The following is a 107,706-nucleotide window of genomic DNA, read 5'->3' as shown; positions in this document are numbered from 1 at the left end:
GAGTCTAAACCTTGACAGATGCCCAATTCTTTTACTTTATAGACTTGAATGGCAGCTCTCTTATTGTGTATTCCAAAAACATGCAACCTCTGCACAATCCAGATGACGGATGACTTATTCCCCCCCCCAGTAACTTTAATAAATATGAAATATGTGAGTTGCCCATTTTTATTTTTAGTGCTGAGCCATGGAAACTCAGTGTTTTGCTTTGGCAACCATATGTAGGTTAAATGTGGTTTTCCAACTAATATTTCTATTGTCAAATTACAGGTCACGCAGCAATTAAAAGATGAATTGTTTTTAATCATTGCCATCCTTAATGCACATGGACACATACGTATTATCATACTGTAGCACTCTGAGATCTGTTCATAATTAGGCCGATCTAACGCTGCTAATTAGGCGTTAACAAGCTGATGTAATGCTGAATACAAACACTCCTTCCACTGTGGGGGCGTTTCTGTTGTGTGGGTGTTTATAAGGGACCCCACTGGAAATCCAGTGTATATATGAAAGTAATTAGTGTGTGTGTGTGTGTGTGTGTGTGCGTGTGTGTGTGTGTGTGTGTGTGTGTGTGCATCTGCAACGTGGATGTGCCTGGATGCAAGTGTCATTGAGTGTGTTCCCTGTAATGTGTGTGTGGTTCGTAACCCCTGTAGAGCGTTGAGGCTGCTGTGTCCTGGTTGGTAAAACGCTGCCGCATGTGTGTGTGTGAGGATGAGGTCATCCACGTGCTGCCTTAAAGAGTTACACTGATGCTGGACCGCCTCACATGGACAAGGGGGGGTGGGGGGGTGGGGGTAGTGGAATAGTGAGAGAGACAGACAGCGCAAAAGAAAGAGGAGAGAAATGAATTACTTGTTAGCTAAATCTTTCCTCTCTGAATGTTGGCTGCAGGTTTGTCATTGATATGGAAGATTTTGGCATGTATGAAGTGAATGATGTACAAAAAAACCTGCCCCCAAAGATATGCAATTTGTTTTTCAACCAAGCCACAGCAGGGGGAAAGAAGCTTACTCCTATAGAATCCTATGAAAGTAAGTCAAGTTCAAAAAAGAAGAGAGAGGGATTGAGGGATTGAGGGAACGAGAGAGCGAGAGAGAGAGGCAGCCAGAGATGAGGGAGCGAAATAGTGAAGTGGGAGCGAAACAAACAAGTGGGATTAATGTAGTCAAGAGGGCTGTGTCAAAAGGAGGAACAGCAGTGAGAAAGTGGGTGAGTGTGAAATTAGCTGGGACAGAGGGAGGAATGCTTTGAGGGCTTATTTTTCTAGGGCCGTCTACCCCGGTCCCGTGATTCCACTGCCAATATTGCATCTGTTTCTGAATACGGCAGTGACTATGGAAAATCCCCTGGCAAGCAGAATCTCCCTCACACACATACACATAGACGCACACACACACACACAGATCTTAAACCTGCTGTTCCCGCTGCATATCTACATTTTGATCTCTGACGTAACTGACCCTGACTTTTGACCTTTGACCCCTATGGGCTTGCCCCTTCTCGTCACTTGCGATTTCATCTAGACCTCCTCCACCGCAACATCCTGTCTCGCCTCGCATGCCTTTGCAGCAGCAACCGACGCTTCAAGCAGTGTCCGATGGCTTTATCTTAAACGGTTATCAAAGGCTGGTTCTCATTACGGAGCTGCAGTCTAGACTCTGTTCCTGATCCTCAGTTTGTTCAGTTCTCTCTGTGGTCTAGCCATCATTTCCAACAGGACTCATGAGGGGCCTACAGCAGGTGAGTCAAGAGGAAATGAGCCAGGAGCCCTTCACCTCCTGAAAAGCTCCCCCGGCACTCCGAAAAACTCCTGTTAAGGCCTTTGTGGGAAACTGATCTTTTTTTAATTCTCTCTGTCTTTGTTTTTTCACTCTCTGGACAGGAGGTGAAAAATTTACCATTGCGGCATTTGGAGCAACTATTGACCTTAAAGTCTTTTTTTTTTTTTTTCGCTCTCTCTTTTCAAAATACCTTCTGTTGTGATCGAGTCATTTTTTCCATGCTGGTTGCTGCTCCTAGTTTTCCATGTGCAGACCAGTGCGCCGTGTTTAGACTGACAATGAAATATAACAGACCAGAAAGATGGATTCTGATTGATCCTGCACAAATATAGACTGCTGTCTCTTCTGTCCAGCACGTACGTCCAATGACTTCATCGTGGATCTCATTATGGATGAAATATGAAGTCAGCTGAGAGCAATTTTTCAGATTGAACCTTTGACATCAGATATCAGATAAAGAGTTGCTAGGTAACTGTTGATACACAACACGGTTTTAACACCTGAGTATATGATAGGGTATGACTGTGATTAGTGTTGTTTAATCACCACCAATCATTGATTTCAGTGGGGAAAATACACTCAGCGCTTGAAAAGTGAGATGTAAACTGATATAACGGACAATTATAAGTGCATCAAAAGGACAAGCGCCTGTGTGACTCCATGTTTGGTCAAGACACATCTGCTTACACCTCCACTCTCTTCCCATATCTCTTGCATGCACATCTGTCAAAGAGCCTGTTTTCCAGCCAATGTGTTAGAAGGAGATTCTCCCTCACTCCACTACCCCAGGAAAAAAAACAATGTCTGCTGCTGCTAACACGGCCAGCTTTCCATACTGTATTGGTCAAGGTTAAGAGGGAAAAAGTGCAGACGCAGCTCGATGCGTTGGCAGATATGGAATTGGTAATAGATTTTATGTCTTGTTCCACCTCAGACGCACTCACGAGCATGAAACTTTGATCAGGACAGCACTAGGTTCAAAGCTGAAACATCACCATGTTTGATCTTAATGCTTACCATCAGCAATGTTAAAATGTGTGTTTTTAACTTTTCTCTCCTCGTTTTTTTTTATTTGGTAAGGTCATTAACCTGCTGGAATGGAAATGGAACGGGTTGCTTTGTTATGCTGCTTCATGTTAATAGCCAGAGACTTCATTTCCAAGTTTTAGTTGGCATCAACCATTGGTTTCCCATGCAGATTGGTATTATTTTTGTGTGTGATAAGAGCAGTGCTGTGAATGCTTTTGTTTTGATTTTATTTGAGATTAAAGTTTTCACTGGTTGCTTTGTGTAGCAGGCGGTACGGTTTCCAATAGTATAGTATCCAATCAGCCCCAGTTTAAGGCGGTTCCTCCTGTTGCCAATTTCACTTCCCTCATGAAAGGCCCAAGGTTCACACACACACACACACACACACACCTGCTTGGCAGCTCTATAATATAATACTTCCATCAGCTCTACAAGGCTGGAGGATGGCTTCAGCAACAGGTCTCTCTGGACCTCCCAGGTGTTTGTGCTGCAGTCAGGTGGCTGCAGTGACAGGTCCCTCTGTGTCCGGTGAGCCGCTGCAGGCGCAGGCAGCAGGCTGAAGTACTTCCAGCCATCCGCACGAGCTGCTGTTTTGACCCCACCATTATCCTCCACACTGGCTGATGTTAACATTTGGCTTTCATCTGTTTAAGATTGTTGGAGTATTTGTTTTTAGTCTTTGAGTTTGCCCCCATAAGCACATAGGTCTTGTGTTTTGATTTCTTTCACAGGTCACAGGTATAGTATGGGCCCTCTCACTGCATGCTGTGGTGGGGTAGTGGTGACTTTACGATCACAGTATGATAGTATATTGATTTGGCCACCCTGGTGTGTGTTGTATGTTTTCTGCATCGCATGCTTTTGTGGCAGTGTTTCAAAGTTGGTGTTCCTAAAGAGTCACACTGTCGCCAGGTGACCCTTTTTCTGGGGGAAGTAATTTGAACTTCAAGTCTTTTGTATCCACCTTATTCCATTTCAGCTCAGTGTCTTTATCCCCACATCCCCAGTTTACTTTCAATACTGTACTCTTTCACCGTCTTGTCCATAATTGTCGAACCTGTTGCTCAAGGACCTCATGTATGAAAAGGCAACGCTGTCTGTTAGATAAGGCCAGTTTATCCTCTGATTTCGACGAGCTCACAGCTTTCCTTCCCTCATGCCACACGCTTCCTCTTACAGTTGATTTGGTTCCAAAGATTCCATAAACATCGGCTAATTCCTATTAGGTCAGCATGTGTGTTGCAGTGTTGTGTATCGATCAGAGTCAAAACTACGTCAAAATGATTCTATACATAGTCCCAGAAACAGATGTACTGTAAAGCCACACTGCTCAGAACCAAAGAGGAGGTACATGAAAAAAACAGCTGACCATGACTTTGATACACTCTACTCTATAGCTGACCAGCCATGTGAAAATGGATAGAGGCTAGATTTTTATGTTTTCATCCCAAACACTCAGCACTGACTCTTTTCCAGACGAACCCCTTGCATCAATAGACTTTCACTTCATCTTTTCAACAAGTGGTTTGTTTGGATATTAGTGTTCACCCCTCTTTCTCCTTCCCCTGCTACTCAATTTACAGTGATCTCCGGTTTAATTTGTTTCTGTTATGCAGTTCAATAAATCCTCAGAGCATACGGTTGTTTTACGGCCACTCGGGCTCTTCCCTGGCTTTCCAAAAGGGAAACCAAAAGGCTCGTGCTCCATCTCGCTCGCTACTGTCTGCCACCTGCAGCCAGACAGGCACCTTAGTGGATACCTGGAAATTGAGGAGGAAGGATTTTTCATTTTTAAGTTCTTAAAGCTGTTGAAATCTCAGTGTTTTGGAGGCATAAATTTGCTATCATCGTCTCAGTCCAACCCAGGAGGAAGGACAGCTCCCTGCCAGACAGACAGTAGAGTCTGCTGCTGCACACGAAGGCACCTTATGGCATTATAATATCCTCCTCTCTGGGCATCCTCCAGATTCTCTCCATCTTTTTTTTCTTCCTTTCCCTATAAAAGCGTTCTCTTCCCCTCTGACATCCTGAGTGCCCGGCCAAGGAGGATCTGCTGAGTGCTGACTCTCACCAAAGGATGAGAGACGACGGCCAAATCTCGACAGAAAAAAAACACAAAAAACTTCTCTTCTCCCTTCTCTTGATTAAATCCAATGGGATTATTGCCTCGAGATCCAGCGGGCTTAATTGCCAAGATGAATAATACAGAAACAGAGAAGGCAGCTCCAGAAACGATGGCCAAGACAAGACAGAGATGGAGAGAGAGGAAAGGAAAGAGATAGAGAGAGTCCATAGACACACATATGCACAATGTAGGCACTTATGCATGTGCACACACACACACATAATCCCCAGACAACTTTGAAACAAGGTATCTGGCTCAAGTACTGGCCTTTCACTTCCAAGCTTCAAAGCCCCAGTACCAGTGATTCGCAAGCCTGTAAACCGATCCATAAACTGATCCAGAGGTGATGTTTTACAAGTAGAAATCTCTGCATGGCCTATGATTTTGCAATCCTGGTCCATTTTATGGATACATGGATCTGCGGTCTCCACTCTTTGTCCTCATTAGAGCTGCACTTGGCAGCGAGGAGAGCATTTCATTTTTTCTCCGTCTTTTTTTTCTGGGCGCCGTCGAGGGAGGGAGGGAGGGAGGGAGGGAGGGAGGAGGGACGCTTGGACACATCACTCTGACTATTTTAGAAGAAGAGTCAGTGATCTCCGTGCGGATTTGTCAAGCTTGGACCGATCCCACACAAACCCGACTGACCCCGGGCCTGCGGTGAATTATCACGCCGCGCTGCCTAAATGATGTCCGCGAGCCTTCAGACTCTATTTCACTGGTGCGTTCGCCTCTTACATAACTGCTGAGAGGAAACCACACACAGTCACACCCTCTCTCCCTGACCGTCTTTCCCTCTCTATCTCCGTCCTGAAATCACACATACACACACATACACACACACACATACATCAGGTGTAAATATGTTAACGCTCACAGATGAAATACTAACAGAGGCCCAAGAGAGAGACGCAAAACCCATAGAGAGCTGATGAAGTATATAGGCCTATCCTCCGCATCCAGCTCTCTCAGGTGCTTCTCTGCCTGCCTCCAGGAACCGTGATAAATGAAACACCTTGCCTGGCTGAGTCACAGGACAAGGGTATCTGCCCCGGCCCCACCCAAAATGCCTGGTTCCCTGCTCTGAATGCCCGATGGAGAGCCTCCTTCTCCTCTCCGAGCGCTCAGACTTCAGGCCCGGACCCAAAAGGGTGCCCTGAATTCAGCTCCGGCGCCCCTGTCTGCCAGGAACAACGCAGGACCAGAGCTGGAAAGTCTTACCTCCTGCTTGTTGACACTCCATTTTTTTAAGAGCTTTCCAAGTCCAAATGGGACGGTGGCAGCTCGTACTGGGGCCAGGCGCTTCGCACTGGGGGGAAGGAGAAGGGGACCGCTTCGCAGGGCTGAGAGTATAGAGCCTGCGGTCTGTTAGTGGAGAAATGTGCTGACGAGGCTGCAGGGCTTGGGGGAAAGCAGGGAGGAGATTCTAGTTGTTGGGAATCTGTATTCAGGGAAGAGTCATGTGAAAAGTATGCATAGCTTTGATATCAGATTTGCTGCGAGGTAAACGACAACTATCAATCTTTCAGCACAGGTGCTTCCTGTGGAATGACACAAACCCCAATTATCTATCTATCTATCTATCTATCTATCTATCTATCTATCTATCTACACTACCAGTCAAAGGTTTGGACACACCTGATTGAATGTACTATGCTTTTCATTCTCTTAAAGCCATTTTGATCTAAAGGCTTCTGCTTAAATGCTTGAAATTTGTTCCTTAGACAAATATAAATAGTGAAGTTGATGCCTATTTGTGAATTTCTTTCCAAAGCCTTTGCCTCTCCATCAAGGCAAAGGGCGGCTACTTTAAAGAATCTAAAATATAAGATAGTTTTGATTTGTTTAACACTTTTTTGGTAACTGCATAATTCCACTTGTGTTATTTCATAGTTTTGATGTCTTTATTGTTATTCTAAAATGTGGAAAATAGTAAAAATAAAGAAAAATGTGGTGTGTCCAAACTTTGGACAGTGTATCTATGAAGAGAACTGAACTGACAGAAAGTATGCAAATGTTAGAGTCAAAGGAAATTATAGTTTCGGCTCAGTGTCCACAAATCCAATCCAATATCAGCCTGGAGCACAGAACATGGCAGCACATCAGCAAGTCTGAATAAGTAATACAAGAGTTTATTTTTAAGAGTCTGTGTGTTTTTCTCTCTCTCAGCCACCCTACATTTATCTCTGAAATGTGGAGCAACATTAACAGCGTTATACGAGGAAAACCTGACTATGTGGCGCTGCCAAGCCATAATTTGGACACAGTAAAGGACACAGTATGGGACGGGCACGCACTTCCCTGCTTATGCCCCGACAATGAAAATAAGGATGTGAGATGAAGCCACATGTGAGTCTCGTTGCATGCTTGTGTGCGACCACTGAGAAACCGCACCAACAGCGTACCAACGTCGCACTCATTTCCTATCAAGTGTGCGTGTGTCTGTGTGTGTGTGTGTGTGTGTGTGAATGGAGCAAAACAAAACAGATTGTCTATGTCCTCCCTAATAATGATCTGGTATTAAGAACATGTGTTAAAATATCGTCCAGGATGTCTATTTCTCCATGCTAGTTTTGGATGTGGATATGAGAATAGTCGGTTTTATATCAGAGGCTTGATGAAGACTCATGCATTAAACATACATGAATAAAAATGAGATAAAGCAGGGGATTGTATGTGTGTGTGTGTGTGTGTGTGGAGTGTAGTAAGACTTATATTGGTATATGCATGAAAAAGAGGTTTATGTCAGTATATGCATGAAAATATGAACTTTTTTTCCCCCCATTAGTTTCAGGACAGAGCACTTCTGAGAGAGTAACAAAGAGAGAGAGAGAGAGAGAGAGAGAGAGAGAGAGAGAGAGAGAGAGACAGAGAGAGAGATTACTGTCATTTGAATTTGTTGACTTTGCTTTGGCAATAAGTACTTTCATATTTCATGCCAATAAAACACCTTGAATTGAAATTGAATTGAGAGAGAGAGAGAAAGAGAGAGATAGAGAGAGAGAGACAAGGGTTTCGGGGAGGAGTGAAACTCAGTGACTGAGACATTTTCCCCATATTTTCCCCTCTTTCCTTCCAGAGGTTAAAGAAACTCTATCCTGAGTGAGTTCCCTCTCTCTTTCTTTTTTACGAGTTGTGGAAGAGGGAAATAATTTTTGGCACGCCCCAAATTTTACAGAGGAAAAGTAGGCCACACTTAAGACGTGCCATCATCTTATGAAGGAGAAGACTTCTGTTTGCGAAGGCTGGCAGTTTCTCCCAACTGAAAGCGCTCAAGCTTGTGTTTTTTGCTCATAGCGGCGATAAATTTAAAGAAATCCATGCGGCCTCTGTGGTTCATTCTTGAAGCGGTCTGAAGCCAGTGCTGGTTACTATTTCTGTGCTGCCGCAGCCATTCTACTGCCACATCAGTGCCAAAGCCCCAGAGAGCCTGCAGTCAGCTCTACCAGTCGTAATTAATGTAACACTAGAGTCAAGCCTGTATTCAGCTGCACCAATCAAGAGTAATGTAAGAATGCATTTCGAAACATTTGATTATTTATTTAAGATGACGAAATTTAAAACCTCAAAAATTAATATATCAGAGCCAAGTTTTATCATTAACTCATTAATTTGCGCTTTTGTATCATGCACTCGGGTTCATGACCTAAGTGATGCACAGTGAAATAGATCCAAGGTGGGTGCCGGTTCCAGCCTCGAGTCCAAGAAAGTACTGTGTAAATCACAGGCTGGAGTCATGAGCTGTGTGTTTGGCCTCGTGATGTCCAGCGCGAGGCGGCCCGCCTCCCCGTCATGACACCGACCTCCAGGAAAAGGGAGAGACCTCTGGAATCCGACGTTCCGACCGGCCAACTGGTCGCTCCTAATCGTTGACAGAAGAGCCGATTGGCTGACACGAGACGAAACAGCTGGGATCCATTTAGACAGATACAGTAAACTTGGCCTTGATAGAATTTGGTGGAGAATTTCCCCTGCTTGAACATACAACACACACACACAAACTGAAAGTCACACACAACATACTGACGTGGCCCTGTAAAATTTGTGAATGAGTGAATGAAGTTTCACATTGCATATATCACAACATCTATGTGAAAGTGTGTATGGGTGAAGAAAGGATACTAAAAACTCACCAAAGATCAATTTTAAAAGATATGCACCATAAAAATCTATTCAAATTTCGCATGCGTCTTGGAAGCTTTCTTTTACAACAAACTTTATCATGCAGACTCAGAGACACGGCCTCTCAAATTACAAGGCAAGGTAATAAGTGCAATACATGACAACTGGGACCTGTATAAGTCCTTATTGTGTGAGACAATATATGATATATAAATCTCTCTTCATTTTTTAAGACCTTTATCATTGAAAATACACTTGACTCCATAAAGCAGAAAACCTTTGAAAACACTGCCACCTTTTGGTTGTACAAGAACCAAACTTCCCTCCACTGGTCTTACTTTCCACGACTTTCATGAGTAGAGCAGAACTTTTCTCTGACTTAAAAAATGTATTGCTTTCTGGCCTTTTTATGCTGCTTTTCAGCTCAGAAAGGTTCTAGAGGTATAAGAAATCTGGTTTACACTACTGGACAAACAGAGCTTACACACACATGAATTGATCCACTAAATTTTCTCCCTGACAACTGTTTGTACATCTTGTTAACTGGAGTTGATTTATCAGCAGGGTTATGGTTTCTGAACAAGCACTGCTTTTTCAACTATGATCTAAATTATCTGATTGGACCCAAGCCCTGGTAAACTCCGTTTGGCCTTGCTGTAGAAAAGTGGCCAAAACAAAAACCCAAACTAAAAAAATTTAATTAAAAAATAGCTGATAAGCACCATGTAATGCAGTAAGCATGCCTGAGGCAAGCAGACAATTGCACCCAGGAAGAGCTTTATCAAGTGACCTCTGTTAAATTTTAAATATCTTACATGCTTCACCAAATTTGGTCAAAACGTTTCACTTCGCCTGACTGGAGCACGCCTCCCAAAAGTGAACAAAGAATAACAGAAAACGCTGAATGGTGACTGTTGACTTCATCTACAGTCCAGTATTCTATATTTTCCCCTTTGCTTTTCTCTCACAGCTCTCATTCATAGTAAAATAAGTTCTTGAATCGTCTCCATGTAGGAATTCCTCCATGTAGGAATTGAAAATCAAACACCAACCATTAAGCTGGTACAATTCAAATCTTATAATTTTATTATATTACATCAAAAACACTGCAATCACATTGTCTGATCTTGGTGTGGCATATTCTGACAAACACACAGCTCACCACACTGACTATGCATTCTGGTTATCTGACACCTAGTATATGTATAGCAGCCATCATATGGGTGTGAGTAATAAAAGCCAGCCTTTGCTGTGAAAGACGGCCATTTTTGTGCGCTCTGAAGAAGGTCTGGGGATTGGGAACAGACCCGGGGCAAACAGATGCTTTGTATGGTTTGTTTCACTGTGGTTAGTAGTGCAGGATGTGATGTTTGTCGTGGAAGTCAATATAACATGCGTCACAAAGTTTAGACAATCACAGGAAAGCATTTCAAAGTCAATTTACTCAATCTGCAATTTTGAATCGTCCCGATGCAGTAAACCTCACCCTTCTGGTACTTCAAGCAGGTTAAAACTAACACTAAGAATTATTTGCAACTGCTATTTGGCCCGGGTCTGACTGTCGAGGGAGTAGGGGGATCAGCTGGGGATGTTTTCCAGATTAGAGTCTACTTTTTGGCGGTCTGGAGACGCTCGCTCACATTCTCCCAGTTGATGACATTCCAGATCGCCTTAACATAGTCTGGCCGGACATTCTTGTACTGAAGGTAGTAGGCGTGTTCCCATACGTCGATACCGAGGAGGGGGACGAGACCTGCAGATCAGACAGAGGAAACAGATAAATAAGCTGCCAGCTCTGTCTTAACTGTGGCATTTGCCTGCGGACAGCATGAAATGTGACATAGAAAGAGGGTCATTTCTCATTACTAGGACACAACCACTAGCCGCTGACCTGTGGTTCCCTGCAGAGGGTCCTGGTTAGCGCAGGCAACGATGCTAAGCCTTCTGCTCTCCTTGTCCAAGCCCAGCCAGCCCCAGCCCGAGCCCTGCACTGCCACCACGACAGCAGACATCTTCTCCTTCATCTTCTGGAAGGAGCCAAAGTCCTGCTTGATGGCCTCCAACAGCTCCCCTACAGGAATGGAGACACAGGCAGCTACATGAGCACAATGTGTAACATCAACGGTATAAGAAGATAGAGAGGATGCAGAGAGTCAGCCAGATACCAACTGAAAAGTCATTATTCCTAATTATTTTAACATATTTAAAAATGCAATTTGAAAACTGAAAAACTGATGTCCATGTGTGATCTGTCTAGCTTCAAGTTCAAATTTGTTCATTTCTATAGCCCTTTATCACATGCATGTCTCAAAGGACTTTACAGAGAATGAGCCTAACTAGATCTAACTGATCAACAATAAACCATAGAACAGAACGATATAGAACAAGCATCAGGAAAAGCACAAGTAACAAGCACAAGACACACAAAAGCAGAATTTAGCAAGAGATATCAGCCTACCTATCCTACACAGCCTAACCTAGCCGGCACCACCAGCCTTAGACCCTCAAAGCATACAAGCTTCTGTGTCCCCCTTACAATCCCTTTCGTTAACAGCAAACAGAAGGATGAAGGAGGAAGAGAGAGAAAAGACGAGCTGTAACAGGTGTGTCTCTGCCTCACCCTGTGGCTCTCCTCCACCATTTGGTGAGAGGTTTGTCCAGAAGATGGTGTGGTTGATGTGGCCTCCTCCGTTGAACCTCAGAGCAGGCTGGAGGGCAACCTGCGCTGTCACATCTCCTGCAATACAAACCAAATACACCCAGGTCAATAAGCAGAACACCTCAACTGGCGTGTATAGTGGCATCAGATCTGCATCAATTATGACTGAAAATTTCAGACACATGATAATATTACCAATAGAAGTCTAGGGTTTATTGCTGTAAATGTGACACAGATGTTAAGTATGTTATACGTGTAAAATGTCATGTTAAGTCCATCTTGACACCCCCAATTATGGTAACATCTGATTGATTACTTCATGCGAGTTCTTTGTTTGTACCCTTTGCCAGTGCCTCCTGATACTTCTCCTCTGTAATGTTGAGGTTGTTGACGTAGGTGGCATGGTGCTTGCTGTGGTGCAGCTGCATGATCTCTGCGTTGATGTGGGGCTCCAGGGCGCCATAGTCGTAGGTCAGGTCAGGGAGCGTGTGCTTCTGCCTTGATGCGGCTACCTGGTTTATGGTTTGGCTCAGGCTGGCTGCACACCTAAAAACAAAGAAAAAAATCATTCAAACATGTCATTACACATAAAAGAGAGGCTTTAGTCAGGTTTAGAGTAGGCAACAAGCAATTGAAGAGAGGTTGACATATGCCTATTGGCTAATGCATATCGATTCAGAACATTTGGTCAAGAATTTGTGGGGAGACAAAAATATTTTTTAAGTTTCAAGTGATCCCTGTGAGATTAAATGAACTGCCTAATATTAGCCCATGCTGCCAGAGGTGGCTGTAGCAGGCTATGTTTGTCTCTCAGTTACACCAGCTAGTCTTGGAACAACTGTCCTGGACTGAGCCAAATTTCAAAGGTTGGATTCAACAAGGTGAGAATGGCACAAAAAGAGTTAAGTGGTTGTGCAAGTCGAGGTGGGTGTCTGGGTATAGCTGACAGTGAACATAGAAGGAACACCATGAATGCAGGGACATGCCATACTTCCAACAAAATCATTTATTTGATAACTAATTAGCTGGACAAAGTCTTGGAAACCAATTCTAGCAAACGCCACACGCGAACCTAGCTATGCTGCTAGGCTACGATAGCATCCTAGCTAGCTAGCTTTGAAAAAGCAACTGTCTCTCTATCTGGCTCAGGTTCATGAACGACTGCAGCTAACAAGATGCAGTTGTCCTCGTCTCCTGTGCACTTGAAACAGGATAATCGTACTTGTTGCTAAGTTGATATCAGTTTTACCTGCGTATTTGACCAACTCTGCTTAGCATGTTCATGATATTGCTGACAGGGCAGGCAACGTAGAGCAGACAGAGACCAAAACACCCCACTGCTGCTGCCCTTGAAAACTGTAGTTCAACTTGACAGAGCAGGCGACCGTACCATTATCATTACATGGGGATCATGTGCCTCTGTGTGCGGATATTAGATAAACCTCAAACACTGAAAGTTACATACTCCCCATAATATTGTGTACAAATCGTATTTTAAATCATTTATGATCCAAATATTGAGACATATTGGACCATCTTCAAACGCATTATATTATGCATTTAAGTCACCCCCCTCTTACATTACATTTTTCACTCACCCCTTCAGGTTGATTCAGCATGGCCTTAATGAAAGTTCATCATTACATGATCATGGGTGCAGCAGCCAGCAGAACTGTTGTTTCATATTTTTTTCATATTTCATATAGAAATGAATGACGGTATACCTATTTTATTTCACATGTAGGCCAAACTTTTATTTATTATAACTCTGTACAATAACTTAATGATAAAATAAAAAATAGATAATATAGACAGAAAAACGCAATTAAAAATACGAATGGCCTGATTTTCAGCACAATTTTAGAAAGTATCAGCAAAGTAAATAATCATGTGAGCGAGTCTGTCCCGCCCCTTCAGAGGAGGCAGTGCCAAAGATCGTTTATGTTTGAGAAGATTAATCACGTAATGGTAAAATACTGGCCATTTTCCGGTCTGCAAAAGTGGGCGTTTTGCCAAACAGAAACAAACACATATTTTCCTTTGAGACCAATCTGGTACAGACCATAGACTGTTGAAAATAATGGACAAAGTGACAATGATGTCACTTGTTGACTATGTACTGGCCTGTTTGAAGCCCAGGAAGTGGGAAATCTGGGCGCTGATATGGATTTTTGGATTCATTTTTTGCACAGTAAATGGGTGGAGCAGGTGGAGCCAGAGTGAAGCCTACAACTGCAGGAAAACTTAACTTAATGTTGAAAAAAATGTATTGACTGTATTTCTACATAGAAGACAGACCTAGGTCCACTTGGCTTAAAAGCTTAAATTTTAGTTCTGAATGTTAATACATTCAGCTTGGGTGTAATCTGGTCAAAATTAACCTTATATGTTTTTAAAGCAAGATATTTGCATCAGAAGGCATATCTCTCATTTTTCCCATTAACGCAAATTCACTGAGTGTAGATTCCTGTGTGCATTTTTTCCCGCCGTACCTCGCAGTGACGTTTGCGGTATCCAGAAGTAGCAGCAGAGTGAGAGCTCTCTACTTCTTACCCCTCTCTGGCTGTGTTCTGCAGCAAGGCGAGTGCAGGCGCAGGACGGCCAAAGCTTTGGGGGTTGTTGCTGCCATCTCTTCTTCCTTCGCTGATGAAGATGATGGCGACTGTACCGAAGCGAGACAGCAGAATTTAGTTACACAGCAAACTATAGACTAGTTACAATTTTGCGTGTGAATAAGGATTATTGAAGCTGAGAGGTTCCAAAATTTGAAAGAAACGGGTCGGGTAAGTGTTGTGATGGCAATATTATCTGCAACCAGGAGCCCGCTAGATTCAGGAAAAGGAGCGCAAGGGAGGGAGTCTTTTCCTTCACCGCCATTTTGTGATAACAAGAAGCCGAAAACAGAGCCAAGAATCGCATGCTGCTTGGCTGAACTCGTAAATCAACAATATACTTCCACAGCCTCAATTAATTTGGCTAACTGGTGCTAAATGTTATTAGAGGCCGAGGATTGACGTTAGCTAACGTTAGCTAGCAAGGACAGATTTTTTTTTATTTATTTTTTTTATCTCTAGTCATCAACCACTGCTGCAAGCCACACTAGCTATAGGCACGGTAGCTTTTATTAACTGCTAACGGTAACTTATATTTGGTCGGCTTTGTAACTTGGTCAGTGCACAGCTTTAACTGTTATTTCTAAACCCGCAGCCACAACACTTAAACCATTTACGTTAGCTGTGTAGCAGGTAATTGTTTTTTACTGTTTACTGCGTCTGGACATCCAACGCTTCCACCCAGTAAACCACAAGATGCTGCAGTCGTTTTAGCACATATGACAACCAGCTGGTGCTAATAAGAGATTTTTCTTTCATGTTCCTCTTCAGATTTCAGAATGACCAACGAGGAGCCTCTTCCCAAGAAGGTGAGTGTGTGTTTCCTTGTTTAGGCCTGTATACTTTTTTAGCCCAGTGTCCTTAACCGTCTAAATGTGGGCGCAGTGGAATGATGGGCTTGTTTACCTGACCATTTATTGACTGCCTTTTTCATGCAGGTTCGCCTCAGTGAATCTGACATGAAGACCCTGACCAGAGAGGAGCTGTGTGTCAGGTAGGTAACACTTCCACAGTTGGAGACCGGGAGTGTGTTGGGGAAACTTGCTCTTTTTGGGTTGGGCAATTTAATGTTTACAAATGTTCCTCTCCTCTTAGGTGGAAACAACATGAAGCTTATGTCCAGGTCCTGGAGGCGAAATATGCAGACCTAAATTGTAAGTGCAACTACCATTGTATAATCGCTTACATATACCCAATACAGTATTAAAACAATTTTTCTCTGACAGCAATAATCTTTATATTGTGGGCATAGAGGTTAGCTACTCTGCAAAGGAATTTTTCTGGTGATGCATGTGCGTTTCTTCCTCTCTTCATCATTTTAGCGAATGACGTGACAGGGCTGAAGGAGTCAGAGGAGAAGCTGAAGCAGCAGCAGCAGGAGTCTGCGCGCAGGGAGAACATCTTGGTCATGCGACTCGCCACCAAGGAGCAGGAAATGCAAGAGTGCACGGTATGTATCTATTCCGCCACGAAGTTCCTGTTTTTGGATACATTTTGGGGGAACTTGGTTGTTATTTACCTCAAAAGGGTATTTTCTGATGCCCTCTTTGAAGGTAATATGCACATGTGACAGCTGAAACATCAGTGTTGAGTGTTTTTAACCAACCAAATAGTGAGGAGCGCTACTTAGTGTAAGCAGTGTTAACGGTTACATGTTCTCAGTCCTACTGACGCTCTGGTATAGTTAATTCCTAATGCGTATTATGAATAATGCATTATACTGCACTATTACTGTTATCACTTAATACCATCACATTGTATAAATTGCGACCTTGCTCTATACTTAGACATTCAGTGCCATGAAAAGAAGGCTAAAGGTAAAGCTTGTGGAGCATGGCTTCCTCTGCTCTTATCAGATTGACAGCTCAGTGGATCAGCCAGTGGCTTTATGCCAGAAAATGCCAGTCTTTCTATGGTGCAGCTAAGGTCAGCCCAACACACTCTGCCAGGTGGAAGTTGTAAAAGGTTTAACTTTTAAGCCCTGGGGACACTTTAATTTTAACTTCCAAACTCTTCTGTGCTAGTTTTGTTATACAGCTGTAGATGAGTAACATGAAACGCAGAGGGTAGGAGGCCATCTTGGACTGAATTAATTGTGAGCTATGGCCTTTGTGTTTTGAGGCATGTGAGCTGGACCCATGGCCTTTTATGTAAATGTAGTCAAATCAGTTCTGTAGAAATTTGAGAGGTCATCATGACTGTGACTTTGAAAGGTGAGTTTTTGTTTGTTTTGAACTCGCCCGGTCTTCCTCGAATGCAAATGTTTTGCTTGGCGTCACCAGGAAAGGGACTCGTATCTCACAATGGCATTAGATTTCAATGTATTTGTTTTAATATGGGCACATATTAAAACGTAAGGCTAGTTCAAAGGCTAGGACACAAGCTGCCCCAGCCTTTTGAACTAGCCTTACCGCCTTACTCTTAACGGCTATGAGTAATTATGCAGCCAAATATTTTGATTCTAAAATTAGCAAAATTAAAATCTAGGTACCATACAAATCTGAATGAGCATACATCTTAGAGCGAAGAGAGTCAAAAATAGTTTAATTCCAAGTCTCTACCAATCACCAGGTTGTGGCCGAAATTGCTGCGCTGTGACTCTGGATTGGAAATCTTATCCAAGGAACATCATAATACAGCTAGTAATTGGAAGCTGAATATTTTACTGGGATAGATTGTGGGAAAATTGCTGATTTTAACGATGATGATGAGATGGATCAAATTCATAGACATGCTCTGGTACCAATTACAATCAGCACTTTCCCCGGGTAACATTTCGGTACCACACAGTACCGTTCACTGACACCTGTCTGTTTTATCCTGCAGACCCAGATCCAGTACCTCAAGCAAGTCCAGCAGCCCAGTGCGGCCCAGTTGCGATCATCCATGGTGGACCCGGCCATCAACTTGTTTTTCCTCAAAATGAAGGCTGAACTGGAACAGACTAAAGACAAACTGGAGCAGGCCCAAAATGAACTGAGTGCCTGGAAATTTACACCTGATAGGTAAAGACAATCAAAATAACTCCCCCCAAAAAGTCAAGACTTCCTCACGCCCCCCACCCCCACTCTCACTGCAGGCATGCAGGAACAATGGTGGGGGGGAAGGCTGACAAATGCTGTACTCACCACGAGACTCAGACTTTACAGAGAGCCAAACACTGCAAAACAAAACTGCCATGTTTTTGTACTCTTGCACTGTGCCAGCTACATATCATATAATCTAAACTGAAAAGACAGTATGGTCAGGTGACACTTGTGTTTCAGCTCTGTCCCCTCGTATCCCCTCACCGTCCAAGGGCCTGAAGGAGTCGGGACTGTTCCTGAAGAGGTGGTCACTCACTTCCGGCACGGATATGCCCTGTCCGCCCCCTCAGCCCAAAACAGACAGTTGACATATTAAATAGGGGGGTTATGGTGGAGATTGAGTCAGTCTTGGGCAAGCTGCCCAAGCAGGGAGCATCCCTAGCCTAAGTCAGCAATTGAACATTTTAAAGACTATCCCCATACTTATAAAAGACATTTAACTGTGGATTACACCACACGCATACCTGCTAGTCTGCCTGAGAAACTTAAAGACTTTCTGGACAGAGCCTAGAGTACATTGCAATAACACGGGGAAGTTCTAGGATTAAAAAGTAAGACTTTGGGGGGAGGAGCCGCTAGAAATGACATAAGACTGTGTGGGCGGAGCCAGACCCTCAGTCCACAAAGGACTATGGTTCAGGCACGAGGGTCCAGTCGCCTGTGTCTTTGAACATGGGCCCATGCACGGTAGAGTGTATTTACATGTTTTATTTTGTGACTTGTTTCTTTTTATTGGCATTTCATTTTATTTTTTCTCTTGTTTCTCTGAAGTCCCTACTGCAGTGTGTGAGCCGAGAAGTATGACTGGCCTGAAGGCCGTTTTACACCCTTTTTAAAAAATATTTGCAAAGGCTTTAATGATGAATTAAGCTTGGGGCTTAATTCTCCAGATACGTATTGGAACACACTGCTGTAGGTGCATTGAGTGCTGTTTTAAAGTTGTGAATGCAAATGTCTTAAACAAGTAATGTTACAAGTTTATGAGAATGTATTAATTGTATTTCTGTGTATTTTTGTGATTGACCTCACAATCCCTCCCCCAGCTATTTACACTAGTAGCTTGTTTGATTTTTCTTTCTCACCTGTGTGACAAAGATTTTGTCTTCGGCTACTGTGTTTACAATGAAAACCCACATGGAATCAGACTTCACCCTGTTTAACAACAAACACGTACTCAAATCTCTGTCACATAGGTGAGAGAATCAGATTTGAGCTGGCAGTGTACATACAGCCTTGAGAGTCGGATGCTCTTTTTTCCCCAGCACCTTAGAGTAATTGAGTAATGAGTTAAGATAACCACAAATGGAAAAGAGATCAAGTAACTGTAATCTGCAATGCATAATTGCAAAATTGTTTGCGTGAACAAGTGAGAGTGACAGACATGGTTTTTGATCAGTTTTCTGAACTAGTTTGAAAGAACCGTATAAAGTTAATGAATGCTTCTGCTTTTATAGGGTATACCTGCTGATTCATTTGCCATTGTTGCTAATATTTCCAATGTCATCTGGCCAGAAGTGCCATAGGCTTTAAATAGAGTGCAGTGTGATATTGTTTAAAATCATTTATAACATAAGCCTCTTATTTCATAGTCTGGTCTGCAAATTTGGCAAGCTTCTTGATTGAGGATTTTGTAAAGCCTAAACACATTCTACTGTAAAATTAATAGATGTGCTGGTCTATGGTTATATTCATGGACCTGTAAAGGTGAGATAGCAGCCCCTTAACCTTAACCTATCTGTTTTAACTGTTGAAACACTTGTTCTGATATGTTGAAGGTGAATACTATACAAAACCAGAGCGCTAGGTTTTGCAGAGCACATTTCCTTTTTGGATGTTCATGCTTCAGGGTTGATATTTAAATTGCAGGTTTCTTGTAGCTAGTAATTCCAATATTACGCTGCTGCTTCTATTTGGTGTTTGTTATTCTGCTTTAATCTCTTGCCATGCAGTGTTCTAGCTAGCGCATTTGAATTTGAGAATTTTGTGGTGGCAGAATTACTACAAAATGCTATTTTTAGAATGCTCACTTTCATTTAAAATGTAACATGGTGAATTGAGTTACATTGTAATACTGGGTGCTTGAATTCCATAGAAATGTGGGTGCTGGTAACTTGTTTAGGATACCAGTCATAGTAAAGAGCATAGATTTGTTGGTACATTGGTTAAATTTAATACTTAAATCCTTTTGATTTGACTCTTATTTTAGTTTAAGAAAGAAAACATAGGTCAGTTTGTAATTTGGACCTCTAATTGTAAGGACACTTAAATTTGTTAATTGTACAAAGAATAGAGATTTTTTGTTGGTGGATTCCTTTTTAAATTTCTGTTGCATTGGAGTCTGAGATCAAATGGAAATCCTGATGCGACTGACTTAACTGATAACTAGAGTCATTAATAGATGGCCAGTTTGAAGAGTTCTGTTGACACTTGGGAAATGGCTCAGGCAATTGGAGCAGATGAATGGCATCCCTTTATTTGCCTATGGATGCGTTTGTCTCCTGGTTCACTATGTGATGTGAGACTTGTCTCCCTTACAGCCAAACGGGGAAGAAACTGATGGCCAAGTGTCGAATGCTGATTCAGGAAAACCAGGAGTTGGGTAGGCAGCTATCCCAGGGACGCATCGCCCAGCTGGAGGCAGAGCTGGCCCTGCAAAAGAAGTACAGCGAGGAGCTCAAGAGTAGCCAAGACGGTGAGAACACCACCTTCATCCACATCTCACAGCCTGACCATCTTTACTTGCCTTCCTCTTTCCACAGTAACGGCTCATAATGACACGTCCACCTGTCGTTTCGCCTCTGTCTCGTCTCCCTGAGTTCTGACTTTGTTCCTTGTCTCTAATCTCCTTCATCCCCAGAGTTGAATGACTTTATCATCCAGCTAGATGAGGAGGTAGAGGGGATGCAGAGTACCATTCTTGTCCTGCAGCAGCAGCTGAAAGACTCTCGGCAGCAGCTCACCCAAACCCAAGGGGCTTTGGCCGGGGCGGGACCCAGCAGGACTTCCCCCGCTGCTTCCAGCTCGTCCGCCGAGCCCTCCGCCCAGCCCGAACAGGCCACCACACCCTCCGAACCACTGGGCAAAGACTACGGGAGGGTCTCCAACGGACCAAGCAACGGCAACTCGTCCCAGAGGAGCGAGACCACCACCCCCAGCCTGTACCGAGAGGTCAGCAGCACCGAGGAAGACTTTCCCATGTCCCCCATGGTCTCCAGCCCGGGCGAGGCTGAGACCAAACTCTCCAACCACTCGGAGGAGGCGTCGGGGAGTCAGACCGGCGCCGCGAGCGTCGGAGGAGCGGGGGGGTTCGGGAGCCAACTGAGTGCAGGGTACGAGAGCGTGGACTCTCCGACGGGCAGCGAGACGTCCTTGACTCAGCACTCGAACGACACGGACTCCAACACCGACCCCCACGAGGACAAGGCCGCCCCGGTGACCAAGGGCACCAGGACTGCAGGGTCGCGGCATTCTCAAAACGGCCTGGACTCCAGCACGAGCGACAGCGCGGTTTTGTAATGTACTTTATAAGACATGTACTGTCTTTTTTTTTTCTTTTTATACAACACGCAAACAAGGCAACAAAATGCATAGTCTGTAACACAGCACTGCTGTCCAGGAAATTTTGTTTTCACCCCTCTCTCCCTTGCCTGTTGTGATGCCTCTGCCACGTTTGTGTTGCTAAACAGGGATATTATGTGAATGGGTTAATGTTGGTAGATTTGAATTGAGTGGATGTATGATTAAAACTAGTAATTTTCTTTCTGCTGTTGTTTATTTGAACACGTCTATGCTGTTTTTGTTTGAGCTCTTGACACTGAAATCATCAGGCATCTGGTGTTGTAACTCATTGTCAATAAAAGTCAGTAAATCACAGTTCACTGAATCACAGTAGCTTTGCAATATTCAAGGAGGTCTTTTTTTTTTTTTTAGATGTTGGCCTGTGTTTTGTTTTTTTAAAATGCAACTTTTAATTTTTCATCGACAAAAAAAAATTCTGTTCAAAAGATTCTGTTTGAATTGTGTGTAGTTTATATGCGATGTACCTTGTTCGTATTATTCTGACTTCAATCCTTTTCATGTACTGACCAAATACCAATAAAGACTTTTAATATTATAGTGTGAAACCCTGTTGCTTGAATGCCCTATGCAGCAAATGGCACAGAAAACTAGATGACTTGGAGTGTGAAAGCACATTGGCTCAGCTGAGGTGTAAGCATCTGAAAACCTCATGAAGTAACTGAAGTTTATTCCACTGGTTCCCAAAGTCGGGTCTGGGGACGACCTGAGGTCCTTGAGGGTGTTCCAGGGGATCCTCGACAAAATGAGCAGTAGTTTAATTTCGCACTGACTTCATAGCATGATGAGAGAATGTATAAGAATGAGTTTTTGTCAGAGTTTTTACTGCTCTGTCACAACCAACAATATAGATAATTCATAATCATAATTACCTACATACAGATGGGGTTCCTTGGGACAAAATCTTATTAAATGATCTAATATGTACTATGCATTTCAGGGCCCTTGGTTTATGCAGTCCAGTGTTAATTTCATGAATGGACATTTATCCTCCAGCACACGCGGTGGCGCTCTGGTGCCTTTCCCCACCAACATAGTTGTATATTGTATATCCCTCTCGGTGCGGAGCTGACAGCAGGCAGTACCAACAGAGCACACCACAGTGCACACAGCCTCAGGACAGGAGCTGCAGTCCCAGACAAGGAATCCAGCCAAGCCGTCTATCAGAATGAACACTGATCCGGTCGTCATCGTCTCTGCTGCAAGGACCCCAATTGGTGCAGTATAATATTCCCCACTACCATGCACGTTCATCGTAAAACAGTTTGCAGCAGATCTAACATAGCTACTTTACCATTGCTCTGCTATGGCTTGTCATTGGCTCGTTATTGTGGTCAAATTACCAATCTAGGATTGCAGGATTAAGTGAAAGAATTGATTTTATGTACTTAATTCTAGCGCATTTAGTAACACGAGCTCTGTTGGCAAATTTCACCAGTAGTCTTATAGTTTAATTTGGCAAAGTGGTTGATGTCATTCAATCAGATACACTTGAGTCTTGCGGGGCCGTGATTGGCTCCCTCACCTGTCCAGATTATTTTCGAGGCAGTGATTGGCTGACTGGTCATAGTGCCACGGAACAGGACCTTTCCACCATTGGCTTCCTATTAACATGTCAGGAGGAAGTTGGGCGTGTTTTTATATCTGTGTCTTCCCAGTATATAGTCAGTTTAACAAAACAGCCATCTCTAAATGTTGGAGCCAAATGGCACACTTTATTATCACAGATATTTATAATAGCTTTTGACTTTTTCCATTATTATTACCTATTTATAATGCATATATGTGATGATATTACATTATTTTTTTGGCAGTTATCACAACAAAGTGCCATTTAGGCTTCTGTCATTGCAGGATTATTTGCAGTGATGTAGAGGTAAAGAAAAGGCGGATCTTTATGATGTAAATTCATTGTACACTTACTGTACATACTGAGTGTGTATGTGTATCAAACTGATGTAAGTTATGAGAGAACAGGGCCTTTCAGGGAAAAAGCATAAGTGAATGCTTATCTGAAAATATAAAAAAAAATATATTTGTTTTTTGTTTTTATTGGTGGTTGTTTGCCTCATGAGGACATAGTGGAGGTCATAGTTTACCCACCATTTTCTTTTCTGAAGGTATTATAGTAGGAAAACACCTGAGAACTTGCATGTTGGAATTTACATTCTCTGAAAATATTCACACCCATGTCTTCTCTGTGAATTCAAATTTCATACCGTCCAAGTCTCTTCCACCAGTATAATAGTGTTTGGTTGACATTCCATTACATCCCTGATTATATGATATATTTATACTATAATAATTTCCCCCCAAAGGGTCCTTCAACGGCGCTCTGTCCACGGTGCCTCTGCATGACCTGTGCTCAGTGGTGATCAAGGACGTTCTGAAGCGGGCCGGGCTCAGGCCAGAAGAGGTGTCCGAGGTTATCATGGGACACGTCCTAACAGCAGGTAAAGCTTAGGAAACCACCGAGATAAAAGTGTGCTCATGCGTGGCAGTGCTCCCATATCCATGTATTGAGCAAATATCAGCCTGATCCGACTTCTCTGTTGCAATATTTCTGCCGCTCACTCAGCCTTCACACATCCTCCTTTTTATTTTTCAGGTCATGGGCAGAACCCGGCGCGCCAGGCCAGCGTCGGGGCGGGTATCCCCTACCCCGTCCCGGCCTGGGCCTGCCAGATGGTGTGCGGCTCCGGGCTGAAGGCCGTGTGTCTGGGAGCGCAGTCCATCCAGACCGGAGAGTCCGCTGTGGTGGTGGCAGGGGGCATGGAGAGCATGAGCAGGGTAAGAAGCCATGGGCAGACGCATTTGCTGTCAGGAAGGGATATGTGGGTTTAGGGGAATACGCTGCTTTCAGGTGCTGTCGGAAATATAGTAATTCACACATTAGTGCACATGAACACTCCAGCAAAGTGGTAAATACTACAGACTGATGTGCAAAAACTACTTTTGTTACAGGGTTTTTTGTTTTGTTACATTTTGTTATGTCCAACTAAAATCACTTGCACAATAATTTGTATTTACAACTTCATAACTTGGAAGTAGGAGCTTATGAGGAGCATTTGAAGGCAGCAACAGACATGGGTGAATTAGTATGCTAACCAGTCTCTGTAGGGTACAAAGAATGAGGAGAAAAGAGAGGAATATCCTTACCAATACTGCCTAAACTAAAGAGGTGTAAACTGTATGTTTTCCCTTTGACCCCCTCAGACTCCTCACATGCTGCAGATGAGGACAGGAGTGAGGATGGGTGACGCCTCCCTGGAGGACGCTCTAGTGGCTGATGGCCTGACAGACGCCTTCCATGGCTACCACATGGGCATCACAGGTCTGGACGGCAGAGTTAATTGACATTTCTGCATAGTGATCAGTGCTTTTATATTGCGTAGTGACACCTCAGTCGTTTTTTCTTGTTGTGACAACTCTTCATATCTTTAATCAGCGGAGAATGTGGCGAAGCAGTGGGGCGTCAGTCGGGAGGAGCAGGACCAGTTCGCCGTCCAGTCCCAGAACAAAGCAGAGGCTGCCCAGAAAGCAGGACATTTTGATCAGGAGATTGTCCCAGTCGTGGTGCCGTCCAGAAAAGGCAAGGAATTATTAATGAATACTAAATTAATCCTTGTATTTCAGCGGAGAAATTGCCACATCTGTGCCGCAATGTGAAGTTTTTCCTCTCTCCCTCAGGTCCAGTGGAGGTGAAGGTGGACGAGTTTCCTCGCCACGGCAGCAACATGGACGCCATGTCCAAGCTCAGACCCTGCTTCGTAAAGGACAGCAGCGGCACAGTCACCGCCGGCAACGCATCAGGTATTGGAGCGGACGCTCAGCATCCTTGATGCACATAGTGACGATGTCACCGAGGTTTCTCTCTAATCAAATGGCCGTCTGCCAGTGAACCACTCTGCTTTCTATTTTTAGTGCCCGCCTGCTATCTAAATGCATTGTTAACATTACACAGCATTTTTTAAAGATGATTTTATCTCTTTATGTTAGGTATAAATGATGGAGCAGCGGCGACCGTCCTCATGAGCCAATCAGAGGCTGAGAGGCGAGGCATAAAACCCATGGCCAGAATCACATCTTGGGCTCAAGCTGGCCTTGACCCGTCAATCATGGGGACCGGACCGATACCAGCCATCAGGAAAGCGGTGAGAACCAAGTCAGCAATGCCTAAATATGCAGCAACAGTTCAGTAAAGGTTACTCTGTTTTTAATATTCTTTCATTTCTATCTTTTCCCCCCCTCTATTAGGTTGAGAAAGCAGGCTGGCAGCTGGAGCAGGTTGACTTATTTGAAATCAATGAAGCTTTTGCTGCCCAGTCCATCGCTGTAGTCAAAGAGCTTGGCCTGAACAAAGACAAGGTAAGTCCTGCTGCCCCTCATGGATAATATATTGCGTTATTGTATTGAGTTTTTAAGGAAAGTCTTTATTATGTTAGCCCACAAGTTAGCGATACATAAAGTAGCAGCAAGAGAAACAGCTTAGTGGTTGGAGAGACTGTCATGTAAACAAGAGGTGAGGAGTCCAATCCCTGCAGTGTCCATCAACAACACTTAACCCATACCTGTAATTCATTTGAAGTTGGCTGTGAGTGTCAAAAGTGGGCTACCAATGTCACTCCATGAACATTATACATCGAAGACATGAAGAGTTTTGTTCCCAAACACTATGTATCCATTTTGAAAAATTTAGTGCTCTATATTTCAAAAACACAACTAATAATATCATCAAAAATGTTGATATGCTCAATTGTCAGCAGAGGTCTTCAGTAAAAATCAATAAAAATCGAGCTTTACTTTCATGCCAGCAGTCGTTTTGTGGGGTTTGGTGTCCCATCTGGTGGATATCTTGTTCTGGAATGTAACTCTTCAGGTTTGGTAACACTCACACCTCTTCTTATCCTCCTCTCCTCAGGTGAATGTGAGCGGCGGTGCCATCTCTCTGGGCCATCCCCTCGGTATGTCTGGCTGCAGAGTGCTGGTGACCCTGCTGCACGCGCTCCAGAGGACCGGAGGCCGCAAGGGCGTGGCGTCCCTCTGCATCGGAGGAGGGATGGGCATCGCCATGTGTGTGGAGAGGGTGTAAGATGATCGGCTGATGTGGCTTTTCGGATGGCATCACTGCCATTTTTTTCAAGGGAACCGGAACTTATTGTTTACAGAACTGCGGGATATGGTTTAAAATGGTAACAGTTGTTTACCATGACTCTTCCAGTCGCTGTACTTGAGGTATAAGTGAAGTACATGTTGTGCTTGCTGGATGTTATCCAACAGTAAGACTGGCTCTTCAGTCAAGTCTGCATTACTCACTGTGAACTGAAACTTAAATTCGATTTTACAATCTCAGGTCCCTGCCATGTAGCAAGTGACTTAAAATCTGTGGTTGGGAGATTTTAGGTCAGTCTGTCGTTAAGTCAGTACAAATGGTACCTAATCAGATGAGAAACTAGTCTTTACTGACAGCTTCACTGGTCTTAACTTGTTAGAAAAAGATAAATACAGCTTTTAATTCAATCATATTGATCACTATTCAATCTTCTTTCAAGGACAGGTTTTCATCCTGTTTGAGAAACTGACACCACACCCAAATTAGCATTTGTTTGCAATGCTAGTGTAAGTCAATGAAGAATGAGCATTTCTCTCTTTCTTCTGCTTTCAAATATTAACTAGTAAAGCTGATAGAAGAAACAAAGACTGAAATCTTTTTAAATATCTAAGACGAGGCTTTAATAATGGCCAATAGGACAGCTTCTGAAAATCCTCGACCTTTCCTTTAGTGAATGAACTCACACTAGCAGACTAATCATTTCTGGTAAATTGTGCCCAGTCCTCAATAGATTTTACTTGCTGTAAAGACTTTTAACATCTGATACTTTAACATTCCATGAACTTCCCTTACGGAGTCCTACCCATGGACCTTCCTTCTCAGCTCAATAGTGTAGACTACAACCTTGAAATACGTGCCTAAGGCTAAGTATGCTAGCCTGCTGTTCCCCAGTGCTTCCTGTAGATAACCAGATGTTTGTGAAAATGATGTTGCGATGTGAAAATATTTACTGAAATCTTATGGTGTAACATATCAATAAAGAATTCTAACCAATAGAGTCTGGTACTTCTTTGAAACTCATTCACCAAAGCCTGCATAATGAAACACAGCCAGCCAAAATGAATTAACAAATCAACGGTCATTTACAACCATTGGAGGTTTATTAAGTGTCCAAAAAAAGATCAGTTACAGTTCTTGTGGTAGCGGGATGTTCCATGGGAGGGGGGTGGGTAAACAGTAAACAGGCAAAGTGCACGGCCTACACTAGAACGACAGCCATGAAGAGCTCTTTATGTATAAATACACAGACGTTAAGCCTAGCGGACTAGGACAACGATGAGACATCAGAACCAATCGGGGCCTTTTAACCCTGCAGAGATCCTGACTGCACAGCGTCTCTGTATGAGGATCCGCCCTCCTTCTGTTCCGGGAACAGCTTGATGAGGTCGTCAATGCGGAGGATGGTGATGGCGGCCTCGGTGGCGAACTTGAGGCTCTTGGTCTTGACCATGGTGGGCTCGTACACGCCAGCCTGACGGTTGTCTCTAGGCTTGCCGTTCACCAGGTCCAGACCAATCCTACAGGAGACAAAGGTTTATTAATGTTCTACGTTATTTATGTTCTACAGCTACAGACATAAAAAACAAGTATATGCACATTGAAAATAAAACTTTACACTGCACCTGAGATTAAGTAAAAAAAATGACAAAGGAAAATTCACGTTTTGTGCAGTGTTTCTGAAAAAGACTCATATTACACTACTCAAAAGTAGCTGGGAGCGAGATTCAGTGAGTGGGCATTCTACTAGGCTTAGAGGCAATCAGTACACAGGACTAAACACTGAACAGTTCCATGTCACTAGCAACATCTCATGGGCAACTTGCACACGGATAATTCAATATCACGAGCAGCGCTGTGAGACAACAGACTCACCATTTGAGGTTCTTGCGTTCAGGGTTAACCTGGGCCTCGTTGTGGAAGGCGCGGAGCTTGGCCACCAGATCAGTGGAGTCCTGCGCTGCGTTCACAGCCAGCGTCTTGGGGATGACCAGGAGAGAGCGAGCAAACTCAGCAATGGCCAGCTGCTCCCGGGAACCCTGAGGACACAACACCGATGAGCAACATATTTCAGCTATGCATTACCAATGCAGTTATGACACTGGATGAAGTTTTAACCGTTTCATTAAGAGGAAACTGAGCATTTGGTTACAATGCGACAGAATGCCAATGGTAAAACATCTCTTCTCTTTAAAAGCAAGCACCCAACAATTCCTCACCATGCTGGTGGCATAGTTCTCCAGGTAGATGGACAGAGCGGCCTCCACAGCGCCTCCTCCTGGCACTACAGACTTCGACTCCAGCACCCTCTTTACAACACACAGGGCGTCGTGCAGCGAGCGCTCCATCTCGTCACACATGAAGTCGTTGGCCCCGCGCAAAATGATGGAGGCGGATGTACGTGCTTTAGTGCTGAGGGAGTAGAGTGATGGGAGAAGACAGAACCAGCGAAGAGTTAACAATGTGCTGAATGCAGAGCTTGAACAAAACACAAGACTCTGCAGCTGCAAACAGGCCCAAATGGATATCTAGGCTCCATGGTGATATTTATTCCCATAAAAAAAATTCAGGATAATGATCTATAATAGCTGCTAATGATGGGCATTCTTAGTTAAATGCCAAAACTCAAACTGCGTTCCTTTTGAAATTATCTAGTTAGCATTAATTGAATGTATGAGCATATGCTACCAAACGGCAGCACCGTAGAAACTTCAATGTGGGCATGGATATTTAAATATTTACTTTTTTTTTGCCTTCTATAATACTGGAATGTATTCTCAAGATAATGGCTGATATAATTTGCATGGCTTGTAAAATATTGTAATTAATATTTTGTATGTAGAATATTTCATTATATAGCTGTCTGAGCTCAGCTGTCGCAGTTCAAGATTGTTTTACATGTGGGATCTGTCTTTGGATCTAGAGGGTATAAGAATTAAGACTACAAATCTTGCTGTAAATCCTGTTCATCGTACTCCTTTGTCACAACTGCTATCAGACCTAAAGGTAGGTGTACTTGCTTGTACTGGAAATGTTTTGTCTTACCATGAAGGCATTTTGACATTACTATCCAATTCTTGCATTTTATTATTACAAAAGTATAAAAGTCTTTGATTTGAGATACTGTATAACATTGCTTCATATAGTCGCAGTTCTTACTTCTTGACAAGGATGAGCTCATCGTCACAGACGCGTTCCTGCACGACCTCCTCAGCCTGGCCCAGCATGGTGGCCTCAAATGTCTCCTCTCCCTCCAGATTGGTCAGGGAAGGGCAGAGGACGGCTGAGGACGAACAAACACAACTGACCGTCAAAATACTGACACAGCTCTTAGTCCAAGCACTGGCAGTAAGGAAGCCGATCAGCACAAGCTACAGAATGCTTCCGTGTTACCTCCTGTTGCCTTGGCGATGCGTTTGAGGTCCCTCTTGAGAACCCTTCTGACAGCCATGGCTCCCACATCCACAAAGTACTTCAGACACATGTCGTCGATGCCACCGGTGGTCAGGATGACATTGGCGCCTGATGCCAGGATCTTCTGGATCCTCTCCTTGGTGATATCAGACTCCCTAGAACAGCAAACACAGGTGTTGTTTCAGTTTAGCCGGTGATAACCAGAATCACCAATCAGCCAATACAATGAATGTGCGGTCATTTGCCATGGTAGCATCAGTGCAGAGACAGTAAAAACATAGTTTTACAGTACATACTGATTCACAGGGTAAAAGGAAAACAGGAGATCACATACAGTCCAAAGTGACAGTGCAAGACAAACTATGGGCGCTAACCTATAATTACACATCAACCTATATACACATTTACATAGTTATATATATTTTTTAAATTGTTCTTTATCACTTTAGTGATATGTGCCAAGTGCTGTGACTGAACTGCAATCTTGCATGCACAGGCGTCTTGTACTCAAAAGTTGTCCAGCCCACAAAAGTGGTACAACAGCTCAGAAGAAGCAGCTGCCTTGACTCGGGGCTGATTATGTTTTCTCCCACGCGTATCACTGTGTACACTATTGAGTTAGCGTCACAGCAAATTTAAATGGGATTATCCTTAGGCATGTGTGTGTATATACGAGAGAGAAAGAGAAATATGCTGGTACCCACCTCTGTCTGATCTGGTCCAGCTTTTCTGGGTCGTTGATAATGACATGGACTCCCATCTTCATCTTGGTCTTCTGCAGGCTGAAGTCCAGGCAGGCGATCTTGGCGTTGACCACGCGCTTTACCATGCCTTTGGAACAACAGAATATAAAATAAAAAAGTCAAACATGAGAAAAATCTGATGAGTCATTTAAATTAAGCATACAATACAAGTAAACAACTATACACTGCAGGAACCAAAACACTAACATACTCAAACAAGTGTTATTCTTTTATTTCCGGCTGGTATTCTTTTGTCTGGCCAGAAAGGAGGCGCCACAGTTTATAGACAAACCACTCCAACTACATTCCTTTCAAAGTCAGTGTACTGTCTCCCACGCGTATCACTGCATACGCCATCAGGAGACATAGCAGCAAATTTAAATGGGAGTTAAATCAATTGTGATGCATTTTTCAAGTTCTACAATTCATATCACTAATATGCATTATAACCAACGCACCTTGTGAGCCAACTGTGCAGTTCACTGCGTACCCATTGACCAGGAAACTCTCTTTCTGGCTGCGGCCGTGGGCTTTCAGCACGTTGACCGAGTTGATGGGATATCTGGCCACGCCCTTGCTGTCCACAAACTTCACGGCCAAGGCAGCATCCACCACCATGTTAGCAAAGAAGTCTGCATCACTGAGGGCTCCGGGGTCAAGGCAGGTAAACATTTGGGTGAGTGGTGCACACAAAAAGATATAATTTAAGTTTGCAGAAATATATTCTGCTTGTGAGGTATCATTTTTATGTCTGGAGCCAGCCCCACAAATACATCTTTTTCTGCTCATATTCATTGTTAATCACATTTTGAATCTAGCAGTTGATGGGTGTGGCCTGCTTTTCTTCATCAGTGATTGAATTGTACCCCCCAAAATCCTCAGCAGAGATCATTCCTGACAAATTAAAATACAGTAGTCAAGAACTGCTAAATGGCATCCATCCCAAACTGTGCTCAGTGCCAACACACTCAACATGTCTGCAAAAAGACAGCCAGAACCAAACCAATTAACCGTGCATATTTTAAAATGCAACATGTGGTTAATAACTAAATATGTACAAAAATGAGTGACTGGGTGGGCTGGATCAAAACATTTTCTACACTGCCTATTATAGCAGGAAGGATACACTCCGATGATTTTGGAGGACATGGAGGTCTTGGCTGCATTGATCAGGCACTCCCTGCCCAGGTCGTCTGTCCCGATGGTGAGATTCTCATTGATGTAGCGCACCGCCTCCCTGGAGGATGTAAATGACAAATTAAGTTAACTGTTAAACATTCTTGTACCATCTTGACATTCTACTCGAAATGCACAACGACAAAGTAGTGCGTCTCAGTTTCTTACTTGCAAGCCAGACGGTATCCACTGATGACTGATGTGGGGTGGATCTTCTGCTTCACCAACTCATCTGCACTCTTTAGCAACTCTGCAGCAATAATCACCTAGAGGAATGCAACAAGACAAGAGATTATAAACAAGAAATGAAAATTGGCCTCATATTCTTACTTTGAGTACTTTGCTACAACTAGAATATGACAGAATTATGGACATTACACTGTGCCATCATTTTATTAGGGGCAGCAGAAGTGAGGCTGCTCAACCCCTTCAGACAATGAAGGACAGTCACTCTATCCCGTTAGCATAGCCACGCATCCGGAGCAAAGGCAGATGTGCGGTACTAAAACAGGACACCACAGAACAATTAATACATGCCAGCACACTTTCTCCAGCAAATCAGTATTATACTGAGGCGAAGTCAAACAAGCACACTTCCTTCTCCCTCGCACTGCAGGAGAATGGATAACCAGTAGCACACTGATCCCAAGTCCTTTGCCACATTCTCAGAGCAGCTGTTGACCCTACTCACCACAGAGGTGGTCCCATCCCCGACCTCCTTGTCCTGCAGGTCAGCCAGCTCACACAGCACCTTAGCGGCTGGGTGCTCCACTTCCAGCAGCTTCAGGATGGTTGCTCCATCATTGGTGATGGTCACGTCCTGTCAATACAACCACGAGACACGACTGATGAACACTTCAGCCCTCAGAGTCTGTTGTAAGGTGAACAGACTAGTGTGGAGGAGTGATACTGTAAGCACAGTGAATATAATTGAAAGTGCCACTAACCCCAATGTCGTCCACCAACATCTTGTCAAGCCCAACGGGTCCAAGAGAACTCTTGACAATGTTGGCGATGGATGCTGCGGCCATAACTGCGAACACGTAACCAAATAAGTATGACTAAACATTTGGGGACAACTTTTTAAATGTAATAGTGCAACCATACACATCTCCAACTCGTGTTTGCATTATTGCCATGGCACTGTTCTGTCGCTTCATTTAGCGGGGCGCACAATAAAGCAGCCACACCTTCAGACCGTGACAGGGTTCTTTCTATCCCGTTAGCATAGCCGTCCATTCATGGGAAAGCGAGTGGACGGTACTTAAATGGGATCAAGGGGAGTTTTGGCTGAGGCATCAATCCAGAAATAGTATCTCTGGAGTAAAGTGGCTACCACATTCTACCTTGCAAATTACCGGCTTCACTGTGCAGAATTTGGTAGAGAGGAGGCAGAAGCCTAGCTAGCATAATCCGCACGTGCTACATACAGCTTCTGAATCAGTTTATTCTGTCCGTTATCAGTCACACTCAGACACAAAGTGAAATGTAACTGAAACACGAAGTACAACAGCATATTAACTCACCATTTTGAGTACGAACAGATTCGCCAGTTGTTCTCTGGCCGAGCACGTTTAACGGACCATCTAACAGCGACATTTTGGACCACCACACAACGGAGAAGAAAGGAAGTGATGCAAGGGATTCTGGGTAAACCGGCACAACGCAGCCCGCATTAACCAGAAAGTTCGAGAAGAAAATCTATAAAAACATGACCTGCCAGTATGACTGCTTTCAGTCATATGGAGGACATAGACTGTACATTTGGATTAAACGATCTTGTCAATCAGTTCACTTATCAAACCTGAAACTGACATTTTGTAACGGTATTTATATTATGAACTACATTTCCCGACATGTCTCCAAACAGCCCTTTACGTTCTCGTTTCCTCCTTTTGGAGCCTGTCGTGTGTGAAGCTCGCCCTCTGCTGTTGATTTTGCAAAATTGGATAATATTGAAGTGTACCAGGGTTTCATTCCAAATGGCTCTGGCGATACGTATATCCATTTTGCAAAATGGAAATTCATCAGGCAATTATGTGAAAAACATAAATGATTCTGTCCTCAAAAAATTAACTATTTTATAAGCAAATGTCTTAAGATGACTCCGAACTTCAGTACAACGCATAACTTTCATGTGTCTTTTTTTTCTATCTATCTATCTATCTATCTATCTATCTATCTATCTATCTATCTATGAAGAGAACTGAATTGACAGAAAGTATGCAAATGTTAGAGTCAAAGGAAGTTATAGTTTCGGCTCAGTATCGACAAATCCAATCCAATATCAGCCTAGAGCAGTGATTCTCAGCCTTTTTCATATCAAGGACCCCTAATTTAGTACATATTAGAGCCATGGACCCACATTTGATGAGATTTTTTCTCTCTGACCCAAATCTGAGAATATTTTTTATTGTTAGATATGATTTTGTCCAGAATTCCATGACTATCTGTACTGTAGGTAGAGAGATAACAGTGAAACTATGATCAAAATAGTGATTCTTCTACATTCTCTAATTGTGTTAATTTAATTTTTATTTTTTTTATTTTTATTTTTTTTAACCTTTATTTATTCAGGGGAGTTTCACTGAGAGCAATGCTCTCTTTTTCAGGAACGCCCTGATCACATTCACACACATTCACACCTGGAAGCTGATCAGTACAACCACAGTCTAATCTGCTGGCCACTGAGCAGCTCCACTGGAGCGGTTGGGGTTAAGGGCCTTGCTCAAGGGCACCTCAATTTACTTACATACATTTGCTGGGGACCCCCTGGAATCCCCTCAAGGACTACTGGTGGTCCCTGGACCCCATGTTGAGAACCACTGGCCTAGAGCACAGAACATGGCAGCACATCAGCAAGTCTGAATAAGTAATAAGTGATAAGTAATATAAGAGTTTATTTTTAAGAGTCTGTGTGTTTTTCTCTCTCTCAGACACCCTACATTTATCTCTTAATGTGGAGCAACATTAACAGCGTTATACGAGGAAAACCTGACTATGTGGCGCTGCCAAGCCATAATTTGGACACAGTAAAGGACACAGTATGGGACGGGCACGCACTTCCCTGCTTATGCCCCGACAATGAAAATAAGGATCTATCTATGTATGTACACTCTTCATAGCGTAAACATTTCATAGCAATAGAATTTGAATAATTTTGTACCCGTTAGGCTACACTATGTCTGCTATTGGTGAGTGGGAGCTGCCTGTTGTTAATTGTGGTCACTGAATGAACCAGGATCTACTAGTTGACTATATTCATATCTAAACCCATTCCTATACATAATGCTGGATATGATCTTTAAATTTGTCCTATTTTCTGGCTGTTGTTCTTATATACAAGATGATTAATTTTGCATATTTAATGATGTTTGAGCCTTTACAGTAGTATGTAGCCCCAGCAATAACTGCTCATATTGCATCCAGTTTTCATTTAATTTTATTCTGTGGTAAATCCAAGTTGCTAGATAGAAAAAAACAGCTATTATGTAATATCCCTATGCAGTGTGTGTCCTTCATGCTGGCATTTCTGACAATAATAAACCTCTGAATGGTCATCGGATGCTGTGAATCATACGCAATGAAGTGAAGAACTTTTTTATTCAGTCATAACCAAAACACATGAAGATGAGTTTAATTTGAATTTATTTATTACCTCCAATACATTGTTTTCTTGAGCAATGACAACTAGGCAGTTAAAAAAATACAGTACACTTAACTTAAACATTAAAGCATTATAAAGCATACCTATGGCATACAAGAATAACTTTCCTAAAATGTACATCTTTACAAAGTGTTTACAAGTAAAATGTAAAAAAAGAAAGAAAAGTGCAAAAAAAGAGTCAATGAAGACTGACAATCCCCACCAGTGAAAGAGGACAAAAATGTACAATGAGAACATAAAAAAAAGCAACATACTTCATATTCTTAATTTGTTTTTGATGCATATTTCTTGATATGAACAGTAGGCTATGATGTTGTGCATTCCAACTTTTCATGTATTATTGTGATAAGGAACTAGTGTTTAACAGTGCGTGATAGAAAACTAACATTTTTGATAACATTCACAGTATTGGATTCAAATTTTGTGAGCGCCCCTAAATTAGACTAAAACCGTCCTTTAATAAATACGCTTTACTTTCATGTACAAACTGTCTGTGGCTTGTAGTAACAGTGATAAGGGGCTAAATAACAGGGATGCTTTCAAATAAATAAGACATTTTAAGTGACTTGTTCAAAATTAAACGGTTTCGACAAGTGTGTGTTGCAAATACCGGGGTTACTTCAAGGGGAAAAGAAAACAATTGTGTTGTGTGAACATTATTTATTTGACCATCTATCATTCGGTGAATGTGTGCTGAGGTGGGTGGGATGGGTCTATGCAATATCAGTAGTGTGACAGTAGGGAGTGTCCCATAAAGTAAACAAAGTAAACAAATGGCTGACTCTATCCATTTGAGTTAAAAAAAAAAAGAAAAAAAAAAAGAACATCAAATGTACACCAAATACAGTACTGTAGTCTTTTAACTAACTCGCCTTAATGCTCTCCTCCATGGTCCCTCTTAAAAACAAAGTTTAAAATTAGTAAGATTAAAAAAAAAAAAAAAATCATCCCTTTGTTGAGATGCACATTTCACTCTACATGACGGATGCCCCGGACCGATAAACTTAAAAACATTTCAGATTTGCTCACAGATTCAAAATAAATACGAAGTCCTACGGCTGCTTATAGAATATCTGAAATATCAGCATCTTGTCTTGATTTTAAAGCATGACACTCTATCGATGACAAAGGTGGTAGAGAGAAATACAATAACTTCAAATAGACTTGTAGGTCTACGGTTTGTACATGCCCATCGTTAGTTATATTCAGCCTAGTGGATCTCATAATAACCAACATGTTTTCTTTAGAGTTGCATCCTTTTTGTTACTATTATTGCTAACAAGCTGTAAATAGTGCTACATTTCTATCCTGAGTAGCGTATTGCAAATTTGTAAAGCTGCTTGTTCAGAGTCGTTTGATAGTGTAAGCAAAAAAACACTAGCCACCACTGAAAACGAGTCATGTGGATCATCTCTCCTATACAGGTTAAGATTAACTAGTGCTGTAACTGCAGTTAAAATAACCTTAACGGTAATTTAAAAGAAATAGCTTTAAAAAAAATCATGATTGAAGAGGAACTCTAAAACATGGGGAGTCAAAATCCGCCAAAGAGTCATCGAACCTTTGATACCTATACTTCAGTTTTATGTTGATGTTGGACACAGAAAGGATTCTATATCATCAGTAAGATTCGCAGGGCTATTTGTACAGTACAGTTCATTGGTACAAATCCTCTGTAACTCCAGCAGAATCAATCCATATGACTCCAATTATCTCTACAAGGCTGGGCGTGTAAAGTGATAAAAGTGTTATGTCCTATGCATCCCTTTAAATCTTAAAACCCACTCAGGTAAGACTGCATGGCTTTGCATACAGCTTAGAGAATGATTGATTTGACCACTCCTTGGTAACTGTTTTTCTTCAGATCACGACTCTTTGAAACATGCATGGAAGACTGTTTGAACCTGGAAGTGCTAGGGCAGCTCACATGCAGGATTTGACATGTGGCATTTTGACCATTTGAATTAGTCAGGCATTAATAGTATTACAGGTTTTACTTTGACAGAAGCCATGTAACAGCAAAGATAGGTAAATCACCAAGGATTCTACAAATATCGTGGCTGCAAAGGAAGAAACAGCTACTGATCTGTGTTAAGAGAGATGTATTGCATTTGTGGAGTATTAGTTTGTTCTTTGTGGTCTGCAGTGTTGGTGTTGACACAGGGCATTCAGGCAAAGCTGGAGCGTCCCTCTTGTTGCTATATGCTGTAAGTTGATATATATTTGGCTTTCAGTCGTCATATAGACTCAGGCGAAGCTACTGGAGCTCAGACACTGGAACTTCTCCCTCAGAGATTGGACGATCTTGGGCTGGTTCTGCTGCGGCTCGCTCCACAGGTACTTCTCGAGACGTTCGCGCTCCAGAGCGCTCAGGGGGTGGCAGGAGCGCACCGGGGTGCACGGCAGACTCTGGGACTGGACAAGACCCCGGTTCTGTTCCGTCAGAACCGCCGAGCCGCCGTTCCGCTGCGCCAACCTGTCCTGCTCCTGTTCGCTCTCGTCCTCGGAGCGGATCTCCACGTAGTCGTCGTCGTCGTCCCCGTTGTCCTTGAAGTTGGCCAGGTAGTTCTGTGTGGCGGTGAGTATGCTCAGTGCGGACGCCCGGTTGAGGACCACCACCTGTTGACCGTCCTGTAAGGTGAGGTCCGACTGTCCCTGGCTGGACCGCTCCGGGAGGCTGCTCTGCCGGCCAGCCCGGCCCAGACTGGGACCGTGGAGTCTCTCTGAGGACCGGTCCGCAGTGGGTCCGTTCCGTTTGGATCCGGACTGGTTGTTCTTCTCCTGCTGCTGGTCGCCCAGAGAGCTGGTGGACTGACAGCGATTGTGCGGGGAAGTCGTTGCGCAGGACGAGGAGGGGGCGTTAAAGGAAGGATGTCTCTTAATGGAGCTGTACACGTGCTCCTCTTTCTCGCTGGGCGCCGACATGCACGCGCTCCATCTCTGGGACGGTGGGGTGGTGGGAGCGGGAGGGAGGGTCTTGAGAGCGGGGACGGAGCAGGCGGGGGTAAGTCTGCGCTGCGGGGTGGAAGAGGCCCGAGCCTCCCCCACCTCGTTGGGCCAGGAGACGAAGCTGGCCAGCTCTCCATTGCTGTAGGTGGAGTGGAGCCAGTCCTCCTCCAGGGAGGTCTCAGGCATGGACGGAGAGGACGGCAGCCCTGGATGGGCGTGGTGTGGGCCAACAGAGGTCTGACCGCCTGGCCCAGCAGAGTCCTTAAACACTACCTGGTCATAGAGATGGGAGTACTCTGCTATCCTTGCACCTGGAAGAGGGGATACAGATAATGTAAAGAAGGTGTAATGGTATGAATATGGTATGTTTGCATTTTTCATTCTTATTCTTAAACATAAAAATGTTTTGGTTTAGTCTTCATTGTTTATTCAGATCTTTCCTGGAGTTCTCAGAAACATGGAGAGAAGAACATACACAGCACAATACTATCACCCATCCCTCAGCAAAGAAATGTGATATTATGACAATAGGATATTGAGTTAGAAATTAACTTATTGTGAGCTAAATATATCATTTTCTGTTACCTATGGCTGCGCCCCCTTGTTTCTTTTCCTCTAAGATGGCTGCCAGGTCTTTCTGCTTCTTTTCAGTTCTGGCCCGACTACAAGAATCTCCGGGGTCCATGCTCCTCATGCGCAGCAGCTGGTTGGCTTTCTTGATCTTCTGGCTGTACTGCCGCGCCATCAGGAACACCCGGTTCTTGGACTTGTCCATCAGCTCCAGGGGGAAGTCCACAGACTCACCCAGCAGGAGAGAGGAGGAGGCCAGGGGCGAGTCCAGGCCTGCCAGCTCCCCAGGAAACAGGCTATGGAGGTCCTTGAGAGGATTGTCCCTCGGTGGGGCGTTGCGCGGGGGAAGCTCCACCAGATCATCGTCCTCTAGGCGGAAACTGCCGCTGCTGAGGCGAGCCAGTCTGTTGCGGATGCTCTTCACGGTGCCTGGGAGGGGCTCTGGGGTGACGGGCTCGGGGAGCGAAGGGGGAGGGGGGCAGTGGTTTTCTTCTTCAGAGGGGCCTTCACTTAGAAGCTCAGGGAGGTTAATGATTGGGATGGTGAAAGACGGTGCAGTGGAGATGGACGGGGGCTTAGGCTGATGTGCTGGGGGACTCCTGGTAGGAAGGCTGGCTGCCTGGGGGCTAATTACAGGGGGGCTCTTTGTAGGGCTGTTCTTGACCGAGGAGGCCTTCTTAGGTGACTCACTGCTACTGACGGGGAAGGCGGCAGGCAGTCGGTCAGCTTTCTTCTCATTGTTCTTGATGTAGTTTTCCAGGTCGTTCCAGATCTCGTCGACCTGCTCTGACATCTTATCCCCTGTGTGTGAACGCTGGGAGAATGTCTCAGAAGCAGAGGAGGAGGAATAATCTGGTTCTGAGGGACATGGGACAGGATGGGGGGCATCTGGCCCTTCATCCTCTCCAAAATGGAGGCTCTCCTCAGACACAAACCCTCTAAGGCTTTCAGTCAGGTCTGGTTCAGAGGCCAGCAGACTGTCCCGCTCTTGCTCCAGTTTGTTCCCTTGACTCATTCCCTTAAGTTCTGTTGGTGGGGGCTCCCTGAAACAGATGGTGTCATAAATGTTCTCCTCCACTATCTTGAGCTCGCATGTCCCGAACTGCCCCCCCTCCTGTGTGGAGGACCGGTTGCTCTCCGAGGAAGTGTCTGGTTCGATCATAGGCTCTGTGGCCCCTGCAACCTCTGGAGCAGCTAGCACCCCTGCTGCCTGGCCCTGGGAACCCCGTGTGTCTTTAGACTTCTCCTTCCGAGACTGCCGTCCCTCCTGGTCCCTCCTGATCAGGCCCATGCTCTTTAGGTCCTCATAGCTGATGTTGTCATATACATTTTCAATATCATCTATTGTCAGCTGCTCTGCTGAGGATGATTCAGATATGTCATTGCTGGATGATTCGGTGTGGATCACTTCCAGGTTGCTGTGACCGGGCTGGGTGTCATCGGGGCTCTGTCGAGCCTCTGTTGCCTTCTCCCCCACGCTGCTCGCCCTTCGCAGAACTCTGCTCCCATCGGGTGGAGGGTCTATCTGCACAATGGGCACCTGTTCTACGTGCCAGCTGCAGGGCCGAGCTGACCTGGGCGACGAGGTGACCTCTGTCCTCTCCCTGGGCGTCTCCGGTTCTGGCCCGCTGGGCTCAGTGGGCACAAACATCTGGTAGATGTCCTCTTCCTCATCATCAGGCTGCATGGTGCGCTGGCGGGTGGGGAACATGGCCCTGCGAGCCCGGTGGTCTGCCCAGATGTTCCTCACTTGGTTGTCGCCTCCTGGGACCAGGAGGGAGGGAATAGGGGAGTCTGGAGGTTCCTCCATCACATGAGGCGTCCTGAGGAGCGGAGGGTGGTGGCTTACCTCCTTCACTAGTGACTCTCTGGCTCTCTGAGGAGAGGGGAAGGAAAGCGAATGAAGTTATTTGTTTTATGTGCAGTTGTGTATAAAAAGGCTTGTAGTACAAGTGGATTCAGTTTCTCATGTACCACTATGCGTCTGTGAATTGTTACCTGAAGGTCTGAGGAACTCATGTTGAAGGTTTTCCACTGATCTATGCTATCCACAGATGCCTGAGGGTTCAGCCTCTTCCTGCTGCTTTTGCCAGGGACTCGCAGCCTCTTTCCACCTCCCTGAAAGCAGAGTTACAATATTTTCAATATAAACACCATGGTTAAAGGATTAGTGACTATCTTTTTTATATGGAATCAAATGAACATAAAGATTCAAATTTAAACTCTGTTGGTGGGGGCTCCCTTAAAATTAATGTCAATGTGATGTATTTCTATGTAATTCAAATGTCATGTATGGTCAAAGCCAAAATTAGGACACTCATTTCGGGCAGGATTAACTCACCAGGCCACTATCATCCTCATCATCAGCATCTTGCTGATGTGGCTCCTCCCCTTCCTCTCTGTCACTGTGGTCGTAGTGATCGCCAGGGTCCAGGGACTCCTGTGATTGGTTGATGAGGCTGCGGCTGCGACCAATCGTGCCCAGAGCCAGCTGGGACATTGGAGAGAGCAGGGTGGCACCTAGACTTGTCCGCTGGAGAGGAGTGGGTTTGCAAGAGTTTGGTTAAACAATGTCCATGGATGTGTGTGTGTGTGTGTGTGTGTGCTCATGTTCCTCCACCTTAATCTGTTCATCATCTCTGTTCACAACTCACCTTCTGACCATCTGCGTTGGCAGCACTCTGCTTAGCGTTCTTCAGTAATTTGGATAAAGGTTCTGGGGGGAGATAGGAAATTAATTAATGATTCATTGCAGCTTAATCAAAGTTCAGTCATACAAAGTGCTTTGATTTTTCAAATTCAGTAAATTCAACATCTCTCACCCTTCCTGCGTGCTCTACGAGGGGTAGGACCCTCCTTGGTTTGAGGGGAGTCCTTCTTGTCCCCATCAGGGCTGTAGTGAAACCCTGGGTGATCTGGAGAAATAACAGAAGAGATAATGTTACACAACGCCTACAGAATAAAAATGTAATAAAAGTATAAGTGTGGCAGTTTAATTTCAATACATAAAAGAACATGAAGGCAATAATTCTTTTCCATCTTAAGTCACAAGTAATTTAGCACTTACGCATAGCATCCATCTCCAAAATGGCTTGCTTGGCCTAGAATTGAAGTTATAGAAGGTAAAATGAGTGTGGAATAAACAGGACTTCCCAGGGGGTAAACATAGGCTTTGCCACTAGGTGGCACCACAGCACAGTCTTCACCAAACAGAGTTGAACAAGCATGAAGTTTTACAAGCAGCCCCCCCTTTGTGTAATTACAATGAACCTTCTCAACAACCCACCAACAACATCATTTTCCACTTGCACTTGGCCAAAGAGCAAAGGCATCTGCCTTTGACAGAGGAGCGATTGTAAATAAAAGGAGGAAGTAACTATAGTACAGGAAAAGAATGAGGGAAAAAGAAGGGGTAAGAAGAGAAAGATGGAAAAGGACAAGAGCGTGGGCGAAAAGGAGTGACAGTTCCAACACATCCCACTCAAAGTCTTTGTTTACGACATCAGCGAGTGCTCAGACAGAGACTGGCTGCTCTTACCTTGGCAGGGATTTTGGCCGGATGGTTTTCAAGTATGAGTCTCTTGAGGTGTAAGATCCACATGCGCTTGTCCTGCTGCGATTTTGCCTGGGGGGGGCAGAGCACAACGCATTGCAGAGGACAAGATAAGAGACAACCATTAGACATGCAAACTTAAAAAGAAGGTTCAGAAGATTAGGATAAACCCCCCAAAATTTGGAACATTCCTTGTTTTCTTCTGAGGCTTTCTTACGTAACACAGATTACCTTTTCATTTTCAGTGCTTGTCCAAAACACTATGGTTAAGGAACAACAATGGCTGACAGTAGCCTTTAAACACTCAACATGCCTGAGCAGCTCAGTGCGGTGAGCTTGGCCGCTCTACAAAACAGTGAGACACCTGCAGATGGTGGTCACCGTTTCTGATTGCACTCTTGTTCCATGTTTCTGGTAGCTAAACAGTTTCAACAGAACGTGTAATCACAGTCACAATATGTTGACTGGCTTTGGTTATGCGGTGTGCTTCCTTGCGCAATGTTGGTTTACCTGTACTGTGTGCTGCAGCTTGGGGTTCTTGTAGTGGAACACGCTGAAACTCAGCGGTTCTTTAGGAATAACTTCCACCAGCATCAGGTTACAGCACTGCAAAGAACAGGTGGAGAGTCCTATATTAAAAATACTGTTACTGAGCAGAAAAGGGTGTGTGTGTGTATGTGTGTGTAGCTTCTCGTGTGGGCTTCGAGCTGCATGACTGACCAGGATGTGGGCCTTGTATGTGTAGGTTTCCTCCCGTTTCTTGGTGACCAGCAGAAGCTTGTCAAACAGGAAGAGGGTTCTCTCGTTCTTGGCCCGCTGCAGACGGAACGTTCCCTCTAGAACCAGCTCTCCGTAGCCAATCAGATCAGGGCCCTTCCAGTTGGTCAGCAGGCTCTGGATCTCCTGCAGAGAGCAGAGGAATACAGAGAGGGTGCGCAGTTTATTCATATGCACATGCACAAAAAATTATAAAACAGAAAAAAATGGATTGTGCATGGGAGGTAAAAAAAACAAGGGGCTTCTAAAAACACCTCAGGAAAAATAAACAGGATGATGAGCAAAAATTCAGCTGAACTGGGTAATAGAAAATAGATGACGACAAAACTCAGCGAAAGTGTAAATGGGGTAGGAAAAACTAAAATAAATAAAAAGATGCCTGAGGCAGAAAATGAATGGTAGTGAGCGAGGAGTATATGTGTGTGTGTGTGTGTGTGTGTGTGTGTGTGTGTGTGTGTGTGTGTGTGTGTGTGTGTGTTCAAAGACAGGAGGGAGAGAGAGAATGGGTGTGTTTTGTTATTGGATGGAGGGAGGGATAGAAGGCAAGTAAAAACAAAAAGATTAACAAAAAGTAAAAAAGAACACGGTGAAAGGGCAAGTAGTGAGCGAAATGATAGTGAAGAGGAAAACAATAAAAAAAAAAGAAAAGAAGATTCGGGAACAGCCAACCCTTTCTCCAGAACTCGGAGTTAAACGCTTCCACGCACATTCCTGCATTCATCTGACCCTTCTGGCTCCCAGCTGATAAAAGAAACAACTTTCCCTTTTATGTGTCCTCCTTATGCAAAAGCCATCATTAGCCCAGTGGAAAACCCAGTGCCTTGCGTAAGAGACGTGGGGAGGATCAGAGGGCCGGCTAATTCAAACCTGGAGACGACATAACCGTTCCGCAAAACAATAAAAAAAAAAAGAGAAAAAGAAATTGGCTCCTCGGAAGGCTCGAAACTACAATGTCTGTTTTAATTATAGAAATAATGAGAGACGGGGAAAGCTTGGGGATTTAAAACATCTCCATGAAGGAAATCCTACATCATGAAGGAAATCACACATGCCATTTATGGATTGAACTAAGGTTTCAAACTAGTTGCACTACAGTCGTTTGTCAGAATTCACTCTGACAAAGTCCCAACTGGACTGAAATGGTCCTTGAAATGGAGTAAATGCTTCTTTAATTTCTATAAAACTAGAATAACACTGTGTCTTCATCCTTACTTGAGTGTGTGTGTGTGTGTGTGTGTGTGTGTGTGTGTGCTCTCGTACCTGTAACCTAACGGCGTGCTCGTGCTTCCTCTTCATGTCGTTGATGTGCCAAGCCACTCTCTGCATGGTGTCTATGGCTTCCTGCACAACCTCATAGGTCTCTGTGTCCTTCTCCATGTGGTTGGCTATCTCCTGCACAACACACACACACACACACACACCGCTGGGGGTTAGCACTTATACGAACACACATGCTGCTCACACACTCGCACACACGTCGCGCAAGCATGGCGCACGTTCGTTAAGCCGCGCGCAAACGGTCGCACACACATGCGTGTACCCATACGCACCCATTCTGGACACAAACACACACTCTAATGCAAGCACATACATGAATTTACAGGCGCACATACACAGGAACACACACGCTGAGCGCCATATGCCTAAGCAGTTGGCCTCTCCATTGTAACCGGCTTGTCAATTGGGCAGGCCGAGTCAAAAATAGACTGCTATTTAACTGTACACAAAGCCAATCACACACACATTTGTATTAGTATATATGTAAACATCAGTCAAGCATTGTGTGCCTTTGAGTGTGTGTGTGTATGCGTGTGTACATGTACAAGTGAGTGCCTGTGCTTGCATTTCTGTGGGTAGGGATCAGTTTGTTGTGTGTGTGTGTGTGTCAGTGTGTGTGTGTGTGTGTGTGTTTCAGTGTGTGTGTGTGTGTGAGACAAACAGACGTACATGCAGCAGTAGGTGGTACTTGAGGATCCTCTGCACTGGCTTGAGCAGGTAGGAGCCCAGGGGCAAGGAGTGCCGCAGAGATTCCTGGCGCTCGCGGAAAAACTTGGCCAACGCCTTGTTCCTCATGCACTCTGTCAGCACAGCCACCGACCTGCGGAGAGGAGCACAGCGCATGGTGTTGCAGGGATGTGATGAGAAGAGAGAAAAAAAAATAAAACAACAGGGAAAAAAGTAGTAAACCATAATTTGACAATGGAAATAATTGGGAGTTGTACTCTGTGTCCTGACCTGAAACACTGAAGAAAAAAAAAAGGAGCCCTGAAAAGCCTTGAAGGAAAATCAAACCGATAGAGATGGGATGATAGGATCTCTCCCTCCCTCTCCCTCTCCCTCTCTCTCATTGGAAGGTCAGGGAGCACATGTGTTCCCGACATAATAACATTTAAAAGCACAGGAAAGAAATTTAGCACGGCCATTTTTCTAGGCAGCGTGAATTGGATTTTAGGTGCATATTCTACTGAAATGGCAGCGGTGGTAAAGCCTTGTAAGATCTTTGTATTTACTGGTCAGTGGATCTGCTTTGCTGTGTGACCTACTGAGGAAGAAAGAGCCTTTTTCACTGACGAAAGGAGGCTGAGTATGTGTGTGTGTGTGTGTGTGTGTGTGTACGCGCACAGACAAAAAGATAGAGAAAGAGTTGTGAGCTGTCCAAAACTTGCCTCTCTCCTTCTGTGTGTGTGTGTGTGTGTGTGCGTGTGCGCGTGTGTGTGCATGTCTGCATGTCTAAATTCCAGTGCAGCTCCACACAGGCCTCACATTGTTCTAGAGGAAACCCGACCTTAGTGCTCAGTATGGCCATGATACATCTGCAGCCTCCGCTCCTACTGTGTGTGCGTGTGTGTGTGTGTGTGTGCGCGCGTGTTGTTCATGCATGCCCATGTGGGTGTATGTGCCTTCCGTGTGTGTGTGTGTATGTGTGTCGTGTGTGACCTTGCTTGGGGTCACCAGCTGTGTGAGGGTGTGGGAGAGGGTCTATCTCCAACAGCTGACAATAGGCCCTTCACACACACACACACACACACACACCAACCAACTCTCTCTCACTCATACACACACACATAAACACACACACACACAATCTGTCCTCAATTAGTCATCATTAGCTCGTAAATAATTTCATCACACCGCTGCGGAGGAAGCGCTGTTTAAAGTAGCCAGAGGAGAAGGTGTGTTCTTTGCTGTTGTGAAAGACGGTAAGGTGTGATATGTCTTAGCATGAAGAATAGCCTCACGTTTCAGCCTATTATTAACACCCCCACCCCCCACCCACACACACACACACACTGACACCAAGACACAAAAACACACACACTTTATTCTAGCCAAGGGATCCACGCAGGTGTCCTGCAGCGCCGCGGCGTTCGCACAAAGCAAAATAAAACATTAGCGGCGTTAGGCATGATAAGGTGACAACTATAATACCTGTCTGTCAGTGTGTGAGCTGTAACTCTGTCAATAGGCCCCCGAATAAAAGAATGAAAGAAAGAAAAGAGAGCGAGAGGGAGGGAGGGAGGGAGGCTGGAGGGACCCCGAGGCGTAACTGGCAGTAGACGCTTTGACTCCTGCTGAGGTGGCTTCTATAGGACGTGTCAGCTCGTCCGGGAGGGGGAGAAGGGCAACGCATTGATCGACGTACACAATGGGGCAACGTGAGACGCTGGGAAGGAGGTATGCGGAGGTGAGGTCGGGATTGGGTGACAATGACGACGGGGAGATGGGTTTTATGCGGGAGTCAATCACACAAACGTGCGGGAAACTACTGAGTACGCAGACAGACAGGTACACACACACACACACACACACACACACTGGGGTTGCTGTCTTACCGTGGGTAGTTGGTGCAGTATTGGGTGTAGATGTGGAATTCTTCACTCTGGAAAAACACACACACACAAATTAGTGGATGAATGCTTATAATAGTAAACATGTACAAGTGGAAAGTTGAGAAGGCAAGAGCAAGATGAGCAAGATGATGATGTTTGTGTGTGTGTGTGTGTGTATGTGTGTGTGTGTGTGTTAGCAGGTACATGCAGGGATGTAGTGGAGGGTAAACCCACATATACTCATTTTACCTGTTTTTAAATTGGAGAATAGCACCTTTTTTAGCCTGATATACATCTTTATGATATAGAATAGAGCATAGAATACAGCATAGCAAGTCGCATCAAACTGATGTAAGTTATATGAGGATAGAGTCGGGTGAAAACCTCACATGATTTTCATGTTTGTCTCCTCTGTGGGTTGGGAAAATTCTACGACTCTTGGGTGTACAAATCCTTTTCAACACCAATTACATAAACTCAAAAATGCATGGTCGTTTTACTGTTTTACTTTTTGGAGGTTTTCACCTGACAGCGATATATAGACGCATGTCTGGAAGTATTTCGATTACATTTTCGGTGGTTGTTTGACTACTGATGATCACTGATTTTTATTTACCACTTCACCCCTGGGTACATCTACAGTAGGCCTACAGTGGATCAGTGCAGATGAGGTGAGTGGCCAGCTACTCCGTGTTTACTGCTCCACACGGACAAAGCCCCCTCTCTCCTCCGCTTACCGCTACTAATTGAAAGTCAACCCCGTAGCTTATGATTAGCCCGTGTCCCTGCCTTTAAGTCTCTGTTGATCCCAACAGGCCCGAGCACTCCCATTAAATATCCCCTCATACCTCCTCGCCGCCCCTTTAATTGAGCCTTTTCCACCTCGCATGCCTCTCTGAACATCAAAGACATCAGAGGCAGCATGACTTATCAAAGCCGGAATGAACCTCTCTCTCTTTCCTCCTCTCTACTTTCAGGAACTCTGCTCTCGATCTCCATATCCTTCACTCATTCCTTCTGGATCTTCTACTCCTGCAACACATTTCCCTTCATCTCTCCATTCATCTTTTACCGATATTCTTCTCACATTCCTCTCCTTCTCGTACTTATTTCTTCCTCTTTCTTTAGACACTTTCTTCTTCATTTCTCCGTCTCTCCTCCTCACCCTCCTTCCCTGCAGACCTGGAGGTGAACCCCGCTACTGTTGCGTAACTTGGAGATCTAATTGAAGTCTATTCGTGTCCATAAATACGGCGAGCTGGGTCTGACACAGGATGCGGACAGCTATCAGGAAACGGCATCATAAACACACAGGGCAGAGGACAGGAGGCTGTCCTGGTTCATAATGTACGAACACACACATTCACACACGTTCGCCAACATGTGATGCACAGCCAACTTACAGCACGTATAGATTGGATGTGTGTGAATGTTATGTTTCTTGCTGTTATGTAAATATACATTTCTATTCAAACCTCCGCAAACAATCTGACCTGCCTACAATGGAAGAAAAACAGTGCATCCCACCATAAATATACATAAAGATAGAACACACACACTCACGCACACACACTCATGTTTTGGTAGCCTGAGGTGCTCCGTGGGAACTGTTCTAAATTGAAGAGCAGAGCTCTCCTCGTCTCCAGCAGTCTGCCGCCGCAGACCAAGCCTAAACACAACCAGATGTGCCACCATCGATTTCTGATGACACACACACACACTCGCAGACCATTGACACACTCTCCCGATACACACTCCTAATACCCTCGGCACCATGCGCACAAGGCCGAAACCACAAGACACACATACACCCCTATGGAATAGAGATTTGTACCGAGGACGCATGGAGGCACGTACACACACACACACACACACACACACACACACACACATACACACACAGACCTGCACACTCTCTTTGATCCTAACCAGGAAACCAGCAGGCCCTGAAATAACCTAGATCTATAATATACTTCCCTTTTAAAACCATATAAAAACTGTACTAAATCATATAATCACTGTATCCAAACACTGCATGTAAGGGTTCTGAGCTTTGCGTTCTGGCTCCTAAATACATAACTAATGTTTATCAAGATAAAAAACAACAACTCTAGATCCCCTCTAGAGCATCAAGATACAAATTGACTGGGAAGATTTGTGCCATGCTTTGATTATAGGGGAGATTCGATTAACAGTGGCCACTAATCACTACGCTGTGAAAGGAAAAGAAAAAGAAAATTTCTAGGTCAGGTCGCAGCAGCGCCCGCTCATCATCATCATTACGTGGAAGGTTATGGGATGAGGCAACAGGCCTTGCTGCAGTGCCGATGTGTCGAGACCGGACCGGGCGCGGAGATGGAGTCATCAGGTAAGTGCTGGAGCCGATGGATCTCTACAGCGGCGATAAAACCTTGTGATCTTGTTTTAGTCGTGCTCCTCGCTGCTCCAGTCAGCATGTAGCAACCCATAAAAAGTCTTAAAGGCTTACTCAACACATTTCACAGTTAGGACTTAGTGGCACGGAGAGGAACATCAGGATAGATAGGCAATTAGCTGAGAGAGGGGGAGAGATTTACAACTTTTTTTGTCTCCTCTTCAAACATTTCGCTGGGTTGTGATTCTTATCTGACTGCTAAAGACTATGAAGCGTTAGGCCTGTGTGCGTGTGTGTGTGTGTGTGTGTGTGTGTGTGTGTTTCAGAGCAGATACAGAGCGAATAGTTGTGGTTTTGCGCTTTCTCTGGGTCTTAATGTCCATGACTAACCTTCAGCAACACAGAAGAATTGAGGTTACTATTTTGGTTACAGACCTTTTACCAGAAGTCAGACTGATAAATAATGACGCTAACACAACTACCCACCCACACAAACTCTAATACAAACAACACACAGCTTCTCCCTTGGGTGTCTCAGACTTACAGGGGCGTGTTGGCCAGTGATGACTAAGTATTTCCAGGCAGCGGTCTGACTACTGACCCAACACCGGTTTACGGCCTTATAAAACCCACTCGCTAACACATCCGTACAGGCAGCGGCTATCTACAGCTGTGTTATCTAAAAAGGGCCCAAGCCACTTTAACTGTAATCAGAAGTCGGATTTGAAACCAGTCCAACAGCTAATCAGAAAATCCACATCGGCAAACTCAGGTTAAGCGACTCTATGGGATATTAGGCCAGATAAGAGATTTCCCCACTTAGCCAAACCACAATGTAAACACCATCAGGACGTTTTACTCTTTTCTATGATACGGCAGAACGACAGAAAACCAATCAACCGCAGGTCGTCTGCGCTTCAGATTAGGTCAGGCGAACGGAGGCGCTGATTGGCTGAGACCGAGCCGACATAAAAAAACACCTGCATCCAAATGGGACTTTAATCAGTCGGTTACAAGACGCCTGCGTGTCGTTTTCTTTATGGATTGCAGTTAGTTGCGCAGAGCGGCGGTGCGGGCGGCTATAAAACCGCCGCGTCTCGACAACAGCTACTGTATTTAGGGAGCGTGTGACGCAGTGTATGGTGTTTTTCTACATGGTCAGACAGTTGCGCGGTGTTATTGGGTGTAATTGTGGCAGGGAGGGAATGTAAAGTGCTGCAGAGGAAGTGCCGGAATGCAGCAGATTATCACGGGACATAATGAGACAATCATTTTTTACGGGGCATGGAGGGGCGAGCCGCAGAAATGGAAAGAAAGCCAAGGGTGCTGTACTTATTTGACACACAGGCCAGTGATACTGTGACTAGAGTTGCTGAGTCCAGTCTTCCTTGCTGAAGCACTACCATTAGCCCCCTCCTGCTTCTCCAGTAAAAAGGTGATTATATATTTGGACGGTCCTTAAAATTCCTCCGAAAGTCTCCTTCCTCCCTGCCCTCCTCCTGCGTCTCTTCACCGTAAAAACAAAACAAAAGCGATGACACCCGTCTGGCCTCGGCACATCTGACCGACCTGATGCAGCGCACGAACTCGTCATTATTCATTTTACATCTGATTTTGGGATCTTAAGTCCCGTAATAGCGCAGAGCCTGTTTCTCATTTTCTCTCCTGTGTGTGACTGTGCGTGCGTGTGCGTGTGTGTGTGTGTGTGTGTGTGTGTGTGTCTGAAGCAGCTGTTTGGACAGGTTTCAACAAGCAGGGGAGGACGTGCGCATGTAGGCAAGCTCGGGAGACAGAGAGGCGGATGGGGGGAGGGAGAGGGTGTGTGTGTGTGGTGCGTGCGTGCGTGCGTGTGTGTGTGTGTGAACATCTTTACCTTGGCTACGAAGCACTCGGCGATGGCCACGGGGTCTGCGTTACACTTTTCAAGGTCGTGAAGCAGGTCTCTGAAACACACACACACAAGCATCAGCATTTGATGTGAGAGTATAAACACACACGCACAGCCATTCCCCCTTAGGAACATTTCCTTTACCACACACATGTTCTCTCTCTCTCTCTCTCTCTCTCTCTCCTCTCTCTCTCTCTCTCTCTCTCTCTCTCTCTCTCTCTCTCTCCTACTCTTCTCTCTCTCTCTCTCTCTCTCTCTCTCTCTTCTCTCTCTCTCTCTCTCTCTCTCTCTCTCTCTCTCTCTCTCTCTCTCTCTCTCTCTCTCTCTCTCTCTCTCTCTCTCTCTCTCTCTCTCTCTCTCTCTCTCTCTCTCTCTCTCTCTCTCTCTCTCTCTCTCTCTTCTCTCTCTCTCTCTCTCTCTCTCTCTCTCTCTCTCTCTCTCTCTCTCTCTCTCTCTCTCTCTCTCTCTCTCTCTCTCTCTCTCTCTCTCTCTCTCTCTCTCTCTCTCTCTCTCTCTCTCTCTCTCTCTCTCTCTCTCTCTCTCTCTGACCCGGTTCAGTCAAAGGAATAAAAACTGCTCTCCCACAATTCATTGTTCCAAACAATTGCAGTAAATGTCAGGGGCAAGAGTCACCATGGGTAGAGGAATTAGGTCCTAGGGCACTTTGCTCCGAACAAATGAGAAACTTCCATGAATTGAAACAGGCAGGGAGTGAGACTGTGTGTGTGTGTGTGTGTGTGTGTGTGTGCACCTTCCCTCAATGGAAAAATGACCATCGGTGAACTTATTGTTTCATGGCTAAAGCATGAGGTCACTGTGACGGCTTTAAACTGGTTTGATGCTTCCTTTTATTCCCCAGCTTTTCTATGCGGCGACAGCTGAGAGATGAATAGGTGGGAGAGAAAGTGTGTGTGTGTGTGTGTGTGTGTGTCCCCAGACCACCATGGCTGATGCTTGCCTGAATACATAGTCTGAACACAGACACATGCACACACACGCACAGTTCAGAGCGGTGCCGGGGAAGGCAAATATGCAGACGGGGACTGAACGCACACACAGACACACACACACACACACACACACACACACACACACACACACATCTGACTGCCATAACAATGCCCTTCCCCGAAATCAACAGGTGGCTCAACCCAGTTTCACTAGCGGGGCATTGTTTGTTGGGTCTGGAAGAGCCAGGAGTCTGTCGGCGGGGTTTGTGTGTGTCGTACCTGTTAAAGTGGTAGATGTCTCGGATGTTGCCGAATAGAGAGCCTTTATCCTCGGCGCTCAGGGCCAGGCGAGACTGGTTACTGATACACTCCAAGTAGTCCTGCGGAGGGGGAGAGAGAGAGAGAGAGAGAGAGAGAGAGAGACAGATAGAGAGGCGTCAGGAGTGGTGCACATCAAAGCAAGTAGAGGGAAATCCCATCAGCAGTCATGTGAGACGGACTGTATGGCTGACATGTTGACTGGCACCAGACTTGTGATACACACACACACACACACGAGCATGTACCAAGTCTTACACATACCTCACTACCTTTCGACTAACAGTAAATACACACACACACAAAAGTGGAAGTTTTCTAATCCCACTTCTTCACTTGACTCTACTTTGTGCTACTTTGTCCAGATTCCAGTGACCAGGAATAAAAATAACACCGTGTCCACACCTCATACGCTCTGTGATTGATGTGTATGTCTGAATATATGAATTGTCTGCTTCCAAATTTTACATTTTGTGAACCGCTTTGGTAATACTGCTTTTTGTTTACGAGTCATGGCAGTGAAGTAATGGAAACAGGAAGATTTGGGAGTTTCAGGAAAGTCTTTTTATGGAGATTTGGTGAGTCTATTCAGGCTCTTATCACTGCCTCCATCGGAGCCATTAGTCACGAGTGCTGATACCACTCTAGTTGATTACACACCCGCCACAGCCCTCTGTCTGACCTGCAGAGAGAAAGTGAAAGGTGGAGAGAGAAAGACAGATAGATCCTCTAGGCCGGTGTCCCACTAGCAGAGGCACTGATGGTTATTTACTGTATGTTTTCCTATGTTACCAGTGTATTCTGTTCTGTCTGTGCAGGCCTGATTGTGCTTTGCACTGTGCATTGCAGCACTAGTGGTGGGCTCTGTGAGAACTACTAATACTACTCTTACTTGCATTGCTGCAGGTCGGTAGAAATATAGGGAGAAAGGAAAGTCTCTCTGTTTCTTCCCTTCCTCCATCGCGTCTCTCTCCTCGTCTGTCTCGCTGACAGATGGGCTGAGCACTGATAGCATCTGTTCCTCCGGGCAACTAAAAGTTGCCAACCTGGATCCAACCCCAAACACACGCTGCCTCAACACTCCTGACACCAGTGCACATACACACACACACACACACATACATGCAAATGATCCCAAACCTCCGTGCAGCAGTAAATAAAGTGAACCACAGGCAGGTATGGGATGGGGGTTAAAGAGCGGGAAGCATCCTGGTGGCAGTGAAGCTCGCCAACACAGTAATGGTTTTCAAACCAGACCACTGTCTGCAACTGGGCAGGATAGACATTACAACACAGAGAAAAGTACCAGGCTGCCCTCAACATGTACAAACACATGCCCGCAGACCATTTAAAGACACGCATACACAGATATGTGTGTGTGTGTGTGTGTGTATTGTGTGAGAGGGAGAGACCAAAAGGGAGACGGAGAGAGAGATTGAGACAGATAGACTCTCCCCGTTCCCTCCCATGTCTGCCTGTTAAAGCCTAACTCCAGTCTGCTGCTGTGGTTTCTGTTCCTGGTTTCGTTATGATTAGCCATTATTAGCATTATGAGTGTATAATGTGATGAGCCTCACCCTGGGCAGCAGCAGCGTATTACACATTGTTATTGTTTGGTTAGGTGGAGGGAGAGGGAGAGAGAGAGAGAGAGAGAGGACAAACTAGGAAACAGTAGGGGGAATTCATACTAAGGAGAGGCGACTATCTTGGATATTTAGGTATGTAAGAGCTCTAGGCAAAGATTTGGCTCGAGGATTTAGTTAAAGCTAAAGAATAAGACTAGAAGTTTGGCTCACGGCAGGTTGGTGGTTATGTTGGGGGTCATGTTAGGGGGTCATGTTTAGATTTGGTTGACCGTCGGAGGTAATGTGTAAGGTGATGCTTTATTAGCCACGGGGTCACGGGTCTGACCTGGCCTGACCCATTCACTCAACACACTCACCCAGAGCCTGACTGAGCTCAACAATGAGCAGCGTTCAGCTCCACGCACACACACACACACACACACACACACACACACACACACAAAGACACACACCTCCAAAAAGGTACACTCCCTGCTAAGCTTCAGACATAACATGTACAAACTTGATTCTTTCACATGTTAACCATTAACCTTCTCAAGTACTGCACTTTCTCTGATTCTCCCTCCATTTCCTACACACCAAACATATTCTTCACTCCACACCGCAGCGGGAAGCCATTTCTCCAGGCAATGCCAAGTACAAACATCCAGATCCCATTACTAAAATGCCACACGCTCTCTCCCTGTCTCTCCGACTAAGGCAGTTGTTGAGTTTTCCTGCAGGCCCCAGTGATGTTCCCCGTTTAATCCCAAATTCCTGGTCAACATCAAACGGCCCGGCGATGTGTTCCAGGTCTGAGAGGGGGAAAGAGGGGGAAGAAGAGAGAGAGAGAGGAGAAGAGAGGAAGAGGAGGAGGGAGAGCAAGATCAGAGCTTTGTCTCTGAGCTTGTTTGGAGAAGACTGATTGGCCTCATTACGCACGCTGATCCAGCCAGGGAGGGCTGATCGCACAGAACTAACAAACACCAAACGCAGTCCGCACACACAACATAGAGCATTCACACACACACACACACACACACACACTACAAACAAACACACAAACGCTTTCTTTTTCCTCATTCCCCCCACACATGAATACCTACAAACCACGTGATACATACACTATCCAAAGTATACATCCACACACACACATACAGTTTACACACACACACACACACACACACACACACACAGGACATGCCTGCGTGTGTGTGTGTGTGTGTGGACCATGCCACCGTCGCTGACAGATGGAACACAGGTGAGCCCACAGGAGTCTGGGTAAATATTTGTGTTTGGGCTGTCACACCCTCTTCCCCCTGCGGGAAGCAGCGCAGGGCAAGGCATTATGGGAACGGGAGGGGGGGGTGGGGGGTTGGAGGGCCGGCCAGCTCACATGGGACAGTCCTGGATGAGTGGCGAGTGCTTATTGTGATAATGGAGGGGTTGATGCGGCGCTGCCCACACTAGTGTACAACAGTAGGAGATTGCTAAAGTGCCATGTTAAAAGCTCTATTCATACAGTTAAGTGCAATCCATCCTCAATGCATTGGTTGTGGGTGCTGAGTGAAACCATTCATAGTGATTAAAGGGGTAAAGAAAGGCTAAATAGATGTCCCAAAGTGCTGTCTTGCCATGTAAGTGTGGTCCGGGCCTGGGTGGTCCGCCTCACTAATGGCGATTGGGGGTCTGGGGTCTGCAGAGTGGAGGCGGTCGAGGGTGTTAAGTGCAGCTCCTAAGCTCTGCTCGGTGTTTTCCTAACCTACTTTGGGAACATTGTTATCTCAAAGCTAAATCCCTCTTCCTACCTTCCTCTCCCTCTGCCTTTTCCTCACCTCCTCGTCCTGAAGGAGGGAGGAGGGAAGGGAGGGATAGGAGAAAGGTGGGACATCGATCAGGGGTGACAGGCCATAAAGGCATAAAGGGGGGGTGGAGGAAGGAAACAGTTTCTCTGACAACAACCCCCCCCGACACACACCCACACCAAACACACACACACACACACACCACCCTCCACCCACCAAAAACCAAAAGACCTTAACCTCACTCCCCCTGCTTATCCCATCTCTTGGGAGTCGGAGTTTCCTGCAAGTTGGGACCCCTTTGACGACACCCATTATGGACCTTTTCTAACCCCCACTCACAGATACACACACACACACACACACACACACACACACACACACACACACACACACATAGGCCTGTGAACCGACAGCCCACACTGGGAGAGGAAGCATTACTGAGAAGGAGGATATGGGAAAAGGTGGGCAAAGTTCCAGCTCATACACACACAAAATATAACAATTTCCACCCTCAGTGTCACACACACATTCTGTCTTTTCACCCTGTAGCCTGCAAAAATCCATTTAAATTAAACTGCAGAATGCAAATGCTTGCAGATGGCCTTGGCACATCATATGTGTGCACCGCATTCAAGCACAAAGACAGATTAATCAAATTCTTCAGATGAATTATACACTTTACAGAAAAACAGAATGGGATGAATAGAGAAACAAAGGGGGAGGGATAGAGAGACAGAGAAAAAGAGAGAGAAGGGAGAGCAACCTTTGATACAAACCACTACACCCAATCTTTAACAAAACCATACAAAGGCACTAAAGCGCTGACTTTAGGCAATGTGTATCCCCGCAGTTCAAAGCCAGCCTTAAAAAGGAGTGTGTTTGCCTGTGTGTGTGTGCATACAGTACAGTATGTGTGTGTGCTAGCGTGCGTGCACATGTGTACGTTTTGAATGTGTGCCTATGCTGGCAGCACAAAGGCACTGGTGTCATGTAACTCGGCCAAACCCCGCCCGCAAGCGCAGGTGACCTTATTGTACTCGAGGTCCCCGGCAGGCAACGAGCGGTGTGTGTCACGTGTGTGAGGAAAGCCTCGCCGGGGAAACATAAAGACCCAAAGGATGTCTGTTATCTCCTGATTTAAAGCCCCGCTCCTGGGTCAAACAGTCGCTCCACTAAAACACATTTATGACGTCCCGCTGACACCCGCGCCTCAACTGGGTCACTTGGTACACGTGCAGGTTTTTCAGGGGTTTTCTTTTGGGAAACATTTTAGTTGAGTGGTTTTATGACTTTGCACATTCGCAAGGTTTGAAACCATTCGTTCCTCATGCAAATGTTCACTAGCAATGCAGCTGTAGCAACGCTGTCGTCGAGGCATGAACCAAGATTTGCTAGTGAAATTCTAGTGAAGTGAGTTTCTTGGACATACTTGCAGCTAGAACACTTTCATAGAATTCCAAAACCAGATCCTAGGTCTAGAGTTCACAGTTTTATGGAACTAAAACAGTCTGCGAAATGCTTTAAAGCACAATTGTGTACAAGACCTTACTATACATGCTTTCTTTGATTCCCTGTCCATATGTAGCGTCCTACTACACAATTTCCTACACAGGTTGTGTTCCATCATCAAGTGGGAAATAAGTTTCTAGTACAGATGGATGTGTACCCACTGCATATGTGCAACACTTTGAAAACCCCCCAGTGTAGTGTATGGTGGAGTGTTCCTCACCTGTACGATGCTACGTAGGTCCTGGACGTAGGTCCTCTCTGTGTCCAGTATCTCCTGCACCACCCGGTCCACGTACGTTCTGGGTCCCTGTCTCGGGCCCGTCCTGTCTCCTCCATCCGGGCTCAGCTCTGGTTCTGAATGGTCCGTCGGAGTCTGTCCGCTGCCCTGTCTCCCCGCCCCCCTCCCCGTGTCCACCGTCCCGCCGTCATTCCTCTCCTCCTCCTCCCCGCCCCCCAGCTGCCGGGCCGGGACCAGTTCCAACCGAATTGCCCCGGAGTCCCGGTCCGAGGCGGCCGGGTTACAGTGAGGGGCGGGGACGAGGGTGGAGCGGCTGCCCAGAGAGCAGTGACTGTCCCGGGACGAGGCGGAGGAGGAGGTGGAGCTGTAGCTGATGGGCCTTTCGGCGCTGTCGGGGGAGGAGTCCATGCTGTGGGCGGAGCAGTAGCGCGAGGAGGCGTGGCGGAAGGCCGGGTTGCGCAGGCAGCGGGCCGGTATGTCGACGGAGCTCAGGGCCGAGCCGGAGTCCGGGACTTCAGGAAGAGGAGGCAACGCATCCGGCAGGTAGTTATAATCGTCTAGACAGAAAGAAGAGAGAGAGAAAATTGCATTGATGTTAATTTTGTCCCATGTATGTTTGATTTCTAATTAAAAAGGTGCTGCATTTAGTATTTTTAAACATCCCTGTCATATTAATTGTAATACCTTGGTATAATTACGGTAAACAAATGAGACAATGGTTGAGACAACTATTACCCTCTGTCCTGTTTTGTACCATAAAGCAATATAGCTGATTTCCTGCAAAATCTGACCCGGTGGCCCACACATTGGCAGCCTCTACAGTGTAGAGGCTGCCAATGTTCTCAGTGATGGTTTTGTTTGTTTACTGTAATTATACTAACATCTCAAAATTTATGTGGTAATAATTTGTTGATGTCAACATGCTACACACAGCACCTTTAAAATTGAAATTTATTGAAATATGCTTAAAATCCACACATTCCCAACAGACCCCAGCCTTGTATTTCTCTAATTCAAACTAAGTGCTAAAAAGACTTACTGTGCCTAACTTCCAACAGCTACAATACCACCTTCATGTTCTCACAGGCTCTATCTGTTCAACATCCCGAGTCCTGACATTCCAGCTGACCGCAGTCTGACTGACCACCCGCTCTGAGGACCGGCAGTTCTCAGACGCCGACCGCAGTTCTGTCCTCAATTCCACCCAATCACACTTCACACTGCTTCACACAGCAGCAGGCACCAGGCTAACGCTCTGATCAAGTATTAAACGCCACACTGTGTGAGAAAACACACACACACAAACACAAGAAACAGCGAGACAGAAACTCCTGATTGTGCTTATTCATTTATTGTGAGAGCGAGAGAAGTATGTGCATGTATGTGTGTGTGTGTGTGTGTGTGTGTATCTGCAAGGGAGAAAGAGAGTGGGTTTAATGACCAGATTAACGGTGTAATGCTGAGAATATTCCTCTCTCTGGGGCAATGAATGAAAGCCCTATTTCTGTAGAAGAGAGACGGGTTTGTGTGTGTGTGTGTGTGTGTGTCTATGTGTGCGTGTGAATACAGGAGCCTATTTGGCGACAACCTGGTGCCAAGCTGGCTCACAACCTTGTGTCTGTGAAGAGATCCGTTAAGATATGATTACCGACTCCCAAGGCCCCACACTCAGGTCTGCTGAAGTGAAACCACACAGGCGGCGTATCAGACCCAAGGCGTCCAAGTTTTCCCCCGCTGCTTTTTCCAAGGGTCCCGCTTCAAAAGAAAGCCAGCTTTGATGAGCTGAGCAGGGGAGCATGGGAGACAGCGAGAAGGAGAGGGAGGGGAAAGGACAAGAGAGCCTCATACCAGCCCGGTCAGAGTTTGACACCGGGCTTTATCATCAAAGCCGAACAACGGCGGTGACCCGGCGGCTCCGGTGTTGTGGCAACATCGAGATCGGATGCCCTATAGGAACGGCGGCGCTCTCGCTGCCAGCGGCACCGGCTCAGCCCCAGAACCCGTCTCACATCAAAGCATCGGAGATCACAGACACCATGTTCAAAAACATGAAACGGGACACTGGGAACACGCTCAAAGAATCCCGGGGACATACTCACTCTCTCACCTTTCAGATAGGTACGGGGAACGACCTCTTTTAAGTGCACTTTAGTGACAGTGTGGCCCGCTTGTGAGAGCGTCCCATAATGGGAGGGTCACAGGTTCGATCCTCACAGCAACAACTGCGTCCATCCCTCCTGAAGACACTGAACCTCGCGCCGCTCCTGACCCGACATGTATGTGTGCGTTTCCAAGAAGCAAATTCCTAGTTATATTGTGTTGAACGTGTGCTCGCAAATCTTCCCTCCTCACAAACAAAAGCGATGGGAGAGTCCGATGAGCTGAATCACGGTGTTCTGTGGTAGTAATCAATCTGCTTCGCCCCGCTGTCGTGCCAAGAAAAGCAGGCAGGAATTGGAGCGTCCAAAACTGAAGTGGCGTGAAACGGTGTTTACCTCGCACAAGTTTGGAACAGAGTCACCAGCGTGCGTGTGTGTGTTTGTGTGTGTGTGTGTGTGTGTGTGTGGGCGGGTGTGCGTATCCATCCAAATGTTTGCACTCCCAAGCCTGACCCACTTTTTAACAATTACAGATTAGAGAAAGAGAAAGAATCCAGTGACCAAAACAACTCAGACACACACACACACACAAACCAACAGCCTTGGCTTTTCGATAAGCAACGCATTGCTTTCAAGTTTCCGTACACACACTGTACAAAGGGCTATATGATATTACACACTACCATACTAATAGGTAACTGAGCAACTTTTTGCCTATTGACAAATTTATGATATATGCTTCCTTATCAGAATAGGTAATGTATGTAAAACCATGGTGTGTGTATGTTTCACTCTAAAAATGCATTAGGTTTATCAGTCCAGAGATAAGACTAACTGAGCTAATAGCTTAATGGTCCTCACACTAGCTATTACAGCTAGACATGGGCGATAGAATGTGCACACGTGCAGCACACACACACACACAGACAAGGAGAGCAAACACAGAGAAACCATGTGTTTCCGTTTGCACTGAAACCCAAACATCAGAGAGAGGGAGATTGCTCGAACTTGTGTTTGCCCAACCCCTCCTCACCCACCTTCCAGCTCCGTGTTTGGGGCACACCCTTGGCCGTTTCCTGGGTGAATTGGCTCTTGTGAACACACTCGCGCACACCGACCCCCCCCCAGCGCCCCGCCATCCCCGACCCCCCACCCCCAACACACACACACATGCACACAGGATCACACAAAGAGCGAAGATGTCAGGGCTTCGGTTACCTTCTGTCCAGATTATGTTCAACCTGATCCGTGTAAATGATCTGTAATTATGGTCCTAAAGCATGCAGGTTGGGACTGTTTCTGCCTCTGTGTCTCTGCGTATGTCCGTGCAAGCCAGGATTAGACGGGGTATTAAGTGTGTGTGAGAGCTAGGTTTTCTGCCAGAATAAGACAGCGAGTGAATCAGCGTGTGCCTGCGCAACCTGGCTTCCATCTCTGGCCTTCATTTAACTTCAAGAAGACAAAAGAGGCCGGGTGCGTGCCTCAACACCCAGCCAAGTTTAATCTGTTTAACATATGCCTGCAGGAACATCAGGTCCGTCTGCAAGGCGAGCATCGAGCCCCACGAGGAACCAGACTGAAGACAGACTGGTTAATACACACCGAGTGTACAAAACACTGACATCGTCTGATGGTTGTGTGTGTGGTCTTATTTGCGTGTTTTTTTTATGTACAGGCCAATGTAACAGCTGTCACCAGTGAAGAGGACACAGTTATTCTGCCTGAAAAACACTTTTTGGATATTACTGTTTTGCTACATACAAGCCACATTCCAATGCTGTTTACATGATAATTCATGATTCATACATTGCTTCATTTTTTGAAAACACCACAGACAAAAACTGCAGGCCTTATTTATAAAAACAAGAGACACTTGAGCTGCCAAATGTCCCAGCATAATCACCATGATTAAAAACAACCAGTTATGCTGATGAGGTCATTAATTAAGCTAATTAAAATCACTGATTAGCAAATATTTATATGTCAACATACTTGTCTTCATATAACACATGGGTGGCATTAATATGAACTCTGCATCTTAAAGCATTAAGGATTTAAAGTAGTTTCAATGCAAATGCAAATTTATGCAGCAAGGTGCTTAATCTAATTGGATCATCTGCTCTGTGGTGTCAGTATGAAGTTTCTATCTTGTATTGTTCTTGAGTTATTGTGTCTACACACACACAGACACCATGACGACAGCATGTCTCACATACCGTGTATCATGATGACGGGACATAAATGCTTTTAGTTTATCTTTGATTGCATTGTCCTTTCAAATCATCTTTTGTTATATCACAACAATGAAAAAAACAATGAAACCCAACAATTTTGGTGCCAAGACCAAATTTTTTAACACATCACAATTTCGCAATGAGGCCTAAAAACTTCATTCCATCCACCCCACCTGACCGACCTGTCGGTAACACCGCTCTGCCAGTCCAGCCAGGGTTAATGACTCATGGTACACTTAACCCGTCCACTTCAGTCGCACACTTTACGGCCACCTGAAGTGCTCTTTATGCTGGAGTGGTCAGCAAACAGCCGTGAGAGCCCCGTCTCTTTACGGCCCTGATGAGCCTCACAAGTAGCTCAAACAAGCTGCGTGAGTGCTTCGTAATGGGCAGGTGAACGTCCCATACGAGGATGTTTAAGCAGTTAAGGTTTGTGTTCGTTTTAACTTGCATGATGTCCTAGATTGATGGGTTTACCACATTTTACCACAATTCAGATACTGTCAGCTAAGTTGTTAATCACATAAAAGTAAAATAAATGGACAAATCCTTCGCTGTGTCCTCATTAGTAGGGTAAAACGAATACTATTTGACCCAGTTCTGACAGTAATGGGTATTCATAAGGAGGCACAGATAACATCAGGTCTGGCAGTGGTGTATGGGACAGCTGATGTGTGTCTCTCTCTCTCTCTCCCTCCCTCTTTTCTCTCTCTCCCCTCCTCTCCGTTTTCACAATACGCCCTGAGTCAGCTTTCATCCGTCAGATTTCACACCGCACAAAAGGACCAACTCCCGCCCCCCCTTACACACACACACACAGCTCGTCACTCCCTCACACACACACACACACACAGAGAGTCTGCAATCCCCTCACACACCTAACACGCATCCTCGTCGCTCCTCAGCCCGCTCTGCTCCCATCCCACTCATACCAACCAGCCCAAATAAAGCCCATCTATCAACCCCAACTACTGTCTAGTGTATAGAGGCAGTGATGCAACAGGCAACTTTGAGGCCAACTTTTATTATAAACAGTGCCTGAGGAATTACTTCAGCTTTGTTGCTTTAATCATGTAGGAGTATTCTGTTTTTGGCAGGAAGCATTTGGGTAGATTTTTAGCCCGTGTCTCACTTTGTTTCCACTTGAAATAACTTGTCAAGTGCATTTGGATATAGACAGAGACAGACAGAGAGAGAGAGAGAGACAGAGAGAGAGAGAGAGAGAGAGACAGAGAGACTCTTCAACATGACATCATTGAGCTGAGCCCAGGACAATAGTCCGGCCTGTATAAGCTGCAAGCCTCAACCCTCACCCCCCTCCCTCCCTCCCTCTTTCTTTCTCTCCCTTCTTTCCCTCTCTCATTCTTTCTTTCCCACTTGCTCACACTCTCGCATTTCAACACTGTCCATCACATCAACTTCCCTGGACATTTCTGCCATTCTGTCTTGATTCCTGTCGTTTTCTTTCTCCTTTCCTGCCATTCTTCCCTCCTTCATCACATCGCTGCCGTGCCTAACTATTCTGTGAAATTCAAAGTTAGATTATGTCTAGGAAGTCGTAAAGTAACTCGACTCAAGTCCTCGGCCAAGTCCGCTGTGTGCCTATAAGCTCCACAGGACATTCCTATGGCTAAGTCCAAGCGTATACTTTACTATGTAAAAATACACATAGGCTGGCCTGTATATATGCCTACAGACCACCGGGGCACACACATGCATGGGCAGCACATGTGTGCAGGACACACCGTCTCACACTGAAATGACTGAGCCTCATTCAAATACCATGTTCCATTATCCAGTTACACAAGACAACAATCACAACTGTCGCTCAGTATCATGACTTTATCTTTATAGATAATACATGAAAGTCTTGGGAGAGTTGTAACTTTTAAATTATAACTGTTTAATAGTAATGATATGAGGATATGAAACAGTCTCCATGCTGAATGACTCAATCTTATGGTTTTAATAGATTTTCTGAATATATACAACCCCCATTCATTTCTACTTATAGATTCAGGGTATCTGCAGGTTTCAGAAAGCCAAATTTAAGACTTTTTAATGCGAGAGTTAACCTAATCTGACCACACACCCTTCACAGCTCCTGGATCCTTTAATCAACCTTGTTTATCAGTGTGTGTTCTTGTTTATGTGGCAACGGGCCTACAGTGAAAATGTAATTGAAGAAACATCAATCATCATCCAGAGAATGTCTTGGATGTCGACAAGAATTACTATCGACCACAGAATGTCAGGTTGGTGTGTATATGTCTGTGTGTGTGTGTGTGTGTGCGCACATGTCCCTGTTTGCCCTGTGTTTATGCACGTGTCCTTGTTTGTCTGTATATGGAACAAGTACAAGAAACAAAGTAATTTCCGTGAGTTACAGCCCAGTCATCTCCGTCTTCACCTTGGCAGCGCCTTGGAAACGCTTTCAGCTGATTTAAAAAAGGATAAGGCATCGAGCAAACGTGGTGAAGAAAGGAGATGAGAGACCGGGAGAGAGCGAGAGATGAGGGGGAGAGGACCCGAAAGTATGAAAGTAGGAAGAAAAGACGAGAGGAAAGGTCATCGGTCAAACGCCGCCCACCCCCTCCCTTCTTCTCTCTCTCTCTCTTTTTCCATTTCCCACTCTCTCCGTCTCATGCTGAATCCTCCCTTTGTAGTTCTTTAACCCACGAGAGACCTCTCTATCTCAAGCCGATCTTCCATATTCTTCTCCATCGCGTGCACCTCTCTTCTCAGGCTCCGTCCTTTTAACTGACAAACTTCAGAGGATAGATAGTGTTTGCCGAGTGAATGCCAGACGGCTTTTGTTCCCTACAGGCTGAGCGGATCGGAGACTCGGGACCCCGGGGCCATCCGCTTCGTTCCGGGGTCACGTCTTCGGTCTTCCCCCGGCGTCCGCTTAAGGTCAGCTCTCCGTCTCACGATAGAGACGCAGGCTTGATCTCTACTGACGCTAAGGACCTTAAAGTGTCACTCGGGATTTCACACTCCGGCCAAACGACCGCAAAGGGGCAGGGAGAGAAGAAGAGGAGAGGAGAGGGGGCTAACACAGACCTGCGCTGCACCGGACTGGGCCGTACGTTGCGACGCAGATGTTGAATGAAGAGGAAGAAGAGGGCAGGATGGATGGAGAAAAGAGAGAAGAAGAAGAAGAAAAATAAGCATTCCTTCCTTAATGCGTTGGCTCCGAACGAGCTGCACATGCTGCAACAATCACAGCGACGGTATTTCGACGCACGTCACGAGTAAAGACTGGAGTTTAGATTTGATACGGTGCTTAATAGACCCCTGTGGGTTTCATTGGCTCACAAAACAAGGCTAAGGTACACACACACACACACACACACAGTTGTTAGTCTAATTAGCCACAAATGTCAGATCTGTCTTTTACTCATGATAACGTGAAACCCCTCAAATGATTTAAAGCACGCAACCACACATTTTTATATACACATATTAACACCTCTTATCTCCCTACAGTGTTTATGGGATGTCAGTCTCTGCGTTCCAATGGAGTCTCTCAGTGTGTTGCTGACACTGCGGACATCAGCTGGGAATGTGCAGCATAGTTCAGAGCTGTTAGCTGAGAGGATGGATGTTCAGCCTCTGTGGGAAAACGTCCACCCGCAACCTCACACCCCCTATTTTCGGATACACACACACACACACACACACACACACGCTCACACCCTCACCCTCGGGACACCCACGCGACCCCTGCTGCACACACCCTGGCCCTCCCTCCGAGTGTGACACACTAGCCTCATTCTCTGACCCGATTGGATTTCAGCCTAAAGAAAGGCCTGAAATGCTTCTGCCTCTGCGTCCCGCCGCCGCCGCTCCGTCCCGAGGCCGACCGCTGCTTTCTCTCTCACTCTGTTCTTTCTTTCTTTCTTTCTGTCCTCCTCTCTCTGACATGTTGAGGTATGAAGCCAGAGCGGAGTTATCCCCCTGCCAGCTCCCCCCCCACCACACACACACAAACACACACACACACATACCACAAAAGACACTGAAGTATGAGGGTGAGAGAGGGAAAGTATTGATTTGATTTGTTTTGTGTGTGAGAGAGAGACTACCCCCAAAAGGGACCTGCCCCCACCCATCCTGCCTCAGTGGGACTGCAATTCCTAGTGTGTGTGTGTGCGTGTGTGTGTGTGCTGAGGGGGGGGCAGATGTCCTCCCAGAAGGCTGGGCTAGGAGGGTGGGAGGAGGACGGAGGGGTCCATTGTCTCCAGCACCTCTAAACCAAAGAGTTTGCTCTAAACAGTAATTACAACCCCCCTCCCCACCCACCACCCACTCCTCTCCACTGCTCTATCCCCATTTGCACCCCCCCCCCCTCCCTTCAAGGCTCTAATTTGGGTCACAGGCTGCAGAATGGCATCTCAGCACCCAGTCAAACCTGCACCCGGCGAGAGGAAGCTGACACACGCGCGTCAACTAATGGCTTTCAGAGATATGAGGAGTAGAGTGTGGAAAGTTTGGTGGTGAACTGCAACACCTGCGTTTCTCATTATCCTAAATCATGTCTATATGGTCATCAACAGTGTTTACACCACGACGGGGGGGGGGGGGGGGGTCATCATCACAGCATCGTTAAGGAGCTAAACCCGCAAAACCTCCCCTGTGCGAGAAAGCAAACACGCTCCGTTCAGAAGCAAGGGTGAGAAAACAACAAGCAGAAAACGCTGTTTCGTACAGCGGGAGACACTTCACACTGCGCTGTCGGCAGGGAGAAAAATATCACAGCACCGCACAAAAGAGCCGACCGGAGCTAAGACAAACACAGACTAAGTAGACCCTGCAGTTGTTAGAAGGGTGATTAAGTTACTTTCTGAAGTTTGACCACAGCAGGCACCACTAGAAAAGAACCACTTTTGATACCTCACATCACATAATATCCCTCTAATCCTGCTACATTCAAAGGGATCTTCAGTACAGGGCGGTGTGAATAGCCTCTTCATTTTACCACAGCGACGTGAAAAAGAAAAAAGGATATTATTCTACATGAATAATCTGGTTTTAAATCCCTTTGATGAGGTTTGTAGACACGCAACACCTTAAGCAAACCTTCTGGCAGCAAAACTGTGCAGTCCAATATCACCACATCAAAGAATGGCTTCACCTCTCTGGGAAAAGCCGGAACGAGAGAGTCTGTCATTTTTGCACATGCTGTGAAATTGGACTAAAATGTATTAAAAAAAACAAAAAAAAAACAGGAAGGAGCTCCTGCTTACCAGTTGGCATTGTGGCTTGGCTCTCCTTCAACAGAAACTACCGTGAATGAGGCTGGATGCTGGAAAAGTGAGACGCGTGAGGGTTTTAAAAAAAGAAAAAAAAAAAAACCACACAGGAGTCCCGAGGAGGTCACATATCCAGAGTATTCCAGAGAGAGTATTCCCGAGCTGCGGAGAAAATTCCCTCAACAGACTTCCCGCAGTCTCCCGGTCAGTCTCATTCCGATTCCCCTTCTCCTGGGAGCGAGCGTGCCGTCCGCTACTCCAAAACACACACTCGCACACACATGCATACACTCTCAGTCTGTGGCTGAGAGTGTGTGTTGACCCTTCCTCCTTCTCCCTTTCCTTTTTCTCTGTGGCTCAAACTCTCTCTCTCTTCGCTGAGAATCTGCTCTCCTGCCTGCTGCTCTGTCTTTCAGAATGCCTCTCTCCCTCCCTCTCCTCTCCTGTGGTAACACATCCACTCTGTGTATGTGTGTGTGTGTCTAAGCGTGCATGCATGTGTGTATCTGTGTGTGTGTGTCAGAGTGAATGGCCTCTGCTCTCTGCTGCTCCCTCCCTGCTGGGTATTCCCCTCCCCCTGACTCCTCCTCCCTCTCTCTCCCGCAGCAAATTACAAGGAGCTGGGAGTTCCACATTAAGTGCCTTCTCTCTCTTTTTCTCTCTCTTTTCCTCTCCTTCTTTTATCTTTAGCCCCTATTTCTTCCTCTTCTTCTTCTCTTCCCAAAATGAAACTTTTAGCTTGGGTCCACCACAACACATGCAGGGCGGGACACACCTTTTGTGTGTGTGTGTGTGTGTGTGTGTGTGTGTGTGTGTGTGTGTGTGTGTGTGTGTGTGTGTGTGCACTCAGCAACAGCCCAGCGGGCAGCTGGACTGCTGCTGTTAGTGCACAGCTCCAGAGATCACACACATACACACACTTTACAAGGAGGGGGTTACGGCTGATCAATAGGCTTCGGGAGCCGGCTCAAACAAAAGGGCCTCGTCCACTGCGAGACTCTCCTCTGCCCATTGTGCGTGTGTGCGTGTGTGTGTGTGTGTGTCGCTGTGTCCCAGATCAGAGAGAAGCCGTACAGGACGAGTGGGTGAGAATGTGTATGTAGGACGGATTAGAACCAGATTCAAGATGTGCACAAACATCAGCGAAAACAGATAAACTCCACTATAAGGCTTACTGTGTATCATTTCGATAGGCTGTTACCTTCATAATATGTCCTGGGACGGGTCCTGTGTCTCATCAGGACACACACACACACCAGCTGAGGACCACGCGCTTGAGACAATGGGCCCACAGTCTTGCGCACTAAAAACAAAATGTGTCGACTATTTGTCGTCCGTCTTCAAAGACAGGGACTGGTCCCAGCAGCATGGGGTCCCCCAAAACCCCCCTTTCACCCATTCTGCTGGCCAATACAATGATAGAGACCCCCTGGACTATCCTTTGCACACACACACACACTGACGGAGCAGATCCCAAGAAGCATGACTGAGGGTCCGCTGACCCACGAAGCCCCTCGGCCTCCACTCCAAATCCAAACACTGTCCACCCTCCCCCCTTTTCACACACACACACACACACACACACACACATAACGAGCACCTCTATCTTGGCAAACACACAAGCCGACCGACTGAGGGACCATCTAAACTGCCAGGTCCAGCCAAGCACGACCTGTTGATGACAGAAACCTGCAGCAACAGCCGCGCTTATCTGATGCCCTCTCTGCGCCCCCGTCGCCTAAACTCCACTCTGCATGATAATGACCAAAGAAACAATCACAATACACTTCTTATGCCAGGTATTGCAACTGCAATACATGCACACTACCAGTCACAAGTTTACACACACCTGATTGAATCTACTATGTTTTTCATTCTCTTAAAGCCATTTTGATCTAAAGGCTTCTGCTTAAATGCTTGAAATTTGTTCCTTAGACAAATATAAATAGTGAAGTTGATGCCTATGTGTGAATTTCTTTCCAAAGCCTTTGCCTTTCCATCAAGGCAAAGGGCGGCTACTTTAAAGAATCTAAAATATAAGATAGTTTGGATTTGTTTAACACTTTTTTGGTCACTGCATAATTCCATTTGTGTTATTTCATAGTTATGATGTCTTTACTGTTATTCTAAAATGTGACAAATAGTAAAAATGAAGAAAGATGTGTGCGGCCAAAACTTTTGACTGGTAGTGTAGACACAGTAAGAGATGCTAAGGCTTAGGATTTGAATAAAATGAAAGATTAGTTCCTGAGTTTTAGGCCGGCGATTTTACTCGCCAAAGAAAATGAACGACAGCCTCTTGTTTTTTTAAAAGTATGCGAGCCAATATTGCGATTTCGATACTGTTTCCATTTCCTACGCTCCACACCTAACTCCCTCTCAACACCGTCGCCCGCCCACACCCAGCCCCGTCCCAGTGTCTATTCCCCTTCACATGTCATCCCTCGGTTCTTTACTCCTCCACCCCGAGAGGAGATTTCCCAACAGGCCTCTGTCCAATTCGAGGCTAACTACAGGCTATAACAAGGCAGTAAGAGTTTAAGTACATGCACGCAGACAAATGCACACACACACACACACACACACACACACACACTCGCTTTCTAACTCCCTTCATGCACACACGGTCAGAATAGACGGTCTGAGGGTTTGTGGGGTTGCCAAGATGATCAGGGCCACAGCGCTGTGGTCACTATGACAACAGCTAGGCATTCATCCCCAAGGCGAAGAGGCATGAGGAGAGGGAGAGAGAGGGAGAGAGAGAGAAGAAAATGCTTATTGTCAATAAACCACTCCATTCCTCATAACACCCAGGCAGTGCAAACAGTGAAGCGGGGCACTCGGTTCATACGCGCTCTCTTCAACTTTTACTGGCACACACACACACACACACACACGATCAGTTGTTTTCCAACACCATTGTAAACTTCGACTTAAAAGACCACAGCCTCTTGACAATGTTTTAGTGTGTGTGTGTGTGTGTAATGAGAAAAAAAAAACGGTCCCTTAACACTTAAGCATCTGTCCTACAAGGAGGAGGGCTGCAGGCAGAGAGGTGGAGAACTAATTTGATGGTTGTTATTGCAGTGGGCCGTGTGTGTGTGTGTGTGTGTGATGTGTCCCAATCTCTTCCTCAGACAGCCTGACAGCTTCTTCATTTTCCCAGCTGCCCCGGCTCAAAATGAGGGCTGCGCGTTTCTGTGGCAACCTATATTTAAAGGGGGGGGTTAATGTAAACTGAGAGAATATAGAGAGAAATAGATAGCCAGTGAGAGAGAGAGAGAGAGAGAGAGAGAGAGAGAGAGAGAGAGAGAGAGAGAGAGAGAGAGAGAGAGAGAGAGAGGGAGAGAGGCTGTGACTAATGGTAGAGTTGGGGGGTAGAGGGGTCATTCATATACAGTTTCCCCCTCCCTCTGTGATGCTGTCTGTCTTTGTCATTGCTGAGATGGATCATCTGTAGACACACACACACACACACACACACACTTCCCACACATTCTTTAAGTGACACTTCAACTCTGTGAGCCATTTGTTCTTGTGGCCTGTGCTCTCCATTGATTCCCTCTTTTAAGTGACACATCTACTTCGGAGTCTGTTGTTTTCAACGGACCGCCTGATGGTAGTGATTGTGACTTTTTTTGCCAGTTGGAAATGCAATGCAGTACTCTTCTACTGATTAAACACTGAGCAAAAACCCAGCACATGAAAATGATTAATGGATCTCTGGCCAATAACCAGCCAATAACTGCTGGTTTTGATTTACTGAAGCCAAAATCAACAAATCAGGCTAATTTCATATCCATATCTGTAATATCCTTGATCGATTTCCCTGACATTCATCCCGCTCTTCCCCTGCCGTATGAGATTCCCAGATTCCCGGACGGTATTCCCTCAGGCCGCGGACAGTCTGGTCAGAGTGCCGGGACAAGTCCAGGAATGTCTGACTCTCGCCGGCCAGAAAAACCGACCGAGGCACCGATGATCGCGGCTTGTGTTAAGTGCAGGAATCCCTCGGAATTTTGGCAGCGGCGTCCAGGAAAACGAGGAGCGTCTTCGCCCGCGCGGCAGACTAAACAACAACAGCGATACAGAAATAACTGCAGCCGCTGCGTCAACAACAACAACAAGGTCAACGACGACAGCCGCAGCTAATGATAGAGCATGGGTGGCACCGGGACCATAACAGAGCCCAGAAAAAACACTTTGATATGATAATGGCAGTATTCACATTAACAGACGCAGATAAACAGAACGGGCCAATCGCTCTTCAGGAGGAGGGGATGAGAGAGGGAGGGATGGAGGAAGAGAGATATAGAGAGGGGTGAAGGGGCAGCTGAGAGGGAGGGGCAGAGAAAAAGATTTATGACTGTTGTTGCCTATTTTTGAATACCAATTACTTTGTAGATACATATTTCTAAACACTGGAGCCAAGTGAAGCACTACATTGTTAATCTCTATTGTGCTGTATTTCTGTTGTTATGATCAAACTAATGGAGCATTTAATAAGTCACTGTTTCAAAGCTGCAACTAGAAGATTGCAGATATCTCCAGCAGCGACAAAAATCCCCAATTTCTTTGTTTACATTTCATAAACTGACTCATATCTTTGTTGTGTGTTACGGCTGTGTAGGGAAAGAGCTCCGAGTCGTGTGTGGTTTGCAGGGGGTTATGCGCGTGTGTGCGTGTGTGTGCGAGTGTGTGTATACAGAGTTATTTTTGTGTGTATGTGCGAGTGAGTACGTGAGCATGTGTGGCGGATGGACGGAGGAAGCTGTGTTTGGCCTCAGATTAAAATGCAGGACGAGGGTCCCGGTGCAGGAAAGGAGACCAGGGGAGCGGAGACGGAGGGACTTTTCTCCCTTTACGGAAACATGACAGACTTAAAAATACATACTTTATATTTTAGGGGAGATAAGCCTAGGTGTTTTATTAGTACTGTATTTTACTAGTATTACTATACAAACATATGACATATATACAGCATGTACACATGTCAAAAATTGTTTTTAAAAGGTCAAAATTGCACATTTAAATATAATTGTGTAATATATTTAAACATGCATGCACACATACTGACATGCTAAAAGCTGCTGTACTGTCCTTAGCTGCTTGTTGGTGGTACATGAGTTTCAGTTTATTCTTCTGCTGCACTGATTGGAAGTTGATCTGGACAACATCAGCTAAATGCCTCAAATGTAAACAAAATGTGATGTTCTGTCATTATGCCAAACGTCTAAATAATTGAAGTCACACATGAAGAACAAACAAGTTCATCATCTCTCTCTCGCTCTCTCTCTCTCTCTTTCACTCTCTCTCTCTCTCTCACTCTCTCAAGCTGGGTGCTCCAGTTAGGGCTCCCAGAATGAGGACGCAACACACAAACATGCACACACACACACACACACACACACACACACACACACTCACATCCACGTGAGAATGTGGGGTTATGACGCAGATAACACCACCTTGAAAGGGATTTGACACTAATAAAACGACTTTCTCCAATTAAAACTGATGTATTTGATATATTATATTATTAGCTAATGTGCTTTTTAATTTGCCCATGTAGACAGGGCACACCTGTTAATGTTCTGAGACTTCTGCTTAAGATATTAGCTATTTTTAGACTTTTTCCTACAAAATAGCACACTTAACAATGCACTTAAAATACTACACAATACACATTTTTCCCCCAAAATTGGATTTGTGGGCCTTCATATATACCAAAAGAAACCACAAAGCATACCTACTTACAGATGCCATTATGATCATCTTCTCAGACCTCAAGATACACAAAGGAAGCATTACTGTTCATCACACACACACACCATCAGCTCAAAGGTAGTGGGCAGCGACCCCCATGCTGAAGCAGAACCTGGCGGTCTAATAGCAGCGGTCTGCCGTGCTATCTAATTAGACCGGAGGGCAGAGCTGCCATTAGAGTCGCACTAAATTGAAACTTTGGACAGAGTAATTGGAGGTCAGACTGCGCCCGGCGGCATCGACCACTACAATTATGATTAAATGAAGACCTGGACTTTTAAGAAGAAGAAGAAGAAGAAAAAAAAAAAGCCTGAACAGTAGAGCTCTGTGCTGCGCCGTTAGAGCGCTTTGTGAGACCTGCCAGCTACAGCCCAATTTACAGTAAATGAAGTCTGATTAAACCCATTCACCAGTTCACAAGCCTCGCACATCAACAGACTGAGGCCGTGCTGTTTATAGCTGCGATACAAGAAAGACAATAGCAACTTCCCACTCACCTCAGAGAGACCATTCCCACGACTAGCCTTTCCTCAGCCGCTGGTATCCCAGTATCCTTTCACAGGTTAGTTCCATGTCCAGGCATTTGAAAAGTTTCTCCTCTCTCTCACACACACACACACACACACACACACACACAGTCTTAAAACACTGAGTGGAGAGCTAGACAGGGGCTGGTGTCAAGGCGGTCCCGGTCCGCGGTCCACACCTCTCTGAGGCCAGTTCAGAGAGAGAGAGCGAGAGACATTGAGAGAGAAAGAGAGAGAGAGGAGTGAGGGGGAACAGATGGAAGCAAAACGCAACGGAACAGACTGCCCACTGGGAGGGAGAGAGAGAGAGGGAGAGAGAGCTTGCACGTCCAAGCAGCCCACTTCCTGGCCAATTACTGCTGCAAGACTTGTCTCTCTCTCTTTCTCTCACCCCCCCCCCCCCCCTCTCTCTCTCTCTCCACACCAACTGGGACTCGCTCTCTCACTTTGCGGTGTGGGATCAACTGCAAGAACTGGAGAGCGGCCAACACTGCAGGCGACACAAATTACAAAAATGACAAGCGATGGAGCGCCGAGAGGAGAAACAGTGTGACAAGAGACTGTCAAGAGAGCAGAGGGAGAAAACAACGGCAAGAGTTAACACGAGACAGGGGGGCGGTGATTAGCAGACGAGAGGGTGGGGTGGGGGGGTTCAGATGGAGAGAGAGATGGAGAGATGGAGAGGGATAACCAGAGGCAGAGGAAGAAATGAAAAAAAAAAAAAGAGGGCGGCACAAGGACGAGCCGTCTCGCGTAACCCCTAAAAAACACAGACAACTGGGTCACGTTACACACAGCCCAGGGATACAGCGCCACATTTCTCTCTCCCTCTCTCTCTCTCTCGCTCACACTCTCCAAACCCCCCCTACACACACACACACACTATCACTCCGTCGCTTCCAATATCAGTGCTTCTTGGACACGGGAGGTCAGGGTCAGGGTAAAAAAGGGGGTTAGACTATCCCAAAACAGCCAGGAGCAGAGATCACAGGGGCTCAGAGCTCAAAGTGCAACCTGCTGCTGTGAGCGAGCGTGTATGTGTGTGTGTGTGTGTGTGTGCGCGCGTGTGTGTGAGTCATTTGGGCATTGTTCTGCATCCTTAACAGGAGCGGGACAGAGGAAAGTCCCCTCCGTCGGAGCCAGCGGCTGTTGTTCCTGCCTCCTGGAGCAGCATGGCTTCCTGGGATTGATAAAGCAGCTCCTGGCCCTGTCAGCACACACACACACACACACACACACACACTTTCTCGCTTCCATGTTTTCACCCAGGAGGTTTTCGGCGAATACGAAACCGCACGTGGAGCTGTGCAAACGCAGGCCGCGGATAACGCTGACCTTTGATAAGCAACCCGCTAAGATGCACTTCACTCACAAAAACAGGAGTGAAATCATGTGCAAAACATACATGATCTGTGCACACACAATGGAGAGTGCAGTGGCTTTTAACACGTGTCAGTCAACTGAAGAGGCTTTTTTAGCCCTCGCTGTCTGACCTACTGTAGCAGTGACCGGTGACCAATGCAAGCAGGGCCGAAGTGGGTCAGCGGCTGCTATTATCTTAACCTGGAAAACCCCCACACACACACACACACACACACCGCACCCAGCCTCCGCAGAATAACAGCAACAATACACTACACCTTGCACTTTAAAACACACAGAGACAATGACACATTTCCCAGGACAAACAAGCCGATAACCTATTAGCCAACTGCTCATTCTTATCGTTGCTTTTAACAAGGGTGGAAGACAAGATGGGCGGGGCTTACTGCATTAAAACAAGTCAGTTCATAGTGTCAGGTAGCTTGTCAATCAAAATGTACACTAAGTTGACTTTCAAATGCTTTCCTGTGATTGTCTACGGTTTCTATAAGGTTGGATAGTGTACTGTTATGACAACACAGTATGTTTTATCTTTAAAAAAGCAGCTCGAGGCATCTTAAGTGTATGGTATCGCTATACCTCAGCAGCTCCGTTTACTCTGTGTATAATCAACACATTAGTAAGGCCAGAGCTATACAGTCAACAATAGAGATGTACAGTATAGAGAAAGATACGGCAGAGGGCTGGACACAATGACAACGCTCTCGTGGGACCGTCCTCCAAGGTAATATGAGCGCTACTTAAGGCCGGTGTTTTCCATTTTTCAGTGGATAGGATCTTCTTTGACATTCATAAAGAATAACGATATGAAAAGGTATAGAAAGTAGGTAAAGCCGAGCCTAAAGTGCACCGACGTCATAAGCAACATTCAGGGATGCGATTAGGAACACAAAAAGAGGAAATCAGTAATCTCTCATTCAAAAGGAATGGGGGTTGCGTGTCCACAAAACACTGAAATCCAGAAGAAATGTTTGGCTGTAATGGAAAAAGGGGAGAGGTCAATACTGCATCCTGCGGTGACTGATGGATACCGAGGGGTCACCCAGGCTAAGTGTTGACTGACAGGTGGTTTCTCCAACAGGAAAGCAGAAATGACTGCATGAAAAGAGGAAATTGCAGACTTGGTTGCAACCTGGACCTGGACCCTCCCCAACCAACAACAGGAAGAAAACTCCCGGCCGCCTCCTGTCTGGCTCCAGTGGGTTGTTTACAGATTAAGGAATCAAACAGGATGTGACATCATCTGGGAAGTGAGCCATCCGCATTACGGTTTGGTCTGTCACTCCAGCGTCACCCAAAATTACACCTCCATGTTTATCTCTCCATCTAGGGATTTCCCATTCTAATTGGCAGCAGAGGAAACATTACTAAACACATCGTATTTCTTGTTTCCTTCTCTCAAAGTGATCTCAGCTTCTGGTGAACGTTGATTGCATGATGTGACATCATTAGGGTTCAACTGATATGGGCTTTTGATGGACAATACTAATATTTTCCAACTGAAGCCACCGACAGCTGATGTTTTGTGCTGATATTCAATATCTTTAACATTTGACCGTTCACATGGCAAAAAAAAAGTGAGAAAAATACAGCAATTCAACATTTCACCCATTCATTCCTGGCAGGGTGGAAAAGCTTCAGAAACAGCAGATAGACACAAAAACCAATCAAAATAGGTTAGAATCAGTTCAAGTTAAGGGCCTCCCATAGACAAACAGTGTAGTATTGATCAAGTCCGCAATAAATATGAAATCCATCATATCGGAGGTGGGTAACACTGACTGGCTGATATCTGATCTAACCCTAGACAACATCATCATCATCAAAAAAGTCCTTGAGTGACTAAGCAGAACTCCATGTGAAGTCACACAGCTAAATTTACACCGAAGCAGTCGAACACGCACACGCAATAAACTGGAAGGCATAATTCCTGCTGGGGTTTAAACTGTATAATTCATACTAGCTCCCTCTCAGGGCCCCGCTATAAATATGAATGGGGCATCTGAGTGAGTGCATGTGTTTGGTATTAAGATTAAAAACCCTCAAGTCCACATTATAGTTAGGAGCGGGGAAGAGGCCGCAAGTCCACCGCCGGGCCGCTCTCATGAAAAACAGCGCGCTCGTCAGAAGCGCCGGCCAAAATACATTAGTGCCCGAAAAGCTAAGATGACGGAGGAGGGGCGAGTAAAGCCGTCTGCGTTCGGCTTGATGTGTGTGCAGGCGCCTCGCTCTGTGGATGCCTCTCTCTGTGTGTGTGTGTGTGTGTGTGTGTGCCTATCGTCTGCCTGTGTGCGTTTGAGCAGGATAAAGAGGCGGGAGTGCGTGTTGGCAGGTTCCCTTTGACCTGCGGAGGCTTTCTTCCCCCTCATATTCATATTGGGCTAATGCTCTGCCTTTTCCCATGCCAGTGAAAACCCTGGACGCCCGGGCCCTCTCCGGCCCTCTCCGGCTCTTTGGGGAACCTTAAGATGTCACTGCGCACAAAAGGGCCGCCGTGAAAGCCGTCCAACTCAAGCGGGGGCTATTATTTACAGTACCAAAAGAAAATCGCTTTTCTCTCTAACAGCCCCCCCACCCCCCTCTACCCTTTCTCTCCTCCGCTCTCTCCCTCCTTCCTTCAGCCGTCTCCTCGCAGCGCTTCCCCTATTTTCTCCCGATTTCTTTCCCTCAATTGGTTTCTAACCCTTTTTCTCTGCCTCCCACTTTCATTCCCCTCTCTCTCTCTCTCTGTCTGTCTCTCCCTCTCTCTAATAAGGTAAATAGTGGGTTTTGTAACCAGCAAGCCCAAAATTAGGAGTAAGCCCTTAACCGTGGCTTTGCAGACCCTCATCGAGCCATTCAAAACAGCCAGACAAATCCACGTAGATCATATTATACACACGCAGTAATTCTGTGGAAAAGAGGAGGCCAGTTGAGAGGCAGTGGAGCTGTACTTTGTGAACTTTGCCATAAATACAAAAAACTGCTTTTACACAAAACTGATCAGGCCATAGCCTTGTATTTCTGCTTTCGAGGGAATTTATATTATCACTCAAAAACGTAATACACAAACTATGTACAGCACTGATACATCACAAACCTTAAGCTAAAAGTTCATTCATTTCAAATGACAGAATATGTCACGGCACCATTGCTTTGCAGATGCATTGCGTTACAACGCAGCTGCTTATATTAGATTCACGCTACTTAATCATGCAGAAACATGCAAATGCTGCTTTGCTTCGCTTATTACCAGCGCTCTTTGAAGTTTTTGTGATGAAAACACTGTCAGCGAATCAAAGTTGCAAAGGAAATTTATGTTGAAACATTACAATCGATAACATACGCTTGAGCCATGTGATACTTGCAGTGTGCAGCGACATAAATGCGTTACAGATTAGTGTCATAGCTTAGCAGTGATCAAAGTACAGAGTGTTAAAAGTTAAAAACATTTCAAGTTTTAGTAAAAGTACGCCTCGCTTGCAACAGGTTTGCATTAGTCGCTTAGCAACATCAAGCGACCAGCGTTTCTTTTATGTATCTGTTTGCTGGATTGAGACAGAGGACAAGTCCTGCTGCAGTCTGTCTATTGCAGGCTATATACTGCAGCCTATACAGTAGTCCAAGCTGTGGTTCCGGTTGATGGCCATGTTGGTCTAGCTGACAGAGCAGACTAATGAGTATGAGGTCACACATGGCTTTAATACAAGCTTATCTACATGTATGTACACAAGAACTAGCGACAAAATGTACACAACGCATCTAAATATAGTTGCTCAAGAGGAAATCCACACAGCTCCGGAACTAGAAAGAGACCTCATACCCGCATGCTTACAGTAAATGCAGATACAGTGACAGGTCTTAACTAGAGCCAGATGTGCGTGAGGAAGATGGGCCCCCATAAACACTTCAGCACCCACACACACCCTGACACAGCACTTTCTAAACCCAGTGGGCCAGAGAGGGAAAGAGGAAGATCCTGATGCATCCAAAGTCTCTCAGTCAGAATGTCGTAAACATGGAGGTAAACAACACTGAGGTATCTGAACCTACTCAGCATTTTCACCCTAGGGTTGAAGTGATCGGATCCTACAGATGAAGAACCATGTACTTTTGAATGTTGTTTACATTCATAGTTGAAAACCGTGCAATACCAATGATTCTTAAGAATTGTAGCTTGTGTTCGCAGCATTGATATGAAAACATTCTTCCAATGTCCAAGTTTTAAAGAAAAAAATGCCAAGATAAACTTAAAACAGGCGGTGAGCTTGCCAGATGGAACCATTAGCCTGTCACTGTAACTAAGTGGTTAAGTCCAAGTGGTGAACATCAATCAAGTTCAATCAACTTTTTGGAGTGGTGTTGTAATACTACTTGGGATCGCAATACTTGGTCTAGAATAGCGTAATTATTTTGTTGTTTTTTTATCATGACAAACCATAGTAGCCATGATTACAGCACTCAGCGGTGGGTCCATTTGACAGCTGCAATGGGAGCAGGTCAGAGGTTAGATATGGTAACGTTTAGGGAGTGGATGGAGTGTGTGTACTCTGTGTGTGTGTGTGTCCAATTGGATCTGATCACTGCGTTTTCTCTAATGAATAGAGACATGAGCTCTCACACCACATCACAGCGCACATCTGTCTTCACACAGCACACTCGCACACTATTGGTTCTACAGAGGGCCATGCTACCAACACCGAGTTTCTTTCTCTCTCTCCTCCCTCTCATTATCCCTCTCTCCATCTTTATCTTTCTTTAGGTTCACTACTGCAGTGTTAGCCACCTGTATTAAGTTTCAGCTGAAGTGTGCTGCTAATATAGGGCATCAGTGACTTCAATGACAACACCCAGCCGCTCAGACCCAGCTCAGAACACACACACACACCCTACACCCTTGTCCCCGTGGAGCTGTAACAGAACTCAGGATCTAGGACGAGAGAGAGAGAGAGAGAGAGAGAGAGAGAGAGAGAGAGAGAGGCTTGCAATTGAAACCATTACATTAAATCAAAAGAAGAACACTTTACACCATAACACCCTGGCATGCTCACTCAAACACTACTGATTAAGATTTTCAGTAAATTAACAAACATTATATTGACATCTTTTATTGATTACACTATTGATCAAACATTTATGACTTTAACTCTACATACACTGCACTTTACTTAGAACTGCATTCTGTACATCCGTATAAATTATGATACATATCATGGACACATACATCTAGATCTAGTTTGACTCTGGTTTGTTTCTGCTTGTTTCATCTCATCTCACACCGTAGTCAGTCAGCCATTGAAACCCACAATAGACTATGTGGAACTTAATTTGATACACCAAACGCTGCATGCCCCCTGGTCTCTACAGCATCAACTAGCAGTATGGATGTGAATGAAGGAACACACCGCAAACTGCGATGACACAGCCTTCACAAATAGCAATGAATGGAGTAAAGGCAGCCAGCGAGGGAGTGACTGTATACAAACATGTGTGTGTGTGTATGTGCCAGCTGGCGTGTATTTGTGCGGCGTGCGTAGGTGAGAATGTACAGCGCTCGCCTATATGTGGCCTGGATACAGGAGGGCCAAGGAGAGCGCTGGATGGAGGAGGGAGGAGGAGGGTCCTTTATTTTTAGCATTGTTCCCTTGCGCACTTATCACCAAGATGTGATTTAGAGTCTGGTTTCGAACCGCGCTTCACTGCTCACAAAGACCTGCCTTGGTGCTTATGAAGGATTATAAAGGTCTTATGTTACGTTGTTAGAGACAAAAAGTCTAAGTCAGGCTTTAGACGGCCCGCATTGTGAGAGGTTTCAGTGCAATTTACAGATAGTTAGAAAATCTGAGATATATTCAAATCATTTTCTACCTGAAAAGAGGCACAATACAAGTGAGCTGGAAGAAGAAATGACATATACAGAATTTACAATTTTCTTCATGGTTTAGAATGCGGCACCTGCAGAGCGCTCAACACAGTGCAATTTCCCCAAGTATATGAGTTGACATCAAACAGGATCACACACACACACACACACACACAGCATAAGACCTCCACTCATGCAGACGTAAGAGACTATTTATACACCACTTCCTTTTATTTACCCAGCTCATTGTTCAGAGCACATCTGCTGAGGGCCAAGGGCACAATGGCCAGGCCATATCGCTGACCACACACACACACACACACACACACACCAAGCATGCACGCACTCACACACACACACACCTGATGTGGCCCTGCAGCACAATGAGTGGGGCAGCAGCCAGACACAAGCCAGCATTCAGAAATATCCACAGCTATTGTCCGTGGTCCGAGTGACAAACTCCAAAAGCTGATGCCACCTGTTACACAGCCTGACATTCCTTCACCCCCGCTCCCATTCACTCTTTCATGCAAACCCTTTCTCACACACTCACACAAACAGACAGAAGCTTCACACCCACGCACGCATCCAAACATGGCATTGATTCACACGCGCCTGCACACACACCCACACAGACACAATATGTTAGCTATATTGGCACAGTTGGACACTTGGCTAAGTGCTGGAGATGACAGCTCAGCTTTAATACGACGGGAAGTCAGTCAGAGGCTTTAAAAAAACCATCGGTCAGCTCATAACCCTGAGGGCCAAGAGGCAACAGCAACTGAATAGTCAACCACATACACACACACACAGCACTTCTCTTAGCAGCACACATCTTGTGGCACCAACTTATAGAGAGACACATAAGAACGCACCGCATACACACACGTGCAGTAATCTTTGCTTCCAGTAAACCCAAAAACACTGTTGTCCCTTTGAGCCCTTCTATCCTGAGTTATTTCCTGTAAGGAGGGGAGCTGCCCAAAACGGCCCCTACGGGGTAAACAGCCCGGATCATTATCTTCCCCCTCTCTGCACCAGCACCCTCGGGGGTACAGTGGTGGGACAGGGATGGGGTACGGGGGGGGGGAACAAGTGTGGGTTTATTTCCAAACTATTATTTCCCTACCAGCCACCGCATAGATCTCAGTAAATAGGATAGAGGTATGCCATGTAACAGCAAATAAAGCAGGGTGAAATTTGCAAAAAGAAGCTATACAGTGGAAAATAATCTTGCAAGTCATTCAGTTTCATATTCAGTCTTGAAATGAAAACAAATACAAATTCTGCCGATAGGGAATGATATTCCCACTTGCTTCAAATGCAGTTTCACAGAAATTGTGTCAATATTTTGAAAGGCAGAATCTGGCAGATAACTGATGTCAAGAAGACTATTTTTGATTCACAAGTGAAATTAAATTTTCTCACTGCATTGGCATGTTTTTTCCACTTTTTTTTGTTTAAGAAAAATATGATTTTGAAACTCAATACTAGATACTTTTCTGCAGTGTATGTGAAATGAGTGATAAGCATCTCCTCTGTAGGAACAGACACAACAACATCAAACCAGCCATAGAACAACTGTGGAGAGCATAATCTATACTGCAGTGTACATAACATTACTTCAACACACACACACACACACACACACACATGCAGAGACACCCCTGGGGCTCTTCCTATCTCCCTTAGCACCATATTCCCCACTGATTGGTGGTTAGAGGATAAACACACACCCTTAGTGTTTTCATAGGGGGTTGCTTTCCTTCGACTGGCACCACGGGAACGGAGGCTGCTACTGATTTTTTGCCCCGCTACATATTTTCTGCCTCCTCTGTACAGGAAATGGCCGTTTGTCAACGCCACAAATAAACGGTGTTTGTTTCCTGTCCTTGACTGGGGATTTTTTTTCTGCCCATTTTGAAGCGACATGACAGTTCTTGGACTCGGAGCTGACATATGATACATGTTTTCCTAATCTAAGTGAGCCTTAAAAAACATGGGTCTGAGCCGCTGTTTATGGAAAATGTAACACACGTCTGTAACGGCTGCAATTTAGGCTTATGAGTTCCCTTTCCATAAACACTGGGACAACCTGGCCGGGGCAATAAAGAGGCGTGAAGAACACTAACATTACACTCTAACAACACTGAACATATGTCTAGCCGACAGCAAAGCAAATACACTGGAGCTGCATTTCAATACAAGCGCAGAATTATGGCAATATGCACATAATAATCAGTATCACAAAATCTTCAGTGTGTACAATCATAACACAGGGAGACTTGTTTTCAGTCAGGCTCCGTGGCTGAAACAGGTGTTATGTAGGAGATGGGGGTTAAGTCTAACGGCTCCAAAACATCATAAAGCTTATTTAATATCCAAACGTCCAGCCCCCCCCCCCCCTTCCTAATCCTCTGCTTATCTGGGCATCCACACTGCTGCCGCCCAGCGTTCGGAGGGTCCCGGACCCCCTGCCCCGCTCCAGACGGGGGTTTCCCCCTTGCCAAACGCTCCGCACAACAATAAAACAAAGCCATCACATCGGGGCTGGTGTGGGGGGGTTGGGTGGGTGGGATGGGGTGGGGGGGCAGAAAGTGAGAGGAACAGCTGCTGAGTGGGAGAGTGGGATGAGTGGGGTGGGGGTGGGGGGTGGGGGGGGAGCCGGGGAGAAAAAGAAAGCTAGAGGAAGGAGAGGGGGGGGGGAGGGGGGCAGTTCTCTCTCTTTCTTTTCTCTGTCAGTGAAATAAATTACTTTTATGTTTGCAGTCTGTCGAGGCTATGCTATATCGTTAGGGTGAGTGCTACCCCCCTACCCCACCTACCCATCCATCCTCACCCACCCACTCCCCCCCCGGTCTCTATAGGCATACACAAAGTGACGGGCGCACAAAGACTCCGCCGCAGCTTATATGGCTAAAGGGTTCTCTCCAAAATATCGAGGCCAGGGTGGGAAAGTCCGGCCAAAATGGCTGAAAACCACTTCACCACCACCAACACACACACACACACATACATGCTGGCATCCCGACACGTGCTCACTACACAGTAGTAAACGGTCCCAGACTTGAGTCTCTCCTTTTAGATCACCCCCTCTCTGTGGAATGCTCCTTATTAGAATCGGTGTGTCGCTCCGCAGCCGAACACGCCGAGCGCTGACAGATCAGCTAAACACAGAGATGGAGATGACAACTAGAGGTGGGGGGTGGGGGGTGGGGGGTGGGGGGGGGGGGGGGGGGACTACAGGTGGGACCCTCACCTTACCCCTGTTTTAAATCTGGAAGGTTTCTTTGTTGGGGCTGCATATCGTCGGTATCATGCCGATTATTGATTGTAAAGCATCAAAAGGTATCAAACTGCTTCAAAATGATGGATTCTTAACGCATTGATAGGGTTTTTCCTACTAGTTTATGGGCATTGCCATCAATTGGGTATGGTCTGTGTGATTCTATTCATGAAAGGTAAGTACAAGTACAGAAAATGACTTTACTGCCTATAGTGAATGTACAAAATATTAGGATCATCTTCCTGATATTGAGTGGCAGCTCCTTTTGCAGAATCCACAATCAATTGCCTTTCTTTTCTAACTCATCTGCTTCTCTTTATCTCCTCCTTTGTGAATGGTATAGATTTGATAAGGGAAATCAATAAGGGCTAATGGCTTTCACCTGGATTCACCTTTAAGAGTAAGTGTCCCTAACATTTTTTACATTCAGAGTAGAGGAACGTGCTTTCATTCAACAGTCAAAAGTGTCTTTGCAGAACTGATATCAAAGCATCATGACTGGATCCTGCATGACGACAGACAACACGCCTCTGGAAGCTCCGGGGCAGTTCTCAGGAATACCCGATAAATTTACAGCATTATCATTATTGTTTTATTGCCCTGGATATTAGCAAGTCATAAAACAACACCTCCTATTCCAGAGCCCTAATAAATTTTACAGCGCCTGTGACAGCCTGTTGTTGGTTACCTGTTCCTAAGAAACAATCCGGAGAGGTGCAAGCATGCGAGCTAGGTGGCATACAGCAGGGGCCACGCTCCATACGCCCCTGCTGCCCGGACAGTTGGTGTGACCCGGGGGTCACGCGCCTGATGTTTGTGCTTGGTACGGCCCAGGGCGACATCCAAATACAGCTGCTCGCTCCACTCAGCCTGCTAGGAAAACACCAGTCAGCAAATAAAACGACTGAAAAAAAAAGAAGGAAGGAACACGCTCGCGACTGGAGACCAGAAATAAAATTTATTTGGGGTATTTCGGGTCGCCCGGTGCAAGTCTGTTGCTCTCTAATTTAATAGAAAAAGTTTTAAAAAAAGGTCGCTGGTTGCAAAACGCCCGCTTCCTCGCCGCCGCTTTTTTTTTTTTATTTTTGTCGCAGTTTTTACAGGCTGCACTGTATTTCGCCCTCTTGCCCTCCTTCACTCTGCCTCGCCTTTCACTTGGCAGAGTCTTTCACATGTACATTAAAAGGAATGGGGGCCAAAAATAGAGCAGTGTATGCAGGGGGGGTTGTAGACATAACAAAACCAGAGAGGAAAGAAGCCAGCCACATATACGGGGCCTTGGGGACTGTACTGGTGAGAGAGAGAGGGAGGAGAGGAGGGGGGGCGCTGAGGCCAACAATGGCATACATTCACATTCTGGTTCAACCTAAAGTTTCTGGTGGCCTCGTTATTCGGGAGACTTAAAGAGAACAGCGCTCAGTGGAGGAATTCAAATCCTAGAGTCCAATCAATATTGTGAATATGAACTCTTTCCCAAACAAAAACGAATCAGGGAAGAATGAGATTTTCTGGATAAGTCGTCAGATTTTTAGAGGAGACGTTTTGTCATTGCTGAGTTGCTGAGTCAGAGAAACAGGAAATATACCAAGCTCCCCGGAAAATCCACCGTGCCACTCCCTTTCCTGGATCTTCAGCCACCAGACTTTAATCTTTCCCAATTCATTCATACCTGATGACATCTCAGGTTTGAGGTTTCTGGCGTGGGGAGACAGTTCACCAATACTGACTGAACTGCCATACATCACAGGAATAACAGAGAGGAACTGTTTAGGAATAAAAGAAAAAACTGACAGATTGCGCAAGTGAGATTTGGGAAAATAAATAGCATGGTCAGTCCAAGCTCATACATACATGATAAAGCTGATGTTTTCACAGTAATTTCCGTCTTATTGGATTAGATCACACACATTAATGGGACCGCCCACCAATCTCTGGGATCAAGACTCCTGACCTCCCCGCCTTCGCAATTCACTCAGTCACCAACAGCTTCCCACTGCCGGACGAGGGCCGAGGGGGTATGTTAAAAAACAAGAGGAATTCATTCTCGCCGCAACATTCAACTCCACATAGTTTCCCAGTTCGAGCTCACCGACCTGATAAACTTAGCAGGCGAGGAATCCGCCCTACTGGCATAAAAATGTCACTGGTTGTCATGGGACATTCTCTGGCTTTGGCGAGCTGGTGACCCCCTGGCCCAGCCTGGCTCTCCCCCTCTCTCTCGCTGGGTAACATCCGATGGATCATTAAAAGGGCTGTTTTCACCGATCACCATGATGAGGCGAGCACAACAGGCCCCATGAGGGTCAGGTCTCAATATGGATGGGGATAAATCTTGGGAACTTGGCCGGAAGCTGCTCCGTCTCACGAATAGAACAGCAAGAATTACTTTATAATAGCAGTTTTTACTTAGATAAACAAGCTTGTTACAAAATGTTGGCGTGCTAAAATAGGTCAGGTTGCAATGTGAAGTTGTGGTGGTGCAGTTGTTCACCCATGAGACGTCTCTTTCTCGGTCTATACACGCATATACAAACATATGTGCACACACACACACACACACACACACACACACACACAAAAAAGGGGTCTTTTGGGGCCCGGCAATCTGAACAGCACAGATTTCAATGAGACATTTAATTGGCTTAAGCTGCTGTGTCAAATCCTGTCGTCTGACTAACATGGTAAAGGCGCGCGCACACACACACACACACTCATCCCGCCCAGTTTGCCATGCAATCTGCATTCAACTATTCATTCAGTATTTAGCTTAACACATGCAGACAGAGTTATAAGTATATACAGTTACAGCAAGATAAAATATAACTATATTCACAGCCTATGTGTTAAGTGAGGCAGTGTGAAATGGATAACTGTGATTTAAAATGAACCAGACAATCTTTGCCAATCATCTAGAGAGAAAGCCTCCAGTGGGCCGGCTAAACACAAACACACCAGTAGGGAAAAGCTCACAAGAGCCCGCACACACACACATAAAAAAAACCTCCACAAAGTGCTGCATGTAGCCCCTTGATAAGCAGATATGTTTACATGCCCTTATTACACAGCATTACCTCTGCACTACTGTACAGTGAGTGAGTGCAGCACAGGGTTAAGGCAGAGGTCGGGACACACACACAGCAACAAAAACACAAAGCACCGCATTCAGCCCCTGTGTAATGTTTACAGACCCTCAATGGGCAGCGATAGTGTCCCACTACTGTAAGTGAGTGTGTCAACAGAGCAGCGCTCCCATATATAGCCACTCCTATTAGGATTCCTCCCTCAGTATCTGGAATTAGCCTGCTCCATTCAGGAGTATTTCAGTCTCACCCTGCCCCTGACCTCTGATCTTTCCGCCTTGAGTTTACACGGCCACAACCCGCAAGGAAAAGCGAGCTGGGAGAGGCAAGTGCATGGGCAAACCCTTGTCAAGGTTGTTAGAATGAATGCAACAAGCATATCGTCGCTGTCGGGTGAAAACTATCTCCCGAATGTACATTTTTAAAACAAAACAGCCTCATTTTCAGATTGACCTCCATGAATTTCTGAGTTTATCCAATGGGTTTTGAAAGGGTTTAATAAGTACTCAACCCATAGAAAACCATGTAATCCTTCAATTTACTGTAAGCTAAAACATGAAAATCACTAAAATTGGAGTTTTGTTTTCATACGACAAGACCGATATGCAGGAGCTTAAAACGCACACACACATACAACACAATGCAGACATATAGGCATTATATTGCATATACTGTACATACACAATGTCTCATAACCCTACATAAGTGATTCACATTGTCTCTCATTTTGAGCACTGTATTTTATTCAAACAGATTATGCTTCATTGTGTGTGACACTTAAACTAATCTAATTCTAACGAACTCTACAATCTTGGTAATCTGTCTCTATAGAACGGCTCTTGTTCCACCAGGTAGGTATTTAAGCCTTTTTGAAGGTATGTATTAAAGTATTTTCAAAGGTAACCATTTGGAGCGTTAAGTCAGTGGGCCAAACTTTCCCTCTCCCCGTCGCCAACCGTGTAATTAGGTGAAACATGTTTTTACAGTAGATCTTATCCAAGCACTTTAAGTGGCGGTTAGTATTGTACAAAACACACCAGCACACACTTAAAATCACAGCCTAGGTATGTCTTAACACACGCAGACGCCCGTGTGTTTACGCATGCACAGAATGTGTTGTGACATACATATGCCTGCTCAACACACCCACACACACTTGATTTAACATATGAAGGGTGTATGGGTGTGCTGAGCAGGCATGCGTCATCATCAGCGGGTTTTACAGCTCAGGTCATCTAGTATCCTAAGTATTCCATATGTGTAAGCTCGCACACACACACACACACACACACACACATAAGCACTGCCCTAACTAACTGGGATGGGTAATTAAAAATGGCGGCCTCCTAGATCGACCACCTCTAAATGTGTGAGTACAAAATGTTTGGTCACTTGCACTGCGAGTCAGGAAATGATGTCGAGTCTGAATCTGAGCGCTACAATCTTTAAACACTCCCTCTCTCCGAATGGAAACTCTGTGCACTGGGTAACTGGGTAACTGCACTGCGGAAATGAGCGTAAAAAAAAAAAAGTTCTGTCAACACGCAGCTGCACACTGATCTTCTGAAGCCCTAGTTTAATTTCAGATGAATAAATAATCAAATGGAGATGAAGGCTCCGAGACTCGGTCACTGAACTCCTGTCTGGCTCGCCACCAAAGGACACGCTTGGCCAGCTTCAGCTGTGTGCCTATGTGTATGCGTGTGTGTGTGTGTGTGTGTGTGTGTTCTATACAGATCAGGTCAAGGTTCCGTATGTGGGTTATCTGTATTTAGCCCCAAGGTAAGGAGGTCAGGTCAGTTTTTTATCTAGATCAAGTCTTGACAGAGGACAGTCTCCTTTATAGCAAAATCCACTTCCAGAGAATCTCTGGGAGAGTAAACCCAACTCAAATCCTCTAATCTCACATGCAAGACTTCAGCAAACTATTTTCTTCCAGGTGCTGAACACAACTGTTGGTCACTTTGTCACTGTCAGCGTGCGCTACTATAATAAGTTTGCAACCTAGTGCCAAACAGCAGCAGTAATTCTGGGAACAATGATTTCCATCACTCCTAACGACAACATAAACACTTTAATTATTTACACAAAGCCTTTTCCCCTAAGGACTTTCCAGACACAAGCCCCTAAAAAATGCATTTGGAAGTTGGAGGATTTTTTGATGGGCAGCTGAGGGGGGCGGCTCGTCCCTCTGCAGCCCTCACTGTAACACAACAATCCAAAAATATCACTGTGCTGTATGGAACAGGTCCCTGCATGTCCCGCTGCAGCTCCAGTCTGGGCCACGGAAATATGGGCTGGACCTGAACACACACACACTCACACACACACACACCTGAGTACTTCAGGAAACACATGGCGATATCCATCACCCTTTTTTCCTTTGACAAGCACGCAAACACACACACACACACACACACACACTAGATGACACACCATGCATTTTGGAAACTATAACAGGAAGCAGCAGCCACAGCAGCACAAGTTCAGTCATCAAGGCCACAGCACAACACTAATAAACAAACTCACACACACAAACATGCACATACACACGCTTAATCATAACCGCCTCAAACAAACCACCATGCATGAAGAACACCAATTTTATCTCACTCTCCTTTTTGCTAAAATGCATTCATGCCTTGTGAGCGAGGTTGTTGCCATGGAGAGGACGATACCTGGCTGGCACACAGCTTTGCATGTTGGGAAAAGGGCATGCTTTGCATATAAGCCCGGACCAAAGGCCTTGTTTGCATCTGCACTCACGACAGGGAGGGAGAAAAGGACAGGCGGGATGTTCTTTGTTCTCTGCCTGAGGCGGATAGTACCTGTCTTTACACTGACATATCTATCTAGACAGGCTTTACATGAAAAGCCATTTAATGGGAGGGGTGGCGCTGAGGCTTCTCACAAACTATTCACTAAAGGTTAACAGCACACCCTATAGTGCAGGCTTTCACGCACTGTACAATGCAGAGCTTTTGTGAATGCGTTCTGTGTGCGCTGTATGTATCTGTGTGTGCACAAGCCCGTTTGTGGCTCTGCCAGGTATGAAGATGACAAGCTCGGGTTCGAGCTGAACGCCCTGCTCGTTGGCACAGCTCGCTTCCGTCGCCTGTACGGCAAGCAGGAAAGGTCATTCAGCCGTGCAGCCGAGCACATGGCGGTCTGGAGATCCGGAGGCTCCTCCAGGCTGCGGGGACAAACAGAAGGGCAGTCCCACCCCCTCTTGGCTCACTCACACATAACAGCATCGCCGAGATCCGGTTAGGGGAAGTAACGTCACATCAACTTCGCTTCCTTATCTTGTTGCTGCTTTTTCTAGATTTATGACCTAAAAAAAAAATTCTAATTAAAGTGCTATGGCTGTCGTTTTCGGCCAGAAACTATTCTTACCTTTACACAGAAACAACTCAAGTTCTCAAAGAGTTTCAGAGCAAAATAGCGCAGGGAGAAGTCAAAAACTTTTTGCTCACTACCTTTCTTCCTTCCTTCCTTCCTCTGCTGTCCTCTCCCTCGCTTCCCATCCTCCTTTCCTCTCCCTCTCTTGTCGACTCCTTCACGCCTCAGTTCCTACACGTGACCTCCCAGCAGGGAAGGCGGCCAGCAGCAGGTGAAAGATCGTGACCCCGCACACAAAGACTCGCTGCCTCTCCCTCTGCAGGCGGAGGGCTCAGCTCCAGCCTCCAGCCTCCAGAGGAGATTAGGAAAATGGGGGGCAGGGGATATATCACGTCTCTCAACACCACCAATTTAAGGGGAAGGATTTCAAAACACAAACAATGGCTCCCCTCAGCAGAACATGGACGTTCAGCCAAACCCATCATCGAATAGCATAGATTTTACAACTACAACACAGGCTACCACAAAGTGAAACAAAAGAACTAATGTGGAAACAATGGTTGAAAGGAATTTATGATGCTGGCCTGTTGCTAAAACAAATCTAACCCTTAACTCTTGGCGTATCGACTCTCACTCCCTCCTCGTCCCTCTGTAGTATCAGTCTCCTGTAACTGTTCTTGTGGTAAAAAAGAAAAAAATATGCCAGATATGCGTTTCATGTCTCCTATGGAAGAGAGACACACAGTTGGGTCTCTTCCGCCTGCAGTGCAGTTTGAGCTCCACACATGATCTGGAACTGCTTAAAGGCAGAGCAGAGATAAAAGTGTTGGGTTACACTGGACATCAGGATGTCGGGTATATCATCAAACACAGGCACACACACACACACTTAATTGTTATTCCTATAAACCATCACTTAAAAACACACCAGGGCCCATACATTCACATACACCTGGACTTCTATCTGGATTGCCATATAAATAGGGCAGGTTGAGGAGTGATTTAAGATAATCTTCAAGGGGAGGGAAATGTGATCCAGCGCGGGACCAAAGACATCCTGTGGAGCCATCCGCCTGAAAGTCCTCCAGTAAAAACATCAATCAGGGGACACAGAGAGAAAGCTACTTGACAGCTGCAGCGCGGCTCATCATAAACTTGACCAGGCTTCACTACTACTGGTCTGCTGCCATGTGACCAGTAGAACCGGCAGAGTAGCTGCAGCGTTTTAGGGCAATGATATGATACACAGGGCGATTTTTGGGGTAACTCTGACTGGCAACTGCGCCCAATTACTGGCCGCTGCATTGAGGTTTTAATGACATAGAAACATCTTCTTGCCATTGCACTCCACTTCAATCGGGGAACTTGAAGACATTTTTGACACATAGGGCTGCTAATGATTATTTTCATTATCAATTAATCTATAGACTATTTTTTGGATTCACTTGTTAATCATTTAGTCTATAAAATGTCAAAATAATGACAAATGCCCATCATAAGTTACCAGAACCCAAAGTGATGCCTTAAAATTGCTTACTTAACAGCCAATTTTCATTTTATAATGATATGAAACACTATGAAACAATATGAAAAGCAAGCAAATATTAGCATTTGTAAAGCTGTAACCAACAAATGTTTGGTATTTTTACTTGATAAATGACTAAAACGATTATTTTCTGTCAATTGACTAATCGATTAATCAACTAATTGCTTCAGCACTATGTCACACTTTGTTGTCTATTGCTGGGAGTGTTACCCATCTACATTTGCAGAACAACTGCCTCACCACCCTTATCATACAGTATATGCTCTACATTGCCATCAGTAGGAGCACTTTGGAGCTTAATTGAGAGAATCGCTATGCTGTAGCATTGATATTAAGGATTACAAGATGAACTTCATGACAAGAAATTCCCCTTTACTCGAACTATAGTTTCCTGCACAAATCACAGAAAGAGGCCGGTCCCTATATAAACCCAGGACCACAGTGTCGTCAGAAGACCGGTAGAAGCCAGTAAATCTCCAGGGCCAAACTACTGACAGGACGGGAGAGGATCTGGTCTGTACTGTTAGTGTCACAGGGTGGCACAGCGGGGGGGTGGAGGTGTTAAGGTCGCCCCGTCTCAGATTACATTCTCACGAGATTTGGAAGCCGGGGGGGAACACCTGCCATCCTGCTGTGACTGAGGAAGGAAATCTCATCTAACTCTGTCCTTCTTTTTCCTGATCAGGGATGAAGTGGAGAATAAACTCAATGACCCGCCTTAATAATAATGGACGACTTTAACCACCTTTTTAAGTTGATACCAATTACTGATAAGAATACATAGTATACATTATTGATCTATGAAAGTTATATGTGCTATGAACGGGAGATGCAACAGGTATAGCAGATGCAAGAATGGCAGTAGATGTCATTGTGAAAGAATGGTTGCCTCCTTTTTCTTGATGATTATCTGTGAATGATGTGAATGGAGAGAGAGAAAATGGAGATAATCATAGGTTCATAACAGTCACATCTACTCCCATCCTTAACTCTCTCACTAAGTAAACAGAAACTGTCTTAGTTGATCTGAAACTTGGCCTTTTTTTGACAAACTATGTCCAGAGAGCAAAATCAATCTTGGCTGGAGAGCCATTATGTAAAGTGATGACTGTGTTATGCAAGATCATTTTCAGAAGGGTCAGTGTCAGAGTTCATCATGTCTCACCCTAGGGCCATAACTCAGAAACTCATGTTCCTTTTGTCCATCACACCCACACACACACACACACACACACACACAGTATTACCTCATGATATAATAGATTTCTCTGCCCTATGTTCCTTCATAATTTCTCTCCCTTGAGCAATATCTTCCCACCATCAATCTCTCCATTTTCTTCTATCAGATCTGTTATCTCCCTTATTATTAAGGCTTGACTCTAACCTTTAGGCTCCTCACACACGCTGCATTTGCATAGGGCACCAAGCACACCTGTTTTCTGCACGCGCATATTTTCCCAGGAGAAATCACAGTATCACTGTGAGTGGAATAAGATCCTGACCGCGGTTTCAGGATAAACGCCCTCCCGCCCCTCAAGTCATTACCCTAAATCTTAGTGATTTATGACAACTTGGTCCAAAAGGTCCAGAAGTTGGAGAGATTACGGTATGACAGTTACAGTGTGTGAATTGTGTTTTGGGGCCGACCTCATTCCTGCACCGAAACGTAGTATGGAACGCATGTTTCTACTAAAATGTTATTATAAACATTTGAGGGGTGACTCGGGGCTGTGCGGTCATTTTCACTCACTCGTTTTCTCTGAAGATGTCTTTGCAGAGCACAAATGCGCAAATCTTCGGTTTCCTGCAGCGGCTGCACGCGCTGCTGCTGCCGTTGGGGACAAGTTGTTGTTCATTATGAAACTTCTCCAACTTGTCTAAACGGCTTTCACTCTGACACACTTGACAACTCCTCTGGTTCAAATACTGATATCCTGGCTGGAAGTATGTTACCGGTTCAAAAACCTCAACAGTAGTCCGTGTTGTGCTGCGTCAGCCAATACAGTGCAGGCGCACCTGATTTGAATGGAGATTCTCAATTGGACATAAAGTGCTTCTATTGTCCTTAGTTATATGCCGGCATGTAAATTAGTCTCAATGTCTACTAATTGCTTGAATAGGCAAGTTACAATTTTGAATACTTTTTTTTAATACCCCTTAAAGCAAAATCACTATTTTCCTGTAGGGACTTATATTGTTAGCCTGGTAAGGCCATCCTGATCACGTGACCTCACATTCTGTTTCGCTCCACGGATCAGTCTGGACTTCTAGCCGCCCACATCGATTTCAGTGGGCGGGAGTACTTGCCTTGACAGACAAACTCCATCAGCCAATCAGCGAATCCAAATTCAAATCCACTCGGAAGAACGGCGAAAACGTCTTTTCCGCCGAGAAACTCCGCTAGTGCATACTCTTGTTCTTGTTTAATTGTTGTTATTGAGTATATTTCTGCAATAACTGCTCTTATGGCTGTGTTTACTCTACTAACATTAACGTTACCGCTCATTGCTTCGGGAGACGGCATTACTGTTTTGCCAGCGGCGGCCTGTATTTCACGTCATCAACTACGACGCAGTCCCTGATTGGCCCGGTTACGTCATCAACTACGACGCAGTCCCTGATTAGTTATTACATTGTAATTTCAGGAAATCGATGTGGGCGGCTAGAAGCAGAAGTCCAGACTGATCCGTGGAGCGAAACAGAATGTGAGGTCACGTGATCAGGATGGTCTTACCAGGCTATTATATTGTGTCTGTTGTACTACTCAATAGTCAGTTTAAAGAGGCCATATTTAATGGTATTTTTTTTCTATCTAGGTATTAGTTCTATCTAGGTATTTTTGGGGGACTTTTGAGGATATTTATCCTTCTAACTTTTATACAATATTAGGTTCTACCAGGCACGTGCAGAGGAGGGGGGGATCTGGGTGCTTGGGCACCTGTCCCTTTTCTTTTTAATTGAACAAAATGCCCCTACCAGTATAATTTTATTATTTTATTTTAGGCATTTTCTGAATAGTAATAAATTGTAGCGACACAAGTAAAACTATTTGAGCAAATGCAAGTGCATTGCCCCTGCAGCCATTACTTAAACCTGCCGATATATCACATTGTTAACATATAGGCTAGGCCAAGATCCTGTTCATGTGTGCTCCTATACTGACGTCATTATTACGTTAACCTGTGATTGATAAATGAGCATGTGCAAATAAAGAGAACTCTCTTCCGGTTTAAGCAACAGCCGATGATGAGCACGTGTGTTTATTCCTCCGTGAAATGTACTTAATTAAACCGGTATTCCCACCCTTATAATGGCAGCGCCAACAGGTTATGGGCCCAGAAGGGAAGTTGGAAGCCGATAGTACAGGTTATGTTTCGACGGAGATGAGAAGAATTACGAGTAATGGGAGATAAAGTTTTTAGCCCATCTGCGTTTGCTAGGGCTAAAGGAGACCATATTACATGAGCCAGCGGCAGATGAGGAGAATGAGAACGAGGATGACGATGCAAAGAAAAATGAAGATGCCTACGCTGAATTGATACAGTTTTTGGATGACAAAAGTCTTTCTCTAATTATGAGAGAAGCAGCGGATGATGGAAGAAAAGCGTTGCAGTTATTGAGGGACCATTATGCAGGTAAAGGGAAGCCACGCGTGATTAGCCTCTACACAGAGCTACCATCTCTCCAGAAAGCTGCCAATGAGAGCGTCACAGAATACATCATTCGTGCAGAAATGGCTATTGCAGCACTGAGAAATGCTAACGAGACTCTCAGCGATGGACTGTTAATTGCAATGATTCTGAAAGGGTTGCCCGAATCATTCAAGCTGTTTGCCATCCACATAATGCAGGGTGATGAAAAGATAACTTTTACTGAGTTCAAAACCAAGCTAAGAAGTTTCGAGAGCACAGAGAAGTTTAATGGCAACTCGAATGACAACAACGTGATGACGACAAGTGGCTCAACTGTGAGAATGAGGGGGAGAGAGAAAGAAGAGAGCTCGGAGATAATCTGCTACAACTGCGGCCAAAAGGGACACAAGGCTGACGGAACAAGATCGAGCAGTGTCGCGTTGAAGAGAGGTGAAGCGGAGGTCTGCCTGCTAGACACCGAAGGTCACGGGATAAAGACAACGCTGAAGAAGGCGCTGTCATGACCAGCTCATCCACAAGGATGGCACCAGGTTTGACATCAAAGTGTACAACAGACTTTACTATCTGAACACTGTAGATGATGAACATGTTGATGAGTGTCATGGATGTTATGATATTCAAACCTGGCACGAAATTCTTGGTCACTGTAATTATGAGGATGTGTCAAAGTTGGAGAATGTAGCAGAGGGAATGAAAATCAAGGGAAAAATTGATAGGTCCAACCTGAACTGTGAAGTCTGCACACAAGGGAAATTTGCTCAGAGTAGAAACAGAGAACCTGATGCAAGAGCAAAAGCAGCACTTGAGTTAGTACATACTGATTTGTGCGGCCCCATAGAGCAAGAAGCAAAAGATGGGTTCAGATATACTCTAGCATTTACTGATGATTACTCAGGTGTAGTATTTGTGTACGTCCTGAAAGTAAAGAGTGATACTGCCAAAGCCACTGAAAAGTTAATTGCTGACTCGGCCCCTTATGGGAAGATCAAGTGTATTAGGTCAGATAATGGCACAGAGTTTACAGGAAAGGACTTTCAGTCTTTGCTCAGTAAGAATGCCATAAGACATGAGACTTCAGCACCTTACTCGCCCCATCAAAATGGGACTGCTGAGAGAAATTGGAGAACACTGTTAGAAATGGCAAGGTGCATGCTAATTGAGAGCAACTTACCTAAGAAGTTGTGGACATATGCTGTGATGACTGTTGCAGTAATTCGCAACAGGTGCTACAATAGGCACGTAGAACAGACGCCATACTACATGTTGACAGGGAGAAAGCCTAATCTTTCAAAGATGAGAGTGTTTGGATCAATGTGCTATGCATACAAACAAGCCAAGAGAAAGTTAGACTCACGGTGTGAAAAGGGGATTTTCATTGGATATGATAAAAATAGCCCGTCATACCTAGTCTACTACCCAGACACAGGGAGGGTCCTGAAACACAGGCTAGTCAAGTTTGTCACAAAGAGTGTAGTCAAACGCCAAACTCAGACAAATCTAGAAATGATTGATGATGATCTTCATGGGGAGAAATGTGTATCCCCCATGCCAAAAGACAAAATGGCTGATCAGACTCCAAAAGAGACCCAGGAGCCTCAAGTTGGAACTCCAGAGAGTAACGATGACACTCAGACAGGACAAGAAGGAGATAGTCATAGTGCACGCTACCCCAAAAGAGGCAAGAAAACTCCTCAGTACTTGAATGACTACGAATGTAAAGTCGAGTGTAATGACCAGATATTAGCCAATGTCGACTACTGCTACAGAGTGGCCTGTAATGTACCACAAACCTTCAAAGAAGCCATGAGTTCAACAAAATCAGAAATGTGGGCTAGTGCTATGAAGGAAGAAATGGATTCTCTCAGGGAAAATGATACATTCACATTGACCACATTGCCAGAGGGTAAAAATTCAGTGGGGGGTAGATGGGTCTATGCAATCAAAGAGAATGCAGACAAATCTGAAACATACAAGGCCAGATATGTTGCAAAGGGTTATAGTCCAGTAGCAGGAATAGATTACAAAGAGACTTTCTCTCCGACTGCAAATATGACATCAGTACGTACCTTGATGCAAATAGCAGTTCAGGATGACTTAGTCCTCCACCAGATGGATGTTAACGCTGCTTACCTACATGCTCCAATTGATTGTGAGGTGTACATGGAGCAACCCGAAGGATTTGAAGTTAAGTCAGACATACGTAAACAGTTAGTCTGCAAATTGAACAAGTCACTGTACGGTCTGAAACAGTCAGGAAGAAATTGGAACAGACTATTGCATGATCACCTCAGTGAAAATGGTTTTGCACAGAATCCAGCAGATCATTGTGTCTATAACAAACAAACTGAGAATGAAAGGATAATTCTGATAATTTGGGTTGATGACCTAATTATCGCTGCTAATGACAATGACTCACTCAATGGTGTGAAGGAAATGTTGAGGGAAAAATTCAAGATGAAAGATCTTGGGAAACTTAAGCATTTCCTAGGCATTGATTTTGCACAGAGTGAAGGAGAAATAAGGATAAACCAAAAACGGTACATAACAAAGATACTAGAGAGGTTTGGTATGTCTGATTGTAAGACAAGGTCAACCCCATGTGAACAGAAACTAAACTTTGATAATGAAGGTGAATTTGTTGATCCAAAAGGATATCATGAAGTAGTAGGCAGCTTGATATATGTAATGACATGTACTAGACCTGATCTAAGTTGGGTTATCAGCAAGCTGCCACAATATCTATCAGAGCCAAGGGAACAACACTGGGTAACTGCCAAACATGTGTTGAGATACTTGAAGGGCACAATCAACCAGGAGTTGAGTTATAAGAAAGGTGAGGAAAAACTCAAACTTGAGGCATATAGTGATGCTGATTGGGCAGCAGATCAAAATGACAGACGAAGCACAACAGGGTACTGCTTTAGTTTAACTAAAAGTGGGCCTGTTATTTCATGGAAATCTAAGAAGCAGCCAACAGTAGCATTGTCTACATGTGAAGCAGAATATATGGCATTGGCTGCAACCACACAAGAAAGTTTGTATCTTGTACAGTTATTGAATGGGATGGATAGTGAGCGCCAACATGCACCAGTAAAAATCTTTGAGGACAGCCAAGGTTCAATTGATTTGTCAAAGAACCCAGTATGTCGTCAGAGATGTAAACATGTCGACATTAGGTATCATTTCATTCGGTCTGCACTCAGTGATGGAAAAATAACCATTGAATATTGTCCAACAGCAGACATGGTTGCAGATGTTATGACTAAGCCTGTAACAAAGTTCAAGATTGAAAAATTTGTGAGTTATATGTTTGGAATGTAATTGCCAGACAAATTGTGTTGACTATGTTTTGAACAGTATAAGAGCAAGTGGGGGTGTTAACATATAGGCTAGGCCAAGATCCTGTTCATGTGTGCTCCTATACTGACGTCATTATTACGTTAACCTGTGATTGATAAATGAGCATGCGCAAATAAAGAGAACTCTCTTCCGGTTTAAGCAACAGCCGATGATGAGCATGTGTGTTTATTCCTCCGTGAAATGTACTTAATTAAACCAGTATTCCCACTCTTACAATGGCAGCGCCAACACACATATACTGTTATTATTTCTTAGCATGTAGGCTGTCAGTGAATCAATGTAGCTAATTGAAATTTGGACCGAATTGACTATTGCTAGCTAGCTTGATGCTGCTGCTAACTTTCTTAGCCCAGTAGCTCAGATTCTCTCGTTTGCTAACATGATTTTTTCATTACAAAATAGAAACAGGTGCGCTTCTTCCAAAAGACTACTTTGTAGCTGGGTGCTGGACTTCAATAATCAGAGTTCAAGTTGAAAAAAAGCAGCACACCAATATTATAATGGAAAAGACATAACAAAAAGATTTATTTTTTGGCCATGACTGCTAACACGTTTCGGTATGACACCTTCATCAGAGCATACTCAAGACAACAGAGAGGCAGAGTGGGGAGACAGTGGCAGGGCAAGCTAATTTAACTGAAATATAATAAGATAATAGAGGTTTCATCACTAAGATAAATTTAGTTTTTAAAATTTTATTTAATATTTAGCACAGGCTAAATATTAAATCAGAAAGAGATGAGGGGGAGAAAGAAGACGACAGTGAGACAGAAAGACAAGAGATGGAAATGGAGGTGATGGAAGCAAATATAACAGATGAGTAAAGGGATATAACAACACTGTATTGCTGCACTCCTAAAACAGAGATTATTCCACAAACTGCTTGACACTGTAGATGCCCCTTGTTTCATTTGAGCACCTGCCTCTGAAGAACTCTCTGCACGTCCCAGAACCACAGTGTGGACACAGGAGGAACAGTAGTCACACAGAGTACAGGTGAGAGAACTACATTGGCATCTTTTGAATCTTTGGAATCCAAAGAACTTTTCATTACAATGCCTGCTTTCACTGATGTCATACTCTTTATGACACAATTGGAACTCTTTATGACACAATTGGAACTCAGCCCCTGCCCCTATAAAAGACCAGGACGGGTGTGTGTGGGGAGACTTGAGCGTGAGCAAAGAGAGAGAGAGAGAAAAGAGCCAGACTATTAGTAGCAGACCTTGTCACAGAGAATGAAGCCCTCCATGCGGGACATGGAGGGTCCAGAAGACCACAGCCATGGCTGGAGCCACATGGAGGAACCAGAAGATCACAGCCAGGACTGGAGCCACATGGAGGAACCAGAAGACTACAGCCAGGGCTGGAGCCACATGGAGAAACCAGATGACTACAGCCAGGGCTGGAGCCACATGGAGGAACCAGATGACTACAGCCAGGGCTGGAGCCACATGGAGGAACCAGAAGACTACAGCCAGGGCTGGAGCCACATGGAAGAACCAGAAGGTCACAACCAGGACCAGAGCATCTACGAGCTAGCCATGAAGCTCAAGGCCTGTGTGGCTGAAAAGAAAGCCCTCCGCCAAGACATGGAGGAGCAGGCCACCAAGTTTGCAGCCTGCAAGGCTGAGAATGAAGCCCTCCACAAAAAAGTGGAGGAGCTCCACAGCCCCTATAAGCTAGCCAAGATGATCAAGGCCTGCAGGGCTGAAAATGAAGCCCTCCGCCAAGACATGGAGGAACAGGCCATCAGGTTTAAGGCCTGTGAGGCCAAGAATAGTGACTTCCGTCAAGAACTGGAGGAGCAGGCCACCAAGTTTGCGGCCTGCGATGCTGAGAAGAGTGACCTCCGTCAAGAACTGGAGGAGCAGGCCACCAAGTTTGCGGCCTGCGATGCTGAGAAGAGGGGCCTCCGCCAAGAACTGGAGGAGCAGGCCACCAAGTTTGCGGCCTGCGATGCTGAGAAGAGTGACCTCCGCCAAGAACTGGAGGAGCAGGCCACCAAGTTTGCGGCCTGCGATGCTGAGAAGAGTGACCTCCGTCAAGAACTGGAGGAGCAGGCCACCAAGTTTGCGGCCTGCGATGCTGAGAAGAGTGACCTCCGCCAAGAACTGGAGGAGCAGGCCACCAAGTTTGCGGCCTGCGATGCTGAGAAGAGTGACCTCCGCCAAGAACTGGAGGAGCAGGCCACCAAGTTTGCGGCCTGCGATGCTGAGAAGAGTGACCTCCGCCAAGAACTGGAGGAGCAGGCCACCAAGTTTGCGGCCTGCGATGCTGAGAAGAGTGGCCTCCGCCAAGAACTGGAGGAGCAGGCCACCAAGTTTGCGGCCTGCGATGCTGAGAAGAGTGGCCTCCGCCAAGAACTGGAGGAGCAGGCCACCAAGTTCGCGGCCTGCGATGCTGAGAAGAGTGACCTCCGCCAAGAACTGGAGGAGCAGGCCACCAAGTTCGCGGCCTGCGATGCTGAGAAGAGTGACCTCCGTCAAGAACTGGAGGAGCAGGCCACCAAGTTCGCGGCCTGCGATGCTGAGAAGAGTGACCTCCGTCAAGAACTGGAGGAGCAGGCCACCAAGTTCGCGGCCTGCGATGCTGAGAAGAGTGACCTCCGTCAAGAACTGGAGGAGCAGGCCACCAAGTTCGCGGCCTGCGATGCTGAGAAGAGTGACCTCCGTCAAGAACTGGAGGAGCAGGCCACCAAGTTCGCGGCCTGCGATGCTGAGAAGAGTGGCCTCCGCCAAGAACTGGAGGAGCAGGCCACCAAGTTCGCGGCCTGCGATGCTGAGAAGAGTGGCCTCCGCCAAAAACTGGAGGAGCAGGCCACCAAGTTCGCAGCCTGCGATGCTGAGAAGAGTGGCCTCCGCCAAGAACTGGAGGAGCAGGCCACCAAGTTCGCAGCCTGCGATGCTGAGAAGAGTGGCCTCCGCCAAGAACTGGAGGAGCAGGCCACCAAGTTCGCAGCCTGCGATGCCGAGAAGAGTGGCCTCCGCCAAGAAGTGGAGGAGCAGGCCACCAAGTTTGCAGCCTGCGAGGCTGAGAATGAAGCTTTCTGCAAAAAAGTGGAGGAGCTTCGCCAAGAAATGGAGCTGATCCAGAGTAAGATGGCCTCCTCCACCTGCCAGCAGGCCACTGAGCTTCAGGCTAAGCAGAAGGAGAAGGAGGTCCTCCTCCAAGCAATGGACAGACTTGAAGAACAGCTCCACATCAACCACGAGCAGGCCATGAAGCAGGCCTGTGAGATGGAGAAGGCACACCAGAGAGAAATGGAGGAGCTGAAAATGTTCCAGAAAAAGGAGGCCTTGAGCAACCTGGAGACCATAATGCTCAGTGGCTCAGAGCTGATTAAGACACTGGACCAAAAATCAGAGGAGCTGAAAAGGCTCCATGCAGAGAATGCACTGAGCACAGAGCTTACCATCAAGCTCAAGGCAGAGAAGGAAGAGAAGGTGGGCCTCCTCCAAGAAATGGAGAAACTGAGGATACTCCAAAAAGAGGAGCTGAGCATCCAGGAGGTTTCAATCAGGCTCAAGACAGAGAAGGAGATGGAGGTTCTCATCAAAGCAATGGAGGAGCAGGCCATGAAGCTCAAGGTCTGCATGGAGAAAGATGAGAAAGAGCCTGGAGGAGAACCGTCCAGGAAGCCTTCCAAAATGAAGAGATTCATAACGCTTCTGACCCCAAAAGGGAGGAAGAAGAAAAAGGAGAAGAAACAGGAGAAGATGGAGTCCCCCACAACGACTCCAACATTTGACTTTTCCTGAATTACCTCAAGAAATTGAGCACATTAACACCTGTGCTCTCTCACACACACACACACACACACACACACACACACACACACACACCAACTCCCGTTTACAACCCACCATCCCCCCACACACCCTAACATCCATTTTAAACCCACCCTCCCCACACATACATAAAATAATAAAATAAAATAAAATATCAATTAAAATAATGCTCTTCCTGTATTGCTTTATTCCTGTAGAGAAGTGAAAGTGGCGCTGCAGTCAACATTGTATGCAGAGGATTTAAGACAGCTGGACAGAGACAGTGTTGTAGAGAAAATATAGGCTAGCTGTATTGGATCTATATTTGTTTTAATGTTTTTGACGTATGAATTGTTTGTCTGGTTCTGCAATTTAAATGCTGTTGTCAAACTCAAACATGGAAGTGGAGCTGCTACATTACTCTACATTTCTCTCGTCCTCTGAGAGAGGCAGAGCTGTGTAAAAGACACTCACAGTTCAATAAGATCACCTTAAGAAGAATCACATACTTGATTACCCTTTTACTTGATTACTTTTAGTGATTTTCTATTCTCTCTATATTTAGTTGGCTAAGTTATGTTTGTTCATCTCATTTTATTGACAGTGTATACTGTGATTTTACTACACAGCATTGATATGACTACTAGTGTTCCACCTGAGTATATAGATCTACTGTTCCAGTGAAAACATACAGGGAAGCAAGGCCTCCAGAGGTTATCAATGAATTCAATATGGAACGCAATGATGAACAGGCATAGAAAGTATAATATTGTTGCTGAATGAGACTGAAGAAACTGAATTAGACTTATTACCCAGGTTTGAGCTCTATACATGCACATTTTTTAGTGTTATGGGGCCACACATTTCTTGTTTAGGGACAGCAAAACCCTAGGGCCGACCCTGGTACCTAAGTAATAAAAGTAAAAGTACTTGTTTTGAAGAACGCTCCCTTTCAACGTGTATTTTAAGTATAAGTATTTTAATATAGGTCTAACTGCTCCATATACAGTTGGGGAGTCTAATAATGCAACAGATTTTATGAGCTTATTGTATGTTTTGCATGTTAAACCTCATTCTGCAAAGTAACTAGTAAATCCAGCCATCAGATAAATGTAGTGGAGGAAAAAGTACAATATTTCCTTCTGAAATGTAGTTGATGAAAAGTATAAAGTCTCACAAAATGGAAATACTCAAGTAAAGTGACACTACCTCAAATTTGTACTTGAGGTACTGTCACTTGAGTAAATGCACTTTCTGAAAGAGAAATATACTTGAATTTATTCCAATGTGAGTTCAGAATCATAAATAAAACATTAATCGTAGAGTAAGAGTTGGTATCCAAGTTTTGATTTGATTAATCATCCCAGTTATTTTAACCTATTCACTGGTGTTTATGTGACATGTTAGGGTTAACCTGGAGAGGAGGGAGGGTTTGGTTTGTTCATCAAATGGAGTGCAGAGAAACTGCAACAACACTAACGGCCCTAACAACACTAAGCAAAAATTTAAAAGTGCCTTCTCAGAAAGTGTCCATGCCACTTAAAGACACACTCTTGCGTAAGGTGTGTGTGTGTGTGTGTGTGTGTGTGTGTGTGTGTGTGTGTGTGTAATATTCACTTGAACATAGTTGTGGGGCTATATCAGCATGCACTTATTCCCCCAAACCCAGGTGGCTTCAGATTGGTGCGGGCAGAAGAGGTGCCCCTTTTTCATTTTTTGCCCCTGCCCCTTAGAGAGTCTGTGCACGCCACTGTTGGGTACAGTATCTTTTTTTTAAATTTTATTGTACATCCATGTCACCATGTAGGTTCAGCACAACATATCCACAGTAGTCCAAAACAAGTCCAGGAAAAAACACTCATACTTGCCCAAACACAAAGATGACACAACAAGGCCTAAAAGCTGGTATGAGTGGAATCCACCTTTGAAAAATGCCAGTCACAAAACTTTATTTACTATCACACAAATAATATTTTCTTCTGTCTTATTCTGCTGAACACTGGGGAATCCCATAGAGATCTGAGCTAAATAGGAGGGTGAGAGATGAAACCTGATTGGCCCTGATATCTTCACCCTTTATCAATAGCTTTATTAATAGCTTGACTGTATACTATAACAGTTGGTTCCACGGTTATGCTGCGGATATGATGGCATTGCTTTCTCCAGCAGTAAAATATCAATTAGCTTGTTTTGATTTCAATAATCTGTGTGGAATGCAAAAGTCCCTAAAGGTCTTTTTAGTATTCACAGACAGCAGCTTGGGTCTCATGGTTTTAGTTTTCATCAGGTCTTAGGTTTGACCTCCAGGAGACATTCTGTGGCAGCAGGTCTTCTTAGCTGTCTATGTATTTTCTCAATTTCTTACTAAGGCTCAAACAATTATATAGACCTATAACACAATTCAAATTACATTCCCTGATGTGATCTTAACGATTCAGGGTTTTTGGACAAAAAAAATCACATTAATTTCTTCAAAGAGATTACTATTATCCTGCTTTTGTATTACTGATCACTCCCCATTACTGGATGAGACAGTGATTTCTTCAAAATCAGATGAAACTATATATATGGGGGCAGTGGTAGCCTAGAGGTTAGAGAAAGGTCAAGATGTTTCGAATCCTCAAACTTGTTGGGAAAATGTGGCTGGGGAAAGTAAGTGAGTTATCCTTTCCCTCCCCGAACAGTAGAAGACTGTGGCTGTACTGGGCGGCTCCCAGGTGGGAATGTGTGTAACTGTGTGATTGTGAAGCAGGGCGTTGCTGGGAAAGAGCATGCATGATCACTTTCCCTGGATAAATAAAGGTTATAAAAAAACACTGTTTTGTGTTGCCCTAATACATACACTAGGCATCTAAAAATGTCCCATTATAGAGATGGAACATCATGTTGTTTTGAATATCAACACCTCGGAAAACACTTTATACTGCTTTGGATACACTGACAATTGCCCACGATCGACTCCAGTAACGTCCCTGCATACAAACAGAATGTAAAGGAAACCCAATCCTTTCCTCTGTATTAATAGCCTATCATTAGAGCTATGAAAACACAGTTAGGGGAAGGACATGTCTGTTATCACTGAATTAGCTATGGAAACTGGGTCACAGTGAGGAACCCATGGGGATGAAGCGGTATAGTCCCATACCTACCACTCCTATCCCTGCCGCTCCTCACTATTCATTTGACTTCCACACTTTAAATAGGTTCGTCGGCAAAATCTTGCACTGTAATCTTCTTATTCTGTGGCGAAATACTGAAATGAAGGGGGATCTTAGCCGGTTCCCATCTTTTGTCGTGGTCAAAGAGAGACATTTCCATCCTGCCTGGACAAAGTTGTCAATAAAAAAGGAAGAAGGGCAAGTTCTTCCCTTCACAACGTGATTTATAGGCCCCATGCTTTCTGCTGTCTGCTGGGTAATATCTTCCGGCGCTGGTGAGGCCTGGGCCTAAATGATCGTCCCACAGGGGATAGGCTCGGCCTCGGAGCCTTTTCACGCCGTATCGTCTTTCCTACAGCGGGATGACTTCATCGTCAACTGAAACCGTTACAATCCTGAAAACGGGGGAAGATTTCCCCCCAGGTAGCAGGCAAACAGACAAACAATGCCGAGGCTGTCTATTAACATTGCTGTCCTCTCAACATGTCAGTGTCTAGCCTTCCAGTTAGAGGAATTATAGTCGGGTAATAACAGTTTTTCCCATGCAGGTACGGGCATGCCCAGCCATTTTCGGTAAGTGGAAGTCCCATAGTCCAAATACTTTTGAGTTCAACTGAGAAGTTTGCGGTCATGAACCTAACTTCCAGGGTGGCAGTCAAACACCGCTAGCAGTGATTTAGCTGAAAATCTGATGAAAATGGTTTCATAGTGTTGTCATATTACAAGTGTAGTGAGTGTAGCGTTGTATCCTGCAGCATTACACAACAGGAGGAAATGATGCACCGTTCAAAATAGACGTTTTTATCTCAGATGACTCGGGCCGTGGGACTCAGAAATGACTTCCTGGACTCCAGATAAATATTTCCTGCATTTACCAGTGTTTATGCTCCTCTGGTAATGTGCTGTGTTATTTTTGCTTTCACGTCTCTTTCTCAGCCATAGTCATCCATTTGTGCCCAATGTATGGCACTTTGCTGACGTTTCTCCATGAACAATTAAATGTAAATGACGTAAGTTTCAGTTCTCGTGTTCCATACAGGCTGAAGAAGCTAGTTCTATATATAGCAGGGGGCTTTAAAATCAACCTCATCCTCTCATCATTCATGATATAATTAGGGCATGCTGTCACCTAGCTGAAACATAAGAATGTATCATTGGAAGTAAGAGGAGGACACACATTACATCATGCCCAACTCCAATTCCATAACCTGGGAATAGGCAATGAAGTAGCAGATTTACACCTCTGTTGAGGAAAGGCCTTGTTGTGTGTGTGTGTGTGTGTGTGTGTGTGTGTGTGTGTGTGTGTGTGTGTGTGTGTGCTTGTTAAAGTCCTTAAAGGAATGAGGATAACCATTATCTGTTATGACTGGTTTTCCTTTTGAGAGAGAGAGAGAGAGAGAGAGAGAGAGAGAGGGAGAGATAAAATGTGCATGCAGTTTTTTTTAGAGATGTGATCACTATGCAACTGTGTGTGAGTGCAACAATGCTGACTGGTGTAATTGTGGCGAGGTGGTTAGGGGACCACTTATCTGTGGCAGACTATGGAGGAGACGAGGAGACATGGCGAGGACTGCCGGCTGAATCAAGTCACGCGAGGAGATAAACAATGTCTGGCGTTTGTAGTGTCAAAAGGGCAATATGTCAGATGAGAGGCCTAAAACAGGCTCAGCGATGTTCTCCTAATAACAAAGCCTGAACAGAAAGGAAGACGAGGGCAGCCGTAATGTAATGCATGACAGATTTACGGAGACCACGCATGCTAGTTCCATTTTAGTTCCGGTTTTAACAAACTCTTCATCAAGCCGTGCCGACACAACAACGCCATGACATAAAAATGCACGCAGGCTCAAACACTGAGCTTAGCCTATGGCCTCGTGTCTTTGACTGCAGCATCCATTTGGATTAACACTCCCTGAATTGTTCTTACAGACATTTTTGACACCAATTCAGCGCAGCTCATTGGTATTACAGTT

The 107,706-nt window shown here is 45.2% G+C and overlaps 5 protein-coding genes and 1 non-coding gene across 7 annotated transcripts; 2 read left to right on the top strand and 4 right to left on the bottom strand.

The window, feature by feature from the left end:
* Nucleotides 1–10,114: 10,114 nt before the first annotated feature.
* On the bottom strand, nt 10,115–13,063 carry sod2 (superoxide dismutase 2, mitochondrial). The gene is made up of 5 exons (XM_071920321.2): nt 12,969–13,063; nt 12,060–12,265; nt 11,681–11,797; nt 10,952–11,131; nt 10,115–10,813 (listed from the first exon to the last, which is right to left on the bottom strand). The coding sequence occupies exons 1-5, from the start codon at nt 13,001–13,003 to the stop codon at nt 10,668–10,670; spliced, it is 684 nt and encodes a 227-aa protein (XP_071776422.1). The 5' UTR covers nt 13,004–13,063; the 3' UTR covers nt 10,115–10,667.
* Nucleotides 13,064–14,320: 1,257 nt separating this feature from the next.
* wtap (WT1 associated protein) lies at nt 14,321–21,531 on the top strand. Its single transcript, XM_071920831.2, has 8 exons — nt 14,321–14,502; nt 15,103–15,140; nt 15,270–15,325; nt 15,427–15,485; nt 15,654–15,781; nt 17,158–17,336; nt 19,955–20,109; nt 20,275–21,531. The coding sequence occupies exons 2-8, from the start codon at nt 15,111–15,113 to the stop codon at nt 20,931–20,933; spliced, it is 1,266 nt and encodes a 421-aa protein (XP_071776932.1). The 5' UTR covers nt 14,321–14,502; nt 15,103–15,110; the 3' UTR covers nt 20,934–21,531.
* A 560-nt stretch (nt 21,532–22,091) lies between these two features.
* acat2 (acetyl-CoA acetyltransferase 2) lies at nt 22,092–27,099 on the top strand. Its single transcript, XM_071920568.2, has 9 exons — nt 22,092–22,210; nt 23,312–23,446; nt 23,602–23,783; nt 24,210–24,327; nt 24,442–24,585; nt 24,684–24,806; nt 24,993–25,147; nt 25,251–25,361; nt 25,915–27,099. The coding sequence occupies exons 1-9, from the start codon at nt 22,162–22,164 to the stop codon at nt 26,083–26,085; spliced, it is 1,188 nt and encodes a 395-aa protein (XP_071776669.1). The 5' UTR covers nt 22,092–22,161; the 3' UTR covers nt 26,086–27,099.
* Nucleotides 27,100–27,165: 66 nt separating this feature from the next.
* tcp1 (t-complex 1) lies at nt 27,166–33,058 on the bottom strand. Its single transcript, XM_071920355.2, has 12 exons — nt 32,963–33,058; nt 32,384–32,469; nt 32,128–32,256; nt 31,605–31,702; nt 31,387–31,497; nt 30,719–30,900; nt 30,222–30,348; nt 29,497–29,672; nt 29,263–29,386; nt 28,323–28,515; nt 27,979–28,142; nt 27,166–27,623 (listed from the first exon to the last, which is right to left on the bottom strand). Exons 1-12 carry the CDS (start codon nt 33,033–33,035, stop codon nt 27,410–27,412), a joined length of 1,677 nt encoding a protein of 558 aa, XP_071776456.1. The 5' UTR covers nt 33,036–33,058; the 3' UTR covers nt 27,166–27,409.
* On the bottom strand, nt 32,574–32,712 carry LOC139928566 (small nucleolar RNA SNORA29). The gene has a single exon (XR_011785378.1). It is a non-coding gene; the product is annotated as a small nucleolar RNA SNORA29 (small nucleolar RNA).
* Nucleotides 33,059–35,067: 2,009 nt separating the features above from the next.
* Nucleotides 35,068–73,392, bottom strand: LOC139928337 (pleckstrin homology domain-containing family G member 1). Of its 2 annotated transcripts, none has more exons than XM_078289943.1 (17): nt 73,281–73,392; nt 57,412–57,986; nt 52,274–52,374; nt 51,030–51,099; nt 46,786–46,832; nt 44,900–45,050; nt 44,213–44,344; nt 42,896–43,078; nt 42,686–42,781; nt 42,161–42,247; nt 41,690–41,723; nt 41,445–41,537; nt 41,277–41,338; nt 40,964–41,155; nt 40,621–40,740; nt 38,638–40,498; nt 35,068–38,363 (listed from the first exon to the last, which is right to left on the bottom strand). In XM_078289943.1, the coding sequence occupies exons 2-17, from the start codon at nt 57,835–57,837 to the stop codon at nt 37,351–37,353; spliced, it is 4,668 nt and encodes a 1,555-aa protein (XP_078146069.1). In that variant the 5' UTR covers nt 57,838–57,986; nt 73,281–73,392; the 3' UTR covers nt 35,068–37,350. The 2 variants fall into 2 exon arrangements, with proteins under 2 accessions (XP_078146069.1, XP_071776943.2); XM_071920842.2 differs by lacking the exon at nt 73,281–73,392 and adding an exon at nt 67,012–67,443.
* Nucleotides 73,393–107,706: the final 34,314 nt, after the last annotated feature.

This window comes from Centroberyx gerrardi, chromosome 18 (genome assembly GCF_048128805.1).
Source record: "Centroberyx gerrardi isolate f3 chromosome 18, fCenGer3.hap1.cur.20231027, whole genome shotgun sequence".
NCBI classification, from domain to species: domain Eukaryota; kingdom Metazoa; phylum Chordata; class Actinopteri; order Beryciformes; family Berycidae; genus Centroberyx; species Centroberyx gerrardi.
The sequence above is the reverse complement of the archived record's forward strand: the minus strand, read 5'-3'. Positions and strand labels throughout refer to the sequence as shown.

Bases quoted from the DNA above. Each gene is read 5' to 3' on its own strand.
- wtap (XM_071920831.2), top strand. From the start codon at position 15,111: ATGACCAACGAGGAGCCTCTTCCCAAGAAG. The intron at 15,141-15,269 runs GTGAGTGTGTGT...TTTTTCATGCAG, and splicing joins AGGAGCCTCTTCCCAAGAAG to GTTCGCCTCAGTGAATCTGA. The intron at 15,326-15,426 runs GTAGGTAACACT...CTCTCCTCTTAG, and splicing joins AGAGAGGAGCTGTGTGTCAG to GTGGAAACAACATGAAGCTT.
- tcp1 (XM_071920355.2), bottom strand. From the start codon at position 33,035: ATGTCGCTGTTAGATGGTCCGTTAAACGTGCTCGGCCAGAGAACAACT. The intron at 30,901-31,386 runs GTATCCTTCCTG...CGGAGCCCTCAG, and splicing joins TCCTCCAAAATCATCGGAGT to TGATGCAGACTTCTTTGCTA. The intron at 30,349-30,718 runs GTGCGTTGGTTA...GTTGTTCCAAAG, and splicing joins CTGCACAGTTGGCTCACAAG to GCATGGTAAAGCGCGTGGTC.
- acat2 (XM_071920568.2), top strand. From the start codon at position 22,162: ATGAACACTGATCCGGTCGTCATCGTCTCTGCTGCAAGGACCCCAATT. The intron at 24,328-24,441 runs GTCTGGACGGCA...ATCTTTAATCAG, and splicing joins CTACCACATGGGCATCACAG to CGGAGAATGTGGCGAAGCAG. The intron at 25,148-25,250 runs GTGAGAACCAAG...CCCCTCTATTAG, and splicing joins TACCAGCCATCAGGAAAGCG to GTTGAGAAAGCAGGCTGGCA.
- LOC139928337 (XM_071920842.2), bottom strand. The intron at 41,724-42,160 runs GTAAGAGCAGCC...CTTCAATTCTAG, and splicing joins CGGCCAAAATCCCTGCCAAG to GCCAAGCAAGCCATTTTGGA. The intron at 41,538-41,689 runs GTAAGTGCTAAA...TTATTTCTCCAG, and splicing joins TTTGGAGATGGATGCTATGC to ATCACCCAGGGTTTCACTAC.
- sod2 (XM_071920321.2), bottom strand. From the start codon at position 13,003: ATGAACATGCTAAGCAGAGTTGGTCAAATACGCAG. The intron at 12,266-12,968 runs GTAAAACTGATA...CTTTGTTTTTAG, and splicing joins AGAGTTGGTCAAATACGCAG to GTGTGCAGCCAGCCTGAGCC. The intron at 11,132-11,680 runs GTGAGGCAGAGA...CCATTCCTGTAG, and splicing joins TGGTGGAGGAGAGCCACAGG to GGGAGCTGTTGGAGGCCATC.